General features: G+C 39.3%; 2 protein-coding genes across 2 annotated transcripts; one reads left to right on the top strand and one right to left on the bottom strand.

Moving 5' to 3' along the window:
- Positions 1–34,120: 34,120 nt before the first annotated feature.
- Positions 34,121–97,565, top strand: NECAB1 (N-terminal EF-hand calcium binding protein 1). The gene is made up of 13 exons (XM_026099702.2): positions 34,121–34,162; positions 38,621–38,645; positions 49,261–49,369; positions 62,011–62,036; positions 64,770–64,867; positions 79,046–79,182; positions 82,032–82,144; positions 85,388–85,464; positions 89,206–89,259; positions 90,693–90,805; positions 93,008–93,085; positions 94,128–94,219; positions 97,197–97,565. The coding sequence occupies exons 1-13, from the start codon at positions 34,121–34,123 to the stop codon at positions 97,223–97,225; spliced, it is 993 nt and encodes a 330-aa protein (XP_025955487.1). The 3' UTR covers positions 97,226–97,565.
- Positions 97,566–99,461: 1,896 nt separating this feature from the next.
- C2H8orf88 (chromosome 2 C8orf88 homolog) lies at positions 99,462–115,563 on the bottom strand. Its single transcript, XM_064505484.1, has 5 exons — positions 115,485–115,563; positions 114,579–114,649; positions 106,972–107,056; positions 104,249–104,355; positions 99,462–100,752 (listed from the first exon to the last, which is right to left on the bottom strand). The coding sequence occupies exons 1-5, from the start codon at positions 115,561–115,563 to the stop codon at positions 100,714–100,716; spliced, it is 381 nt and encodes a 126-aa protein (XP_064361554.1). The 3' UTR covers positions 99,462–100,713.
- Between the last annotated feature and the right edge of the window lie 14,972 nt (positions 115,564–130,535).

Genomic DNA, 130,535 nt, shown 5'->3' with positions numbered 1-130,535 from the left:
ACGATGCTAACACAGGCAGGGTGTGTATACAGAATAATAATGGCAAGAAAGCCCTGTATTACTGCTTATAAAGTGGTGGGCATACTTACACATTCAGTAAGGCATTTCAGCAGACTGGGAAGGGTGTTAAGTTCAGTAGAAAAAGAACAAAATATTAACAAATTCTGTATTTATACTAAAAGCATATGTGTCTTTTATGTGGATTCAGCTTGTATTCTTTGTTGTTGTGTAGCTACTTTCACAGAATATGAAAAAGCCTGGGCTGAAATGCCTGTCAGAGTTGCCTGCTTTATGCTGTCCATACATTTCTTCATTCAATAGTGCATTACGTTGCTCTCCTTAAAATGGTAGAGCTGGAACAAATCTCCTGATGCCACTTGTAAGTGTTACAGGGTTCTGTACTCAGTGAAAACAGAACTCAAAAGGGACCATGAAAGGGTATGAGGAACATAATAGTTTGTCTAAATGACAGCCCTGACATTAGACTCCAACCTATAAAAATTTTTTATCTATCTGGTTTATTAGGCTTGTCTCCCTGCCTGTACAAGTCTCTGGCCTTGTCTGTATAGTCCCTGGGAATAAAAAGGCTGGAACTCCTTCATCTCATCCATCACACATCGCCCCTAAAATGGCTAATCCTGTCATTGTACAGATCCTTGGATCAAGGAAGCACAGACACACAAGCAAGCAAAGACAACATGCAGTCAGATCGTGAGTGACAGAGCGTGGTCAAGGGACAGGAGCTGTAGCATCTTGGGATAAAGGCCCAGAGCAGCAGCCGGTTCTCTGGAATTCGTCAGGAATCCGGCAGAGCTGGGAGCCTCTCCCTCGCACAAGCCAGATCCTACATATAGCTGAGAGGCAGTGTCAGCTGGCTCCAACAAGCTTTTTCCAGTGTGCTTACCATCTTATCTGTAGGGGAAAAAAAGCAACCTCACGCACGCTTGAAAATTTGCTAGCTGTTGGACTAAATGGTCTACCCTTTAGACTTATTCAGTCAATTATATTCCCATACTAAGGATGATGTTGTAGTTGCAGTGGTCTGATGATAGAAGCAAGGCAAGATTTGCAGGGAGAAGCAATACCTTTTAACAGACCAGTCCTTACACTTAGAAAAACATAGCTCCTAGACAATAGGTTTGTGCTTCAAAAGCTCATTTTTTTCCAAGTAAGATGCTTTAGTGAATATATCCAATAAATGTTGCCTCACCTATTCTTTAATAAAGTACGTATGGCATTTGTTTCAGAAATTATATGAAATAATAGGAATGAAATTACAGGTTTAATACATATGAGTTTAAACATCAACTAAGACTTCTTTCATACTTCATCTGACCGAATTACTTAAATTCTCTTTAAACTCATCTCTCATTTGAGCTGATGTCTTTCTTGTCTCAATATTTTAGTCTGGTATTTGTTAACAAATCAGTCTAAAACCTGAGGGGCACAGAGTAACAGCAGACTGAAAACATGGGTCTTTTTCCAGGCTGATGTTATAGGAGAAAAATATTTCTTTGATCCTCCATGACAAACTGAGGAAAGCTATTTTGAGTTTTGGAACTCCGCTTCTCCCATCTCATTTTTTATTTCAAGGAATATTAGTATGCCAACACACCCAACTAAGCATGTGAGTCATCTTATTGAAATGAAAGACATGACTCATGTAGGCCCATGCTTCTGTTCCATGCTGAATGGGGGTCCTGAAGCCAGAGATAGTAGCATACATTAAGCCACAAATCAGGAACCAAAATAATTCTGAGTTGCCAGCTACTGAAAGCTTGCCATAGTTATTTCTAAATTGCTCTTTGGGAGCGAGAAGCAGAATTTTTTTCAGAACATCCACCATTTACTTCTAAATACCTGTGCTGTTTGACTCTATAGGCAGTAATGTGAATGCCTTTTTGAGGGAACTGCAGTTGAATAGTTTATATCAGGAATGCCCATTCTTTTGGCCACGCAGGCCCATTCTGCCACCAGAGGTGCCTCCATCTCTATGGAGTGTTCCTTGTCATTCCTTAATATCCTCATGGGGAAAGGTGCGTACATTTTGCTCGTGCAGGTGATACACTTTTTCCTGTTCAGGAGGTGATGAGTCACAAGAATCTGGGGGAAGAGATCAGCAGGGAGCAAGCCATGACCAGAGGAGTTACTCTGTTTGACCAAATTAGGTCTACAGGCTATAGACTGAACACCACATATTTAGGCTATTTTATGTTATATACATATGCATTCACAGATTTTTACTAAAGAGAATGAGAAGTTTGCTAGCACAAAGAAGAGCCATCATGTAGCTTTATATGAAATTTGTTAGATTTCAAATGACAGGTGATAGTTTTGATGTCGCTGCATCAGGAGCAGGAAATGCAAGAGGGGGGCAGCACTGTTACCAGCAAAAGCAGTAAATCAGCCAGCAGGTCTCACAAGTTATGATCATCCAGTGTTGTCATTTTGGGAACAAAAATTGATCAAGATGTAACAAAGCCCACATCCCTTTTGCCTGAATTATCTAGATCAGAAAATATTTTTTAAAAAAGATACCTTTTTCAAAGGTAAAATGCAATAGTTATAAACTCAATAAGTGTATCCGTAAAGTCTGCTGTTTCTTATTCTTAGAGTGAGAATCTGGTCTGTGTTATTTTGATTCATTAGGTGTCTACATATGGGACTAAAAATTTTATTAATAGTCCCAGCCTCCCTGCTAAGTGTACTAAGATCACGTTACAACATTCAATCATTTGATATACTTATCATTCACTCTATAATTCTGTAAATGAAAATGTTTATCTTCATACATGTTATATATAAAATATATGTTTAATACAATGATTTTACAGGAAATATCTCAAACAGATTTTTTTAGAACTGTATGTTTTAATGTATATAAAACCAGTATGTAAGGCATGTAAGAAAATTAAATACATAAAGCAACATGCTGAAATTTTTATATTCAAGGAAAGATTTTGAGACATCACTCTGGTATTAGATCCGTAGTGACAGACCTTAAAAAAGTCCATTTCAGTAGAAGTATGAGAATTTATGATGAATTGCATCATATTCATTACAGAGTCATAGTCCAGAAAGAGTAAATGAAAAAAAGTTAAACATCCTTATATATAAAGCAAAAATGGAGCTCTTTCCTCAGTCCATCTACAGCTGCGTTCCATTGTTACAGTAATGGAAAATTCAAGCTAATTCATCTTAAACATTCACATGGGAGTCTTCCTTGCAGAAGGATATTCTCAGGTTATTAGATGAAACTTCTGCCAATTTTTCATTCCACCTGACTGAGCTTTGAGATACTTTGTTGCCAAAAGACCCTATTAGCCAGCGGTGTAATGTAGAGTTGCTAGCCTAAAGTTTGGAAGTTAGGAAGCTGGCGATGGTGACTGGAGCAGCATTGGCAGTCCTAGGAAATGGTAGGGTATAGAAGAAAAGTGAGGTTGTTATATTCATGCTGTCCTCCTGAATTGCACTGTGCACAAGCTGGATGCACCTCAAAATGTTAACCGCTGAATTACTTCTACAAGTGCCACAAATTTGGAATGTGCCTTTTTATGCAACAGAATAATTGATGGAGTTCTTGAGAGCACTATTTTGTTTAGGAGGTGCACTTTCAAAATGAATTTTGGATATCATGAAATAGTTTACATTGAGCAAAACATATTTAATGAATATGTTTAATTTAATGAATTTAATTGTTGCAGTAAAATAATTTAGTGGGACTGTTTATGTACGGATTCTTCTCTATTTAAAAATAACTAAAAGAAGCATCATGTCTAAATAGATACTATGCTCAGGGCACTTCTAACAGGAGGAATTTAGCAAATTGAAAATGTTAATATACCTTTAGTATCACATTTTCATCAGTTCCATACATTTATGGCTTTCTAGCAGTATACTTGGCACCTTTCAACAAGCTATCACATTCGTTCTGATATATTTGCAACATTTACAGTTGCAGTCCAATCCCATATGTAAAAAAAAGATATCTTTATCTCCTTTTAAAGTGCACTAGACTAAGCTGCAAAGCAAAGAAAAACAAGCTGCATTTTTGCTTACTTCTGTGGTCATGGTGTAGTCTAGCAGGATTATAGATCAGAGGTCAGTTTCTCCCACTATTTTTGCATTAGTGATTTTTGTAAAAGTATTTAACCCTAAAAGTTAACCGAAGATTTAAAGATTCTGTTTTAACAGCACAGTAATATTTGATTGAGGTTTAATGTTAAGCTTTGTCAAGCAGCTTTAAAGCTAGCTTCACCTTGGCACTGAAGCAGAACATTGTATTTGAGTTTGCGAGGTGGATAAACAAACACATATTTAAAAGTTTGCTATTATAAAGCAGGCCACTGATCTCAGCCACAATAGTCTAAAATCAGAAAGAAGCTCAATGCGTTTATTTTGTATATGTATATGTTACTGCAGCAAAGCAAAATTATATCAGGCTACCTGTTTATAATGTTGTAGTATATATAAGATTAATTTTTTAATAGTTTCCAGACAAACTGAGGAGTTTCAAACTTCCTCTGAGGGAACATTCATATTTTACATTAAATACCAGTCAAAACATGATTTGAAGCCTAATTCAGTTCCTGTTCAAATAATTATAGCCCTATACAAAAGAGCACCTAATTTAGAAGCCCCAGAAGTCAGAGTCCAGCAGGCAGTCTGATGCTCCTCTGCTGTGTGGTTTAAACAGGCAGCAGATTATGGTTAAGCGTGGAAAATGGTTCCCAGTCTCTCCCCAGTTTCTTAGGAGAGACTACCTATTAAGTACTGATACTGAGATATGGAAAGTGCAGAAAACTCCACTTCTTCCCTGCTTTTTCTTGGCTCTGGTGTCTGCACCACTATTCCAGCAGCTGAGATCAGGGACACGAAGTAGCTGCAAGAGCAGCAGTCCATTAGGCACATAATAAGGACTTTGCCAAAGGCTTTGAGTGTCCTCTCTTTCAAATGAAGGAGTTCAAAAGTCCTCAGCAGGCTTAGGGGACACTCAGTAACTTCTAAGAGGTGCTCCACATCCAGCAGCTTAGGAGATAAACACAGAACACAAACAGCTGAGTGATGAGATGAGAGAGGGCCGTGACAGGACTTAAAGAAAACATGTTGATAGGAAACCACATGAAAGAGTGTGTTCTTTTCGGTTTTCTTTTCTTTTTTCTTTTTTTTTCCCATCAAGTCTTAAGAGGTGCTGTAAACATAGAAATGGCCTTTAGTACTACTTAAATGGAGTTACACAGGAGAGACTACAAGAAACACTGTAGAAGGAGAGGGCCTATACATAAAATAGCCTGACCTCTGTAGTCCTCAAACCGCTCCACCCATGCCCACCTTCAAGCAACCTTTTCTGCATTTGAGGGCAGCTTTTCCGTGACAACAAGGAGGAACTTTTGACACTCTAGGAGATAATCTTGCACACAGTAAAAAAGATTAGTGAGTTTGCTAAATGTTTACCTATGTACAAAGCAGATCTATATGGACCAGAGCTTATGTAAAGAGGATTCCAGGTGCGTGGCAATTTGGACTCTTGAAAACAAGCACTCCCAAATAGCACCTCTTACCAGGTTCAACAAAGCCCAAATAGCTGTGTTTAAAAAACTTAGCACATGTTGAAATTACTTACTGACTTCTGAGACTGACGTCAACTACTCTTTCTTTGATACTCCAAAGCATATATTTAAACTAGGGTTATTTAGTAAACCTGGTTTAAATTATGTTATTAGGTAAAATCAGAAAAGGATTCCAAAGAGCTAATAACACATTGATTTTAGTTATATGTGGAGGCACTTTGGTCTGCCCTTTTTTTAATATATCCAGGGCAAAGTTATACTTTCTGCAGCTGATAAAATCCAGAGGAATATTGCAGACAATTGGATGCAGCGTTCTTAAGCAAGCAGAGAAATTACACGTCACTGATAGACGTATCCAGGCAAAGACATCTGTAAAACCTGAAAGCATCCAGAGGTTTCCATTGCTATACTTTACAGCTTCTCTCTCCTTTAGGTCAGATCTTTACCTGGATTTAGAGTTTGCTTGTGAAGGTTGTCTGGCTTTTTTCAAGCCATCTGCACCATTGCTGCTCAATCTTTTTTAACTGTTTCAAAGTTGTGTAGCCTTCATTGGGCTACAAAAAATTTTTCAACTGTCTGACTCTCCTATCTTACTAACACAATACTTTGCATCTTCAAAATGCTATATAAGCATTTTGTGTTGGATTTATTGCATCCTTCTGTCCCTTAAAGCACTTAAAATTGCCTTTATAAAATATGCATACATTAAATCAAACACATTATACATTTGAATGAATCTGCTCCAAAGTGTTTTCCAAGTCATCAACCAAAACAGGCAGTCTGCACAGCCAGCTATTCCCCTCAGAAAATAAACACATCTGCAGCATATCAAAGATATCCCAGGAGGATGTTCTCAGCCATAAAATACAGCCTTTCCCCAATGTGCCTCCCAATAAAACACAAATGATTATGTGAACCATTGTAGCAAGTCCTAACTCAGGTAGAAAATTTCATCAGCATTGAAAGAGCATCTTAAAAACTTTCCCCAACACTGAACTGGCTATCCTGCTGGATTAGGAAGTAGTTTGTTTGCTTGTTTGTTTACTACTTAAGATCAGAAATAAAAAAGGAAAACTTCCCCCAAACATCTTCATGTTTCTTCAATTTTCCCCAATTTCCTTAAAATATTCTGAAATCACTGCTTCAACATAGTCTGTATTCCTTCATAAAATACCATGCTTTATTAATTTACTGACATCTCATACTTTTCCATCTTGAGGAAAAGATTACTTTTCCTCATTACCTGTGGTCCCAGTGGTAACACTTACTGTGATCCTTCATTTCCTGCTTCCAGCCTATAGCTGTGAGAAGCTGCTCTCTATTTTCCTCGTCCCGTGCCTCCTTTCTGGCATTCTGCCCACAGCTGTGGGGTAGGAGCCATAAAGCTTATTTCTTCAAGCACCTGTTACTTCAGGCATGCATATCTCCTCGGATGAACTTCTCCATGCGCTTAGCAGCTGTTGCTGCTCTATCACTTTCCTGCCAGATGGGAAGCAGGCACCAGCCTTGGGCCAGGAGCAAGACCGTAGGTGCCATTCCCTTCGCAGAGCAGAGGCACTGCTAAATTCCCCACTGGGACCTTGGTGTTTGATTTGGACAGGGCATCGTCTCTCCTTTGGTCTTTATCCTCACTGAGCTCCAGAATTAAAATATTTAGCTCTGCTCATGTGCCCTGGTGTTGATAGCTCTGCCAGGAAATTAAGGAATTGTCACCTGATTGTTGTGTGCAAGGAGCACACGTGGTGATCTCCCTATCCCCCCACGGAGTCTCAGCATGAGCGTTACTACTGGAAAGCCCGAAGGTGCGAGGGATGTTCGGCGAACTTGGTTAAACTGCAGAACAAGGGAAGAAACAAGGGAGGCTGAAATTAGGATGAAAGGCTTCTAACCACGTAATAAAGAAGTGTAAGAATCTCCAGCAGCCAGCTTCGTGTGGATTATCGCTTTCAAAATTTACCCAGCTACTTAAAAAGTGGAAAGCAAAAAAGTAAGATCTGTTGCAAGATTCCTAAAAGCTCACACACAGAGAGGCAAATGTATTGATTAAATAGAAAATCTAGGCACTGATTTACTACCTATTTATTGATTTTACCAACCTTGCTTAAATTAATTGACTTCACGAGACTTCCTCTCAATTTACAGGCCTATCACAGCACCTAGAATCAGACCTGTGATACTGAAAAATACATTCTTTACCTGTCCCTCTGTTCACATAGCTTTCTACAAAATTAAAAATCATTTTTGTAGCACATGATTCTTTGGGCCCCAAACACCAATATGAGATAATGGGGTAAATCATGTAGGTACCTGGATTACTTCAGTTGGGTTGTGTGTCTCTGTGCCATATTTAAGATCCAAATGAGCCTTTCATGGGAAAACATGACTGTTTAATGCTGTGGAAATGTTTTGTATTTAACATTTATCATACACTCTCTTTGGTTGTAATAGATAAAATTGGCATTGCTTAACTGTTTTGCTACTCAGAATCCTCTCTTACTTCAAACAAACTGACAGCCAGAATTTCCCATTTCTATACACTGTTTTAACACCTTCCAGGTCCAACAATAGCGGTATGTCAAACCCCTGAGACTGGATTTATAACCTTAATCCTTGTTGCACTGTTTCCTCTCTTGCCTGCAGGTAAACTGTAACTGCTTGTCATTTGTTTGGCCAGATATCCAAATATTTGTTACTACCATTGGAATAGAAGAGGATCTCCTTCATGGGCACAGGTTCTGATTCGGTGGAAGAATTTCAGAGCCTGTAAATTTTAAGTTCTTTCTGAAAGCAATTTTTATGAAACAAACTCTTCACAATAACATGATCTTGCTTTTTCTTACTACTAACTAAACTCGTATAAAATATTTAGCTGATTTCTGAAGTAGGTGTATATATTCTAGGCTTTAATTTTTACATTTCTTTAATTGTAATGGGAAGAAAATCTACCTAGGCACAGCAGCAGTGTAAGAAGGTGACAAGTCATTTCACTTTGTCAGTTCAAGATAAACTTCTATTATAAGTTTTGGTTTTTATTAAATTTCAATTCAAATCTCTTACGGGTATATTTACAGCGTGTGGTAAGTAGAAAATTAAATGTGATAATCTATAAGTGCAGTGAAATGAAGTATGGAAATCTATCATCTGCTACAATTATAAAATCCATGAACTGAAACCATAGATCAAGAAATACATTTATTTTTGAGTATTCCATGGATATCTTGATGTCTCACTTTATTCAGTTTTGATTTAGATAACCTGATCAGCTATTTTTTCCCCATTAAAATATCTCTCCCGATTAATTTAGGTATGTTCTTAATAATTGTCCTTCTGAAACAAGGCTAATTTTGCACCCAAGCAAATGCTGATGTGCTATTATGCAGACACCTACATATGATTCTTTAATGGGCTCTGAACGCATCTCCATGCTTCAGCACAGAATTTGCCTTAATATGAAGTATTCTTGAAGTTAATTTTCTTCTCTATGGCATTAAGGCCTTCCAGATTAGTCTTACATCTAGCAAGTTCTACAAGAATATTAAAAATTATTTGCTATGAAATAATTACATTTTAAAATATACAGTCTGCCTCATCTCCTATAAAATGCACAAAAATTTCCATTAAATAATTATTTGTCAGAAAAAAGTAAGCTGAAAATCATTAGAAGATATTTGGAGTTGACTTCAAAATTTAACAACTTAAGCAAACAGTAACAGTGTGTGATACCACAATTATCCTTTAGTATGAAAAGCAGACCAAGTTAGACAACTATACCCAATATATATACTCTCATTGTATTCTGAAATGCACTGTATGGTATGAAGGAACTAATATGCAATTTGCTAATTGTGGCTGGAGTAGTTTAGGAGGGGTCAGACTGCGGTGCGCTGCGCTGCGAGCTTTGGCATTCTGCTCTAACTCCCTGCAACCGTAAGAGGCTGCGGTGCCTTTTGTCATGACTCAAGTTCCAGATTTTTTCTGTGATGTATACTTCGGTCCAAGATGCCAAATGAAAATTTCTGGATTGCTGCAAAAGCCTTTACTTCCTCACAAAGCAGATGATATAAGCTATTTCTTCCTAAAACATCTTTGTCAATTGTATTATAGAAACACCCTCAAGTCATGACAATAGTCAAATAAATTCTCTAGTCTGACTTCATGGGCAAACTGTACTTGCTGTCCACTATGCTAAGGATCATTGACGTTATATGTGCAGATATCCCAAACTGTCAATTAAAGACCCAATTAAATAGTGGTAGTATTGTTTATTTTGCTAATTCCAAGGAAATTTCCATCACCAATGCAAACTGCTTGTCTGGCTTATGCATGGTTAATTTGCTAATAGAGGCTGACAAGTACAGAGGAAGATCATGCATTCCTTATATACATGCATAGTGATAAAAATGACTTTTTACACTAGCTGTTATTAGTTTTCTTCCCCCCCCCCCCCTTGCATGGCAGTGGAAATGAAGGTGACATGCAGGAGTTCCTTGAAAAAATCAGGAAACTGGCAAGTAAACTGGGTTAAAGGTGTTGAGCTCCTGCTGAGAGAAGAGATCAAGTATCTCGGGTCTGTGCAAGACCTTCATGCTTGCCCATTTGGCCAAATGTTGCTAGGAAGAAAGCTGACTACATTTCTTAGGCAATACTTTTGGAGGTGGCTTCAGAATTACGACAACTAATTGTAAAATAAGTGTAAAGTGATAAAATCAATCCCAGTAGATTCCCAGGAGATACAGGAAGCTTTTAGCAAAGTTGTCCTTAGCAGACATACTAAATACAGGAACTGACCTTTGCACTGACGTTTGGACTCCATGTAAGTCTAGAGTAAAAAACCTTTTATTTCATAGAATCATAGAATAATTCAGGCTGGAAGGTTACTAGGTCAAGGTAAATGGCAACCACTGCTCTCCCCTTTTCCACAAATCATTTTATCATCAAAGGCAATCAGGTTGGTCAGGCATGATTTACCCTTGGCAAATCCATGCTTACTGCCCCCAATCACTTACTTCTCCTTCATGTTCCCAGATGAAGGCTTTATTTGTACTGTATCCCTTTTACCAAAGTATTTAATCAGAGTAAATGTTTTATTGCTAATCCACCCTTTTCACCACATATTTTATGACTCAGTGCATACAATAAAAATATTCAATGTCATCAATTCATAACAAACACAAGCAGGGCTAGATCCCGCCCTGATCCGGGTCCGGTGGCTTTGCTGTGTGTGAGCCCTCACACTGCGTGAAAATCTGTGTGCCACACTGGGTGAGGCTATTCAAGGATGGACAGGGAGAAGATGAAGGACAACAGCCACTTTATCTGCCCCCATCCCTCTCTGCCACCCCGCTGCTCCCTGTAGACACTACCTGAGGGTATTGTCCTCTAATTAAAAACTATTTCTGTAAACAGATAACAACAACATGAAGGAGGGAGAATAATAAAAAGCCTATGCAACGAGTAGTTACATAGCTGAAGACTACATCTGATTCAACAGAGCATTACAATCGCTTCAGGACAATTTAGCTTCCTTGACGTCAGTGGCTTTGGATGAGCAGAAAAGCCAGGAAATACACAAGCAGTCAGGCTTACCTAGTTTTCAATTTAACAGGAGGCTGCTTCAACAGCAGATATAATAAAGAAGTAGTTTTAACTCTACTGTGACCAATTATAAAGTTTCTAACTATGAAGAATTATGTAGAATTTCCCTCCAAGGGTTCTTAAGAGCACTGGAGAAGATCATTTCTGAAGACCTCTTTTAACCTGTCACACTTGAAAGCATTCCAGCTTCTCAGATGCGCTGCTCAGGGGAGCTCCTTTTATTTCATTAGCATCCACAAGAGAAAAATAAGCAACAACCAGCTAGTAAAAGGGTTGGTTTCTATTATTTAATATTATAACAATTTGCTGTTGCTAACCTGGTTGGAAAACTGCAGGGAGCTGAAGAAGAGTAGATGAGCTGATTCACCGAGGAGGACACTTGATTGATGGTGGGAAAATAATGAGAGGTCCAAGGGAAGCACACAGCAGAGAAAAACTTCAACAAAAGGAAAGTTTTAAAGAGAAGGGTCTGATTTTTCCTCTTTATTTTTTTTCCCAGTAGGACCCAACACCTTCATGATATACTTTGATCTGCACAATTCTGACTAGGTTATTTTCAGAGCATAGAAAGCCCTTCTTTCTGTGTAAAAGTAAAAAGATTGCACTTACCACCCCTGGAAACAAGTGTGGGGTTCATATTTCACCCCGAGTTTGTAAGTAAATAGGTTCACTTATGTAGCCAGTATTTCCATCTACCAACTTAAAAGGAGTGTTTTCAAGCTATTTTTTAGGAATAGTCCTCTGTAGGTCACCTATGGTTAGAGAAAGTGGATGTATGCCATGTATGACCGGACAATAAACTGCTCCTCTACATGCCATCATTTTGATCAGTGCAAAGCAAGTGTAAAAAGCCACAAAATATTTCCACACCTGTTTCCTGCCCTTTCACAGGCTATAATTGTCACTGTGGTCTGGAAACAAAACCAAAGAGGGAAGCTAAGATTTCAGAGCAGCGCAATATGAGGGAAACATTCAATGTGGCAACAGGAGTCTGTTTTGCCTGCTGTGCTATAGAGGAATGAAAATGTTGCTGTGCCTTTATGAGACACTTGTGGATTCAACATATCTGTGACAAAGCTCACCACTTTGTGGTCTGGAACAGGATGTCTGCTTTACCAAGAGGAGAAAAGAAGGAAAACCTGATCAACTGAGGGGACGAACCACAGAGTAAAAGAGTTTCTCCTTTCTCAGTGCTCCAAAAAACAAACATGTGGCAAGGGGTGATAAAGACACATGATATCAAGATCCCCCAGAGGAGAGGACGAGCACTCTTGAACATTAGAAGAAGCATGTGCCTGGAAGGAGACCAACCAGCCTGTCTATGATAGGTCTTTGCTTTCAGTGGAACTCAGGAAACAGGTCAACTTTCTTGTTCATGCTCCCTGCTGAGGTATATAGATTGTACTGTATTAAATCCCACTGAAATCTCTTTAAGGTACAGATTAGCACAGAAATATGATTCTTCATCTTCTGGGATGTTTTTATTTTACCTATTACTGTAATAACTAATCTCACTACTGCAGCAGTAGTTGCAGTAGTCTTATTACTGCAACATGCTTTTCTGCATTTCCGTGACTGCAAAATTAAGGCTTACAGAAACATGCTCAAACTTCTTGTGAATTTTTTAATTCATGGAAATTAAATCTGAATACATTATTACACATTGCAGCTCTGATGCACTTTTAATTCTTTCATGAACCTGATTTTAAGCCAAGAAAGCCTCCTGTACAGGAAGTAATCTGCTCATCAGCCTTCTGAACTGGAGAGGCTTGTGCCAAAATAGACCTCTTTCAGGGCAAAGCAGACCAAAATTACTACCATAGCAAGGTGATTTAAACTTACAGTTGACCCTTATGCCTCCTCAAGGGAGTGCCAAACAGGGCTATACTTGGAGAGATTTTCAGAAGCCCTGGATCTTGAATGCCTTAGTTCTTTGGTACCCCCCTGCTGTTAATAAGTACATAGAAAAATCACCTAATCATGTAAGCAAAAGTCTCTTTACCATTGTAGCATGATCTAACACTGAAATATGCATCCCAAAACATGGGGATAACTTTTCTTGTAAATATCGGCTGTAGGCTGCAAGCTGGTTTAGCAGTCATACAAGACATCCTGCATTGCTTGAACATCTCTAGAAAGTGGTAGCAATTTTAGAGGGATTATTCCCAGGTCTCACTTCAGACATCACTCTTCAGCCCAAGTAAAAATGCAACCAGTCTACAAGAAAATAAAGATTATGTTATGACATATTAAGATATCAATTAAGTAGTGAGACAGATTGAAAATATTCTTTTATTTTCACTTCCCAAGCTATTATTAGCTGGCCAATGCAGACTATCTTCCTGCAAAAGCACTTTTTTAACAACTGGACAACAATCAAGAGATAAATCTGGAGGCCATCTAGCTTGCACTCCTCGAGATAGATTGTCTTTCACTTGCAGTAGGAATCCTTCAAAAAAGTCAATCCATCTAAAGAAGCCACGGACCTGTTAGGAGAGGCTCTAAGTGAAACTAATCTTCTAGAGCTGTTGTGTCCCATAGTACTTCTGTTCTGGCTCCCCTCATCTAATTCTTAAAACATTAGCATGCCAATCAGATTTTCTCAGAGAGCACTGTATTAAAATTTATCCTTTATGAAGTCTCAGTTTTAAATGTATTTTATCATGCTAAATGATGATATGAGCCCAGGATCCTATCAAGGACTCTTTGTCCTCCATGGAGCACACACAGCCCAGCAACTCGGGGTCTTCTGAGACTGACAAAATGGTCATTGTCATTCCCTTTACCATATAGGAAAGAGGAGAAGGGGAAATGTACACAAAAAGAAGAGTAGATCACCCACATTACAGTCCCCTCCTTGTGACAAACTCTGAGGCAGTTTCACAACTGAAGTTCGGTGCATGCACTGCAGCAGGTGTAGACACACTCTCACTCCTCACCGTGGAGCTCAGTCTCTCCTGCGTGACACCAGGCATGCTCTGGTGGAAAGCATCTGGGAGTTAGCAGCTCAAATTCCATCATCGTGAGAGATTTTGGCTGCTGCAGGCAGAGTGAACCATGAATGAGACCTCGACACAAGCCCCTAGTCTCTTGCCCATCTCTAGGCCCTTTTCAGGAAGTTTGCCCCAATCTAAGTTTACTCACTAGCTATAATTCAGCAGACTTGTAGCTTTTGTGCTGGGAATTGAAGAAAAAGGAAATAGGAACACTCAGAGCTGGAGAGTCTGAGAGGAGTAGCAGTGCAAATACAGCACATCCAGTATGTTTGATTTAGATTTTGTTGTCATTTATGTTCAAACAAATCTCATTAGTTCAGGTTATTCAACACCTGGGAGACTCTCTTTACTGTTTGATGAAAATAAATTATTAAGCCTTATTCTTTTTGATAGAGACTGGGAAAGGAAGCCATAGAGAAAAAAACAAGAAATAGAAAATAATTATACCCTTATCAAATGCATTTTACAAGAAGTAAGCAACAGGTACTCTCCTAATGCCCTGTGCTCGGGTAAGGACTCTACCAGCAGATCTTAGTATGGGGAGTCATCACACCACATTGGGTATCAAAGCTAGGAGCCAACTTGATGCAGGAGGGTTGAAAAAGTTTAGGGACAGCAGTTTATACTGAAGTCCGTTCCTCATTTTTTACTGAAGAACAGTAAATAAAACTCCCAGATAAAACCTTTAGTCAGTTTTTCTGAATGAGGAACAAAGGGTGTTTTGCCACGGGTCTGTTTTATGATTTATGGAACTGCTCAGCTGAGCATGACTGGCAGAACAGGTCTCGTAGGAAGTGCAGAATGGTAGGGAAGCCTGAATCCTTACGGTGTCCTTAGCAAGTGAGAAAACGATTAATTTTTTAATTTTGTCACTGATTAAGCATAAAATTCTAAGTGAAACAGACTGTCTTGATGTTGTTTCCTTGCTCACAGATGTTTCCATGCATAGCTTTGTTCATATTTACTGCCAGGCCAGTGACGTTCATCAAATGCTTTTCTACTGCTGCCTTTTTCTAAGAATGTCTGCCAAACCGTACACTGTTTTCTTCTTTCAGTGTTTACAGACAGTTTAAGAGTCTAAAAAATGTAGTTCCTGTAATATACACACAAAAGCAAAAAGAGGAATCACAATCCCTTGACTGCTTTGATGGCCAAAAAAAAAAAAAATAAAATAAATTGTCTGTACAACAAGGGTGTATGAATTCTTTTTTTTTCTCTTTTCTTTTTTTTTTTTTTTTGCTTTTACATTTCCACAGCTGCCAACTCACAGTCTGTTTAACTCCTGTGTTTCAAAAAAGTGACGACTTAACTGCAAGGTGTTTTGCCATGAATGGGAGTCCTGTCTCTCTAGTTCTGGAGTCGGCTTTCCAAACAAGGTTATACAATTCACCTAGTATATCTGGAAGTAGGAGATCCCCCAGACCTTGCCTTCTAGATGTAATGTTCCTTCTCCATATTCTTTTCCTTCTGTCATCAAGAACCACTTTCATCCTTCAGACTAAAGGTGGAGACACTTATTGCATTATTATTAATAGAACAGCTACACAAGGGACTTGCCAGTGGAACGTGGGGAAGGAAGAGGAAAGGAGGAGGAGGAAGGGGAAGAGGGCGTTTATCTGTGGAAAGTGCTTCATTACACCAGAGATGCTTCTCTGCTTGCTATTTCCGAAGTACAAAACCAAAGCAAAGACTTGTATTTGGGCCCATATGCCTGGCTGAAAGCAGCACAGCTGCCAAAAAATTAGGCCATCCTGGGAAACCCTTTTACGGAGCAGTACCCCTGGTATACAATTGTTTTCTTGTTAGAGTTACTCAGTAAGTTGGGCAAAAGGAAATGGGCACTGACTGAAAGAGAGAAAAAAGTCTCAAATAAAAGGGAGAAGCAACAAAATAGCCTTTATTCCAAGGCTTTTATACACATTTTTGCCCAGGTGCAAACCCCCTCCTGTTGGAAAGAGAACACAAAGCTCACTTGTTTTTTTCCAAAGAGCTGTGTTGGTCTAGGTGGATATCGAAGGAATAACAGTAGCAAAGCTGGGGGTCGGTGGGGACATGTGAAGTGGTGCAGAGCCATAGCACAGACGCAAAAGCAACTTGAAACATGCAGAGAAGAGGAGAGGCCCACGTTGGCATTAATTTAAATAAGGATGATGAAGTAATACGATCAGAGCAATAGAAAATCATTATCCCAACAATGCAATTCCCACTAATGCTAGTAAGTGCTATGTAATGTATATAATAGTTACCATCTGGAAAATTAAAAGGTAATTGTCTTACTCCATGAATGTAATATAATTGGAGATGTGCTGACCGGATTTAAATTACTGCATGTATCATCAGAGATTAACCATACCCTTCTCCTGTATGGCTTTGCTTGAATTTGCTTTTTTTGGAAACAAAGCTAAGCTTTAACTTTATTTGTTAGAACTGTAGAGGCAGCAGGACTACCAGTATTTACTCTGTCTCATGAATTATTGGTAAGTTATCAGCAGATTTCCAATGGTGGAAGTTTAAGTGGTGATGATGCAAGGGACAGAAGGAGTGCCTGGGGGCTGTGAGATCTACAACGAAATACCCAGCTCTGGGGTCTGTCCCAGTGATGTATTACCTTGGCTCTGGCGGATAGTCACCATTTTACACCAGTACATTTCAGTGAGGTGTCATGAGGGTCCCCATCCCTAATTTCTTAATCAGAATTAAGAAAACTTAGTTGGGTTCAATCATCACTTACAACAGCACAGATCTAGACTAAAATCAGCATTAAATTTACATCAACAAGAGAATGAGTGGCCAAGAGCATTTGGCCTTTATTAGAAAGTCACTGTCCTTACTGGGGACATTTTGCTTATAAATTGAACATTTTTAAGATGAAATTTTCCCACAATGCAATTTTTTTCTGAAGTCTTTCGGGTTTTTTTTTTTCCAGAATATAACAATGTCTTTCCATGAGGTTAGTTAATTACTGAATTTCATTATTTAATAACTTCATAAGTTGTGTCATTGTGCTTGTTGAGCAGCAAACAAATTAACTCTGCTAATACATTTCAGATGCACAGATATCTCTGAAATACAGGCCTCTGTAATCGTTCACATCAATACATTAACATTCAGTGATCAGACCCAGAACAAAATTATTAATATTATCCTTCCCACAAGATTTTCCATTGGCAGAAGGAGTAGAAGAATGTGGCTACTAATTTACCAGCCTTAGAGTTAATTTCTACATATTATTGTCTCCACTGAAACTCTCAAAATATCTGGTAAATACTTTTGCTGTTGCACCACTCAAAACTATTTTCAGCTGCTCAACAATCAGAATTCTTAGGGAAATTCTTTCTTTTTGAAAGTTCTTCTGATTGCAAGTGGGGAAAAATATAAAAAAACAAGGACATTTTAAAGTTTCTTGAAACACAAGATTCTGGAGGAGATACTGTTTCAGGAAAATTGAAATGCATTATCCTACGAGAATTAACTAATAAAAAGCTTTGAGTTTCAAACTCTGACAATTTATTCTGAAAAGGATAATAAAAAGAAATTAATCATATGACATTATTAAAATGCTTTTTCGATTCCTTCATCATTAAATTTCATGAAAATCAAATCCCCCTTTCTTTTTAGAATGTTGCTTTTAACAAAACCTCATTTCCCAAAGGAAAAAATTTCCTACTGGACATTTCTGACCTTCTTTAATATTATCCTTGGTTTTCTGTACTGTGTTCATCTGCAGCTCAATTATACAAGTGCTGAACACAGAAACCTCTACCACCACCACCACTACCACTTTTTCTAGGTATGATTCTCTAACTCCATCTGCCAATACAGAGATGTATTACAGCAGAGATATTACAGCTCTATGTATATGGCATTTGTTATATTAAAGATTGTCTAAGGGTTAAAAATGTTATGGAACTTTACCAGTAAATGCTGTAAATCTATAATATACCCTAGCTTTAAATCTAGTTGTGTATCTGTTGGAAGTGAGTGCTAACTAAATGAGGCCCTTGTGCTGAGATGATTGTAGAAAAATGGGTAGATTTTGAAAAGAAGCTTAATTAAAATATTGGGAAGGAGGAATAGGGCTAGGAGCTGTAAAGCAAGCTCATAGTATCTTAATTAACAGGAAAAGCTTTCCAAAGAATTGATGTACTTGGACCATGCTGAAAAACCTAATTGGTTCTCTTTAGGGCAAAATGGAATTAGAAAGAGGATGAAACAGTATTAGAGAGCTGTTGCGTAATTTCACTGTCTGCTCTTACAAATGAAGTGGGTGGAGATTTCCTTTCACTGGACATTCATTTTCCTGAAGACAGTGAAAAGAAATAGTGTTCAGATATAGATATATAGATGCCTATATATATAAATAGCTATAGATCAGCTGGGCCTAGTAGAGTCAAAGGAAGTTAAAGCAAAAGATTTGTGGGTAGGAAACCGCCAAAGGTCCCCACTGACAAGCACTTGCCAGGCTCCTCTGGGCAGATTCTGTCACAACATCTGTTGTTCCTGAAGGACAGGAAAAAACAACTGTGAAAGAAATACCAGCACAAAAATCAAGGCTCATTTTCCAGAGACTACAGGCATTTGTTACCAAACACACACATGGAAATCTGCCCTTGGCATGAAGATGTGATTAGGCAGAGTACATGCACTGCAAACAGCACCACTGCCAGAGGGGGATGCCAGAGAAAACACTGGATGAATGACGGCACGATTATAAAAGGGAGACTAACACACGTGGCACCTCGTGATAAATAGTGTGTGTTGTCCCAGAGCGGAGGAGAAGACGCACACTCTCTTTGCAGCACTGGTGCTCCACAGATTCAGTGAGATGGGTAAGATCTGGCCATAGCCAGAGAGCCCAGGGTCTTAATCTCCTGCAGACACATCTTCACCCTTAATTTAGGTAGTCCAGAATTAGCAGAGGGAGCAAAGGGCATAAAGTTATTTTGAGGCTTCCACTGAAAGTGGTGATGTTCTTCTGCTAAGAGCTGCATTAGTAACTTAAAATGACTTAGATATAATTTGCTTCCCTTTCAGCTGCCTATACATCCCTCCTTGTCAACAGTACAAAGCAAGAAAAGACAATGAATCTACATCGTTATTTAAAGCTACACTGAGAATTAAGGACTGTGCCTCAAACAACCACCCATTTTATTGCTACACACAAGAACCAAGGAGCACAGCGCGGATAGTTTTAATGTAAGCTACAAAATGTGCAAAGGTAGCTTATATAACTTGTCTGCCAACTATCCTTAAATTCAGTGTAGCTGTTCCTCTGATGCGTGCCACTTTCCAGGCAAATGCTCGCCTCCCGCCTTCGACAGCTGAGCAAGCAGGCAGCGTGCTCAGTGCAAGGGTGGCTCCAGCTGGTCTGCAGGTTGTGAAGCAAGCGGCTTTGCGGGAAGGAAGCTGGAGGGGGGCGATACGCCTGCAGACACAGCTGAAGGGAGAGACTCCTCTTGACCAAGGTCCTGGGGCTGTGAGGATTTTATCTACTATAAATGAAGGAAACATCAGCTGGGGTTCTGAAAACGTGAAAGAAACCCAAAAAGTGAGCACAAATACAGCTGCCACACCTCCACAAACTTTCTCATCCATACCAGGGGGTTCATTAAATCCCCTCTCAGCTAAGAAACTGGAATTGTCTAAGAACATTCACACTGGCAAATCAAGTGGTTACTAAAGACAGATAGGTGAAAGATAAAATCTGGCACTTCCTCACTTTTCTTTGCGTTGTATCATCATAGACTTTCTTATTACATTCACCGGAATTAAATCTCTTAATCTTTTGCGATAATTCAATCACCTTCTACCTTGAGAGACAGAATCAGGACCCAACAGCTTCTGAGTTATTAAAGATGACCAGGTTAACTGCACAGTGTCACCAAAAAGACAAGCATCTAAAAGCACGTGCCAGCTTTCATAAACATTGCACGTAGTTGTCTTCAAACAGCCAGAGCAGAGAATATTCTTAATGTAAGCTCTTTCCTTGCTCTAGTTTGTGCTGTGTATAATGCCTAAGAAATTTTTGATGGTCCATTAGTAGGTATCTTGGGTCATAGTCCTGTCCCCTGGTTTGATGATTTAGTTTAGTCCAATACACCACAAATAGTTCTAACCTGTGTTAGCTCTAGAGTTCTTATCTGTGAGAAAGGCTTAATGTGGGCAAAGCTTATTGTGCAGATGGAGTTTGTAAATGTATGCATTTTATTTCCTCTGCTCTGATCTAAGCTTTTCATACACTTCCAGTTGCAGAAATGTAAATGCAAAATGGAGGGAAAGAAAACAAGGATATAAGATGGGAACCAGATGTGACTGGTAAACCACTTTCTGTGCACTACAACCTTTTAAAGACTAAATAAAACTGCTGAATATGTCACGCAGATGGGAATAGGAGACTAGTTCTGCACAACTTTAAATCTCTTGTTTTAATGACTTGTTAGATAAGATTCAAAATATCTAAAGTATTCAGTTTTGGACACCCACTGGTAATGAGGAAGCCAATAAAAACAATGAACAGTTATATGGTTCAAACTACCTCCATGTTGCTAAATGATTACAATTCTGAATATCTATAATTAATTACAAAATTAATTAATACAGACACCATGTTTTATACTTCAAAATATTATTAATTACAGATTTGTAAACTGTTTTCTAAAAAATGAAATAAAAATCTTGTTTCTTTCACATTCTAAGGGACAATGATCAATAATATTCATCAATGTAATTTTAATGTATTACAAATGCTGTCAGATGCATTGTTCACTAGCATGTTTGATGATATATTAGTGTAGTTCTGAGCAAATGCTTCAGTGTTGAGGGATAGAAAAATTATTCAAACATTATTACTCCATTCAGCCAGCTCTGGTTGAGAGCCAGAAGAGGGCACATTTGCTGAATACATGCTGTTCTAGCACTTTAATTAGGAGAGACTGGAGAAAATTCTCTAAAGCTTTTGGTTAGACAGTATTAGGCTGTACTGTAAAAAGTAAAATCTAAATTAAAAGAGGAGCCTTCTTTCCATGGCAGACTGGAATTCAGGTGGAAAGCCAGAGTGTGCCTGCAGTCTGGGTCATTGGCTCCTAGGCTGAAAACAATTGATTTTTGTATACTTTTTATAGCAAAATTGCAGCAGGTGAGAAAAATAACTTATCACAGAGATTTAAGTCAAAAATAGAGTACCTAAAAAAAAAAAAAAGAAAAGAAAAGAAAAGAAAAAAGGTCAAATCTGAGAGCCAGCTGATATTCAGAGGTGTGATAACATGGCCATTAAAGGAGTAGAGTGGTTGGGTGGTCGGACACCAGCCCAGCCAGGCCAGCCCAGGCGCAGTGAGCTCTGCCTGCACACTGTTCATCGCCCTCGGGTCCTCCCACAGGCCCTGGGGCTCACGGGGAGCCCAGGCTGCCCCAGCTCCATTGCTATCACTTCCCAAGTGAGGAGGTTCAACACAACACCCACATAAGCTGTAGTGGGACCCATGACAGCAGGACAGATGTAGCCTGAATTTCAGCAAATATTTGTGGATGATTTGGTATATGGCTGCTGAGAGCAAACTACAAGCAATCTGGTCTCTTAGTGCTACAAACGCTCTGTTCTAGACCCTTTACATATAATATTTCTGTCTAGACTTTTCTAGTACAGTCTGAGACAGATGAGAGCACAGCGTTAGGAACCCACCATAGCTTATGCTGTACCTGATCTGTAGATTAATGGAGTTCAGCAGCCAAGCTATTAATTTCCTGCCTTTCAGGAACATGATATATATATATTTAATGCTTGTCTTTATACTCATGAATGTAGAAGCAAGTGTGAAGGGAACAAAAGGAAACCATTAAAATAGAAATAAAAATGAGACTGGCAGGAGCTCTGATTCCTAATTAGAAACACTGCACATCTTCTATTACCATTTTAGCTCACAGAGGTTAATAAGAAATGAGATCAAAGGAAGCATGTGTTTATCAATGGTGGATCATGCAGACTAAGCCTCTTTGATGTGCTGACAGATCAGCACAGGAAATGCAGATCTCGTCTATCTGAACTTCAGAAAAGCATGTAACACATCGCCACATGGGACCGTAGCTGTTAGATGAATGAGAAAGGAATTCATGAAAGAACTATAAAAATGAAGGTTTGGCCAAAGGCACGTTAACAATCAGATTCAGTTGAAAGAGAACTGAACTCGGTGGAAAGAGGTTACTGGTAGAGATCCTCAAGGATCTGCATTAGGTTCAGTCATCTTCTGTAACTGTGCTTACACTTCTCCCCTTCCCCAGCCCCACAGCTGCCTGGGTTGCAGTTCACCAGATGCTTCCGGCGGCTGCTCAGGAAATGAATGTGACGCTGCCCTGGATCCCGAGCTGCCTGATCCCGTCAGTAGGAGCCGTGTAGCAGCTCCCTTCCCATCCTCTTCGGGAAACTCTCACCTGGCTGCAAACACTGGCCCCAGGGAGGGCTCCAGGACCCTCCATTGCAACTGCAGGGGTGGCAATGCCCCCACTTGCCCTGGGCAGGGACACTTTCAAGAAGAGCTCAGCATAACCACACACACCCAGCAAACCTTTCTGGACTTATGTCCATGTAGCAGCATTGCCAGGTCCTCTTTCATTTGATAAAGTAAGCAGGTGCCTTTGTTGAATTGAAACTGGCAAATAATGAATGGAGAGATAGCTTTCACTGGTAACCATAAAACTTTAATTTTAATTAAAGTTACAGATGTGACAAAGGAGAAGACTGTAATATCATTCTGGAGGAAGTGGAGGACCTTAGGGCCTGGAGTCACAGCAGTGGGATGAGCTTCTATCAAATATACTGTAAGACCATGTCCTTCAGACCTATAAAAAAAGGCATGTTACAGCCTGGGGGTTCATCATTTGGAGAGGTGATAGACCAGGATGGCTATAAGATGACAATATGATGCATTTTCAAAGAAGCAGAGAAACCTAGAAAGTATTGTTTGAGATAATTCTAGCAAAGAAGAGGAAATATTTAACATTTTCCTTGTGAGCTCTTCCTGGAAGATGGCATAAAATACTTGTTGCTCGCTTTGAAAAAGATGAGCAGACTGGAACAAGTGCAGAGAAGGCAGACATGATGAGGGAACAGAAAGCTTCTCTTCCTGAGAAGAAACCTGAAGAGTTCAGCTTAGTCTTGCAAAATCAAAGCTGAAAGAGGATGCAATTATTCTCTGCAAAACTATAAAGAGCAAACATGAGGGAGGGAAAGGGACTTTTTACTTGGCACAGTAATAAGTGGATGTAAACGGGCCATGAATATGTTTAGGCTAGAAATTAGGGAACAATTTCTGACTGTCAGAGGAGCAGGGTTGCGAAATGGCCTCCCAGTAGAGGCAAATAAAAACTTTTGCAGTTTTAGGACAGTATTTGACCAGCATATGAAAGAGCCACCTTGAAGACTGCCATTCTAGGGCAGGAAAAAGAAGCATTAAGGCATTTCTAATTTCCAGCCAGACACACAGAAGACCAAGTGACACGGAATTGCATGGCAGTTATCAAAAGCACCTCTTCTCCTCTCAAGGGGAGAGGCTCCTCTCCGAGCACAGGTTACTAAGGCTAGGATTAAAAGGCCAGTCCTACACTAGAACAAGCATGTTTACTTCTTTGCAGGATATAAACAGCTTTAAGTGAAACTGTAATCAGATCTTCTATCTGGCCTGTGAACAGCCATCTACTGCTGATCCTAAAAACAAAAGATGGCCTGAAGAGCAACAAGCCCAGAATCAAGCAACTTCAGCTGACATTCAGATCGACAGCCTAAGCTGAAATTTAATAGCACAGGATTTTCTGTAAATCCTCCATTTCTGAAAAAATGCAGGACTTTATGAGAAAGCTTATGCTGATCCTTCTTGTGAGTTATTGAGAATCCAATTCAGATATGTTTGCATTTTGAAGATGAAAAGACTGTGGGACATTGTCACAATGACAGTCCTTGCTCTCCCTGACACCAAGTCTGAAACCTGAAGTTTTGGTTGGGGCATGTATCTATCTGTGAAGGATTCTCTAATTAATAGTTTGTTTGCACTATCGCTTAGGGATGTATCGTTTGATTTTGCATTTTTGGCTGTGGCTGATGACAAGTTTTTACACTTTTGATTAATTTTCAAGCTACAAAATGTTACAAGTTTTGTGTAGACCACAAGATGGCACAGCTGTAGTAGCAATATAGGATCAGATAAGGCAGTCTGGCATGAACAGATTAAAAAATAAAAATTAACACAGTATTTAACAGCTATTAGAGATGGGGGGAGGTGGAGATTGAGGGAAGAGAAAAAATATTTCCTGTTCTCATGAAAAAAGATCAATTTCCAAAGGGCAATGTTCCTTCTGCCCATAAACTTTGAGAATAGCCAGTTTATGAGGAAAGACTGAGGGGGCTGGGACTCTAACCTGGAGAAGAGAAGGCTGAAGTATCATTGTATATAAATATCTGGTAGGAGGGTGTAAAAAGACGAGCTAGACTCTTCTCAGTGGTGCCCAGTGACAAGACAAGAGGCAATGTGCACAAGCTGAAACACTGGAAATTCCTTTTAAACATAAGAGAAACATTTTTATTTTTAGGGTAAATGAGCACTGGAACAGGTTACCTACAGAGGCTGTGGGTAAAAAAATATTCAAAACCTGATTGGACATCACCTTGGGCAACCTGCTGTAGGTGATCCTGCTCGAGCAGGGGGATTGGATGCAATGATCTCCAGAGGCCCCTTCCAACTCCGACTATTCTGTGGTTGTGTGAATTCTGAAATCTTTTCAATAATGGACTGCTTATACATTTAGAAAAAATAACATTTCAAAACAGAAAGGACTTTTCAGCAAGGAAAGCAGTTTTGTCTGAGATGCAATAGAATGCCCCAACATTGGATTATTTTTCATAGACTGTTACAAGGATTACACAATAGCTTTTACCAACATATTTTTAAGCTGGAAAATTCTTTAAGACCAATACTTTCTATCCCACAGACAGTTTTCCTATTTCCATTTTTTCATAGCAAAAGAGTTTAAGAGCAATACCTAATTAAATCTCAGGCCCCAACGAACTTCTGAAAGTAGTCTTTTATATAAAATTCACAATACAATGAATACACTCTAAGGGCCAATACGATTACTAATATGAATTTATGAGGTTCAGATTTGTACGAGTATATACAGTCCTGAATGACCCAGGAAATATTATGGAAATGTGGCTCAATCGTTACTCCAGCAGTGTATCACAGGGAATATCCGTTTATTATCTCTAGGATTTGTATTCTTATTATCCCCCTAACTACTGAGGAGGTAAGGAGAAGCAGAAGTATATCAAGGACTGTGCAGGGAGGTTGAATTTCATTATATTTATGTTATTCTTTTTAACACCTAATCAGGCGTAACTGTATCATTCACCAGCTAGCTTTGCAGTTTTTCCTGAAGCTGTCCAACATCTAGCAAAATAGGGTGATCATCTGTGATTAAGTTTTCTAGGAGTGACTGTAATAAAAATATTAAGTTGTGATTCATTTCTTTACTGCCATATTTGTCACTAACTGTCATAAATGCTAGTGATTTGGAGATGTCTCATTATGGCAGAATAATCAAAATCTAAATATAAACTCATATAAGTATAGATATATGTCCATTTGACATATCCACATCAGTCATCTAATCTATATCCAAAGGGGAAAAACAACAACCTTATGAGTCAGGTCCACCTGTAGAAAATCAGACTTTCTGATTAGCATCCAGATGAAAAACTGACCTTTCCAAATTTGGTACATTTCAATGAGGCAAACTGTTCTCTGACTTGTAAAGTGAGATGATTCATGAAATGCTGCATTTTTTAAAATGCGATATGAAACTTTAATTAGCAAGTTTTGCATCTAGGTTGTCAGTCTTGTTTATTATAACTGGAAAATGACTGTGCCTGTGCCTGCAACCTGCTAAGGTTAGATAAATATTTATAAGGAATATCCTAGTAAGTAAGAAGATGCGTTACTGACATTTAGTGATAATCATGGACAAGATTATCAAAACAACCTGAGGGATTTGGACACATAATGCTCTCCCTCCTGTAAGTAAGCCTTCTATCACTTCTGTCGTTGTCATCCACTATAGCATTATATCTACTTCAGGGCTTAATTCTCCAAACATAAAATGCAGTTCCAGGAAGTCCATAATGATGTGGGGGTTTGAGTCATCAGATTAAAATTCTGCTCAAGGAAGGAATGCACACTTAAAGCTCTGAAATTGAAAGAAAAAAAAAAAAGGAAAGAAGAAGAGATGTTGATTCCTACAGCTCTTGTGTTAACTCAAATGAAGCAGTCTAATTCTTAGCTCATACCATTAGGTCTTCCACAGCAGAGCATCTCCCCTCATTGCATCTCCGATTGCCTGCATCAGGAAGCTGTCACCAATGCACTACAGAAATCCCATGGCTTGTTTGTGCCTTGCTCTGTTCTCTCTCCAGCAGATATTGGGGTGGTAAAGTCCCTCACAAGGACCAGGGCCTGCAAATGTGAGGCTTCTTCCAGTTGTCTGAAGAAAGTCTCATCTACTTCTTCTTCTTGACCAGGTGGTCTATAGCAGACACCTACCACAACGTCACCCATCTTGGTCTGTCTGCTAAGCCTAACCCATAGGCTCTCAGCTGGCTCGTTGTCCATCTCCAGGCAGAGCTCCATGCACTCCTGCTGCTCTCTCACGTAAAGGGCAATTACCCTTCCTTGCCTTCCCCATCTGTCATTCCTAAAGAGCCTTTATTCATCCATCACAGCGCTTCAGTCACGTGAGCTATCCCACCATGCCTCCATGATCCAAATGAGACTGCAAGCCGTGCAACTGCACACAAGCCTCTCTTTCCTCCTGTTTGTTCCCATGCTGTGTGCACTGCTGCACAGCACCTCAGAGGGGCACCCACTCATGCTGAGGTCCCAGAAAAATATGAGAGCTTTCCACATAATGCTGTCCTGTATGTATTTCCTTATTTATCTGCATATACTTGCCTTTATCCCTGTTTTGTTTATTGCAAGGTCAAGTAGAATGGCCATATATTACTAATCTGTAGTTTGAAAAGACCTTACATACAATGGAATAACAAGTTGGTAAGTTTGACTGCACCTAGGTGCATAAGCTACTACAATCAAATCATCCAGGTCCATAGACATTAGAAATGGAACTATCTGGGACGACAGAGAATTATCAGGTGCTTTGAAAATGCAGCTACTTAAAAGACCACCTACAGTATATCTTTAGCTTCCATTTTATATTTTTAAGTTTTGGGCAGTCACTAGTCTTACCAGGTAGCATGGGCAAAGTATAATCTTCTAGGGAAATTATTTAATTTACTTCATCAATTATTTAAGGTGTAGCTAAAGCTAGTGAAAAGTTTTATTTGAGGTAATGGGAAATATACATTCAAAATTTAACCATATTCTAGAGCTATTGCTCTAACGAATAAGAAATCATTCCCCCAAGTCATGTACAGAAGGAAAGGGTGCGTTTAACTTAAGTGTCATAATAAGCACACCTAGCCACCAGTTGACAGCTATCAACACCAATCTAAGAACTAATCTTTCTATGGCAAGTGTAACCAGGAGTAGAGGATGGAGCCAACAAGAAACGTAAGCCTGCTATAGCTGGCTCCTGTAAGGCCTCCTAAGCAAAAAAATAAAGGCCTGAGTGAAGTTTTAGGTTTTCCAAGAGAGGGAGGCCAGCACTTCCAAATGAGACCAAGAGTGGCAGTGTCTGTAGCTTCAGCTACCTCTTGACAGCTCAGCAGGACACACTAAGCCGAGGAGTGACATAGAAATACCTGATTATATGAAACAGGCACTGGATAAAAGGCTCCTAGGTGTAAGGAAGCCCAGTTTTTCCTGCTCTTCTCCACCTGGAGAGAAGGTAAGCAGGACCTGAGCACTGGCCACAGGAGTCATACTCCTCATGCTTTTCCTTTGCCACTGCTTCTCATGAACTCTCTGTGAAAATGGTCTTCCTGAGCCCTGGGAGAGGAACGCAGAGGCAGGTGAGGTCAGCATTTTTTCTGACAGAAACCCAGGTTGAACCCTCGGGAAGAGGAGAACAATGAACCTGCATCTCCTTTATCTCCCGTATACCTGACTGACCTGTATGAAAGGTGGCAATGCCATAATCCCAGGTTAGGGTTTAAGCAAGAGGCAAAACTGTACCATACATGGAGCCTGCATTCCTGGTTTGCTCTTATACAGCTTGGAAAACACCCATCAGACCATAACATTTACTAATAAGTCAGCAGAGCAGTCTGTATGGTACCATCATGAATACAGTGCACTTTTAGAATAATTCCCTAATAACTGCAGTGCTTTTACAGATCAGTCTTCCATCAGTGCTAATTAAGATACTGAAGAAAGCTACATCCTCAGTTTTATACAGTTAAAATTTGGTGCTCGACTCAGGCCTGACATCTGCCAGCACACAAATACACTATTTCCACTCTGTTGGTTTTGTTAAAGACTCAGCTTCCAAAGACATGAAACCACATGAAAATTTCAGTCTTCCAAAAAAAAAAAAAAACAGAGAAAAGTATTTCATAACATAATCTTTGGAGCTGGAAGACAAATGAGAAGAAAGGACAGCATGAGCAGGCACTGAGTTACTCAGTGTGTGGTGATGCACCGATGCCCGTTGGGATCACGCCCTGAGAGAAGGGAAAGCTGGAGTGCCCACCCCAACCTGTAGGCTCCTCAGCACACCCATGCCGCTAAACTATATGGCTAGGTCCATACAGAAAGTCTGAAATATGGCCAGGAATTTAACTCCCTTGGGGTTGAGCTAGCATCTAGAAACAGCCTTTGCAGGCCTGGCTCTGGGTTAATTACAGCATTAGTGGGATGTGTTTGTCCCAAATCACTTATTGTTATTGTCTCAAGTCCCATCCATAAATAGAATTTCTTTAGGAATATTTTATGTAGAATTTCTCCAAAGAGGCAAAACATTCAGAAGCAGCACAAAACTTTGACTTTATGCCTTTCAATACTTGAAATTATCTTGATATCTGATCCAGAGTCATATTTAAGTAGGAATTTCTCCTCTGTTTGGATTATAGGTTTTGGTTCTGTCATTTAGCTGGTGGAACTTATATTTTTTAATAAATACCTAATAATTGTATTAATTATTATTAAAATCAATAATATAGAAAATCACATCCTAATCCCTCCCTCTCTTTTTTGCATTTTGTTGCGTTACTCTCCTTAGCCTAGAATTTAACATGATCAGCTGGGAAGCAGACAGAGTACTTGTCATTGAATGCTCTGGCGATATAAAGTTACTAGAGATTTTCTGAAAAAAGATGGCTCAATATTTCTTTTGGGTTTGGGGGGTTTTTTGTTTTGCAAGAATTCAGTCCTTGAAAGAAACTCTCTGAAAGCAAAACAGAATATCAGCTACAACTGTAACAGTGCAATCAAACATCAGTTAAAAATACGTTGAAGATCCCTTGGCTTTCTTTCAAATAAGAGCTATCACAAGATGTGCTACGAGGCTGTGAGTGTTGTCCGCCTGGGACAGAAGGAATAGAGAGGTTTGCCAGCAGACATTCAGCTCTAAGCATGGTTATCCATGATGGAACCACTGAACTGGAATATGCCAGGTGCCTATTTATGAGAGCAGAATTTCAGCAGCTGCCTAGGTTTGTGAACTGGAAAGCAAGCAAAAGAGCTGACATCGTCCCGTCTGGTACTGCTTCATGGAACATGTGTACTTCAGCAGAAGAAGCAGCCTGAGAAAGGTGGAGAGAAAATTCTTCATTTCAGAAAACCATAGGAGTAATGAGATTTTTCTGAAAAATATTTCCATTTTGCTCAAATCCAGCTATAGCAGTGAATTTGAGATACTGTTCTCAGACCCATGACCTTTCTAATGGATTCATGTAATTAAAACCCTGTTGCACATGAAGGATAATGGCCTGCAGCTAATAAAATATTTAGGCACCCAAAGCAGAACTTAAGTGCCTAATCTTTGCTGAAGTCCAAAACCCGACCATTTAGAAGTCCTACCCTCTCCCTCACCTTTGTCGCATTTGCTGCATAACACCTAGGGTGTCTTTTTACATTCGATTCCCATTGCCACATTGAATCTGGCCCTACACACATCTAAAATTGCCCCAGGCTGATCAGCTCTGTCCTCAGCTCACAGGTAAGTCCAGAAGCAAGTCTAACCTTTGCCTGTCTCACACAACAGTGGTAATCTCAGAGCACACCAGCTTCATGCTGACAGGGTGAGTGGTCCAAACACACACCTCGTCAAACCCTGGCTCAGTTCCTCCTGACCCTAGGGAGACTCACTTCTCTCTCACCTCCAAGAAATATGCCCTGTCAGGTTAAATAATACTCTGAACTGAAGGTACCCTGCTTTTGAAATTGTTCAGCATAAGCAGTAAGAAATAAATAAATACGAAATTCACTGGACTTGAGAGAGTGAGCATAAAAATGTGACCTAGTGCTTAGACACTCTTCCAGTGTGAGGAGACTGCTGTACAGCAAATTAAATGGCTCCAGTAGAAGGAGTGGACATTTACCATGAAGAGTGTGCAACACTAATCCAGTTGCATAAGTCTAATTTTTATCACTTATATGCTGAAATTTAGAAGCCAAAACAGTCACACTTGCCAGTAGCTCCAGTTTTCCATGTCTACTGCCTTGCCACCTTTCTGTTTTCTTCCTCGCTCCCAGAAGCACAGCAGCGGCGTATCTCCAACGGCATGGCCCCATGGCCAGGACTTGGAGCAGAAGGGCTGATGTGGCCAGCTGAGACCCCCTCGTACCTCAGCGGAGCCTGCCATGCCCTTGTTCTGCACGGGTTCGACTTGCTCAGTGGCTATGGGTCAGTCAGGCACCCCGTTCACGGGAGGGCTGTGCCAGGCAGGTTGGCGTCCGAGCACTGCTCCAACCCCACGCATCCACACGGATGCATCCACAGCAGTCCCCAGAGGGTGGGCTTCTCCTTTCTTTGAATTCAGTAAGTGACTTGCAAGTCCTCTTTTAAAGATTCCTCTGCTTCAGCCTGGGTGGATCTTTATAAGCACGTTTTTAATAACAAATCATTTTATATTAATGGCCTTGCGTAATACTGAAATGAAGACCTAGCTGAACTGCTTGCTCAGACCTCTTTTAGCTACTGTGGTTTACTTCTTTGTTCATATATATATGTATATATGCACTTACTTTTGGACCACTTGTGAGGCAGAAAGTCTGACATTTTTCTTAGTGGCAATCCTCAAACTCGTTAATTCAAAATTTGCTATTCACAGGTCTGGATTGATGAGAGGGTGCATAGGCATGGAGGAAGAGGGTGGTAATAGTTTACACAGCCCAAAAACCTCAGGTACCTGAATGAATCAGCCACGGTCCTAAAATTGCTCCATAGTCATGACTTCAGAGCAATCTAGAATAGGACCCTCAGGGCTGAGCTTAACCCTTTGGTGGAGCCTCATTCTCTTCTTTAGCTGTATTTTCAAAATGTCCTCCCAGGTTACACTAATAATTAGTGACTAAAGCTTTGCAGTATAAATAACCCTTTGCTCCGCTTCTGACTGAGAAAGGAGCTAGAATTTATGGACTGCTCAGGACCGTTGCTTATACCTGAGTCTGACTTGTACTGTGAATTAGACTACTTCAGGTTAGGATTAGATCTGGAACTATTGTCAGCCACAGACTAACAATAGCCATTTCCTCCCACCTTTTTTTCTGGAAATAGTGGAAACATGAAGAATGTTTATTCTGTGAAAAGCACTGTTATGCTTCTGTGTCATGTTTTGATCTTTTCCTTTGTTCCTTTTCTTATATCTTATAATATCTGATTTAGCCATCCAGCCACACAGCAGGCTTTTTCTCAACATGATCCACAATCTCTGTTGGGTGCCCTATTACAGTCGTTTTTATTATACTGCTTGCTCCCAAAATGGTCCTGCAGGGCTAGTCATAAACAAAACATACATAGATGAGTCAATGCGGTAAATTAATTAACATCACACATCTCATGCATTTCAGAAGTATGTCCCTAAAAAGTTGCACTAAAAACTATTGAGTTGTCTGGCTCAACATGAAAGACAGTATGAGAAATGTGTGTTACATCTTGCAAGGAGCACCACATATTCTGTGCACCATGATGTGCGTTTAGTTTACTTAGGCACTTTTAAGGTGCTGCTGTGCATTACTGACCCTGGAGAATACAATATTTACTATGTTTACCTTTATAATGCTCATTTTCTATCCCAGGAGTATTATGTGTTTCCTACAGATGGAAAGGAGGGGTAAAGACAGATTAAGGCTCATAGTTGCTGGTATAAAGTCTATCTAAGATGCCAGATCTCTCATTTCCTATTGGTTGGTAAGAATCTGTTAAAGGCACATAGCTATTAAGAAAAATCAGGCTTGAAAACCTATGTAGAAATGAGATTGAAGGAGGCCTTTAGTCATTTTCCCAAACATATATAGGAAGAGCATGCAAATAAACAAAAAGAGCAAAATAATGTTCTAATATAAATGATTTGTTTTCCTCCTGCAGAAGCAACACAGAAACCAACATATCTTTTTAAATTCCTCAGGTGCAATTGCGGGTTTACGTTACATCTCTTTTCCTGGTGAATTAGAGAAAAGCTCCAATATACACAAACTACGTCCAGGTTTACCTGCAGATGTAGGTGCTGGACTCATGGTATTCCAGCTGTTTTCACTGGATTCCTGTTGGGGCATGCTGTACCTCCTTTCCACCCAAAAGTGGGTGTGTGAGCCGAGGGAAAAGAGGAGGGGAGGAAGGGTAGGTTGGGACAGGCTCAGGTTTTGCCCAAAGAGGGATCAGCATGAGAGTAACGTGAGCTCCTAGACCTTTGAAGTTCTTTTCATTTGGTGAACTAGCTGTGGTCATATATTCCCTTTACAGGTAGTTAAGCCAGCATTTTTCTAGGCACACCATCACTCCTTTCAGGATTTAGTATGTCCATCCTTGCTCTTGCTGGCACAGACACCCTATGGAAGGACACTCACTTTTCCATCCTCACAATCCCAGTCATAGAAAACCTGGAGTGACAGAGTTTTCAGCAGTGGCACAGGTTGCCCAGAGGTTGTGCCGGCTCCATCCTTGGAGGTTTTTGGGATCTGACTAGACAAAGCCCAGAGCAACCTGGTCTGAGCACAGAGAGACCCTGCCTGAGCAGGAGGTTGCACTGGAGCTGTGCAAGCCCTTTTCTTACAGGCACAGCTAATAAAAGCTGCAAAGCCTCGAAGCACTTTGGGGGGACAGGACTGACGTTCACAACGATCTCAACAACTTGGAAACGTCCTCTGAAATGAAGAGGATGCAGTTCAAAAAGTGGGATTGCAGAGCAGCACATCGAGGTAGAAACAACCTGCTGGCTGAGGCCCGCGAGGGGGATGCGTGCCCTGGGGTGGGCTGCGCTGCTCTCAGGTGCGTAGCCCCCAGGATCTGTAAAAGCAAAGGGGGCTTCACAGCGCAGCGCAGCACATGTGGCGCATGATGGCTGTGTCAGACAAGGGAAGATACGATCAGTCGCGGTAGCTGCTACCAGCGCTGCTCCGGCTCCAGAGCCTGCTCCGTCCGGGTGCTGCCGCCCCAGCAGGCTCCCCCCGGCTGAAGTGCGCAAAGGGGGCAGCAGCAAAAACGGTGAGGAAACGGGGCAGCCGCAAAAATGGTCGGAGATGTGGAAATTGTGACCTGACAGGCTGAAAGCCGCAGAGAAAGCCAGACCAGCCAGGGTTTTCTTTTTTGTTTGTGGGTTTTTTTCACGATTTACCCAGCCAGGGGAGGACTCTGGCAGCGCCCTGAGCCATCCGCAGGCACGAGCGGAGCCCGTGGGCGCAGCGAGGCGGAGCCGGCGCCGCCTCACGCAGTGCAGCCCTCGCGGCGGCAGCGGCCGGACCCCCCGGACCCCCCCGGACCCCCGGTACCCCCGGTCCCGGCACCCCGCGCGGCGGCGGGCAGATGGCAGCGGAGCGCGGCGCAGGGCTGAGCATCTTTCGTGACGTGAGTATGCGGCATCCCCCTGCTTGCAACCCCCCTTCCTCCGGCAATTGCAAGGGGATTTTTATCTGTTTTTATTTGGGGGGGGCGGTTTTTTATTTTCATTTATTTTTTAAGGGGCCATGGTGGGCTCAGGAAGGGGTGAAGCCCTGCAGCGCAGGTGGGCAGAGGGGGGCAGAGGGGCTGGGGGTACCCGGGGAAACCAGCCCTGCCTCTGCGAGGCCTGAGGCGAGGCGCCGGCTTCTTCGTGCTTTTGTGTTTTATGCTCCGTGTTTGTGTTGGGCAGCAGGTTTCTTTCTGATCGTGGCGCGTGCGAGGGCAGCAAGTGGCCAGCTGGGCTGCGGGGGAGCGGCAGGAGAGGCGCTGCAACTTGCAGTGGGGTGGAAGCGCTGTCGCTTTGCCAAATGCGTTGCTTGCTCTTTTCCCTTTCCGGACTTCTAGACAAGGAGTTTCTCACGCTAGCAAAAGTGGGGCTTGCTCCCAAGCTGTTGCTCCCATTAGGCTCCTGCTGGAGGTGAGGGTTGATGTGCTGAGAGGCCCCAAGCCCCTGTGGCACCTGCAAGGAGCCCACACCTCCCTTCATCAGCCCTCTGCCAGCTCCCGCACCCCTCTCTGCCCTCCCTCGGCACCGAGGACCCCGGCAAGGCACCAGGCGAAGCACCCAGCCCTCCTGCCCTCAGAGGACCTTGAAGTCTGGCACTCTCACTGAGGGCGTCTCAGAGATGGAGTTTTGTCTAAACTTGCCTGACAACAGCAAAGCAAAGAGCATTTCTTCGGTCCAAGTGTAGAGGCCAGTCCTGGATAACAGGCAAACTCCAACCCAAAGGTATCCAAAGTATCCTCTGTTCTTCAAGAGACCTGCAGATCTACAGACCAGCTCTGTTCCCAACCGTGAGTGACTTCGGAGCAACTCATACCTGCGGCAGTCTACAGTATCAGCTAGAAATGGCATGTTATGTAATAAGGCTTGTCTTAAGGACTCTCTGTCCAGATGCTTTCTCTAATGTGACCACATTAAATTCCCCAAGCTTTTCTCTGAATTATTTCAAACAGCCTTTAATAAAAACCACGTCTGCTCATCTCCTGATTTTTGTAGGCTCCATAAGAAATTGTTTGAACTAGACTTAATTGACTTTTATTATTTCTATTCGAGCGTATAATGAACATGCAACTTATCCGTCTTACAAATAACTCATGTAAAAGAAACAGGAAAATTATAAGCATGCATTGAAAAGAGAGAAGAGAAACCCAAGTTTTCAGGAAAGAGGAGGGCACGTTCAGACGGAGCCTGCTCCCCGGTTCAACTCAGCACAGAGTCAGAAGCCTGCAGATGGCCAGAATCCCTGAGAAACTGAAAACATCTCATTTCAGCCCAGGTGAAAAATGTCTTTCAAATCACAATTATTTGTTTAATTTTCAGCAGTTTTTAAGCCACTATCAGGGTAGTGTTTATAGAGAAGCAGGGGCAATTCAAGAGACTGGCAGAGGAGGGAGAGTGGTTACTGCCACCTATCCCTCCCACACATGTGCTCTTACCTGCAGAGGAAAAGCTTGGATTCAAATCCAGACTCTGCCTGCTTCAAAACAGGTCTGGCACCTGGGGGTCCTTCCTGCTGCGGCAGTATACACTTGGATCACAGGTGTTCTGGAGTGTGTAGCTCTCTTATCACCCCTCGCTGAAGTACCTCCGCCTGTACGGACACTTACCTGTATAGTCGAGCAGGCAGCAGGAGACGCGGAAGAAACACAAGGCGCTGCAGCCCCAGTCCCACTGTGAGCTAGGCAGAGATCTTGCGAGAGTGAGACTTAGCGCTGCTTGGACTTCTGGGGCAGCTTAGCAGCTGTAAACCAGTGCTGCCCTGGCTGCAGGTGCCTCTGAGGACCTCAGGCACGGCTGTCTGTCCCAGCTGGGCGCAGGGGCACAGCAAGGCCGGGCTCCAGGGCACGTGGTGCCTTGCAGAGGGTGTGAGATGTGTCACACTGCGTGGCGGTACCACCCGGTGTGGCTCTGCGTGGGCCATTGCGGCTCATGGCACAAGTCACTTGTGATCTGTTGGTACTGCCTGGGCCCATGCTGGGCACATTTATCTCCTCTCTGAAGCACGCCCTGCCTTTTCCTATGGGACATGCTTGCGAACGCGGCCGCGCAGGCAGCTCAGCCCAGGCACCTCTGAGTCGAGGAGCAGGATTTCAGCGCTCGCCCCTTTGATACACATCTGTCTGGGGGCACACACTGCTTGCTTTCATCCGGGTGTAACCGTGTGGACCAAAGCCCGGTTCTTTCTTTAGATCTCAGAACAGTATTTTTCTCTGCCCTCCCAAAATTTCATGGATTTCTCCACTTCCAGCTGAAAAACGTCAAAATCTCTTGGCTCCCTGGCTGTCTCTGCCATCCGTATCCACAAGCAGGCCCCGGCTCCAGACCAGCACGCTGTCCTGCGCACGTCACCCTGGCCAGTGCGTTGGCAAGCACGCGGACTTTTGCTTCAGATAACACGAGAGAAACAAGACTGCCTGCCAGTTAGGTAGGAAGAAGGCCAACGACAGTCCCACAAAATATCCAGCCAGATCTGCCAGGAATCCAGGACCGTACTTTACCTTTAAGAGATTGTAAAGAGAGTTTTTACATTGTTCTAAAAATGCTTCAGAGGCTCTTTCTTTTGCTCTGGATTTGGTCTTTTGGCCAAATGGCTTTAGTTAGTGTTAGGAGAAAATCTCCAGTTTAGAGTAAAAATTTCAAACTCTAAACAATCTAACCCTTGTACTGAAAACTGAATTGCAATATATCATTTATTTGGAAATAAAGGGAGGGGATCTGTCCTCTTGCTAAGTTTATTTCATGCTGCGTGCGCTCTAAACTTAGCCCATCACAAAATTCAGCTCAGAAGCTGTAGGTGAAATCCTGGATCTGGGTCACAATTTCGATATTTTTCTCCCCGCTACTCTACAGTATACAGCAACAAAAGATGATCCGACAGAACTTGGTGGCATTTGGATCCCTGTTTTTCATTTGGTTTCACCTCTAAGAGCAGAACATACCCCTGCTACTTATCAAACTAGAGAACATTTGCATTGCCTTCAACTCTAAAAAATATATGTGCCCATTTCAAAACTCTTACCTATTACTCATGTTCCTAGCAGTAATGGAAGCTATATTCTGAAGATTTGCTCTCTTCCTTTTTGTGAACTTGTTTATAACATTGCCCAGACAACTTTCTATTGCTGCTCAGGGTGAAATCCCAAGGCTGAAGTAGCGATAGGGACTATGGATGGGAGCACAGCAGTGTCACAGCAGAGCGGTGGGTCTTCACATCTGAAATGTCGTATGGTCCCAAATGGTTAAGTGCCCATATTGCCATGGTATTTGCAGAGTTAGTCTATTGTCCTGCCAGTGAGGCTCAGCCAGCCCTGCTCTGGGCAGAGTAGCCCTGTTGTGCCTCAGTTTCCCTGTTCCTGCCCTTTTTTCCCCCTGTGTTGATACAGTGTGTCCTCGCTCCTGGTGGCAGGGCTGTTTCTGGCGCTCTGTCACCCTCTCCTCGTGGGATACACTGATCAAGATCTTTTTCTCAGGCTTTGCCCAAGGGCTTAGAGACTCGCCTACATGCTAAACAGCCTCTTGAGTGTGCGCCATTTACAGTAGGGAGAAAAGACAGACTTGTGCACTGTGTGGATAAGCTCAGATCTCAAAGTTTTTGTGGCAGAGGAACTAAAGCAAGCATTGGGGCAAACTGTTTCCATTTGCTGATAATAAAACAAATTATTAGCTTTCTTCTTAGGTGATTTCTGTTTTGTTTCCACTCTTGTCAAGACTTCAACAAGCCTTTTTTCCCCTGATTTCCCTCTTCATCTAGGTTGTGTTTACTGATGTACTTTCTTATTTCATTTCCCTAACTTTGCTTTCCCTGCTTATAAACATCTGTATTTTCCCCTCCTCTTCCCTCTATATGTTTTCCACTCACTTCCAGAGTCGTCCTCAAATTCGCTCCCACCCACCCAATCTTGCTGCCTCGCCCACCCAGTCTGAGCCCGTCACTTTGCCCTGGCTCCTCTCCTGACCGCTCCCTTTGTTTCCTTCCCCACACAAATCCTGAGTCTTCTCACTGTCTCCAGTGTTTAGAGCATCCTCCCAGCTATCACCTCTGCTCTGCTTCTTTAAACCACTTCCCTCAGCCCTGTAAGTCCAGCAGCATAGTAGCTATATGGTGTCCAGGTTTTGTGCCTGGGTGCCATCCTTGTAAGCCATACACAAAATAGAAAATAAAGCTTGTTGTTATTATGGTCTTGGTTTTATGTGCACGCAGCACAGAGGGAGCTAAAACAAGCAGTGTGAGAGAAGGATGGAGATGCACTAAGGGCTTGCCTTGTGAAAATGTGATACAGAGATCAAACTATAAATGCTCATTGTGTGCCCTTAACCCATACAAAAAAGAGTGATTCCTTCCTTTCTCTCTTTTTATTTAGATATTAAGAAGAGCAGACAAAAATGGTAAGACTGGTCACTTCTCTTCCCCCCGTCTTTGCAAAAAAAATCCATCACTCTGGTATAGCATTTTAAGCAATGCCCTGAACGTCCTAACATGAAAACCAGCTATCTATCATGTCATTTGATGTGTTGTACAGGTCCAATGCAATGTATATTGTTGTGCACTGATTCATCCAACAGCTCTTTAAAGGCAGATCTTGTGCTTTTACAGTTTGGCCTGCATGTTTGACTTGCACCTTGCACTGTTGCATGTGTGTGTTTTCTCACCAGTATTATATTCACAAGAAGTTTTGAAATACTTATTAATAGCTCCATCTTACTACTTTTTTAAGACACCATAGGCCTATATCCATCAATCAAACTTGCTTTTCACCTACATTTTGCATATGTATATTTGTTCTGCACAGCAATACGCAGAATGAAACCTTGGATTCAATTTGCATATTTATAATACAAAAGCCATGAGCCTTTAATATGTTCCTAATAGAAGGTTTTGTCCTTGCACTACAAAATGATTTTCCTTTCACATATATTTTTCCTTTATTTAAAAACAGAAAGTTGGAACACAGTGCTGGAAGTCCTCACACACACACATGCTCCCATTTCAGCTGCAATAAGGGAAGGGCCTTGCCTTAGGGGCCACAAGGGCAATCACTGCCTTTTTTGCAGGAACACTTAGTCATAGTCTTGAACCCAACCTCACCTCCTTTTCCCATCCCATAATTACTGCCCAATTTTGGACAAGGTACATTGTCTTTTTTGTGTCACCATGAGAGAAATGAAGCCAATACCACTACCACCCTGTGTCGCAGAGTGTGAGATTCAGTATGGCCAAGGTTACAAAGAGCTTCTGCAGTGCTGTGATTACCATAACAACATTTACACTTAATTCAGATATCACAGTTAAATCTTACAGGATGGGAAGGAAATACAAGCTCATGGTTGTTTAGCACTCTGCAAACGAAGTACGGGATGGAGAGACATGCTAGCCCACCTCTGGCTGTGGGTTCCTGCCCCAGCTTGGGCCTGCCCCGGTGCTTCCCACTGAGCCACGGCAGGCTAGTCCAAAGGGCTAACTGGGCACAAAACTGGTCACAACCCATGAGAGTTTTTTCATAGTGTTTTGTGTTATCTCACTGAGTCAGCTCACCAGTGGCTCGCAAGGCCAGTGGTGGTGCAAGCAGAGCCTCGTGGTCAGGGCGAGGAGGAGAAGGACCTCCCCTTCTTGGCAATGCCTTGCTGGATTAGCTGCATGTAAACCAAGCCAAACTGTGCTGGTGTTCCCACAGATCTCCTCGTGGTTTTTGGAAGAGGTGTTTGTGAGTCTACACTGAAGATTGACGCAGGACTCTGTGTGGTACAGAACAGTGGTCCTCATCCCCCCAGGGACCATGAAAGTGACTGAGCATTAACCAGGTCGCTTGCTGTGTCACAGGTCTCCTGCCTCTCCTTCTGGTCACCATGATAGCTTCCATCTGTGGTCAGACCTCGCTGAATGCTACCGAAGTCAAAAAGACTCCCTGCACCTTAATCCTGAGTGACTGTGTCATGATCTTTGAAATCATGCCCTGTCCCAGCCCCAGTGGAAACACTGCACTTCTGTGGCCCACAAGTTGTTCAGTCCTCCTTCTGGTTACCCCCAAATTTGTTACTTTTACTTTGCTATTAAAGTACGGGAAACAGTTCATGCAATCAAACCTGCTTCCCTTTCCCGAACAATACAATGTCACATCAGCCCTAAAGACTTTGTTCTCTGGAGTTCATATATATGGATGCTGTATAACATATTATCAGGAGAAATGTGGCTAAGCTCAGACACTTTAGTTCTCTTAATTTGAGTCCATAAGCTTGAAATGATTTCGGTTCTTATGCGCTTAGTGTGTTTGCTCAGCCATCAGTTGCCTGTGGGACTTCCACTCTGCTAGTCCAGCACTGCACAGTCTTACACCACATTAATACAAAGCAAATTTGTTTTATGGCTGCGACATTAGATACCTTCTCAGAAAGACTACTGGATATTTGAACACGTATCTATCATGTTTACACTGTTGTCAACTCAGCTTATTAACAATTCACGATGGCTAGGATACTTTACACTTTCAGTGTCACCTTTTATGAGACACAGGAACCAAGTACTGCTTTACATTAACAAATACTATGTGACACGATCTATAAAATTCTTCCATACATGCTTAATAGAGCTCTTTCAGAATTGCTATATTTTTTCTCTGTGAGAGATTAAATATTCAAAAAAGCAGTTTATCATCAAAACCTAATTAGGTACTTGCTTGACAGTGAGAAAAAAATAAATCCAAAAAAAGTGGATCAAGCTGGAAAATAGGAGTATTATAGGAGAGAGCACTGAGAATAAAAATTCTTTATTCACAGCCGAAGCTCCAGAGCATTCCAGCGGCAGTTAGGAGAGAAACATAAAGGGATTTCCTCTAGGAAATCCTCAAGAGCCATGTGTTTGCGTGCCCATGAACAGCTCCTTGCTGTAAGACCTGCCCTGTCCTGATGCTGGGGAGCAGGAAGAAACTGAGCATCTTCTCTTCCCTCTCTCAGCAAAACAGCAGGAGAGTCTCTCCCTTAACTCCCACAGGAGTATTGGAAAGAAGACGGCATGGCTGGTAGCCTGGCCCATGCCCCACGTTCACCAGAGACCTGGCCTGCCGTGTCCCCCGGCTATGACATACTCTTTTGCATGAGCCCACCAGGAGGACATTGCGCTTCTGATCAAAGAAGTGAAGTTTATCTTTTCCTGGAAGAATTACACAATGTCAAACCTCACAGCCCAGACAGGTTCAGCCATGATATGTAGTTCCCAGTCATTTCTTGAAGAATAGGTATTGTGCAGTTTCAATAAAATTTACTCTCAGGCATTTGAAGTCATACTAAATGCCACTGAGAATAATAGGAGCATAACTTTCAAGCAGGAAAGTTTTGCTTTCTGGAGCAGTAAGTGGCTACTGCACTGCGCTTGTCTGTCTCAAGCCACCCAAGGACAAGGCGGACACGAGGCAGCGTGCCGGGCTGCAGCTGCTCAGCGCCCTCTTCCACCCTCGCCCTTCCTGCGGCAGCTCACTGGAGTTGGGACCGAACTTAGTTCATGTAGTGCACAGATCAATGTAAATAGGTGCTGAAGTAACCCAGCAGGCTTACTGTGAATTTCAGGATTGTGGGACTCTACCACACCAAGGAAAGACAACTATTCTTGCAAAGATAGTATAAGGTATAATATAAAGAGATCAAAAGAGCTCAGAAATCTAGCTGAATTGCATTACTCAGAAATGCTACAAATATTTATGACACAGCTGACATGGGTTTAAATGAGGAACTCTATCAAACAGTCAAACCCCCATTTAAAAGGAGCCATACAAATTTTGTTTCTTTTGTGGCAGCAGCTTCTTTCTTTGCCCATCCAGATACATATATCATCCTGTTACCATGCCATTCCTGGAAGTATGAGCTATGCCCAGCTTCCACAAGATCAGCTTCATAAACTCTATCTGTAGTTCTTATTTCACAGCTGAACAGCTCCGCTCTGTGAATTAGATCAGCACTTCTCCAGTAACTGAAAATGTCATGTGAATATCTTACCACACAAGGCATAAGCAAGGAATATCACAGCTCTAAGAAACATATAATTCATATTCTTGAGAAAGCCACAGAAAACTCTGGAGGCAAAAAAGCAATTTCATAAAGATGAGATGCTACATATTGACCTTTTAAGAAAGGAAAAGTTTCAGTTTTGCATGTCAAGATGATGCTTTTGTTTAGTTTTACTTTACAAAACTCCGTATGTTCAAGGGAAAGCATAAGGACTTGACACAAAACTAATTTGGCAAAACTCCATCTAGGAAAGGAGAAAATAAAATTTTGTTTCACTCCTTTTTCTATTTAAAACAAAATCAAACTCATTAAATTCTTCTCAGAAAGTAAAATCCTGTCCCCAGCCACCAGGGGGGAAGTCTAGAAATATGACAGACTGGAGCTGCCAGATGCAGTCTTTCCCAACCCAGAAAACTCTTTACCCCCTTGTCTCACAGCCCACAGTGGTTGCCACACGTGTGTGATTGCAGCACCTGTATGTGCTTATCCTCTTGCTTGTCTGCAGGAAGTGTTTCATTTACCTTCTGATACACTAAAAGGGACATGGGGCACCCCAGGAGCCTTGCAGTCATTTGCAATAAAATGAAATGACAGCAGTTGTTGGTAAAATTCACTCTAGGGTCCCTCCTGACGTTGCAGCCTTGACATGCACCCCATTAGGATAGTCTCCGACTATAATTCCCTTCTGTTAGCCTAGGAATGCAAGCTCAAATACAGATAGTCTTGCAGAAATCCAGTAGCATACAGTCTGACTGTCTTAATGCATATGGAAAAAGGTAATAATCTATCAAGAGTACAAGTCTTGACCTAACAAGAGTAACAGTCTTCAGGTGTAAGGTGCTTTGATGCCAACTGGAGTCACTGAGTACCGCAAAATAATGACAGAGCCTTGTCCTTGCCTGTGCCCTGAGGGGTTTTGTTTCCCTCCCCACCCTCCCTCTGCAAGCAGGGCAGGAGAAAGGGCCGTTCTTCCCTTTTGTGGAGTCTTTCAGCTTCATCATTTGCAGCTTTTTCTTGAGGGGCACCTGTCTCCCTCTCATCTATTCTCTTATGAAGGAGGACATACGTTACTCCTAGTCTCCTGCTCTGGGAGCCTGGGCTTGCAAAGCATATCCTGGCCTTTAAAACCTCCCCAAGCACTCTTCTGTGTGCAAATAGCCATCCAGTCAAGTTTGGAGGGAGGAGAGAGTTCCCCCCAGCCGCATCCTCCAAAAAGACAATCATTTTGCTGTCTGTCTCCTCCACAGTTTTAGAGTTGGTATTTGGTTATATTTTTGTTCCAAACTCACAGCTCCCATTCCCAAACCCTTAGATCAGCTCCAAGCAGGGGTTAGTTGAAAGGGGCAGCTCTAATATGACAGATTTAAGAAAGATGGTTTGTGTATAATGTTGTCATTGATTTGCAAATAGAGATCTGCTGTTGTGAAAAAGCACTGAATATATTTCCAACATTCTTAAAGCTCCAGAGAGGAGGATACTTGAAAACACCAGAGGTAAGATCTGCTATAGAAGAAGAAACTTTCCCCAAAAAGCCATAACTGTAGGGAGCACAGCAAACAATATGCTGCAGGCAGTCAAGGAGGACTGCGACCAAATGATGGAAAATGAAAAAATCGGCTAAACAGACCAAGACTAAAGCTCCAGAGACAGCCCAACCAGAATATCAAACACCCAGCGCAGATCAGCCACAAACTGTTCTATTGCCAAGACCAACATGCTTATGTTTGATTTCATTTACTCTCTGACATTTCAAACAAATACACACTGAAAGCTTTCCCTAAAAATATATACATTTTTAATCATTTCACTGAACTATATTCTTTTAAATAAAGAATACAGTCAGATGAGACTAATCTCACTCTGTGAGATGTCTGCATTCAGCATGCCCTCATGTCCATGATACAGAGCAGGGAAAATAACACTTTTAAATGTAGAATTCTAAAACTATATAAAATAGCATGGTGCTATCAGTGCCTTCTCACCTGGCTTTAACATATGAAATTATAGATGAAATATCCTCCTGTGCCCACTGTAAAACACACAGCACTCCAGAAGTAGCCAAATTCTTGCAGTGGCTTGAGGATTTCATCCCAGCTTTAAAACCATGCAAATATTAGCCTAACAAGAGAGTGTACATGTTAGATAAAGGAGTTTTGTCCATTTTTTTTTTTTATGCGAGTGCCTGGGACCTAGTGGATATTCTCTACATACTCTTTAGCACACTGAAGTTTATTATTTTGGCAGCCCTTCCTTGGTCCGATCCCAGTCTATGTATCATATTCCAGTAAATCACATTTTTCTTTTCCTTTTTGCATCTGGTTCAGTGTTCTTCCCTCCTGTTTTCTCGGCATGTAGGGCTGAGAAATGTCAATATAATTTAGCATGCTCTGATCTGAACCTCCTGCAGCAGGTATGGACTACCTGCTGCTTCCAAACGGGCAAGGCACGCAGCAGATCCTTGGGGATGGGCGAGCTGGGAATGAGGACCCATGTTTATGCTGCCCAGGTACCATATTCCAATGAATCACATTTTTCTTCTCCCTGCTCCGTTGCCTTTGCTCTCAGCTGCATCCCTCTAACATGCTTTATTGGCTGTAGGCTCACTGTTTACCATCTTCTTTGGGGACGGAGACTGCAAATACAGATTATAAATGGCCTTGTTCATTATTTACTGATATCTTTTTCCTCCTGAAGGTAATCTTTCAACTCATAAAGAGGGTATCTGTGTGGCTTTCCTTTGTAAGAGATGCTGTTATCTATTAAAGTAGTAAACTGTTCAAAGTGTCTTCTGGAGTCTGTTAGTATTTCTGGTGCTACTGACTGTCTAACTGGGGGACAGCCGTTGTGCTTATTTTACACACAAAACCATCTATACAATAGAGAAGTGAATTTTATTTAAATATATTTAAGAAGTCAATTGTAACCTGAAGGAAAGCTCTTCTATAAAACACTTTGTAAATATATCTCTAAATTTACCAGTGCTAGATAAGGAGATACATTTTATTGTCTGTATTTCTGTCTGCCAGTGAGGAAAGTTTTGGCTCCAACAAGGACAGGCAACTATGCTTGTTTTTGAAGAAACTGTGTTTATGAAAGACATTAGAGAAGATGCACAAAAGCAAGCAAGCAAGCCCTGCAACACAACTGCTATGAGATTGCCAAGGCAAACGCTGCTAAAATTTGATTTTTCTGAGGAATGCATGGCTTCAGAGAAGTTCGTCTTTCATGAATCATCAGCCTCTGTGTTTTTGGCTGTGACAAAGATCAGCGAGTCTGCACTAGGCGTTTCAGCCCGGCTGCGCTGCAGCGCTTGGAGTGGACCGTGTTTGCCTGGGAGCTCTGAGGAAGGGCAGTGTGCCGCGGAAGAGGCAGAGCTGAGGATATGTAACACGTCCTTAAAGATAACAGCCATGCTTGAAACTTGAAAAAAGCCCTGGCTAGGCAAAGGTGTCTTTTATTAAATAGGCCAAGGAAAGGTTGTTAGGGTCTGAGCTTCATCCAAGCAACGAAGATGCATACAGGTGGCGTGGCTCACCAGTGGCTGATTACGCTAGCAAAACAGTTTCCCTCATACAAAATGAGAGAAACGCCTGGAATAACCAGAGCTTTTTAAGTAAATGTAATTGTATGAAGTCTGTTGGCAACTGAAGAGGTTCAAATCTCTGTAGCTTTTGCCAGCGACGAGCTTTGTGATGTGTTAGGGATAGACTTTTCAAAATGTTACTGAGAATAAATAGCAATAAAGCAAAAGGCAATGTCTGCTCTTGTATGATAAAATATAAAGAAAATAGTTATAGTGCCCAGTCTGGCTGTGCTGGCAGAACATTGATTTTCTGGACTGGTGTAAAGCCAATGAATCTGGAGGACAGAGGTAAATAGAGAGATGTTTCAAGTTTTGTATCATACTCAGGCTGTTCTTCTATGAGTAAACTCGTATGTTTACCTCAGGAAAGTTGCCAGAAATCACTAGTTTCTTAGATATTTCTATAACTCATATGAATCACCCTTTCCAGCAAAGGCTAAAGCTGCAGAGGCAGTTTGATTAAATTATCAATTGTAGTTGTACGAGCCAAAGAAAGCATATCTGTGAAAAGAAGCTGGTTTTATCATGCTCAATGTTTGCTAGTCATTCTCTCTATCCGGTGCCAAACGGCAGATGTATTTAGATTCTTAATTAGGTAATCATGACAGCTCTGTCAAAGGAAATTGTCTACCTTAAAGGCAATATTGTGCCATCTTGGTTTTTAGCTCTTATAGATTTTGACATTTCATTTTGATTATAATGATGATTATCTCCAGCTGCAATCTGTCTTTTCATATTAAACATTTCAAAATGTTTTTGTTGAAGCATTCAATTTGTCCAATATTGAATCTTCTTGAAGATTACAGATTTGAAGCTATATATTCAAGTCAAAGAAATTAAGAAATAAAAGCAAGTAAAAGAGCAAAGAACTCAGCTCTACTCATCATGCCTATACTGCGGTACAGTATATAGTTACAGGATTCAGGTACTACTTTTACTTCCTGACCACTATAAAATTAGGCCACAGTATATTGTAGATTTGTCAGTGCTCAGGGCCCCTTACTTTATCCTCTATAGTTGTTTAGTGCCCCATGAGTGATTCAGTATGCTGCTGAAGGCAGAAAAAGAGCATGTGAATTTAAATTAAATTCACAGTGGGGTTACAAAGTGTCAGGCTCTGAAAACATTCTTTCAACTTCATGCAAAGGCTGAATCAGTTTGGATAAACTATCATTTAACTACTATTTATCATTCTAACCTCTTCTAACTAAAAGCAATTGGTGGAGCTCCTTCTGTCTTTGGTTTTTGTTTGCTAATTATCAATCTTGCAGATTCACTCAGATGTGCTAGTCAATGAGCCATAACTGTGTAAATGGAGTTATGGATTTGCCTCAGCCTCACCCATGGACTTCTCCTGAAGTCATGGCTGTCCAACACACAAAACAGGATATTTCTTCAGCATAGAAGCAATGATGTCACCTGCTCTGCCAAAATGTCGCAGATGTCCATGGGGTCAGCTTTCCATTTATAACCATGTTTCTTTTGCTTTTTTCATCATTTCCCTGCTGACAAGCATTGATTGTTTTCTTCCATTGTCGTCTTCTGTACAATGGCAGCCCTATTTGAACTCTAGTTCATTCTGACAGCCAGAATTCTTTTACATTTCTTCCTTTAGTTGATTCCTTCTACTCAGCCTTAAATCATATACTCCGGAAAAAATTAGTTCTTGTGCTGACTTTTCTGTGTTCTTTAAATAGTAGGTGTAATACAATTAGAACCAGAGTTAATAACATGGCCAAATGCTCCCTGCATTCCACAGTTTTACTCTTCAAAACAGACAACAGTCCGAGTCTGCAGCTTCCATTATAGTAGTCGCACCCCCTTGGTGGATGGAACAGGCTGTCCAAGTTGAGGCACTTTTCATCCATTTCTGAAGTCACTAATCTAAAAAAAAAAAAAAAAGCATGAAAAATCTTTGCTTGTTAAAAAGTGTCTGCTGTGGATCCGCTCTCTGGGATGTTCAGACATGCTGAAGTGATCTGAGATACAAATGTGATCCCTACTTCAACAAAATACTGTGGTGATGACATACCCTTTAGGAAACATTCGTTGTTGGGCAGAGTTTAATCTGACAGGAAGAGGGTTGAGTCTCAATGTGAAGAGAGAACATCCTGAAAATAACAGAACAATTAATCTCTACTTAACACATCTCAGCTCAAGGATTTTGCCTCATGTAGTCAAGGACATGCTATAATTAAAGCTAAATTAAGAAACAGATGAAACAGACTCCACTAAATAAAGTCAAAGAGCTTGTAATAGAGAGTCCTTCCTCTTGAATTAAGGCACATCTAATTACTGTTCTTCTAAATGTTGTCCTATGGTACTTCCTCTCCCTCTAAGTCCCATCAGTCTGTAGACACTTCCTAGATGCAATAACACATTACTGATGTGTCAAGACCCTTGTGGTGATGACTTTTCTTCATCTCAAACAAATGATAACAGCTGATATTTAGACAATAAAAAGACAACTCCTTCATACTTGAATTTCGTTACATATTACACGGCCAATCCAAATTCCATCTGAAGAAACGTGAAGGTCTTGACAGACTGCTGGTGTATGCCCAAATCAGTTTTCTTAGGTCTAAATTTGTATTTAATCTCTAGACAAATTACATGTTGAAATGTATTGTTTTCTATGTTGACCAAGAAAATGAGTTGAAATTCTTTCTTGTGGTTGTGAGCACAAAAGTGACTTCCTATTCCATGAAAGCCAAACATTTTTTTATTTGGTAATTCCACACCAAGCGTAGAATTTTTTCAAGAAGAGACATTTTATGAAAAAAAGAGGGAGTGAAAACACTACAAACCAGTGCAGTGTATTGATTAGCATCCTTAACTAGACAGGAGAGCCAGGGTAAAATCCCTGCTGTTATTGAATTATGCACTTGAGTCCCACTCTCCCAGAAGGAAGGCAGGGAGCAGAGGAAAGAAAGGGGATGAGCAGGAATAAGAAATAAATTCTCTAGACAGCTAAAGAAATTTCCATTGAACCAACACGTTGCTTCAGTAAATAACACCCTGGAGTTTCTCTGGCCCTTGCAGTCTCAGAAAGTCACTGATGTTCATGTGGAGGCAGGGAGCAGAGAGGGGCAGCGTGGGGCAGGCTGGGGAGAAGCAAGAGAGAATGGGATCAGGAGGAAGACAGGGTCATGCTAAATCAGCAGACATTTGCCAAATCCAAACTATCTTTGTTTGAAAGATGAGAAGGATGAAGAATAACAGAGTTATCAGGTAAACTGAGAGTTCTACTACGAGGGTAGAAGTATTTAACATCGTATTCTTTATATCTCTTGATCAGAATATATTTCTACATTTAAATTAATTCAAAGAGCTAGTTTTTTAATAGCTTCCTCTTCTATTGCATGAATAAAAAGAAAAATCATAAATGAAAGTAAGACAATTTCCATTTCTTGTTTGTTTCAGATGATGGAAAACTATCCTTCAATGAATTCAAAGCTTACTTTGCTGATGGAGTCCTGAGTGGAGAAGAACTGCATGAACTTTTTCATGCCATCGATACGCACAATACTGAGTAAGTGTCCCCTTTGACAACCGAAGTGCTACGTTCTCTATGTGAGCATGGAAACAAGACATCAGTCTGTTTTTAGAAAACAAGTTTAAGAATAATGCTGCTTCAGGGAATTTAAACGGTGTCATACTGCTCTGTACTGTATCACTGCAGTGCTTCTAAACTTTGTAGGAATATGTGCATGTTCTGATGAATGTGATTTGGGCATTGAGAACATGGGGTGGAAATTGGATGCCTTGTGTGTTCCCCTTCCATTACACTAAGGAAGAGGGGCGATGGCCTCCTCCAACCTTTAAATACGAGTTCCTCCTCTTGACCCTTCCTCACTGATTCATTACCTAAGCTGACCAGATGTTGAGCAGGGAAAATAGTAGCTGAAGCTATCAGCAGATATCAAAGAGCAGAAAAAGTCACCCTGTCTGATACTGGCATGGAAACTGAGTTGTTGTCACTCATGTGGTTTAGACATCCCCGTTACAGTTGGGCTTAATGAGGCCACAGGATGTGGGTGCTAAGGGCCCTGCTTATTGTTTTCAGTAGAGCCAAATATGTGCCACTGCATCCTCTCCTTAAGCTATACTTTTCCTTATCTACAATGATTGAAGAAGATAATTTCCTTTTATTTGCTTTCTGACTATCAACAATTATTCACAGCAGGTCTTCCACTTACTATTAATTAGGAGACTGTTACTAATCCAGTGCCTTTTAAACTGGATGGTTTCCACTGTATAAAAACTCCCAAGGAGATGTCATTTATTGCCTTTGCTAAGAGGTTATGAAGATACTGTGTAGCAATCATGGTCTGGTTGTGGTTCTGTTTAAAAGCAGTGAACATGCTGTAAATCAATTTTGTTTTTCTCAGCTGCATACAGTGGAGTAATATGTGTTAAAATGCTATTACAGCCCTGCTTTCTACATTTACTATGCAGAAAAGCTAGGAGTAGTGTAACAGGACCTGGCCTTACTACGTCCAGTGCCAGCTTCCACTTCATCCTTGTTTTTTCCTTCTTCCACAGGGAAATAAAACCAGCACACTGGTATTTTGTAATAACATGTAATGCATAAACATCCAGACACTAACACAAAGTGAGGAATTGCTGTCTCTCTTCCTCAGACTCATGAATTTAGCAATCACCTTAATTCCTTGGGGCTCACACATTAGTTCAGGTAGCTCCAGACAGGCCTTTCTCCTTGGCCATTTCTTCCTAACTGAGAGTTTCCTATGGCTTTTCCTCCTTTTCATGTCTGTGTCACAACATCACACCTTATCTCACTCCCCTCCTCCTCAGCTTCTCCCACTCCTCTTACTGATGAAGAAGCAAACTCCCTCTGACTGGAGTCCCAGTTCCCACATGACTATTGTGCATCTCCTGTCCCAAATGCCAACCCAAGCCCAAGCCTGTGATCCTGGAAGCAAGTTGATGACCAGACATTGAGGCTGGCTATTGAAAACAAGCTTAAATTTAAAACAACAGTAAGAAGCTTTTTGAATGTTTTTTTCGTGATGTCTTTAATTGATGACTTTGCAACTGAAAAGTGTTCTACACCATTCGATCTTTCTTTTTAACAGAAGTGCAACAAATACATTTTGAAGGTTTTCCATAGACCCTTTTTGCCTTTGAAAATGTTGTTATCAAGCAGGCAGCAAGATGGAGCATGCCAAATATCAGATGGATAAAGCAAAGAGAGACAGCTTGGGCAGTATAATATAAGTTATTCGTTAGTATAGCTTTCCAGCAAAAATCACATGAAGCAGATATAACAAGGAGGCCAAAACTTGACTCACTGGCATTTGCTGAAAAGGGCAGGTTACACAAAATGTCTCAAATTAACTAGCTTACTAAGAAAAGGGGCAAAACATTCAATGAACCTTGGGAAGTTTTGTAATGCAAACATTAGAAGAATCATGTGCATATCAAACAATCCTAAAACCATCTATTATATGATGTTTTCACTTACAAATTACTGAAGGGAATGAAATGAAAATCCTGGTTTGTGCCTATAATTCCCAAGTAGCTTTTGGCCATTTTTTAGTAGGGAAGGATGAGAAATTCTACTTAGTTGTGTGTCTAGCAGGAGAAAAATTGCAGAGGTTATTCTGTCTTTTCTATCCAGCTAAATACAGGCTCTGACAAACTGTGGGCAAATCATAAATCTTCTCTGTGCTTCAGTTCCCTATTTACAAAATGAAGACTACAATTCCCTATCCCGCAAACATGTTGTAAGCATTGAGATTACGCCATATACTACAGTGATTTACACTGCATGTGAATGCCTAGGGTAGCTAGCTAAGGGCATGTGCCACGATCAGCCAGATCACTTCTCAAGCTTTCATAGCCAGTTTGTCACAAGAGCAGACTTCGGGTTGTTTCCAGTTGCATTAAATATTTTAACTCTGCCAGCTTTCAAAACCCCGCTTCCTCTGTGTGTAAGTCTTTGTACTTCAAAGCCTGAAAGATAAAAACAGAGTGGTGGCCTCAGGTGATCTCCATGGACCACAAGCCTGGGAAATCTGTATTCCAATCTCAGCTCTGCTACAGCAAGCTTTCAAAAAAGGATTCAAAGCATAAAAGACTGCCCCTGGCTTAATACTTTTAAGTAACTAAATTAACCAGGTATTAAAAAAACCCTGTTAGTCAGGTCCTAATGTCAGACTTATGGAAGAAGAGGATTAGAAGATCTTTAACTTTTACAAAGATCAAGCCAAGCCCATTTAACATATCTGTTACAAAGCATACAAGCTATGGCAGATTGCTAAAATGAGTAATTGCCTTTCTCAGTGTGATAGTAAGGCAAATTCAATAGGGAATTTAACTTTCCAGTAATTGAGGTCTTGTCTACCTAACTGACTGTGATCTCTGCACCTTCCTATCTGGTGCAGATCTTATCTTTTTACAAAGTAAAAGAAGAGTCAGTTGCTACTGCAGTGACCATAATTACCAGCAAAAAATGTTGAGTAGGAATTAGACACCACTCCACAAAGCTTCCAAAAACGGTAGGTGGACTTGGAGGTCATTATGGTGGGAAAAATTGATTGATACTTGCTCGTATAACTACTTGTACAGAATGAACTTATATTTTACAACTCCTCTAGACCCTGAAATACAGGTCATTCAGCCAGGGCAGATCATTGCTTTTATTGGCAATTAGTTAAGGATCTTTCTTCGGTACATCATTCGGGCATATATCTTTCAATTTATGAGTGTGCTTATATACAGACTGGATAATTTTTTTCTCTGTCCCTCTCTCTCTCTCTCTCTCTGTTTCATGAAATGAACATTATGGTTTTTTTTAATTTTAAAAATTAAATAAACTCCAATAGGGCACACATACAAGATGATTGCTTGATGGTTTTAACCTACATCACTTTTTTCCTTTTGATAGAACCAGAAAGAAATGTATAAGTAAACATATACCAGCTACAAAGCAGATTAATAACGGTGCTATCACTATACAGGCAATCAAATTAGGTAAGTAGTATGTCCATTTTAAAAAGAGTGATTTTTTTCCCACATTTTATCACTACTACAAATTTTTACAGTGTTTTAGTACAAGGATTATACTGTTAAGAGCTGACAATCAAAAAGATAAATTATAAACAATTTGAATTACTGAAGGGTCTTCTGTCCACTGGACCATAGCACTTTGTAATAATTAGTTTGTAGGCCAACTACTAGCTGTGCAGAGTTACATGGAAATTCCCCTTACAGGCAAACCAACTTATATTTGTTTGCAACAGCTTAGCATAGTTTTTTTCGAAAAACCTCCTGGGACCACAGGGAAACAAGAGGAGGCTGGACCAGTGGGTCTCTGGGTGACCAAGCAAATCTCAGTCTCCTGTTTGGTAATCAAGGCAGGAGAGACAAGACAGAGCATTGTTATATATTAAATTAATTTGAACAGTCTTCAGTAAAACAGGCAACTTTTGATTATTCAGATTACTGTGTTTCAAAAGGAATTAAAGGTGCATAAAGAGACAGTAAACTGCTTTGATCAGGCCATTTAACTAGCATACCGGACATGTAATTAGCCTGAGATGCCTGCTTTGGGGTGTAGCAGTTAACGATTCCTCTCTCTTAAATGCTGCTTCCAACGTTGTCATTAGTTCAGGTTACAGGTGAAAGCTGCTTAGGCATTTGATTTCTACTGAAAGTTATTTCTATTTGTACCTTCCATGATCTCATGAAATTTTTGGGCATTCCCTACTCAAACACTGATCAGTAAATAGTAAAAAGTCGTTATGGAAGGTCCCCACGCTGATGCTTGCACTTTGCCACTGTAAGAAAAAGCTTTATTTCCATGCAGCAGTGATTAACTCTGAGCTACTCCAGCTCAGGCTGCAAGCTAGGCAGACACCTGCTCCCACTGCCCCAAAGCACGGTTCAGCTGGACGTGAGGATGAGTGCTACACATGCAGACTTCAGCTTGTTGCTTTTTCCCCCCCCCCACCCCCCAATGTGGAGTACTTAGCACTTGCATCAACTACAGAGCAGTGTCTTGTACATAAGGTCTCTTAAAAAAACAAAGTGAAAACACAGGAAAGATAGCAAGAGCAGTGATTATGGAAAAGTCCAGCTTCAGCCTGGAATTATACAATGATTATTCCCCCCTCATTCATAATATTTCAAACGTTTTGCAGATGCCCAAGAAGTAAGCACACTACAAGCATCCAGGCTACACCTTAAGCAATTCTGGATGTAGCAGGAGGCCAAGGTAGGTTCCCTCAGCATGTCAGGTAGGAGCCAACTCGCCGCAGCACATGAGACCAACATGAGAATATGGCTCTGAGCAGGGAAGGTGCGAGAGAAAGAACTATCTCTGCCTCCTGGTTTGACACAGACTTGACATGACATAAATATACCTATAATGTCACGGGTGGGTGCCTCTCATCACTTGTCCTGAGCCCTTGAAAAACTCAGTCCACTCTATGTGAAAGCAGAGTTAATTTTTTTGGAGGAGTTTTGCAAGGGTGAAGGAAGCATGGCATGATTTCTCGCCAAGGCCTCAGCTCCACTCTGGGCATCACTGGGGAGTTCAGCAAGGCTCCACAGGGCTGGTGGAGCAGGTGAGTGCAACCTCTGCAGGGGCACCAGAAGCCCTTCCCAGGACTGACAAAGCAGGCAGCAGAAGGCAGCTCATGGAGGACGGGGTCTGCAGGCCATCACTGAAGTAATGTTGAAGTTGAAGACCCACATGCTCTGCTGTCCTGGAGCCTCCTGGTTATTAACTCCTCTAACAAAAAAAGTGTCAAACACTCTCCTTTCGGCTGGGAACATCTTGCACTGTGATGACACAAGTGTAAATCACTGCACACAGCTCAAGGCAAGGGCTATCAGTTACCAATGCTCAAGACCACCTGAAGATGGAAAAAACAAGCTTCCTTTTCCTGGTGATACTAACTAGAAAAAACATTTTATGATTTAAAAAAATCTTACACTTTTACAAAAGCAAAATCTGGGAAGTTTAAAGCAGAGGAGCAAAAGACAGAGTGGAGTTGTCTTGCAGCCTTAAGCACTGTTTCTTACATGTTTCTTCACCTAAGCACTTTTTTCAGGAGCAGATTAGAGTACAAAAGTATTCTAGGGATTAAAAAGGGAGAATCATTGAACATCATTGGCTTTTGCTGACTTTCAACTTTAGCAACATTAAATGATATTTTTGGTATTTATTTCAGTTGCTATTTCAATTCTTGGCCTTTGTGAACCAGTAAATCAAAGTGCATACCAATCCCAAATCTGAAGGTCTCCTTCTTCTGAAATTTATATTTAATAAGGAATAAAGTACCATTTTTATTGTAATCTTGATATTTTAAGTACTTTCATAACATGTGTATCATTCGTACTACCTAGTTTATATCTTGATCTTTCTATGAGCTCTATGAGCTCTCTATATCTTAACTTTCTATGAGCATCTGCTTTCTAAATCCAATGTGTGTATGTTCAGTGCAGCTGCCTGGAGGTTTTAACACTGTTGAGGCTCATTAAAATCACTGTTATCCCAAGTCAGAACAGCACTAACTTCTGAGTTTATCATGTTCTAAACAATTAATAGATTGCATTACCTGGACTTCACCTGCCTTTACTGAATGCTAGACAGCTTGTATGCAAGGCAGTATTGCAGCACAGTTCAGCTTCAGAGGGAACAGTTCTGTAGAAATATAGTTTTGTTTACCTGTGTTATCACCTGGATATTGAAAGTAGAAAAAAGTATTAGCAACACAGGTCTTTTTATACGTGGATACATTGTTAGAAGTGTGCAAGAAAAATTTGAAATTAGTGGTTTATGGGGTGAATCCTTTTACCTCTAGTTTCCGTGGTAAATCTGCTCCAGCTTAATTTCAATGTCAACTGTGATGAGCCTGTGTCTCAGCAGAGTAAGAACCCTTGAAATAGGTAATGGTTCAGTGAATTGGTTTTAGCAGGCATTTGAAATGTAAATCTCCCTTTTTCTCTTACCCTTCTCCCTTCCCCCTCACCACTCATAACTCTCATGGAAATTGTCTTTACATAATGGCATCTCCAGGGAAAAGGTGTCAGAAGATAATGAGAATATTTGGCAAAGTTACAAACTAAGAGATATGCTGAGCCTCTCGAGGGGATTCAGTCTGTTTGAGAGAGAGGGCGATAAATGCAACACTGATTACTGACTTGTATGAGTCGGTGGGGAGGCAAATTTGTTTTTCTAACTTTCCTTGTTGGTAAAATGAAATCCTCAGCCAGGACCTTAGTTACAAGGTAGGAAGGATGCTAGGAGTGTTAAGGCAGACCTGCAGCACAGGCAAGCTCCAAAAGCAGGTATCTGATTAAACCTTTGTATAAGGCATAAGTTAAAGATGATAAACTATGCAGCAGCCAGAGAGGAGTTTGGTGGAGCCCTGCAAACCTTGGCAACTCGCAGTATCTGTGGCTCTGAGCAGAGGCTGGGCGTTTGGGGGAGTCTGTCACACTGAGTACAATGCCCATGTTGAGGGGCTCTTGGCTCTGCAGAAAGACATCTATGCTTTTCCACATGCCAGTTTGGTGTCCAAGTCCCCATTATAACCACAAAGTCACTGGCACCTCAGAAGCAATTCTGCTCACAAAGGCATTGGCTTAGTTGCCCAGGCATAAGACATTTAAAATGTTCCCACCTGAGACACCTGCACGAGGTGGACAGGCATGACGCAGGAGAAGCAGCTGGCCACAGCTCGGGGGAAAGACCCTAGAGCACCTGAAACGGTGCTAGATGCTGCCTGTGTTACGTCAGACAAATCAAGCGCCTGCTGGCCGGTCCCACTGTCAAGGCTCCACCAGCTTCATTGAACATCGCCAGCCTCCTATGCCTAGATGAGGCAGTTAGACACCCAGCACACGTGTGGATGTCTGCATTTAGGACTCTGAGCCCCAAAGTGAATGCTCTCCCTCCCACCTGCCCAGGTCTTCATTAGCAGAACTCTAGTTCCTCCCTTGGGTCACAGGAGAAAGGTTGAGATCATCTGCCATAAAAGTAAACCCCCAAACTGTGCCAGTTTAACATTATCTGGGTAAATGGATGGTTAGCATTAACCTTGCAATCCTGGGAACCAGTCACTCTGCATTAGTCTGGACCCCAGTGCTCTGTGTTATAACTAAAGTGCAATGCATGTTATGTGGGCCCACAGTGCTTCCTTCAGGATTTCTATGGTAAAGATAATAATCACAACTCCTCAGTATTTTAATAGTAATGTAAGCATAGGATTTATTTGTCCCTTAGCTGGTTTGCTTTTGTTTCAGTCAGAGGGTACATTTTAGCCTCATGCTGTTCCTGATTCATCACTGTCCAATACAATTAGAAAAAAAGAATTAACTTCCAAGTACAATGAAGAAAAAAGAAAGATTTATTAAAAAACAGCATGGGAAATGGGCAAGTTCTGTAATTAAGTAAACTGCAGGTGAGTGAAAAGTATTTTTCCATAAAGGAATTATTCAATGGCAAAAAAAAAAAAAAAAAAAAAAAAAAAAAGAGGGAAATAATACATTAGATTTTAATCATCTTCTAAAACTAAATTTTTAGGATTAAATGACAATCTATCTCAAGTACATGATGCACCACTGACATCAAAAAGGAGTGTTTATTGCTATTTAAGAGAAACAATTGCAATATTTGCTCTGGCTCTCCCACTTTTCAGGACAGTAGCTGCAGAATTTGGTCTGGAAATGAAGTACAGAGGAAAAGGCAAGATGCCAGCCAGGATGAGCTGATTGTAATGTTTACTATTTCGTGACTGAACAAAACAAGTTTACTGAGAATGATTTACACAGTTTGGACGCTAACACAGATCCTCTGCTTGGACAGACAAACTGCAAATAGAGTTGCTTGGAAATTTTCCATATGAATGTTTATTTTAATGGGAAATTCAGTTTCCTTCAGAAGAAATGAGAATCACTCACACTGGGAAAATCAAAATGAAATGAGCAGTTTCAATCGCAATGACCTAAATGGAGGTCACCACGAATATTTTGTTTCAGATTAGTTCTTCAGAAGATTACATTAGTTTCTCAGCAGTAAGCTCATTGCTTAATGGTGGGTGCAGTTTGAAGATCTCTTCCATATGTTGAGTTTCCCAGAGAACTGCAGCAGTATCTCTATCAACATGTTGCTAAAGAGGATTTTAATAAGCCAAAATGAAACATTTTGTTTGGGTAACAATTAAATGTTTAATCTCAGTTAAAAAAAGAATTTTGGAACAAAAAAACAGAAGTTGAAATATTATGATCTTCTACAGCATGAAAACTTTGAAATTTGCTCAGCTTGTGGCAGAAGTTTGCTCTCATCTCCTTCTAGCTTAGGTTGGTGTGATTCAGACTTTACTAACAAATCATGGCTCTGCAGCCCTTGAACAGCTCTTTACAGCCTTTTACATGCATAGCAACTTTTAAAAATATCACCAAGGCTCTTACAGCACCAAAGCTGGGATGATTAAGGTGGCTAGCCAGCTATGTAGTCATTGCATCCTTATGAAACATTGCCTAATGCAAGGAAACAGTTGATTCTTTGGTGAACCATTAATTAGGAAAAAAAACCTTTAGTCTCTGCTCTGTCCCTGCCACATGTAGAGGAATAAGCATCAATTCTGAAGTTATCACTTTGCCTAGAGCTAAGCATAAGCAACTAGGATCAAAATTTGGGACAGTAGTTAGCCATGGCCCCACTGCCTGTGTCAAAGCCGGACAGCCAAGCTGCCTGCCTACAGCTTCCAGCACAGCTTCACACCTCTGCAGAAGGCAGAGAGATTGCGAGGAGTAAGCATTATCCTTCTCCAGCTCCGTGTCATGGCAGTGAAATTCATAAATGGAGTTAGTTCTTAATATCTTTCTGATTCTTCAGTAAAACAACTGCTTTAGATGACTGAAGCTGCACATTATATAACTCCTATTCTGATAACATGTAAACTATCTCTTCTTGTGGTCCTGGGAAAATGTGTAGGTCTTCTGCTGCCTTTCATACCAGAAGACAGCATGTGTAAGCTTGACTGGTGGCACGGTGGATTCACACTAGCAGAGTAGTGCAATGGCTTTCACCTTGCCTCTGCCCTGGCTAGCCCCAGTCCCACCTAACTGTATCAGGCAGAACTAAAAAGTGACCATAGCTCCTTTGCTCTCCTGCATTTTGCCCCCCACCTCCACCCCTCCAAGAAGTGCCCCAAACAGGCAGTTTTGGAAGAGTTCATTCAAGTGCATTTGCTGCTGTGTCGGTCACTGAGCAGCAGGTATGACCAGCTTTGCAGTGATCAGGACTGTTCACTGGGATATTTATAACAGTCCTTTAAAAAAAAGCTCATGTTATTAGGCAAATAGCATTTTAGACACAAAGTCAGATGTTTAAAAAGACCATATTTAGTAGTCAGATGGCAAACTGAGGGCAGAGATCTAAGGAATGATTGTGTTGACATGACATGAATTCATTTGGCTGCACCCGATGCCTTGTGTGCTTATCTGGAGTGGAGGGCTGGAGTCCGGACACTAATCTTCCAGCAAATATTGCAAATAACATGTTTGACATTGCCAGATGATAGATCTAAGCAAAAGCATATCCCTGGCATATAACCCGCTGAAGTGATGAACAGGTGCCCAGTATAAACCTGAGTACTATGTTGCAGAAACAGCCCCCTGTGTACATCTCACCCTTGTACAATTAAATACATTCAAATCTTCTTTAATTGCTTCTGTAGCATCTAGCAGGTAGCTCAGAAATTTTTGTGTGAGGTGAAAGAATTTCTAGGTTTATTCATCACTGTGTTGTTTGAAGAAGCATGATGTTATTTTTGAGAGAAAGATATAATCAGTGACACTTAAAATTACAGTGTCCCTGCCTAGAATGGCAAAGAAAATGCTAAGGGCAGTGGATTCTCGGAGGGAAGCGGTAACAGAAAAGGCTGTTAGAATGAAATCCGTGTTCTGTATGTCAGCTCCATGTTCTGGATTCATTTCAGGCTTCTGAAAGCTATGGTGCAAATCACTCTGGACAATAGTTTTCTAATTATTCAGGTGCCCAGTTCTAACTGAAAATTAGTTTGGCCCTTAAATACGTTTTTACTTGTAGTCTATTTGCACTGTATCACTAATGGTGATCCATTATGGATGACCATCAACTCCGAAAGCCTCTGAGCTGAGCCGCTCAGTTGCTACACCGCTGAGGATACTGCAGAACCGGGATCAGAGTGGAAGAAATGGATTTTAAGATGACATTTGAAAACAGAGAGTAAATCTGTCTGGCTAACAATGTTAAAGGCTATTTTAAACATAGCTGTCAAGATGTACATTAAGAAATACAGAAAGGTCTTCTACAAAAAGAAGGAATTAGGGCAGATGATGTGCAGTGGTAAGAAATGTAGGAACAATGAAGAAAGAGGAGGGGTCACATTAGCAAACTCCTGTCATTTAATATCATAGTAGTCTGTTACCTCTTTTTGACTAAGGCATGTCTACAGCTTTCAAGGTTCAGTCTGAATTTGAGGAGTGAAAGTCTGGACTGTCTGAAAATTTAGCAGAGGTGGTTGCTGAGAGGTCAGAAAGGTTTGATCGCTGATGGCATGGTGATCCGCGCTGAACAGCCTTACGGATTCTCAGACACTGCTTTTCCTGTGAGATGGCTTGCTGACCTGTGAGTTAAGTTTCTCAGCTTCAGCACTGAATCCTATAGACTACAGATTTCACTATACCTACCACCAAGGCCATTGGAAAAATCAGGTGCAATACCTATTTGAAACCATCCACCTTGGTCCACTCAAATGTAAATCAGGTCACCTTTAGTTAATGAAAGTTTTGGGAAAAAAATCATTTACATTATCAATTTAAAACATTCAGAAGTTTTTATAGCTCTGAGAATGCAAGTTTGTGACAAGCCAGGATCCTACAATTTGTCTGTCTGTCTCTCTCTCTCTCTCTCTCACACACACACACACACATGCAAAACAAGAGCCAGATATATGAAAGTTAGCACTATCTTATTGGTGAGTGGCATTAAGATAATAATGTGTTTCTGAAAGATAAATACAAAAATCCCATTAAAAAGATAAGTGAAAAAATCCTAGATGCGATCAGTCATTGAATATTCATCCATTAGCAAAATTCAAAAAGGATACACAAGCTTTGATCTTCTTTCATCATCAGTTTCTCCCCTTTCTTGGAAAAAAGTCAGTATACTAACTTTTAGAACAAAGCTGGAAGTCAAATCGATTATCTTTGGACTATTAAAACCTTAAGAGAAAATATTGCTTGAAAGTTGATCAAGCTGAAGCCTGCTCGAAATAAACATTTTTGAATTTTTTTGTAATGCTTATATTTATATAAGTATTGGTACAATGTTGGCATGTCAGTAAGAACTATCCTTCTTTTATCACCAATTTTACTGTTACTTTGTGCTAAAGCTGGTAGTGGTGAAACTGCTCCACATGGCCAGAAAGACTTTGAAACTGCAAGAGAAGATGGTGCTGAGAAACCCGATTCACTGATATGTCCCGTTACTGTGCGTTTTCTGATGTGTCCGGAGAAGCTATGCCAGTTTTATCCTCCCACTTTATTGCCTGGCTCATGCAGCACTCTTGTCCGGTGAAGAGTGCAAATGGGAAAAAGACCTTGGGTTTTTCCCTTGCATAAAACGAAGGACTGAGCTCTCTGAGTGGTGCTCTCGGCCATGAAAGCCGCGGAAGAGTGCAGGCAGAACGCGGCGAGAAACAATTTCCTGCCGCAGCCTGAAGAGAGCGGCTGGATACCCCGGCAGGGACGGCACGGAGCGATGCATCAGGGGTGTGATCCTCCTGCGTGAACGCCTTGTGTCCTGGGGCCGCATCCTGGCCACTTTGGTCTGTGTCTGCAAAATGGGCACAGTTCCTCCTGGGAGCGTTGGAAGACTGTGAGACTCCGTAACCTTTTTTGATGATTGTTAGGAATTTGGTGATCCATGGTGAATCTGGAGCCTGAATCTCTTGCCGTCCATTTCTCCATTACTCAGTTCCTGCTAGGTAGGAGAACTTCTCTCCTTATTTTGTTTTTTTAACGGACCATTCTGCCTCCAAGTAGTCCTCTTGTTTGTACAAAAAGTCTAATTTTTTGAGCCCTACTGTTTATTAGTCCAGCATAAAATATTACTAAACTCACTAACCTTCTGTCCTCTTACCTTTCCAGCAATCTTGACACAGAAGAGCTATGTGGTAAGTTCCTTTTTGAACAAGAACATAACCTATGCCTGCAACAGCCCTATGCAAGTGAACGTACCATGTGATATGATATTTTTTTCTGTTCAACTTGCATGGTTGAAAGGGAAAAAATACAACTTACATGGAAAGAACTCCTGGGAGAATGCAGATACAGGCTCATAATCTTTCTGATTCTGTTGTCCATGAGATGCAGAAATTACTGTGAAAATATTTTCCCCTAATAAGGGGGAAAAAGCTTCAGCTTTAAGATCTGTCTTTATCTGTCCTGATGAAAAGATCAATGTTTTTCTTTTATCTTATTTCACTTTCATGCGAGACATTTCATTTTTTCTAGTTAGTACATTACCTTCAAAGGTATAAATGTTTTAGCAATTTTGAAAAAAGATTGTTATATTAGTATTTCACTGGCATTCGTTACTCCCTCCAGCTTGGTTCAGTAAGAACAGCAGTTTGACAAGTTCTATCATCCTTCATCAAGAAAAGCTCCTGATAGGCCTAGAAATTGGCCAGTGACCTATTTCTGTGCCCCATTCTAGGCCGTGAATCATGGGATAGCTTCCCTGAAATCCTTTTTTGCTCTCTAGCTAATTTTGTAGCACCTGATTTAGGAATGCTGCTTGCAATGGAAAATAATTTATGTAAAACTTCTGCAAGTCCTCCCAGAAAAGGTCAAAAATCACTTATACTTGTCAAAGACAGCATATTCCCTGGGAAAAATGTCAGCAAATAATGGCCTGTTGAATTTTCCCAGGGTCAGCAATGTGGAAGACTTTTAGAAACTCAAAACACTGTCAATTTGAATGCCAACTCATTTACTCGTCCACAAGGTAATTCTGTCTGTAGTCAGGAACCCATGGAAGCCTCTCCGTGTGTGGCTTAGAAATATATGATGATACAGCTGAAGTTAACCGAGCTGTGATGACTTTTACTAGCTGAGAATTTGGCCCAGATTATGTAAACGTGGCAAAGAAAAAGAGTGGCTTTGTCCCACAAGTGATTTACTACTATTGATGCTTTTTTTGCACCAGAGGCTAACACGTCTCCTTAGCACCCGCTCTGCGGTGTGAGCCAAGCAAGCAGACTCAAGCAGACTGAAGGCGCTGCGTGGGGTCTGAATCTGACATTTACATTCTTCCCCTGCCCGTTATTTAACACTTTTCCATTCCTGTGCCTCACTTCTGTATTTCACTCCCTGAGCTCCACATTCACCAAATCTACATCCCCATCGTGATTCCCCGCACTTGCCTCCTCTGAGTCTACCCCGTTAACCATAATGGTGTGAAACCACTGCTACTCCGACGAGCCACCTCGATGTCACTCATTCACTCGCTTGCTCCTTGGTTCGCTGAGTCCCTCTTTGCAGCAGGACTCACAGGAGCGAAGCCCTCTGGTTGATGCAGACATTGTCATAGGGCAGGTAGTGGTAACAAGACTGTCATATCAGAAAGAGAAATGCTTGTAAAGGAAAAATATGTGGATTATTTTAGCACGACTTTGTCAATGGGGCCTACTTTATCTTATAGTAACTCTGAAATATGTGTACAGCTGCTCATCCTTCTTGATCCTATGCAGCCTCTGCTTACTGTCTGAACCATCTTCATAACTTGAACCCTCCCAAAATGCCTCACTGATCCCATTCCAGCCTTTTTCCTCTCTCAGGCTTTGTTCATTTAATATCTACTCTGTTTACAGACAATGTCACTCTTCTCACCTGATTAGTATATTCCCTGTATTAATATAAATCTTTTTTTCATACAATATTAACCTTCTGACAATGTGTATCATTGTCTTTGTCCATGTGATCCACTTCATAAGCATCTATCGGATACGCTTTGTATTTATGTTCCTTTTTTAAGAACTTTTAGCATTTACATCGAGGGATCCCTAAAGTCTGCTGATACAAGTATTTGCTTTACGCTATTCTAGTCAGACACAAATATAACTAGGATTCGAGTAAATACAATTTTCACACAAAGATTTAATTCACTTTTATTCTTGACCTACCTTGAAGCATGCCTTCGGCTTTGATATCAGCTCTTTCTGTTTATATGTCCTTTATTTAAATAGCACCTATCCTCTGCAACTTATGTTATTTCCATGTTTTTTATTGACAAAATATGTTAATTATAGTTACTGAAAATAGAATCACACTACATGCGACTAGAAGCTTAATGGGCCAGCTCATGGTTCCTCTCACTTCTTAGAGGCCCTGGGAGAAACAACTGGTCTCAGCTGACCCCAGCTCACAGAAGCCCTTCTTGATCTTCTCTCTTCCAACTCTAAGGGCTTTAGTAGAATTATTTATTTTTCTATCAATGTAAATATTATCATATTGAGTACATATCCATGAAAAAATTATTTCCTGCATCAATTGTGAAGTAGATTGTTACACTGAAAATCCATTTTAGAAATAAAATGTAGACATTTTGGAAACAGGTCTGTTTCAGCTGTCAAACTGATATTTTAATTTTTGTCAATTTGACAGCTCATTTATTGGAAAAAAGTTTCAAAACACTGATTTTCATGTTTTAGGTATTCCCATGTTTTTGAAGGAAACTTTAATAAAATTTAAGAATAAAATAACCTTTTAATGTAAATCTTGTTCACTTTATGCATTCAGATGATTAATAATAATAATACCTATTCAGACTCAATTAAATTGATATTTAATAAAATATCACTTTGACAGGTCCTAAATAGGTGACTCAGGTTTTCTTCTTCTTTTAGAATATTTCTCCCAGCACTTAGGAGAGTATGGAAATGTTCTGTCTGTCCTGGAAGACTTAAACATCACCATACTGAAGGCAATGGACAAAACAAAGAAAGTAAGTAAAAGTCGTGGGGTTTTCTTTACATGTTATTTTGTTCAAATGAACATGCATCCAGTATTTCGTTATCTAGACACAGCTGCTAGTTCATGTTTAAATTCTTCTACATATATGTGGCTTTGTAGCAAAGGCGCAGGAGGAAAAGACTTGTCAAAATGGTCAAGTATCACAGTGGTAAAGCTCTCGCTGCCAAGTATTACAGTTTGGAGACAATCAAAATACCTTTGTGAATGATCAGAAAGATGTTCTTCATATTGTAGTAGCCTAGAGAGGCTTCCATGTCCCACTCTGAGTGCGGGTAGGTATTATCAACATTTGAAAACAGTCCAAAGTTGAAAAATAATCCAAAGTTTTTGGAGTAGTAAATGTACTAGTAAAAAGCTATGTAAATGACTGCAACTATATTAATGACTACCGTTAAATCAGGTAAGCAGGAGTCCTTTGGAGACATACTGGGGAGTCATGTTTCTGTTATTGTTAAATGTAGATTCCAGGATATTCTTAAAAGATTAAAAAGGACTGTCTCCCCCCATCTTCCCTGAAGCCCACGAAATCCCACTACTCTCATGATTATAAAATGATCCTGGCAGTGGCTCTGTAAATGCTGGGGGGTTGGTCCCAAATAACTCTAGAAATACAATTGGTCAGTGAAAATCACACGAAAGTATCTCTGACAATAACAACACTAGGCTATCACTGAAAGGCAAACCATAAACATTGCCATTTTTTGATTCTAGTCCTGAAAATAAATTTGAGTCAGAACTATTCAGTGAGATCCTGTGGGGGCAACAAAACCTGCATTCTTCAATCAGTGATCAACGGGGAGAAATCTGTGCTCCTCTAGTGAAGCTGTTACCTCTGGCATTCAGGCATTTGCAAGAGTATGGCACCTATACACTTTTCAAGGAATGCCAAAATAAAATCATGAAAGGCGATCATAGTTATTTAGAACTTGAGCCAGCAAGTTGAATGTCCCTCAGATCATGCTGTGCCTCTTCCATTCCTGATGAAGTGAATGTGAGCTGACTCGCTGCCTTATTGGCCTGGACACTGAAAAGGTGCAGATTAGTTTATTCTCGCTACACGTAATTCAAAAAAATTAACTGCTTGATTAGCCACATGTATAAAATACAGCTAAAGGCAGAACATGTCATCTGATAACTACAGGAAGTAAACAGAATGAGGCATCTAAGAATAACTCCAGAAGTTAATTATAGAGGAGGAGTCCCACTACAGTGATCAGAATTATGAGAACAACAACAACAACAAATAACAAAATCTGGAATATTAATAAATTGCATTTGTCTGCTTGGGGATGCAATCTAAAAAAAAGAAAAACTTGTTTAAATTTTTATCTTCGTGTCTGAAGATTCAAACTTAATGGTTTTCCTTTCTTGCGGGAACAATTGCTGATGTTCTTTCAGGGTGGTAACACTAGAGCAAAGCTAATACTGAAAGAATTTTTTTCGATTCCAGTTAGTAGAAAAAGTGTGTAAATACAGTCAGTCAAACAAAACATGTGTTCACAAAGATCCTAACATAATTTTCCATTAAGGATATGCCCAGCAACTCTGGCTTTGTACAGAAATTAACTTCTAAATTGAACCTTTAGAGCACTCCCAAGAGAAACTCAGTTCTCAGGAAACAGATATTTATGATGTGACCTGCCTACTTGATTAAATCATTGGAGTGCAAATATTAAATACTCCCATCTTAAATAGTTCAAGCTTTTATTGAAGTTTATGGTCTAAAAGATGGAATATATCCACCTGAAATTGGAGCTGGAGGTGCAGACAAACCTGGTTAGCATGCTGAGATAGCATGGTTAAGTCCCATCACCATCATGCCGAAATGATGCAGCTAGCATTAGCTGCAGCTAAAGCGCATGCCCCAGCCCGAACGTGCAGCTACTCAGACCTGAGTGATATGACTGCAAATGGCCAGTGGCATGTACCCAGAGCAAGGCTTGGACCTCCTCTGAATGCGAACGAACATACTGTCATTGCTCTGCCGTTGCACCAACCTGGTCCCTTAAAAAGTCGTTGAGTACAGTCAGCATTTATTACAACTGCATAAGCCATAACCTATTTAGAGAATTCATATATAGAAAAAAACCCCTAAAACTAAGGTCCTGCACTTTGATAGCTATTAAGACACAGGGTATCTACAGTGGCTAGGCCAGTTTCCAGTAATCTGATGCAAATTCTCCTATTAAAAAAAAGCAAAAGAGAAGATGGGACATCATCCTTCCAAAATCAATAAATGGTATATAAATGATTCAGTACTACATTTTATTATCAGCAATAGAATGAAAAGGTAATGTATGCTGTCAGACACAGCAAAAGCTAAATTTTTTAATGGACTACTGGCTGTGTTTGGAATACATTTTCATTTATACATGTCAAGGTACTTTGGCTGGTGGCAAGAGCTTCTCAGACTGAACCTGAACCCCGGTCTGCAGGGCATGGGGCTGACGACAGACCCGCTCCTCAGGGCTGCCGTGGGCTTTCTGTCCCCTCTGATCTCTTATGGATTTGAGAAAACTCAACACCTCTAACTGTCTCTACAAAACTTTTCCAGATCATGTGTCGTTTCAGAGAGGCAGCTCAGTCTGCCTAAGTATTTGTGGAAAAAAGGAGCAATTTGGTACTCCATTCATGTTATTTATCCAGTTTAGAGTCATATAAACAATCACCAATGTGTCCTTCATATAGAAAAGCCCTGCTTTCCTACCAATTCATATTGTTCTTCCTTGATAGATACCTTACATGACAGGCAACTGCAGAGCCGGACTCTTAGCTAAATTGTTCATCTTCAGTTTCCAAGGAAACCCAGAAGTGTCAGGCTTTGGCAGAAAGCATAGATCAGCGTGTGATCCTCTAAACAGTGGATCAGCATGTCTGAAATTCTAAAAAACAAACCTGTAAACCTTCCTTATTCCAGACATAAACAGAATTAAAAGTTAAAAAAGAGAAGTAAAGTTCAATATACTTTTATTTGCTTCCTGGCATGTATTATTCTAAATTCGAAAACACCACAAAGAGTGATATTATTTGACTTGCATCCATAAAGCTAGTACAAAAGTGTACCTCAAATATCTTTTGAACATGAACAGATTTGACTCGTTCTGTTGTCTTTTTTTTTTTTTTTTTTTTTTAGTTCACCATAAGTTTTGGAAGCCACATGCATTAGCGAATAAATATCATAGTTTTTGTTTACAAATATTCTCTACTTGTGAGCTCCTTCAGCCTTTAGTCAGAAAGAGCTCTCACCAAAAGCAATCTGAGTTTGGGTTTGCTATCGATTTCTAGATTCAAATCAAGATTAATCAAATTGTCCATATCATTCCAAATGATTTTCATGTATTCTTTTTTTTAAAAAAACGACAGATTAGCAGATAACTGACTCCTGCAAGGTAGTTACAGTATAATTTCAATATACTTTATCTACCTTTGTAGTATTTACAGACATTTTCTTACACAAAATGCCATCTTAAAAACTCACACTGCTTTGCCCACTGTGAATAGACCTGGCATGAGAGAATTATGAAGGAAAAAACCCTCTCCAATGCAAATAGGTGATTTAAAAATACTGTGAGAAGAAACTAAGATGGCATAAAATGTTATCCCTAATGAAATGCAATGATTAAGTGCGTGCAAAAGAAGTTCTGTAAGAGAAAGCAGGTATCACTAATCCACATGCATTTAAAATAGTTGCAGAAATAAAGATGTTAAAGGAAAAGGCTAGAGGAGCTAACGTGCCTTCCTTCCAAGGCTTATGTGATTTATTTGACCTGCTTGTGGCATTTCTTTGCTTTCCTTAGTTTGCTCGCTTTTGTGGTTGCCTTTCTGGGGATACTCACATATATTAAAATCCATAAGAGCAAGATTCCTTCCTTGCAAGCCACTCTCCAAATGCTTCAAAACCAGAGCAGGAGGATTTAATAGTGTTTGCTGTGGTTTGAAAAGGCCATCAGTGCAGCTTTCCTTAGCTGAGCTTTTCTCCATGCTACCATTCCTGTACTAGCATAAAGTGAAAAACTGAGTCATCTAAGGGAGACAATATTCCAGTCTTTTAGCAGTTTCAAGGAACTTTGGGTCCAGACTCCTTTTTTTTTACTATTTTGGGGCCAGATCCTTCCAGTCTAACCAAACTAACCAGCAGCTTACTCTTTCAGTGGTCTCATTCAAATGAGTGTTTGCAGAGTTTGATGCTGTACAGTGAGCGTGAGGGTAGCAAAATCCCCGGTTCAGACTTTTTTCCTAATATGAACAGCTCCGGGGCGGTGTATCAGATGAGAACCCTGGGAGCCTTCACTAGCGGAGGAATGGGATGGGTCCTATGGTTCTTGGCTCAAGGGAAAGCACTAGCCTGCAGATTGCAGAAAAATAGATACAAAAAGGAGCATTTTTCAGCAGGGGAAACCTTTAATTACATTTGCAGTCAACATGCTTTAAGTGCAAAAGTCATCTTGCCGGAGGATACCGGGGTAGCTACAGCCCTTCTGGGTGGTCCTGGTCTCCAGGTGTTTTATCATTATGCAAGGAAGGGAAATATATATCTGAGGATTTATAGGGAGCCTGGTGACATCCGATATTTGATTGTTTCTCTCCTCAGGATGGAGAGACTGTAGGAGTTGGTTTTGTTGCTAGGGCCAGCAGTGGAAAAGGACAGATTAATCATTGATGTCGGTTATTTTTCTTGTAGCTGGCAGGTTGCAGTTTTCCTGATCAAAGTACAAGCTCGGATAGTCGTGTTTATCTTATTCCTTCTTCATCATATAAACAAGAAGCACTAAAAATTAAAGACAGCAAACCTTTGTGGAGGCACTGGAAAGCTTGTTCTTCAAGCCTTTTTTTCTGATATCCGTTATAACAAGATGCAGAAACCTATCAATTAAAATATTTAATATTAACCAAATGTACTTAACACTTTTGGGAAGCTACATTTTTATTCCATTCCATAGCTTGCAGTCACATACAAATACAATGAAGAGAAACTTTGCAACCCACAGCATATAAAAGGACATCTATCACTGAATAATTAGGTATGTAGATAAAAATGGACCAGGGTTTTTTTTGAGGTGCTTGGCACTTCGGTTCTATTAACCTTAATAGTCAACTTGTGAATACTGAAAATCAGGAAACAACTTACAAGCCAAGGAACATGTCCTCCTTAAGTTACCAAGCTGTAAAATTGTTCCTATTTGGCAGTTATTCAGTAAGAACAGGTTTTGCTCTATCATTTTTATATCACTGTAATTTATTGCAAATACAACCTGCTCTCAGTGGTAAATTATTCTACTAGTCAGTAAAGCAGGAAAAAGAATTTCAAGGAGTCATTTAATCACCAAAAATATTGTCTTCATAGGAAATAAGGATAATATGGAACATAGGTGTCTAGTGATATTTTGGAGACCCTGGGGTATTCGAGGATGTCCAGGACATCTGCAGAGCCTGGCAGAGAGGACACAGGTCCCACCAGCACCAGCACCCGCACAGTGAAGATCAGCAGCCAAGGCTGGAAGGGGAAGCAAGGGCTGTTTAAGGTGTTTTAAACTCCCCTTCTCCCTAAGGCACTTTATGCTGTAGTCTTGCTAAAAGTCTAACCACAGCTGGCTGGTGGCCAAAAGGACTGAGCTATAGTTAACTTAGAGTAAAAAGTCTTTAAGAAATGTAGAAACCGCCCCCTCCCTGAGCCCTTGCCAGCTCTGCTGGCTGTTAGGAGCAGTAACCTGCCAGGCAGACTCGGACTTGCTGGCTGCTGTATAGCTCACAGAAAGCATTTATGAATATTTTGCAGCAAAATGAGAAATTCAAATCTAAGGTAAAGGAAGCACCGCAATAACCAGAAAGGACGTTCAGCATAGTAGTAAATTGTTTAAGCAGCTGTTAGAGATCCCCCTACAGTCTGGTCTCCTGTGCCTTCTTTTCGTCACCCTTATTTCTTTTTTCCATTTCTTACATCTCTTCCACAGAAGGGCGAAAGCTCTCTGGCTAGAAAAGCTGCAGTGCACTTTTTCAAAACTGAACCAGGTGCCTCCGAGTGCACACGTCTCCTGTTAATAGAGATGTACTGTTTTTCTTCTGGAGACCAAAGCACTGCAGACTTAAATGGGCAAGTAATGGCAGACAAACATAGGAAATAAGGGATGAGAGATTGCACAATTTTTTTTTCAGATTCTGATACAGTTGCACAGTCTTTGCTTTGGAGTTTTTGGGGTTTTTTTTCTCCTTTTCAGCTATTTTATCAAAGAGTTGACAAGATTGGTCTCTGAGAGCTGGGAACTAGACTCAGCAAACTAGCAGATGCCATTTATGCAGCACTAACTGTGGCGGGTTTATAGCCAGTATTTAAATATGCAAAACATAAATCAGCCTTGAATAAGTTTAGGATGGAAATGAAAGGTAATTCCTGTTCACTACAAGTCAAACAACTTCTGGAACAGCCTCCCAACTTGAGCATTTGGGGCAAAAAATGTAACTGCCTTTTACCTGTTGCCTGCAAAAACTTAAGGAGGGTGCATGGTGTGCAGCAGTGTGATACTGGCCTCGGTCACCAGCGCAGCACCTCTAAATCTCCACTCCTGCGGAAATCATTCAGTTTCTCTGCTTCACTCAGAAGAACTAAGTGAAGCCAATGCAGCCTTGTTGTTACAGAAAACTTCTTCAATACTCTAAAAATAGGAGCAAGCCAAAATAGAGAAAAGAGTATGGGAGCTGAAAGAATAACACCGGGACATGCAACACTGATGGTACTTACAGTAATTATGTGGAACACTGCACTCTGGTGGCCTGATACCCATTCCAAACCAGACTATCTAGATTTTTTAATCATATATTTGAGTAATGGTATCTGTAATGATTATGTAAATTATATCCCAAAACAAAATAACCAAGAAAAAGCTAGAAAAATAGGTATCAGTAGCAGAGCTCCACAACTAACATTCTGCTTGAGAAAAAATGAAGTTTCAAATTGTTTTTTGTTTTGTCAAAATCCATGTTAAATTGGCCGGCACTAGTTTTTACATATGGCTAGAATTTATTAACAACTTCCACAGAATCATAGTCTTGGTCGCCTTGAAACTGCACTTTCTACATATTCTCCTTTTGCAGAAAAACGTGCCCTGGTGTAATGCATAACTGTACTATACCACTGCTGCCTGAGGACAGTGACAGGAAAGTATTACTCAGGTTAACAAAACTATTAATTTACATACATTGATTTTGAATGCCAGTCGTTTGTTCCTTACATCCATGAATTTATTTTTTTTCAAGTCAGCAACAGTCTAGATACCATTGCTATCTATCATCTTTATGTTTTAAAGTGGACAGAATGGCCAGATTCAGCTGGAAATGGAAAGCCAGAACAAAAAGAAGTTACTCCTTTTAGTATTCCCTATACAGAAAGAGAAGTCTGTTCAGGATGAAGATTATATAAAGCACTGAGGATAGACACATGAATTTCAAAACATAAAGAGCAGCTTGCAATGATTATTTTTAATACATTAAGCCAGCTGATCATAATCAATATCTTGCATCTTTTAAATAATTACATAGAGTCACAAAGCCCTTGTCTATAATGAAAGGAACTGCAATGTATACATATATCACTGCCATCTGATGTATTTCTTAACTGCACACGGTTAATTCTGCCTGTTTGTTTGGTTGCTCCAGGCTAGCTTTTAATAACACTTTGCACTATCGCACTAGTTAAACTGGACGTATATTGTAGCTCTTTTCATAATTTCATACATACAATTCATGCAAAGAAAGGACAAATGTAGTGCAGCTCCCTCCTCCATTTGTCACACAGGCATTTTGTTCAGCTCTAGTATCAGCGCAAACATACTCCTTTACAATATTGACAGCGCTCGTAGTAAGATCTATTGAATGAGACAAGATTCTAAAGCTGATGTTGATAAGGTAAAGAAATTCTAAGTCCTAAAGACTGGCTTCTTTTAACTGAACTCTGAAAAAATTTTCAGGGGTTTTGTACAAATTTTCAGTAAAAGAGAGGAAAAAAATGAGGAAAACAGATGCTTTTCAAACTTTTTTGTGTTATTTAAATTTCAAAACTTTATCAAGTTAAAATTTTGGTGAGAATTTTTTAACCAATCCTCTTTGAGCAATCAGAACTCATTTAAGTGATAAAAAATGATAACATCAAAATATCAGAGTAACAAACTGTCACTAAATCCCAGCCCTACTGGGCTTTTAAAAAATGTTCCCATCTGCAGACACAGTTCTTTCCCATATTCTACTTTTTCCATTGTTATAAAACTGATTAAATGCAGCCTGCAAATTCCTAAAACCAACCATCCAAAAGTCTTTTCTTTCGACGTTGGATGTCTTGCCCGAATTTCTCTGATATTTTTTCTTTCCCTTATTTTTAATGAGAGACAATTGCCAGTAGTTAGAATTGGAGTCTGGAGTTTTTTGCATAAATCCACGAATGCAACTGCTCATCAGCTGTCTGCTGTGAGTTCATGTGCAGAGAGGAATGCTGGTGACTGTGCTAAATATGTCACCAGTGGTACTCTCTGCTGCAAAGCAGAGAGAATCCTATGGCTGAACAGCTATTTTTATCTCAGGACATTATTAATGCTATGAGAAATTCTGGAGTTTTATCGCATAGGATTTTCTATTTAATTCCTATATAATTTAAGATCATGGCTGTTACTGCAAGTCAAGCCAAATGCATAAAAATTCAGAGAGATGCAAGTAATGAATCTGGAGCAGTTGTGCAAGGATATTTTAGATATTCACCCCCTTTCCCTCCTCCTACCTCCTTATTAGAGTAATAAAGGCTCTTGGGAACTTCTTTGATCTTTTTGTGGAAGTCTTAGACCTAGTGGGTCAGAAGAAGCCAATGCTCAAATTTTGCTGGTAGCAGAAAATGTGTTAAGTAGTCAGAACTTGCAAAAAAACCCACAACCTTAATTAAGTTGATATCCATGCCTTTAAATACAAAAGGGCATAGAAATCACTTCACAGCAGAAAAAGAAGCATTTCATCTAGTAATTCCCCTGCCAATATCTATTGAAACACTCTGCCTACAGCTTTGATATTTTACCTGTATTCCTATAATGTAGCCCCAGGAGCAATTGAATTACACATACTGTTGCTACCTGATGATATAAAAAAAAGAAAGCCAAAGCACGGTTACCTGTCTCTAAGCTATTAGGTACACTTCATAAGAGTTAAACAACTACTTTTTATTCAGGCATGAATTTTACCTACTATTACTGAAATAATAGCACTCCTATAATAATTACTCCTTCAATAATCCCAGTGAAAGAGAGTGATAAAATATGCTGCTCTAGTGGACACTCTTAAAAATGTGTCTCAGTATTCTCCTACGATGACCCATTACTGCAGATTTTATTTGAGTGTCCTTGAATGTCAGCATTGCAAGTGGCTACTATAGATTGTCACTGTTCCAGTTCTCTAGCTAGAATTTAAACATGTAGTTTATTCCAAAAGTAATACTTCAAGAAACTTGTAACATTTGTGCCAAATTTTTAAATTGAAGTTGGATCTATTTTTAGCGACCCTTCATAACAGTTTGACATATTATGCATCCATTAGCTCTTACATAGAGGATACTGGTAAAGTTGCATTCGTGTGAAATCACAGGACAACACAGTGAGTATCTGGATCTGGCTTCTGTTATAATGCTGTTATGATTCATTGAAATGAATAAGATTTGATTTTTTTCATTTTAATACAGCTATTTTGACTAATTTTATATCCTCAACTTAAAGTATTAAACCTAGAGCAGTGTCCCAGGGATCCAGGATGTAAACATTCAGAGCAGGAGACCTTCCATGATCAAGAGCAATTTAAACAGATTATTCCTTGCTGAGCTGGACTCGCTGGTAACTAATTTTCAGTTGCTTTGGGTGTTTTCTGTAAAGATAAGCATAAATAATTTTTATGAAAATATTTTGATGTAATATAAAAAAGGAAAGAAAATTACAAAGTAATATAATGATTGTAAATAGTTGTTATAACCACTATTATAAATAAAGAATAAATAAAAAATTATAAACTGCTATATAAAATAAAATAATTTTTAATAAAATAGCAACATAGTAAGACCAAGGGGACTAAGTTTGTTCAGTCTGGAGAAGAGACTGAGGGAAGATCTAATTCTCCTACCTGACGGCAGGTGATAGATGAGACAGAACAGTATTCTCTTTTTAGAGATCCACAGCAAAAGGACAAGAGGCAATAGCTACAACTTGCACAAGGGGAAATTCTGACTGGACATAAGAAAAATACCTTGCACGGTGAGGATAGTGAAGCACTGGATGTGGTTGCGAAGAGGTGGTGGAGTCTCCATCCTTGGAGGTGTTCAAAACTCAACTGGACACAGCCCTGAGCAACCCAAGTTAGCTTTGAAATTGCGCCTTCTTTGAACAGGGGGTTGGACTAGATGACTTCCAGACATCCTTTTCAACCTCAATTATTCTATGATTGATTAAATGGAATTTGTTATACATTGCTAATAAGCTTTTTCCTGTTTCAGCTGACAAATCTAGCTTGTTAGTTCTAGGTGCTGAGAGTGAGATGTTTTTTACTGAGAAGACAGGATCAGACTTTGCTGCAACAGTTCCCTAGTAATATCAAAAGATATCTGTGCATAAAAGCTCTTAAATCATCTAGGCCACTCAGTTGCATTGCAACTGGTGGGGGTTGGGTCTTTTTGTATTTTTGTATAAACTTCATAGTTGAATCTTGTCACACTCTAATAGCCTTTATGCATCTTGAAAAGCATCTTGGCAATAGGCAGCTTAGATATCCACCGTGCTTTTTCTCTCTTTTTTTCTTTTTCTAATAAAAAAAAGAATAATTATAAATTAGTTTTCTGTCATGCATTATTATGCACCTTGCAGATATGAAACTATATAATTCAATTATGTAAAATCGAACTTGAGAAATGGACTTCCTTCATAACTAAGGCTGCTAGTCCAGATACAAAATACTTGGCAGTCACAAAGACATAAGTGACACAGCCACCAACAGATCAGCCTTTGGCCTAGACCACTCAGTTCTGTCTCTAAAACCACCAGCTCGGACACTCTGCAAGTTCTGATACACATACCCAAGGTAATCTGTTCCGGATTTGCCTTTTCCACACCAGATAAATTGGTTATCTCCATTAAACACAGAGGTTTGCCTTTTTTTTCTAAACTTACTTCCTGCTATTGCATGAATTTTGGGCCATTCCTGTTGATACCTTAATTGACTATCCATCCATCACTCGTTGGGTCCTTTCTTCTCCTTCTGGAGAGGTTCCACCCTTGCAGTTTGCAGGGCTCTTGCCTCAGCCCTTCTGAAAGAATTCAGTTACCTCTTTGTCCCAGGCAGCTTTAGTTTGCTTGCCCCCCAAAAATAAACCCAGCTATGTTCGTCCTTCACCATCTGAAGGATCTTCTTTTCCAAAAAATGGATCAGCACTGTGTCAGGTCACCCAAAGGAGAGAGAATTGGAGCTGAGCCGGGGATCAAAAGAGTCACTAAATCTGAAATGTGGACTCCCTTAGAAGATACCTGAACTCTTCCTACTCTACCTTTACAAAAGGTGAGCCTCTTCTGCACCTTTTAAGGCACCTGCAAGCCAGTTTTAAAGATCACTGTGACCTTTTTCATAGGAAAATCTGTAATTATATCTATTTTCAGTTGCATAATGGAAGCTCAAATGTTAGCTGCTCACAAAGGTCGCAGCTGTCTCTCAATGAAGGAACGTGTGGAAAATTATCCTCATTCACTCACAATCAGTAAAAGTAACAATGGGTGTGATATGTTAATACAGCCTTATTTTATTTGGACTGCCCAAAGTGCTGTGCAGCATAATGAACTGCAATTCATGGTTAATAAAACTGAAGAAGTAAGTCATTTTTCTAGTCCACTTACAGACACCATCCCATTATTACTGGGCAGTGCAGCATGCTGGTAAAACAAATGCCATGCATGCCTGTTAATCTGATTCTACCATAGTATATGCTTAATAAATTGATATGCATTTTTCTTAACTCAGAATTAACGTTTTCTGTCTTCTAGTGAAATCTTGGACTAGTGTCTCTTTAGTAAAAGGAAAGTGAGGCACTTTTCTCTAGGAAATAAACAGTGGTATAATGATATCAAAGCATCACTGGTAATTCCTCATTGCTAAGAACCAGAGTTGAGGTTTAATTTAAATTCTCATGGACAATATTTTCCCCCAAGACTCAAATTATAATAAGGTTGACAACTTATATATGCTAAGTACCTTCCATAGTCTTCAAAGAATCTTACAAGGATGAGAAAAACAGTTATCTTTCAACAGGCAGGAACTGTGACACTCAACAAGGTGGTCAAAGTTGCCCAATGCCATTGTAAGTTCAGAACTGTCGGCCTTAGAGCCAAATTCCTCCTTCCCAATCCATCTTACAGGCCACATCAATTCCCAACAGAAGGGATGTGGCCTGTTTAACCCTTTGATTAGGATGCATAGAGAGACTCCATGTAACATCCATTACAATCACTGGAAATATTCCCACTAATTTCAGTCAGGTAAACAATGTTTGCAAATATGGTGAAATTTAAGTGATATCTGTGCAGAGAATTTTTATTGAATTCTCCAACTATATAAAGAAAAATATTGAATAGCCACTTGACCTATAGAGTGCAATAAGTGAGTTAAGTATTTCTGTATAAGAGAGTTGTAAACACCAACACTTGGGTAAAACATATATAAGGAAAGAGACTCTGATAACTCTAGCTTCCAGAGATGATGTCGGAGTCCTGCCTACTGCATCTTTACAAAAAGACAGTGAGTGCCTGATAATGTAGCCCCAGGCTATTTTCAAAGAAACCTTTAAATAACTTCAGGGACAACAGAACAGGAAGAACAAGGGCTAAATCCAGCTGCATGCACAAACCTGGAGCACTTTCAAGGAAAAGAGTTAATAACTTTCAGATGCAGGAAAGCATTTCTGAAGGAGTCAGAACACTGCCAGCTGCAGACAGTGGTGAGTATCACGTAGCTGTTGTCTACCCCAGCCCAAAGGCTGCGAGGGCCCACTGAACAGTCTGTAAAATGAATCGTTTTGATAGATGTTTTAAGTTGTAATTCAGAATGCTGGTAACAGACTTAGCTTGACTATGAGCAAAAGCTGTACAGAGGTATCTGTAGCATTTACTTTTTTCGATGCCCAGAATTTTAAGATACTTTGATTATCCTCCTTTGGTGAGGTTGTCTTGGCATTTAAAAACTTGCAAGAAACAGTCACTTCTAACATTTCTATTCATTCATGTTTTGTTCACTGTTCCCAAACACACTGATGAAAGCTAAGAAATTAAAACTTACCCTTGATTTCTACCATAGGGTTTTATTTAGCTGCCCATGCTACACAAATTCTCACATGTTGTTCTAACATGCCACAGAGGATCAAAATTGGTAGAAATTAAATGATCTCTGTCAGGTGCAACAGAGTCAGCAAAGAGAGGTCAGCAAATTTAGGATAAATTAGCCTTCTTCTTGCATAACAAGATGTGCTGCCCATAAAGAGGTTGTCACAGATGTTATTTACAGGGCTGATGTTGGCCTCAGATATTTGCTCAAAAGGTCAGTCAATGCATCCCACAAGTACTTCTCTGTTATAAACTTATTTGTAAGTTATTTGGTTGGAGAGTATCTCACATGCAATTAATTTGCAGACAGAAGAAATAAATGTGAAGCTCCTGGCTAATTAACTCTGATGATCATGAGTGGTTTAAAATCTGAGATTTCTGTAAGAAGTCTTCCAACAAGAACTGGTTTAATAGCATACGTTTTGAATAGGTAACAGACCTGCAGTACATTGTATGGCTTTTCCATACTTCAAAAGTATTGTGGTACAGTGTTCACTTTGAGTTGAGAAATGTATGTAAAAGTTTTCCTTAAGTAGAAACCATGTTGTAAAAAAGTGCAAGTGTGCACCTGGGCCTCCCTCAGCATGTGTGGGAACAGCCTGTATACCTGAAAGTTTAGAGGTCTTTTTGTCCAAAAATACAAACTTGCTTATGCGGTTTGCATGCATAAGCGCCAGAACTTTCAGGCTGTTTCTCTTCTGAATGAAGTCTGAATCTCCTCTGATGTATTTCTAACATATTATGCAAATTGTCACCAATTTTTAATGTATTTTTAGGACTATCAGGAAGCTTCTAATTTGGAGCAGTTTGTGACTCGCTTTCTTTTGAAGGAAACACGGAATCAGCTTCAGTCCCTCCAGACCTCTCTGGAGTGTGCCGTGGAAACCACAGAGGAGCAGACTCGGCAAGAAAGGTGAGCCAGCTTTCTGCCCAGCGCGGAGCAATGGGATGGGGAGCTGGGGTCCGAGAACGGTGTTAGAAATGAGTGAGTTGTATATGGATGTAAAATATATTAGGAAGCTGGACTTGGACATTGAACTTCCAAAGACTGTTTTATGCTTCATCTGGTGCCCCAATGCAAGGAGTAACAAGAGAAATAAGGATATTTTTTTTTATTCCGTATAGAAACTCACTGACACTAATAAAAGTTTTCTTCAAAATGAGTAAAGGCAGACTCCACTCTCTAATCCTCTGTTGGATAGCGTGTTGGAGGACTGAGAGATTGCTGAGATTGTGAGCATTTTGTTACATCCTGGTCTCTGCTCCTTTGACTTTTTTTGTTTTTTTTTTTTTTTAACCTATTGACTATTTAATACCACGTGCAAAAATCAGACCACTGCAGCATAGACAGTTTCTTAATTACTAAGACCACAGACAGTCTCCTTGTTTGCTTCTTCAGCCTTTACGAGTTTTTCCATCTGTGGCTGCACAACAGTCCCAATTTTCACAGGAGAAATAGCCAGGATCTTGCTTGTTACAGCTTTCTTCTAGAACACAGGACCCACAGCACTGGTTTCCACATAACTCTATATAATCTTTCAACAATATGGGGAACCTATATTCATTCTAAAAGTTTAAGTGAATTTAATAGCATCACCTTATAGATGAGAGTTTAGATGATCAAGCACTGAAACAATTTTTTTGAAAATGTATTTGGCTTCATGTATTTGTTTTCCTCAGTATGTTATTGTTAAAGATGATAGGGAAAGCAAAATAAAAGCTGTTGTGTCTGCCCTTTATGATGGACAAAGATGATCTCAATATTTCATAAGTTCATAAAGCATTGCTTTTTCATTTTTTCCTCTTGGAAATGTGAGTTTCTTGCTTGCTTTGCTGTTGGTAGTGGTATCTCTGAAGTACATGCATAATAACATGACTTGGGCCCTAACCTGGGCTATCGACCTTCACTCCACATCAATTAAAGTGATTCCTATAGTCTAAAGGAAAAGCAGAGAAAAAGGGGAGAAGCAGAAAACTTAAAAAACAGAAGTTCAGACCAGTTTTATACACTGCAAAGGAGCAACAAAATAAATGTTTTAAGATTTGAATCACTTTCTGTTGTAGAATTATATAATTTCCCCTGCTTAGTGCAGAGTTAGGGTAGCTGGAGTTGAACCCAGGAGGTTTTTCCTCGTGGGGCTGAGGCTCTGGTGCTGGCAGCTTGACCAAGGAATTAAGCAGATTTGGAAAGGCTGATGGTGCACAGAGCACATACAGCATGCACACCCTTTGGTTTATGCCTACGGCTTTCTAGATTCCCAATACAATTGATGGGAGAGAAAAGTCTTCTCTAGTGGCCAGTTCAGAGTTGGAGCCTAATTTGGTGCTCTAAGCCATCCTCTGGAGTAATCATTGGCTTCTGCTTCAACTTGCCTTATAGGACTGCCTCTCTAGAAATAAAGTCTAGAAAGACCATCTGTGTAACTCAAATCACTAACTTGGGTGCCGAGAATTGGGTAATATGAGAATCCCTTTTGTGGCTAGCTGCCTCTCCTGCTAGGGCATTATGGAGATTTCTTTTTCTGGGTTTGTCAGTACAGCTGTTCAGAAATATCCTCTTGGATTGTCAGTATGGTTTATGGCAAACAAAACGAGAAGAAGGAGCTGAGATAGTGTTGATCCAAATACCACCTTCTCCATTTTCTGATGTAACAGTGCAACAAACAAAAGCCAGGTCAACTCAGCACTTTAACTACAGCTATTTTGGAGGAAATGGGGCGACTTCCTAGCGCAGATGTCCCAGTAAACGGATGCCCTATATAGAAGCAAATGAAGATGATTTTAACTTAACCCAGGAGCAAACTGACTGAAGCAAAATCCCAATAAGGCTTAAGAGTTCGCACATGGGGGAAGTGCCACAGTTTGGCTTATTGTTACAGGATTTTATCCTGTCCCTATGCTGCAGTAAATAACATCCGGAAATATCCCATTAGATACTCTGTGAGGTTTTGATGAGGTTTGGCTTCATTCTGTGCTTCAGGAGGCAGGACAGCCTTTCAAAACAGTGATCTGCAAGTTATTTACTGAGCTGTTTAGATTCCCATCTAATATTCTTTGCAACTAATATTTCAACCAAACACTCAAAATGTAGTCCTGGTCCTTCATTATTCCTCACCTGAATGATGAAGGAACCACTAGAGACAGCCTTCAGTGCACATACAAACTCTCAAGTGCCAGTGACTCTGCCATCACAGCATGAAAGTAATTTCTTAATCTGTTATGTTTCAGTCCTGGTCCCAGAAATGCATTTGTCATCTATCCAATATTAACTAATTCTCATCATCATTGCTTCCTTATTAAGAGATATATGTTGTTGTTTATCTTTTTTACCTTTAAGCTGAAAGGATAAGTGTATTTTCTCAATTAAAAGTTCAGGTGTGGGGCCCTGACTGTCAGCTGCTTGTGTGACCCCAGTTCTGCCACAGAGATGCTATGAAATGCTTAGTGAACCATGTGAAGAAGCTGTGTGGATGACTGCCTGGGTTAGGTCAAAGTCACATCACTGACATACCTCTAGCTTTATTGCTCTAAAAGATAGGCATAAGTTACCAACTTAATTCTTTTTTTCCCCTTTCTTTAATGACTAGCAATCTAAGCACATCTAATTATTAATAGTGAAAGTCTAGAAAATAATTCAGTAGTCTCAAAAGGTATTTCTCCTAATCCAAAAAGGAGCATACTAACATATTTTGTGAAAACAGCAAGAAAAGAGCAGCTCGCTCACATGTTTCACCTTATGAACTGTCCTCTCTTTCTACATAGAGAAGGCCCAACAAAACCAGAAGTGCTCTCAATTCAATGGCCAGGAAAACGTTCAGCTCGAAGGCTTCAAAGAAACAATAGCCTATCGCCAATCAGCCCGCATTTTAACACAGGTATGGTATTTCACATTTTAAATACACTTAAAATACATGCACAAACACACACACAGAAAAATATACATGCATCTCTCCCCAGAGCTTTAATCTATAAATGTTAATCAACTCAAGTACTTTACTGACAGAAATCAACCTTCAATTCGACATACCAGGTATTAGTTGAAAGTGTAAAGAAAATAAATGTATAGCCATAGATCTGAATTGATAAAAAATAAATGCATAATTATGGGCCAAATTGTCATCTGCACCAACCCCCTTCCCCCTTTTGACAGTGCACAGGGATAATATTTTGGGGCTGTAGGTTGATTCAGCATTTCTTTGGGAATACTTATAGCCTGCAGATGAAGGAAAAGCTGGGATTATAGTTTATAGAGAACCAGGTTGTCTATCATGACTTACATCACAACTGAGGAGAACATGCAAGAAACTGAAAGGGGAAATACAAAATCCGAAGGAAGAAAAGATTTAATTTAAGATGACATGAAGAATCTGAAACAGGACTTCCGCGCTGAAAAAAATGAGAGGGTAAAAAGTGGATTCTTTGGAAGCAGTAATACTAAACCTAAGGCTGCAGTGAAAGCATCTTCAGGCTTAGTGATGCCTCTCAGAGTCAAGGCATACATATTTGAATGAGACACCAAACACCACAAAGGGTCGAGCCCATTTCTTGACCTGTCATGTAGATCTCACCTTTTGCAGCCGCGTTCTTAACTCTCCCTTTTTAATCCTCTTTAGAAGACCCCTCTGTCATGCACTTTTGTGACTCACTTTCTGCCACGCAGTGAAATGACGCTGTTCATTCAACATAACACTACATGCTGATGTTTGGCCCCTTGCTGTGACTGCTGGTGTCTGTAGCCAGGAAGGTCTCATAGTGTTGTTAGGACATTCCTAACTCACAGAGCACAGAGGGACCCAAACCATACTGCATCCAGCTACTGTGTTAATGTAATCTTAATGAGCTAACAACTTTCTCAGCAGCTATTCTAATGTACCTTGCTAGATAAACCTCTTTCATCTCTTGATTTGTGTTTGACTTGGCATTTTGTCTTCCTGCTTACTGATTGCTGTCCATATGCACAGTTATACTATAGGCACGCCTACCCTCTCAGCGTGCAAGCCAGCATGTCTTCAGCCCTTTTACCTGTTGGGGTAAAGCCATCCTCTGCCTCTCCTACGAATCACACCTGTGGTATGCCCTCAGCATTAGGATTTGTTTGATCAAAATGTATTCCAAATGTAAGAAGAGCTCTGAGCTGGAAAATGAGTGGGTTATGAACATGTTCATATCGAGCACGCACACTGAAAAATCTTCAATTTTGAAAAACAACCTTTGTGCAGTCACTTAGGTGAACATTCACACTATGGGTGACTGCAGGAAGTACTCTCATAACACACACATCTGCTTTCTGGAGTATTACCCTTTCCATCTGAAAGCCCCAGGTATGGCAGAATAGCAAATTTTCTGGAGACGTTAGGGAGGCTCAAAGATACTTGTGCCTTTGTAGAACTACATTTATTAGCTCCACCTTTGCTATATCATAGCAGGTATCACTACAGGAGAGGTGGCGAGCTAAGAAGTCTTCTGAAAGGGTCATGTCCTATCCAAACAAAAATTCAAAACACAACTAACATCCAGTGGCTTTAGTTTTTCCTCTGCTGCTGAATTCTGTCATTTGGAAAAAAATTAAATATAGAAAAGCAATTATGATGAAATGTCATCACTCTTAGGTTGATCAAAGTTTGCAGTCACTGCAGGCAAAAACTGCACATCTCAAAAGCATCTCAGATCTCAAAAGCAAAATCTCAAAAGTAAAAGTGTAGTGTAGAAAGGATCAGTTTTAATGGTCATATTTCTCCAACTCACTAAGCTTATGTAATAGCACCTAGGAGCACTGTTTGGCTGGAAAGCTAAAAAAGGATTGCTGGCTGAAGGAAACACCCAGTTAGTGTTAGCAAATCAACTACAGAGCTCACTGCAAGATTATATGCATAATTAGTGTGAGAACACAAGAAACACCTGTAAGATGCCATGTTGAAGATGAACATAACAAAGCTGAAAACCCCTCAGAGGGCAAGAGAAAAGAACAGCTATTGCCGCTAAATGAACCTTTTTGGAACTAATAGAAAGCCCCATATTCTTAATACAGAGGAGAGAGACACTCTAAGGGATCATGTTGACAGGCTCCTTCGGGAATTACAGATTCCTCAACGTACCATGCCCGAAACCTAGACCATTCAGCTACACATGTACACCTGATTAACTCCTTTTCAGCTGTCCATGAGGACGGTTCTTGTTGTGAAGGAACAGGTACATTCTTGACCCCTGAATAATCCAGGAATCATGCTGAGAAAAGCACTGTGTCGGGACACTGAAAGCACCAACAGTCTGATCGTGGCAGTGTTGTTGGGGTCAGGGCCCTAACGTCAGGTCTGACATCTCTCTGCAATGTAAGGCCGACCCGGTAGCCTAAGCTGCATTGGCCACGCTGGGATAATTAAAGACAGTCTTGACTGCACTTCTTTTGCTTTTTTCAGTGCTCTCAGGGAAAGTGGGGATTGCCGAAAAGATGTATTACATGATCCGCTCATGGGATGTATTTGGAAGGAATCTCAGAGACGGGCTCGCTAGGGAACAGGAGAGCTGACTCTTACAGAAACTTCTTTATGTAAAGATTAAGAAATGGGGAACAATAAGAATAACATCTACTCTCCTTTCCTAAATTATCAGTCGCTATAAAGACTAGTCCAAACGGAGCTTGTCTCTAATTCTTCAAGCTATCCAGAATCATGTTTTCTCCCCTGCAACTCTCCCATTTTATCTATATCCACTCAAAGTGGCAGAAATACTAGCAAAGAGAAAGCTTTAACCCCCTAAAAAGTTGATCTTGCATTTTGAGCAGTATGTGCTCAGGTTACGAGTTGTTTCCATCTGCAGAGAAGATCATTCCTTTCTCCAGCTATAACAGCAATTTCAAAAACGCTGGAGTTAGTATAGAATGTAATTTTGTATTGGATTTGCATTTTGTCTTGGCTTGCTATTGGTCTTAAGAAAGAAAATCATTGTTATAATTAAAATCATGCTATCTGCTAGTTATACCTAAATGAACATTGAATTAATTTCTGTTGAGAAACAAAAATAATTGCAAGCTGAGTTAAACTTTTTTTACACAATAAATGAATATAATATATACCAACACCTACTAACATTATATTCTTCATTATTTATATTTTCCAAAGGTTGGACTGAGGAAGACAATCAGTGGATAACCCAGATAAACAGACTCCAAAAGCTGATTGACAGGCTGGAAAAGAAGGTATGCATTTCTTTTCATCTGTTCTTTCTCTCATTTTCAGTAAAGATTTTTGAAGCAATCCTTAAACCACAAATGCTGATCAATGCCCTAGTCATACTGTCTTTCCAACTAGTAATAACTAAAATTTCAGCATCAGCTAAGTGGGCTAAAGCTCACTAAATGCCTACACTTACATTCACCTTGCTTATTGCTGTTTCATGAGAGCAAGGTCCGATCAATATTTACAGAGCTGTTTTTTGCAGTTGGCAGACAAGTGAGCATATTTAATGCTGTACATGCACATGCTGTACATACACAAAGCACACTCATTGCATATATTAATAACTACAAAAACATTACCATAGGACTCTGAAGGTTGTTGTATATGTAACATACTTTGCACAAAATGGCTCAAATATGTACATTTCAGGCTTCGTATAAAGCTGTATGGCTAACAGGCTTTTTTGATTTTCTGGATAAAACAAAAATAAAGAGGATTGATTTTGACAAAATAAAATGGCAAATCCAAAAATAAGTATCTTATTTTGTTTTGAGATATTTTCACCTTCTCTAGGAAACAACTAACAATTTGGAAATGAAAGCATAACTTCAAATTAAAAACCAGAAAAAACATCAAAAATTTAACACTGAACCCAAAGCTTGGGACTTTCCATCCCTTCCCTCCCCCACATCAATGCCCCCAGGCAAAGCTGTTGTGTTGAATTTGATCAAAAATTCTTCTTTCTTCCTCCCCTGTCAGACAATACCGATTTTTAAAAATTCAAACACTTGGCTGGTAACCACAGTCGCAGCACGTGCCGAGGCAGTTCTCGCCCTCCCGCCCGTGGAGTTTCCGGGTGCCTGGAAGCCGCAGGAGCTGCCCCGGCTCCTGCAGCAGGTCCCGAGCTGAAGCTCAGCCCTCCGAGAGGCTCAGGCTCCAGGCAAGTTTGGCAAACGACCAAAGATACCAAGGCTGCCAAGGGCGTGCGAGGGGCTGAGTAACATTCCTCTGACTCTTTTTTTCTGTTTTCATTCAGACCAATTGCTACCTAATACCTTAAAAGATGTTTTATGTCTGTGCATGGCAGCTTTTTTTTTTTTTTTCTTTTATAGAAGGAAGGAGAGGAGGACAGAAGGAAAAATGAATATAGTTCCCTATATAAGTACAGTTCCCTAGATGAAGCAGCCCTACTGACAGACTATTTCAGAGAGTTGCTAAAGGAGAAGCTGAATTCAGTGAATTTTGGGATTTGTTCTTTCTGGTCTACTAGAGCCAAGACTGGTGCACTCTCCGACCCAGGAGGTTCCTCCTGCCTCAGTCTGGTATATGTTGCTGCTGCTGTTCTTCTCTGCAGGTCCAGCCAGTGGTGAGGCTGAGCATGTGTGAGCATGACACATGCACAGAGCTGGTCACACAGACCAACACAGGAGCCTTCACCAGCACCCATGTAAGGGGCACCCACGTAAGGGCACCACAGGCAGCCCTCACACAAACACACACAGCCTGATCCTGTTTCCTGTTCCTCCTCTCCAGATGATCAGGATGGACATTCCCTAGTGAAACACACACACACCCTCATTGTCTAGATGGACAAACACACCACATTCACAGATCCCTCCAATATTAGCGTGGGTTTTAAGTCCATCATTTAAGTCCATCCATTCATGCCTGGATTCCAGGCCCCCTTACCCAGTCGTTGGCTCAGACTTCAGACCTTTGCAGATGTGGGTCTCCTCCTACTCACCTGCTAGTCCAACTTGAAGTTTACTAATAAGTTATACATACACATACATGCACACACACACTTAGGAATGGGATTTAATGGGTAGATACAGTAATTCGTGATCAGGCACAGGGCTCAGCCAGACAAGCATACTGACCAGGAACTTGTTTACATTCGACCAGCCTCTCTGATGTTTCTTCCTCTCCATTTTCCCTTGCTTGTCCTTCCCATAACCATCTTGCCCCTCCCTTTCTCTGCCATTGTCCTTTTCCAAATAAACAAGCTGCCCCTAATTACCTTTTCCCCATTGATCTAAGATTTGCTGCATCTGTACCAAAATTTGCTATTGCTGCTACCTAGGCCATCCCAGCCGTAGGCAGTATTACTGATGCGGCTACCCAGGTACTGGTGGTCCTGCACGATTCCTCTCCCCAAAGGTCCTCAATATTCCCTTCAATTATCTGTGAAATCTGATGGTGTCTCTCCCTTTAACCAGCTGTGACATTCTGCCATTCCTCATAGCACCATCTGTAACCTTTGCCAGCTTCTCGTTCCTACTTGTTACGTTCAGCAACTCCTCCTTCGTGTCCAGTCGGTCGGTCAGTCAGCTAAGCCTCAGGCCAGGGCATAGCCATCTGCCTGCACACCACAGCTTTCCTAGCGTTCGTTTCTGCATGAGGACAGCAGTAACACAGCAGTTGCCACATGAATGACATTCCGTAGCAACTTAATTTTTCTGAATAGATATAAATTAGATTTTGAAATTTTAATCTCTTTTTGGTCCAGCTTTACTTCCAACTCTGCTTTGGAAACAGCAGCTTGCTAGCCTGCCACAGTGACCTCCTGACATGCCAAAAGGAGGTTAAGAAAATTTTAAATTTAAAAGAATTTACTGAAAAATGAAACTTGTTATATGGCAATAACGCAATAGTAATGTTACAGAAAACAACCATCTTCTCTGAGAAATGAGCTAGTAAAGACTTTTTCCTCCCCACATTTCATGATTTTCTATGCAAATTCTGCATGAGATGTACGGTTACAAGCAGTTAATGTGTGAATACTCTTTCAATGCTGACTTGCTCTGCCATGTGCTGTTGGTGGATTTTCCATGTTCATTTGAATTTTAGCTGCACACATCTTTTCAGAAAATATAGCATTTATGCTGGCAAAACGCCTGCTGCCTGAGGTTAATCAATCCTTACCCAGCTGGATGTAGAAAAACCTATTTATCTTTGTGACACAAGAATTGTTTGTAATAAGTGAAGCACCACTAACAAATAGGGAATTTTGCTCTGCCTGCTTATTGCAACTAATTCTGCTTTTTCATGTGCTAAAATAGCTGTGTATCACTGGGTATCACATGGATCTACTATGTAAATTATAACTTTGTGTGCATTACTAGATGGTGCTTGCATAAATCACTGAATCATGAAGCACACATCTACTTTCCATATGAAGCAAGCTACCATTTCCGTACAAATGTACCTGTTCGCTGCTGCTTAGTCCATCTTCAGAAGCAAGAGCAGCAGAGGAGTGCAGAAACCTGCCTCGAATCATTTGCACGCTATTTTACAATCCTAGAAAACAGTCACTTGTGACTGGAAAAGTTTCTTCTGTATAGAGTTTTCATTATGACATAAGAGTAGCTAATATTCAGTTTATTCCAAATGACCATGCTTGCTCGTCTCCATACAACAATTCACGGACAGCTGCCTTTTCTGAATAAGTCCAACTACGTTTGCGAACAAACAGATTTGTTACAAATGAAAAACTACCCATTCTTGGTTTAAGTTACTTGATTTGAAAAAGCAAAAGCATTATACATAAAGGTATACAGAACAGCCTAGGTTGAATTTAACCACTCAAATGTGCAACATTCTGCAAACAACACTTATATTAGACTTGCAGCTATTAAGGAGTTGAATTAAAATTTCTGGAGATAAAACGGAACCTAGCTATTAGAATAGTTTGCTAAAACAGAAAGTTTAGATTACATCTGCAGTATTACCTATTTCCATTTTTTTCAATTGCCTGAAAGGACCTAAAGCTTGAGCCATTTGAAGAAGAAGTTTTAGAAGAAAATGCAAGATCTGTAAGTGTTTTTCAAGATAATGACTTTTGACATTTGATTTTCAATTATAGGTATTGAGACAACAATCTCACCTGATCTCAGTTTGTTTAAAAAACAAAAAACAAAAACAATCCTCACTTTTCCAAGTGATAAGAATCCATTTCAGTCAGCAAAATATACTGTGCGAGAAGCAGCAAAGCAAAACCTGTAATACTTGGGCATAACTTTTATAATAGTTTTTGCATTGTTTTCAAGGGTACAGTGAGCCAAAAACACAGCTCACAAAAGGAGGAAAGGGTATCATTAATAAGATTTACCAACTGGCAGCAATGTTTATGGGGTTGCAGCTTCTCTGCTCCTTTAGTATCACTTAAAGCTGTATGCATGCTTTAAATCAGGGCTGTACAGCCTCCCTCCCTCACAAAACTGCTACAACAAACCTTAAGAAGAAAGATGAGAGAAATCTAGTGTTAAGAGACAATGACTCTTACAAAATGAAAATTGTATCCAGAAATAAGCTTAGTTACAATTGCGTTCATGTCCCAAGATTCAACTCAATATTTCAAATATCCTAGTATACTTAAATTTCCAGACTTTGAACCTAACAACAAAATGAAAATCAAATATATACAGAAAAAATCATCAAAATAAGTATTTATCAAATTGCTAATTTTAACAAGTTAGGTTAGATTGTTTTCTTAAATGAGATCGAACAAGATTACTAGACTGGCTGTTTTGTGAGGGGGTAAACCAATGCATAGCAGTCTCAATAATCAAGACAGAAAAGAGTCAAACCTGTGTTATAGATGAAATTGTATTGGTCAGGTGTTTCTTTGACTATTTAATCAGGGAAATTGGCAAGTTGCAATGGATGAGTCAGTATGCAAGCTACTTAAAGTGATGAAACTGCACGATAAGCATAGTAACTAAGATCAATAGGTTTTCTCTGATGCTAAATGCTTCTATAGCTTTTGCTGTTTATCAGGATTATTCATTTTTTTTTCCACAGAAAGGTGGAGAAAAAACTCCTATTCATTATCTAACATGGGCTGCCTTAGGCATCTCATTCAGGTATGAGTCAGACCTCTGAAAGGTAAAAAACTGCATTTCCTAACCAGTCAGAAAAGGAGATAAGAGCACCTCAATGAAATGCAACACTGCATCTAATTCAAATTATGTGAATATCCTCTTATCTCAAACTTCACTCTTGCTTGCATACACATTCACCCAAGGAAACACGTTGACTTTATTATTAAGTATTTCAAAGATCAATCTTTGCTTCCCACTTTTCCAAAGAGACTCTCTCATCCAGAGCTTGGACAATTCTCATCATTTTTCTGAGGTGGACACTCATTTGGGGCATTTTCCTTTTTAGAATTTAGATTTTCTTACCTTAAAGTACAATGAATTCATAGCACCATATGGCAATAATATTGTACTGTTATTTGTATCAGCACATAATGATTGTTCAACGTCAAATGTCTGTGCTAGAAGAAGAAATAGAGGCATTCCGGCTCGCTCTGAAACAGTACGTGGACTCTGCTTCTGCTCAGGGTGGCTGCTTGCAGTAAGTACAGTGTTATTACTTGGGCTGAAGGAAGGAGTGTAATATATTTCCTTGAATAACCTCTAAGTTACAGCAGACTATTTACGAAGAGAGAATCTGCAACATCCTCCTTCCTGGGTGGATTATGTGTGTGTATTAAGATAGAGTAGTTATAAGATAGCTAAAACCAGAAAGAGATGTCAAGTGTATATGTAAGTACTTTCAATAATATCACAAAAATCTAATCAACTAAATAAAAATTGAATCTTACTGTGAAAAATCTGCATCCTACCACTCCTTTCAAAAAATCAAACAAACAAACCAACCAAACGAACACAATATTCCAAAGATAGTCCACACTCTTTTAAGGCTTCTCAGGTGTGTAGGTCACCAGTTCATAGCTTCCCAAGACTCCTAGGCTGACGACTTCCATGGGAAACTCTTTTGCCATCCTCTACTGGTGGTCACTCTGGTAAGCAAGCAACTTATTAGCTTGGTTGCCAGCTCTCTGCTTGAAAGTTTTCAAAATCATCCATTTTGCTTATCTTTTTAAGATTTTGAGTCATAATGAAGAATAAAAAAAATTTGAAAAGCACAATTTCCTTGAAACAGAAAATGTGGTTCTGCTTTGCGCCTTTTAGAATGAAAGTCAAGAATTAGTTTTGAGTCACCACTGTACTGAATTTCTTAATTGAACTTACTTGAGAAAGCTACTAATATACACACTAGAGATCATTATGAAACAAATATTTTCATAACATGTACAAACATGGAATCTTCTCATACATTCAAAGGCTACCTTTCATGTCATTAGTCATGAGCTTTGCCACTATAAGATCATCACACTTATGATGATCTTATCAGTAGGTTTTATACAGACATGCAAAAGAAAGTTAAGCTGGAAGAAGAAAAAGTGACCATTCACGGGTTCACTTGTAATGGTGGACTTACGAGGAAAATAACCTTCTCACGTGAGCCAAGAGATGGAAAAAGCAAAGAGAAGTCCCCCTCCTCCTGAAAATTAACATCCATCAGAACACTTCAGTGACTGCAAACTTGCCAGTGGAGAGAGCCTACCCTACGGCAGAACACAACTTAAGCAAAACATGACAAAAAAATTACTCTCTTTCGCAAGTTTGCAGGCATTTGGTATGTCAGTGGTGCCACCTACCGATTGTTTTGGAGTTTATCTATGTTTCAGCGTAGCCACACTTACAGTTCTTGATCACTGTTAGTATTTCACAATGTACTTTCTCACAGAGCAGGAGATAGTAACAAGGACAAGTCACACGAATTCCTTACCATTATTTCATGCTAGCATGAAATATCATCGGAGACCAGTTTTCAGGCACATTACTAGTAAGACTAGCAATCTCATACTTGGGCACTCAGAGAAATAGACAGCTAGCAATCTCATACTTGGGCACTCAGAGAAATAGACAGCTATACTTTTCATGCTATACATCTAGCCATCAATTTGAGTGCCCAAATGCAGAAGTTCCTGAGCATATCGGCTTCCTAGCATGTAATAAGCAGGATGATTTTGTGTGAAGGATCAGATATTTTGTGGGTCACTTTTTACTCATGATAAATTGATAGCTGAATGGCATAAGAACAACTATGAAAGACGTTATTAGAAAGCGTACCTGCATCAAGCATCAACATACCCTTCCTAACCTTCCTAGTACTCCATTGCTATTTGCTTTCACAGCACCTAAACTCTGTGCCACTTTGATGCATTTCTCACACAGAAGGACAGACTTTCCACAAAGTAATTCTCCAATGAAACAGCATGATTTACTCTACAGCTTACTTGATCTGCTATGTGCGATATGCTGTATTAGCTGGTTTACCCTGAAGCACAGTTGGATTAATTTTCTGTATTACTGCTTGACATCTCTTTATATATGTTATCCTAATTATTGGAGCAATATAAAAAAATGAGTTTCATAAATAAGCATCCATAACTGTAAAAATATTAATCGATACTAAAAAAGCCATGAAAATACTCATTATCTCAAAGACAAATGTTCTTAAAAAGCTTTATTTTGCAATAAATTGCAAAAAAAAATGCATGCTTATTCATTTGCAATATATATCTTTAAAAATCTACTTAAGTTTTCTTATCACTATTTTGTTCACACTTTGGCAAATTGGAAAAAAGATGCACATCTGGTAGCTTTGCCATGTTTGATTAAATTAGTTCTATCCTACAATTCTTAGCGTTTCCATACAGAGGCTTCCAAATGATTCCCGCTTCGTCATTTATGAGTTCTGGGAGAACAGCAGTACCTGGAATAGGTAAGTTATCTTTTGTATTACAGAAAGTTTTGAAGGTTAGAGAGCAATTGTGTAGAAGTGCTGAATCTAAGTTACTCTAAATATGGCTAACCGATCTCTTGCTAAATGCATCACCATTAATACTTCACTACAATAGTTGAATCCCTTAAGACTAAAATATATTTAAATATATTTATATTTTAGTTAAAAATACATTTTAGTTAAAAATACCAGAAAGACACAGCTAGTCTGAAGAGTGCAAAAAAAGGCCAAAAGCGAAGACAAAGATATGGCATCAGATGGACAGTAGTTGATCACAGACTAAAGAACAAGGAAACAACAATATTGGCATAGTTCAGTGATGAGAATGAAGAATTTTAAAAAGTGTCAATGAATGAGACAGGAAGCATATCATCCAGCAACACACTTAAGCATGCAAGCAGTAATGAGGAGCTCTCAAAAATTCCCAAATCCACATTGCAAAATCCCAGGCTGATTCCCAAAGCGTCTCTTTGGACCCCAAACAAAAGTTACAGTGATCAAAAGTCCTAACAGCTAAGCTCTAGCCTACAGCACACATGGCTGAAAAAAAAGAGTAGAGACAGAAAGTTTTTCCATAACTATTTTTACTGTTTTTAAAAAATGTAAGATCTTAAATCTAGCATCTAGGCAGAAACCATTCTAAAGGAAGATGGAGAATTCTCCTGAAGCTTAGTATCTTTGCTTTTGAATAAAGCCCAGTTCAAAGCAGGTGAGTTTATTTTCAAAAAGACTAAAGAAAACCAGTAGCACACATCAACACATTTGGAACACAAAGATGACTATACTGTGTCACAACCAAGGGATGGGTATCAGGATGAGATAACTGTACAGAATAAAAAGTGTATTTTTATAAAGAACTTCACAGCTAATCTTCTATTATCATCATTGTCTATTCTGAAGCACAAAATCTCTCTTACAGTATTTATTACTAACTGTAACAAATCTGGATACTCCTGATATATGTAAGAATATATAGTGCCTTTAAACACTTGTTATATTCTCATTTTTTACAATTATTTAGCCACCTTCAAAAGAAATACAGCAAGACATTCCAAAGAAATAACGTGGACTTCTTGAAAACTCCAGAACTCACCGCAACAATGCTAGTCCCTGGTAAACATCAGTTTTTCATAAAGTTGTATTTGTTCCATGTGAAGAGTTCCTCTATATTGGGATGTTCTGTATGCAGAGCAACTGTATGTCACCACCCTCAGTCAGATCTTCTTTTGTAAAGGATGGAGGGGAAAGAAAGGCTAACATTGGTATTTCAGGCACAAGAATGTGAAATGTATCAGCCAGAGTAAGACTCACAATACTTTATTTTATATGGTACAAAGCATTATGCCAGCATGTACTGTTCAAGAAAACATCTAGAAGATACAATATTTATTTGTGAATAGTAAAATGGATCCAATTAAAGATATGCAGTCAAAAAATTACTTCCTGATGAAGACTGCAATTTAATTATATTTGTGTTGACTGAATGGAGTCTTAAATTACCAATATTTACCAACCAATTAATTGTACATGCTTCCTCCTATGTAAAAGCAAAACAGGCAAAAAACCTACTCTGAAAAATGTTAACTATTCCAAATTATTATTTCTAATACAGGCCAATCAGCATACAACTTGCAAAAGACATCATATCTCTCAAAGAAACAATAGTTAGAGACGGTCAAGGATGAAGCAAAACAAGTATCAGTCCCTGTTTGCAGAGAGAGGATAGCAAAATTAAGTATTTTATCTTAGACAGCACAAATCTGTTACAATGAAGCCCTAGTTTCCCTTATCTTTATTGTCTACATGAAGAGAAAAAAAAATCCACCTAGTAAAAGAAATTACCTAGTCCTAGGTGACCTGAGGTCTCTCCTTAAAATAAACCAGCCAAGAAATTTTCAGACTTAATGAGCCTGATATGAACATAAAAATATATGCCAGGGATTCCTGCAGTATCCGAGGATTACAGTTAATGAACCCAGAATCCCTTCAAATCAAATTTCTTACTGGGAAATTGCTAGTGGTAAGACAAAAACTTGACTCTGGGAACAATGCAGCCTATCCCCAAACTTCTTTGTGTCCAAGGGCTACAGCGGGTAGGAGCCGGGAGCATCCCATGGCTGCTTTATTCATGGCTAGAGAAAGTGCAATTAGCGAAATAAAACATAAACATCATTTTAAAGTGCCTAAACACAAATGGCTGAAATTGGATTTAAAATGATCATTGCAGCATCCATTTTGACTGCTGAATAGGATTTGAGTCTATAGCATTCTCTCCTGGCAGAGAGTTGCCATAGAAACATTTCTCATCATGCATTCCCTGCTGAGTGGAGGCAAGGTGAAGTGATGCATTCAGTTATTTTTACAGTTTTATAGATTACCTATATTGCAGAAAACAGTGTAGATATCTGAACTATTTTAATGGGAAGCACCTCCTATGTATAAACTATACAAGGTCATATTTGTTTTTGAAAGACAGAAAATGCTCATGCTTATCATGGGGGGGGGGGGGGGGAAGGCTGCAATGCTACCAGTATATTTTATGAAAGAATTTTAGACAGTGTAAAGGGATATTGCTGTAATATCAGAAAAAAAAAGAAAAGAAACACACACACAAAACCTGTTTACAATAAATATACAGGCTGTATTTTAAAAACAAATCTACCCCAGCTCAAATGTAACAATGCAACTACTCCTTTTTACACATCCAGGTAACTAAGACAATTTTTAACAATTTTAAGTTATATTCTGAATCTGACTCAACAGAAGATTACAACCTAAGAGTCTTTACTCAGACGAGCAATTAAAATTAAGAATAATACACTTACCTGGCAAGGGATGATTCAGAAAGACATGGTTTGCAAGACTGTTAGATCTAATATTATCCTAAAGCAATAACTACTGGAGATAGCAAATTCATTTACTATCAGTTAATAGGAACCATGATCTATTACAATCACTTGCACTATTACAATCACCTGTTAACTGACCAAGTTGCCTCAGGTCAATCTATGAGAGTGGCATGAATCATTCAGTTCCATCTTTATATTAGGCTTTCAATTAAAGATCTGAACTCTGAGGACACTAAAGAACCTTTTGGTAAAGCAAACAAAAGATAGAGGGAAAATGTTTTAACATTTATGGCACTATGACATTAACTATTAAATTAACATTCATTTGACCAAAGTTTAGTAATCCACTGATGCATCAGAGACTACCAGACTTTCATAGCCCAAAGTCAGGTGAGATTCTTAAGAATCTTAAGATTCTTCTTCAAGAAAAAAGTTTTACAGAAAAATGCCAAAAACAAGGATTTATGGACACATCCAGAGAGAAATCCTATTAATGAATCTAACCTCAAAACACATGGTGCAAAAAGCACAGTCCCTGAGCCCTTAACATCCCTCCACCCTCCATCTTAGCATCTACATTTCCTCTCCTTGCTTTGTCTCTCTCCACAAATATTGCAGTTCCTTTCTGCATAAGGTTTAATTTCAAAAGGTGAGAGAAGAAGGGCTGCGAGGGAAGATGTACCAATGTGTTTTATTCTGGTCCTATCTATAATCTGGTGATTACAGCTTTTCTTTTCTGCAAATGACCTTCAATAAATCCATCAGATCTCTTGCTCTCAGGGCAAAATACTCAATTCTTAGAATTATATAAAAGGGTAACAGCAGGTTTGAATGATGCCACCAGGAATAAGTCACTAAAGGCAGGACAATCATTCTGGGGACACACTGTTCTGCTAAAATACTGACACACACAGTAGGACTTTATCCTCACTCTTTGAGAGGCTTTATGTAGTTTGCCCCCTGGGATTTCCATGCTGAATTCTATGCAACTGTATCTAAGGCACATTATGAGACTACCCAAAGAAGCACTAAAGAAATGTAAGCGTTTTTCCTTAAGCCTTCCCCCTCCAAATACGCTCACCTCTCCTGCTGTTTGAAATACTTTCCCCGTGCATGGAGTGGTTTTGTCCTTGAAAGTATGCAGCTTTCATAATAAAATAGTATTAGCTGCACATATAAATGACCATTTCTTCATATCAGTGGTGACACAGTAAAAATAAATACATTTTCTTCTCTTTCAGCATCATGGTGGGTCCTCAATAACAACTAGAAGCTGTGGTTCCAAGTAATGTTAATGGCACACCATTATGTTTCTCGTTACAGCAACATTCATATAGGAGTATATAGTTACCCTGGGTAAGAGATTATGATGTGATAGTTTGTCATTATAGGTGTGATCCTTCCATTTTAAAATATGAAGTCACACATTCTCTTCTTGTGACTAGCTCAGTGAAACAACGCATTCTAAGAACCAGAACAGAACAACCGTGCTAAATTGTTTTCTGTGTACATTCAATACAGGACATATGATCAGAGAAATGTCTTGACTGATGTGACTAAGTATTTGTGAATAGTTTTAGCCTTACATTAATAAACAGTTGCTACATCACGCTGTTTTCTCCTTTTTCAGAAGAAACGGGTGTGAACTTGAACATATGTATTGTCAAAAACTTGTCTTTACCTTAAGAAAGTCATCAGTTAGGAGAATAAACACGCGGACAACTTTTTGTGCTAAAGTGGAATTTCACACAGAGAGGAGATAATCTGCCCAAGAAAAGATAAGGTAGTACCATTTTCTCTTCCCAGCCCCTGTCTTACTTTCCCCCAACCTCCTCCTCCTCCCAAAACATGCCTGTCAGACTGCTTTAAATCCCTCACAACCAATGTGCTTTGAGCCCCACATCCCAAATACTCAGGAAATAATCATTATATCAGATCCTAAAACTCAGTTCACTGGTAGCTCTCATAAGAGAAACTACTGTTAGAGCATAAACAGCCATAAACCTAGAAGCAGAAGTACTATCTTCCCTGAGAAGTCATGCTGTTGTCCCTTTGGCATCTAAGCAGCAAGTGTGCCCTTCAGCCCAGAAATAAACCCCCACAGTTCTTTCACCACATCTATGACTCCTCTCAGTCCAGATAACCCACTGTAATGTTGTGCTTGCAATTATGCTCATAGCTCATTAAAAAAAAAAAAAAAAAAAAAAAAAGCAGGAAAAGACTAGTGTAACCTCAGACCTCCACAACAGGTTGACAAGTTCTATGTACCAAGTGACCACTCTCTCCCCTCATCTAGCAGTCCCAGGGAAGATCAATATGAAATAAACACCCCCTTGAGAAATCTGAAACAGGACAAGTAGCAGGCTTCTTTTCTAGCTGGTTATGGAGTTGGGGAGACCAACCTATCTATCAAGAAGCCCATAGCTGTTTGGAAGTCAGTGCCTCTAATAAGTCCATCATCACCCCTGTCTTCTGAACATAGGAATGCCTGGGGTGAAGCACAGTGTTCTGCAGAAGTTTGGTCCATCCATCAACTGCCCGCAATCTGCAAAGATAGCGGAGTCACCAGACTGACTCCACGTCTTCAATAAACCATTCTCTTCTAAAGACAGAAGCAGGTTATATCCGCCAGGTCATGAAAAAAATGACATTCAGGATATTTCCTGCCATGCTGAAAGGTACCTTAAAGTTGCAGCACTTATTATGTAAAATCAAAAATGAGCCTGCTCCAGGAAATGCTGCAAAAGGTATCGTCACAGTGTCCACACTGAACTGGCCTCTAAATGGAGAATAAACAAAGTTCAGACTTGTGGCATGTAAGCAACCTTTCCTGGGCACGCTCCCAGAGGTTTTCGCACTATGTTGCAATAATGTCAGAACAAATGGTTCAGATGTCCTCCAGACACATCCCCGTACCCTGCACACGTCCAGGGTGGACTGTGATCCGCGCAAGATTTCAAATAGAGGGCTTTGCACATTGGGATTTAGATGTCCAAGAAATAGGAGCTCACTGGGCACATATTAGACCATCTTACTTCCCAGGGGTCAGTATGTTACACAGAACTGAGAATACATCTAATGCCTGTTGCAACCTCTACATAAATAAATGTCAGCTAACTCAGAAGCCTTAGAGCAAGCATGAATGACAGAGAGAGAAGGTGAAATCTTAGCTAAGAGGAGGCCTTACAATGCATAACTGTTTTAAACTAGCATACATTAAACAAAAGTCTAAAATAGAAACTGCTTTATAACATATGTTTAGACATGAACAAACATATCTTTGAAGGTCTTTCCAGGAGAGGACCTTCATGGAAATATGCTGAAAAAAAAGTTCTAGTAGGTCATATCTCTCCCAACACTTATTATTCTGCTTTATATACTTACTAGTAAACAAACATTTGAATGAATAGACAAGAACAAATTTCAGTTTCACTTAAGAGTTTTGAGATAGCTACGTACAGGAATAACCTTCAACACATAATGGAGAAATGATCCATACTATTCACTCTAAAATGCTCCTAGTAATAAAAAAAGCTGAGCAGATTTCAGTTCTCTGTAACATGACTTGTAAACACTACACAAATAAAAAACACTTGCAAGATAATTTTAATCCACATAGACAGAATTTAAAGTGATTGTCAAACTGTTGCTAAATATAACAGAAACAGAATCTGCAGGACAAGCTTATTTGCATAGTTTCGGGGGAAAAGAAATTGAGTATTTATCAAGTGTAACCTGCAAGCTTGTAGTGCTATTGCAATCCTATCCAATATATTCCATTTTAATTTCCATTATCATTTGCCAGAAAGGTTTAAAAAAAGTGCCTTTGGCATCAAAAGGATGTTATGGCAAGTCTGAATGCAGACAATTTTGAAGACAATTATATTCATATAAAACAACTATTACTGAAGCTTGTAAACTGAAAAAATGTTTTCAGAAAACACACAAAACGACTGCTCTCCTTTTTCTTTTTAAGACTATTCTAATTTAAGAAAAAAGGTTACACCATCCACTATGTATTGGTATACACTTTCCCCATATGAGACAAGGGATTAAGTGTTGTCTTGTTCTTGAATATCTCCCATTATTTCTACTTTGTAAAGTCAAAAACAATAGACAAACAGTATTTGTGAAGAACTTCAGGAAATGCAGTGCTTAGACAGTTCTCTTGTACTGACCAGTAATGAAGGATTTTTAGTTTTAGGGAGACTTAATAACAAGATATTTCATAGCTTGAAAGAGGGTATGTATACACAGACGATTAAGGCATCTCTTGTGTCAAAAGGGAGTTATCAAGTGAAGAGAAAAAACAAGTGAAGTTTTGACCCTCTAAAAAATTAAGAAGCATGCAAGCCTAAGTCATTTGAAGTTTGATACAGCTGGTAGTTATTGTTCCATTATTACTGCCAAGGAAGAGAGAGGGAACAAGCAAAAAGTCAATTCAAGTATTAGTTTAAAGTTTACAGTCAAACAAACTATATGGTTAGATAACACAGCTGATTCAAGGAAAAGTCTGTCACAGAGAAACATAAAACTATTTACTTTCACTATAACTGTATTACTATCTCAGACATTACAAATTAAAGGTTTGACTTTCAAAACATTCAGGCTATTACAGATAGAAATAGGCATTTCCATAGATTTCATACGGTCCTGTTTTCATCTGTAGACACTGAAGTGCCTTTAAAAATCTTCTGTAAAAATATGCTTCACATGTAGGTCCTTCACTGATGGATCTCTCATCTTCCAAACAACCTATCACTTCTTGCATAAACCAATAAAAGTGTTGCTGTTCTCCTGCAAGACAGACAAACTCTCAAATTACTTCAGTTATATGAGGTCATTTAAACAAAGTTTTCATGCATCTCCTTATAAACCTTTTTTACTGCATGTACATTTAATGATTTGATATATTTCAGATTAATCCAAATAGTTCTACCTTCATTAATCATCAAAATTTATTACCCTGAAATATTTCTGGCAGACTGGGTCAGCACAACAGCATCAGCTTAGTTCAAATGCTGAGCTCTGTGCAAGTACAGCTACTCCCCACATCTCCCCCCGAAAAGACTACGTTGTATGGGACAAATGCAACCCATAGGCCACTAACTGTGACAGCATCTCTCTTGTTAAAGGCACCCAATACTCCCAGAAGCTTTCTCCATCTGAAAATACAGTTTTCAGTCATGGATGGGCATAAAAATTTATTATTGACTTCAAAACTTTGGTACTAAGGAACTCTTTAAGATGGAAAAGAACTTTTTTTAATACCCCACACCGCAGCAAAGTGGTAACAACCACCTGTTCCTGAAATACAGGATCACTGACATGCTGCAGGTTTGCATGCTTCCCATTAGAAATTGAGCGTGGGTTTTTTGGTTTGTTTTTAAGCACCATTCATTTAATTATATGCACATCTCATTGATCCTTCTGGCTTGTATGTAGAGAAGTGGGTGGCATAGGACCACTTAACACTACGGCATTTTCTGGTATAGAGAAACTGCTCAATGAAAAGCAAGCCAGTGTATACAAGCTGGCATACAAAATAGATCTTAAGACATTCCACATATGAAGAACTTAAAGGCTAACATGCCTCTAACCAAACTCCTGAATTTCCGAAGACTTAGTAATGAATTTTAGTGTGGACGCCGAAATACAACAGTAGATGTTTTTATTCTATATTAACACCAAAACAATTACTCTAGTCAGTTCTAGGAGAAAAAAAAAATACAGACTGTTACAGACAAAGTTCAACACTTTTAACGGGGAAATAACATCTGTTGTACAACTGGCAAGCTAGTAATATCTTTTTATACTAATGAGACCAGTATACATGAAATGCCCTTCTCAACATTCCCTATATGATCACATAGCAGATTCACTAGCTTTTGCTTTCTTTTAATGAGAAAAGGATAGGATTTTCCTTCAGCGTCCTACTCAGCCATCTATACAATCAAGACACCAGTAACAATAGCTGATACTTCTGACTTGATGCTGTTATCCCTAATATCCTGACTAACAAGAGTTTGTAATTTACCATCCCTTTTTGCAGTAAAACAGAATCAGAAAATTCACTTATGTGTATAATAAACTAGCATTTGGGGGTGGAGGTTTACACAAATACTACTAATACAAAGGAGAGTAAAGATTTTAAAAGCAGCCTTCACAAAGAATAAGACTCAATAGAATAAGATGTCTTATTTCTAAAGACAACAGGACTGTATATAACCAGATATGCTTACATCATAGTAGATATGCAGACCCTTCTATACCAAAACAACCTCTTAAGACATATGCAAACTATCATGGCTTGTACCAGTTTTTACTGTCCTTCTTTCCCTCTACCCTAATTATTTGCAATTTAGCTATAGCGTAAGTAATTTTAGAGTCCAATCTTTCACTAATCCCATTTGTGGGTGGATCCTCATGTATTTATGAACATAACCATATGTAAGTATATTCATGATGAGATTTTTTTATTCTATGTAAGTAAGATTTTTTTTTCAGTATCTAACTGCCTTTTAAGAGCCTCATTTCCACTGAATTTAATAGGAACAAGGTGCATTACTACTTTTATGGATCTGATGTTTCAAAACACTAAAACCAAGTTTGCGCAAGAACCAGCACAAATCACTTTTAGAATATGTTATTCTTTAGCCTTACTTTATAAGAATTCATGGAGTTTTCAAATTGTGCTGTGCATATGCACAGGTGTGCATGCACACAGACCTCTTTCCCTGCCATCTCCTAATAGCCCACTGCAGGAGTGAGCAGTCCTGGAGTGCTACTTACATGAAAGTGACCACCTCAACTAAAAATGAATTTCCTCAAGATTAAAGATTTCAGGACAGACAATTAAAGGGATATAGCTGGATGAAGACAGATTTACCAAAGACACTCTTGGAAAGTTATAGGTAAAGTTTCATCCTGAAACTTTCTGCAAGACTAAGAGGTTTCATTAATTCCACTACTATTAAAAAAAAGTTTCAAGTTGCATCTCTAGCTGTGGTAAGTGTTTTTTTTGTTTTTTGTTTTTTTTAAACTAGTCATCTAGAGTTAGGGCTTTTTACATTTTCACCTTACTTTTCAAACTGTAAGACTCTTTCCTTATTGGGGGGGAGGGGCAGAGAATAAACGAAAGACAACAACCACCACACACAAAAAGACCCCAGACCACTCACTTAACTAATAAGATACAAGAAAACTTTCAAATTACAAATCAAATCCACACATACATACGCATTGCCTTAGGAAAATCAAGATACAGCAGGAGGGAAAAAAAAGAAAAAACCAAACAAGCCAAACAAACACAAGAAAACAAGTGCTGAAACTTCTCTCCCTGGGAGCAGGTTTTCAAAAAGTGAAGACTTATATCATCTTGAGGATAAATATACCAGAAAGATATAAAAAATGAGATCATGGAAGGGTGATAACTTATTAGCCTAACTTTTTCCAGAGAACAGAAATTTAAAAACTTAAGGACTGCCTCACATTGCTGCTACCACAGTACTCATTTGGAAATAGCTCTCCTTGATAGAGATCCTATTCCTAGAAGAAATACACTGGGACCTCAAAAGCAGGCTGGTATGCAGCCTGACTTGATACTGTAACATTTATACCCCAGAGTGATTCTCCATATGTGATCTACGGAATATGAACTATAATAATTTTCCTCTTAGTACATGCAGTATTTTAGGATTATCTCATCTTCATGTTTAAGGTACCACTCCTGAACATCCTGCACAACCATCATTCACTTCTCCCCAACAAATACAGAAATGCATTCTGCAGAAACACTGACTAGAGACAATGGTAACACAAAATTGCATTAAAGTCTCCTTTACAGTGGACACTGATCTTAGCCAACTAAAACAACAAACAAACCCCACAATACACTAGGATTAAGCTTTCACTCTACCTTTCACTAAATTCTATCAAGATTGTTTTCTTTCATTTTAAAGAAATAGAGCTGGAATTAACATAGAATGCCAAAGCTACAATGTACTATCATTTCATATAGATCCCAAATTTGGGAACACACATCTTATCTTTTTTCTTGAAGACAAAGAAAAACACCGTCTTTCCTTTGTATAATTCTTGCCATGGTAAAATGCCAAATACTGTTTGGGGAAGTTATGTACAACAGCAACAGAGCTATAACTGCACAGAAAGTCTTTTCAAGGTTATATCAATTTGGCAGACTGGTTTGAAGAAACATTTTTCTTATCAAATGAGTAGTCAAAACCTCTATGACCATTTTTATAATTTCATTCAATATGCAAAATTCACTTACGGGTTTTTCAAGTACAATTGGATGATCAGGAAGAAACTTTGGCTTCTCTTGAGAGAGTGAAACACTTGAAAGCTTTAAAAGAAAGTCTCTGCTGTATTTGATTCTTTCTGTAAATACACAAAATTATCCAGTTATTTCAACATCAATGCTTAAGGCACTCAAGCCAGGAGTAAGAGACTTCGATTTCTTATGAAAGGGTAGAACGGCATGTGAAAAGAGCAGGTATTTAAGTCTCAGCTTGAAATGGGGTGCTTGCAGTAAATTACAGAGCATTTCAATTTTACTGTGTCAAACTGGCTCAGTAAATATGGAGGACTATTCTAACCTAACAGCAGTTTCATTGTTTTAATATAATGGAACACAACCAAAAGTGAATCCAACCTTACACCACAGGTAGACTCCGAGTACCTTACTCTAATTAAAAGAAACATCACAAATTGGTCCTGAAATCCTAAAAAGACATTCCTCTGAATTAGTACTAACTCACGCCATCAAGGTGGCACATATTTATGGGACAGATACCATGAAAACAAACTGAGTCTCTTTTCTTGGAGCTATTAAGTTGATGTCTTTCAACCACTAAAAATAATCAAGTCTGCTGCACATAAACTGGCAAACATTAATACCAATGCACTAGTCTGAAGGGATTTACATGGACTTGAAAGTTGAGGTCTATGCTACATTTGGTTTGTACCACTATCTCTATTCTACCATAGCCTCAGATATATCATGTCCACCCAACATGGCATCAGATATGCTTAAAAAAAAAAAGTTTGTTCCTTCATAACTGTAATTTAGTCACTTTTTTCCTTCTTAGGCTGTATTCTGTTGACAGGAAAGGCCTTGAAATCAAGTATGAGTGGGATTATTCCTGCCTTTGACCACAAGTGATTATAACAACTGCTGAACCTAAGTGAAGGAAACGGTTAACCTTAACAACAGTTTAAACAGAGTGAGCAAACACGAGAACTCATGACTGGTGTTCTTCCCCTTGTTTAAAGAGATGTGAACAGGAAAAACAAAATGCAAGGAAGTAACTGAGGCAGCAATAGAATGCCTTAAGAAAAACTGCAGAGACACTAATTGGAGGAATACATGTATTACCACTGAACTGACATCAAATGGAGATTATTAACTAGCATGAGAAGTACAGCTGCAGATAAAAGTTTGAAAGGAAATTTGACAATATGACAAAAGAGGAAAAAAGGAGATTACAATTTATAGGTAGCAGCTGAACAACAGGACCTCTAAAGTTGTTTCACTCTCAAGTAAACAGTTATGATGATTAGCCAACAAGCAAAAAAAAAAAACCTTTGAGAACAAATATAGGAACAAGTTTGCCGTATCGAGAGATGTACAGGAGACTCAGGAAGGAGTCATAGAGCAGTTAACCATGACAGAAGATCCAATGTGATAACTAATACAGGAGACCAGAACCAGATAAGAAAAAGCAAATTAAGATTTTGTGAAACCGAATAGGTTCTACACAGCAAAAGCAGAGTAGATGAGGAAGGATCAGAAAGCCATCACCAACAGAAACAGACAGAAATTGATAAGACGGCCACAAAAGACAGCCAGAGAAGGCTAGTCTGTCCACCAGGATCAAGAATAAGAGATAGAAACCTGACCCTAAAAGGGAATACAAAAAACACACAGAAAAACAAAATGAAACAACAAAACAAAACAAGAAAACAAAAAAACACTCACCTTCCAAGTCAGTAACAAATGACAGCGTAGAATGACAGCATCCTCAAAAACCTGGGGATGGTAACCTCTCAGGCTGAGGAAAAATATGGAAGGCTCAAAAAAAATTTAACAGAATTCTTTCAGTTCTCAGGTGGTAAGAGCAACAAAACAAAATCTATCTCCAGAAATTACTTAAGGATTGCAGATTACAGATAAATATCTGAGATGCCTGATTACGGGGATAAATTCATAGGAAAATCTGTCTCTGAATGAACAGATCAACTAATCCAGAGTACTGTCACAGTTCCTATGACACAGTTAAGAAAGAAGAATTAAGCAGGAGGTGATGCAGAGGAAGATTTTAATATAATTCTGGAAACCAAGAACATATGTTAACAAAAAAAGGAGTAAAACTCTGGCTTGCTTAACCTATCAAAGAATGACAGAAAATACAATTGTACTTTATGACTACTGAGTGATGAGCACTACAGAAGTGATCCATGAAGTGATCCATGTTGAAAAGCAGGAGAAACAAACCCTACAGACAATGTTGGCACAAGAACAACTGTCCTGCAAGTATGCCGTGACTACTCCAATAGTAAAGGACTGACTTATAACACACGACAGGATGCAACTCAGACCTCTATTCCCACACACAGAAGCAACATGCGTATGTATGCAAAACCAGGATTGTATGAAGGAAGCTTTCATGCTTGAGTTCTACCAGTGCAAGACAGGTAAACAAAACACTGCCCAAACACATCCTTATACACAAGCGAATCTACCAGTGGAAGTTTCCTATCTCAGTTAAGGCCAAATTTTACATTTACTCAGGAGAGGGAGAGGGAGAAAAAAAAGGTTTAATTTCCCTCACAAACTGTGGTGTAGAAGGAAGCCAACCTCTCGAAACAATTATAAAATTAATTTTATAATTAGCCTATAGGGCTAATTATAAAAAATAAATATGTAACCCACATGTCAACTGTCTTCCACCCAGAAAATACAATTCTGACACAAATCCGTATGCAACATTTTACCTTTTTTTTCTTCTAATTCATTTGGTTTTGGTTGACTGGGTATCATAGTTTGAGTTAAGATCTTCATTCCAGTCATTTCAGACCACTAAAACAAGGAGGAAAAAAAAATTAAACACTATTTTATAAATCTCACAAATATAAGTTATGAAACTTGCAATTCCCTTTAAACGAGGAGATATGTTTCCGAGGGTTTTGTTTGCTTGCTTGTTTTTTAAACAATCAGTATTAGCAGAGTTTCAACAGTCAATTTTGTTTTCAAAGACACCAAGATAGATATTGGGTAACTTACTCCTCTTGCACACAAACTGGATTATGTTCATTTTTTCCTGCTCTTTTTAAATTAGATCACTACCTTCCTTACACTACAAATACAGTCTGAAAAGAAACAGATTTGCATGAATTAAACTACTGGTGGTCAAAACTGTAGCTACGTTTAACAGTTCATGTATCTCTAACTTAGAGGATGAAGGTCCTGTCCACATACACAAAAGAACAGCTAAAAAATATGAATACTGGTGATGTAAAATGCCTGAAAGGTTCAGTTTGAACCTGTAAAGCATGTTACTATTGATCATGCACAATAAGGCAATAACTCAACTAGCCACAAAGCAGCACAGGCAAGTATTAGAAGGAATTATCACATCCTAGATAGCAAACTTTTAGACAGAATTTTACAGTGCTATTGCTACTTCTGAAAAGAAATTTACAATTACCCTCCTCCTTTTCCCTTATTTCACACCAAAACACAGCTAGAAGCTGTTATGCTGGGGAATAATAAAAATAAACAAACAAACATTAAAAGACTTCCCTGAAGATCAAAATAGAGACTTGGATTCAACCTCGCAAAAAGCTGCACAAGCATCAAGACCCAGCATCTGCAGTGTAAGGCTGAGCTCCTGCCAGCTGCAAAAAATCCTGAAGTAAGTGTTTTGGAAAGGAGGGAAGCAGTTTCCCCCTCAACAGTTTATCTTGGCTCCTGAAAGGCTCTGCAGGTTTGGGTGAGAAATTTTAACCTCATTCTGAGACATATGGGGGATGGGGCCAATGGGAGTGAAGAGTCCGGAAAGCATAGATGCTACTTTTTTTTAAAAAAAAAGACCCTTTATTATTTAACAGGTTGTGTGTCTTACACTTCACTGTCTGCGCATCCTCAGATAGACAAACAATGACTCTTTCATCCTCTTTCAGACAACTTGCAACTGTCAAAAGTAGAAAAGATCCTATTTCCTGAAGAGAGACAGCAGCCACCACTAACTGCAGTAGCTTTAGTAGTATGCTGAGCATACCGCAGTCAGAAATTAGGAATTGTGGAACATTTCTAGCATATTTCCCATCCCACTTATACTTCTGTTTTTTTGTGGCTGAAATACAGTTATCTTTTCTTGATTTGATTAAAGCTTCCGGAAAAAACAAAAAAAGGAAACATCTTGGGATTTCAGACGATTAAGTTAACAAGAAGCCACACCGCTAATTCTAACTCCTTTATGATGTTCGACTAGTCTTTACAAATCTTAGTTATTCAAAGGCTCTTTCAAAGCAGGCACAAGGAAGAAGAGAATATTAAAACTTTTTGAGCCCACAAGAAAAAGGCACACGTAACAAAGCAGAATTTAGAGCAGTGTGTCAGACAACGTCACCACAACATTGCTGCATTTTTTTCCTGCCCCATTTCCCATCACACCATCCTGTCAATTGCCTGATGATGTCAAGAGCTCTGGTAGGTTTGGTTTTGATCCAAAACCTGACATTTGAGTATCACTGTCCACAGGGCTACTACATGTCCCAGTCTGAAATCCTCTTATAAAGAAAGTTGTGCTAGAACACAGCAGGTATTTCTGAAGCTGGTAGTTAACTACTAGTAAATCAAAACTGATACTGACTGATGGAAACTTTTCAAGTGAAGTCTCCAACAGATCTGAGGTAGTCAACCCAACACTCTTCTGATATTTTCTCTCAAAATTTGTATCATCAAGGAGTAAGAATTAAAGAATATTGCTTGCTTCAAACTAGGTACCGCAAAATCCAGCAGAACTCCAATGTGCATGTTTGGGAACTTTCACTCACTGAACTCCAATTTGGCTGATAAAACCAACCACGGGAAAGGTACTTCCACAGCTAGTATTTTTTACAAGCACCACCTGTAGATAAGGCCCAGATTTCTACACTATTTACCTTTTGACTCATGAACTCCTAGAAATTTTCCACAGATATGCACTGCTGAAAACCAATTTTATTGCTGTTAGATTTAAATCAAACTGATCATAGCTATTTGTTCTGGACTCCTCCAAAAACAGACTACAGAACACTCTGGGACCACAAGTGAAAAATCTGGGCCTACTAGAACTCTCTTACTCCTGCAAAGCAGAAAGATTGCTAATTTCCTGTGAATACAGGTCCTCCAATGCTAAGAGACTGGCTGGAATCATGGCTAACATTTCAGATACAACTACGATCACTCTGCTCTTTATCTTTTCTGCCTCCTCCAAAATGTAGACTGTAAGTCTTAGACTATAATTTAGACTATAGTCTAGAACTATAGTCTAAGGAACTTGCTAAAATTTACTGTTCTTTAGATTACTGAGTTAAAACTAACACTGCACAGCACTCCTGAAGTGCGATAAAGATGATTCTTTTTCCTTGCAGAAGTCTTAAGCCGCTTTATGTACGTGTATCTAGATATCCCAAGGTAAAGCTTGGAGAATTCTGTTACCAAATTCTTCTTCAATTCTTTTACTGCTTTAAGAATTTGGTGAGGTTCTCAGTAGTTGCCTCGTACTAACAGGCTTTGTAATACCTGCTGCTATTCATCATCACTATGTCATTCCCATACTTAAATATCAACTATAATGTCTTTCTAATAAAGATACTTATATCCTTAAAACATAATACCTGGACCACTTGAGGTACTAAACAACAAACTCCTTATGAAGATCTGCAAAATTACATTTCTGCTGATTCTATATAATCAGCTCTTGGTCAGTTATGCATAGGCATGTCTCATCCACGTTCCTTTCTCTCCACAACAAAAACCTGCCTAGGACATAACCTGTTTCCCATTACTGGGGTCCTCGTTCCAACCTCACATTTTAATCTTAGTGACAGTTATAGTAATGTCCCACAAACTTTTATAGCTAGAGAGGAGGCAGCACAAGTTACAAACACCCTGAGAAGGTGGCAGGAAAGGGGTGAAAGAAGTAGGGCTCACTTAAGCAAACTTTGCAACTAAGAAGTACACAGAAATTTACCTTCAGATATACAACCCTACTTCATTCATATGCTTTTACATGACACATAGCAACTGCCTACAGAGATGCTGTTAGTCCATGGCAGAAAAGCTAGATGTCTTTTATTACTTAGGAACTTCTTAACAGGAAGCTATTACTGACAAGCTAACGCTCAGTATCTTATTCCCCTGTGAGAACCTGTCTATACACAAATATGTTTGCTCTTCATACACTGGGCTGAATGCAGTATTTTTAAGTTGGCGACAGTTTTCATTAAATTCATACTTGATACATTTTTGATTTTGCTTTCCAGACTGTAAAGACAACTGATGTCCAAACCAGGAATAAAAATTCTTAGGAAACAAGCAAATTTCCACAAATATCAGTAGCAAAGAACGCTATCCCTCCATTCTAAAATTCACCCTTCCGAAGAACTTGCTTGTAATTGCCAGTGCAGGTCAGTGCGTGCGCGCATAAATCAAGTTCAGTTTTCTCATTCGACACAAGAGGTACAGAATGGATTGCTGCATAGGTATTATTTCTAGGATCAACTATATTAAGTGCTGAACGACAGACAAGTACATGTTTTGATGCATCTTTCTTTCATACACAATACCCCTTATTACCTCACAAAATAATATTATCCAACTATTTTCTTTGATAGAATAGCTTTACTGTTGTGTTGTTTGGCCCAAAATATGCTAATGAATGGTCTACTGCTACTTCTGTAGGATCACTTAAATGACAGAAGTTCCAGTATCTACTATGAATGAGTATGAAACAAAATTCAGAAGTTAGTTCACAACATACCTGCCACTGTTTTGTTATTTCCATGATTCTGAGTTACTCATCTCATTCAGTGAAATTTTGCTGGCACTTCAAACTTGAACTCCTGTTAGAAAATAGATTGAGACACAGGAAATACATCTCATAACCGAAGAGCCAGAGAAATGGAAATTCAGAGTTTATATTAGGTTTGGATTTTTTGTTTTGTGCTTTTTTTTTTTTTAAAAAAAAATCTATATTTTTAAAAACCATTTTATTTATAAGTTAGTGGCAAATACAATCTGTTTTAGGTTAAAAAAATTTTTTCACCAAGCTTTCCAAAAAGCAACATGCATTTCCTGTATCCTAACCTATATCAACTTAAATATTTATTCTGTCTTAGATCTTCAATATACCATCACTAGGTAAGGCCATGACGGATATAAACTTGTAACATGCCAGTTTTCTTTGAATGATATTATGTCAATGGCTATTCCTCTTTTTCACCTTCTAGTGTGCTTAGTACTGTGCTAATTTACCTTCTGCAGAAGAAAGATGGATTGTGGAGGGAGGAAAGAGGAAGAGGACAACTAAAGAATTATGACCACACACAGAGAGCACCATAACGGTCCTGCCAAAAGAGATATGACTTAAAACATCTGAAATATGATTTCAATTTTGAAGAACAGATTCTTGAAGCAAAATACTTTTTTTTTTTCTTTCTCTAGGAATGGCAACTGCATTTCACCATACCAGGAGCCAAAGAGTAAACAGATAACAAGGTACAACTTTCTTGAATCATCACTGACACTTTATCTTTAAAAGTAGCTACTAATGGTCCTGATTAGAAAAATACTCTGTGAAGCTGCTATGCCCACCTCTTGGCCAATGTCATCAAATCAACTAAAACAGACAAGTTCACAGTGTACAAGTCAGTTGGTATTTGGAGGTACCCATGAAACACCTGACAGTGACAACATTAAACAACCTCCTCACTATCCTACGCCAAACAGAAGGTCAAGAAAGAATATAGCTATACTAACATTAAAAAAATGCAGTATGTAGCCACCCATAGCCAAATACTGATGAAATTCAGAGTACTACAACATTGCTGCCTACAGGACTATTCTAAAAAGGAATATAGAGTTTGCTCTCCTAAATTTCCATTGTTCAAGAAAAAAGTATTAACTTCCTTATGTGTATATTAAAATAAACACGTTACAGTAGTCATCATCTTACACTTGGCAGGATAGGCTGATGACAGCTCTCCTCATTTAATCCTCTCCCCCCCCCACCTTTTTTTTTTAATAGTTAGAGGTGAGAACAGTGTTCTGTAAAGCTTCATACAATAAATGAAGACTTACAGGATTATTAGACTGATACTGGAAGAAAGATGAAGGAACAGATACTTGTCCTAAAACCTCTATTAACAGTAATTTCAGGGGGTTTTTTTGTTGTTGTTGTTTTTGTTTAAATCAGCTTGGCTAAGGAAGCTAGCCAAACTTGTTTTCGGAATACCATGCCATATTTGGGAATACACATGCCACAACAGGATGCAATAGTTCACTTTATTCTTCAAGGTGTGTGGAGGAGGCAAAAGTGGATTACCCATCTACACGAATACAGATGGTTCCTTATTGCTGTTGACAACATTATCCAACCACACTTTTTACCACACGGCTGCTTGTCACTGATTAAAAAAAGTTATATATTTATGAGCATTTTTAGGTAATGTTCTTTGTCACCGTATTTCATGACTTTTTTTTTTTTTTTTTTAAATGTGCAGGTGAATGTACCTGCACACTGGAACAATTACTCAGAGGTCTACTGCGAAGAAACTAAAGCAATTCATCTCAGCTACAGATCCTAACAAAAAGAGAATTAAACATTTCCTTTGTTGCTTGAGAACTGACTATAAATATGGATTCCTAGGTACTACACAAAGACTCATTTCATCAGCCAGAAAAATGAATGAGTGTAGTTATTTAGTTCATGGTAAACAAAAAGAGCAGAAGATGTAGAAACAAATATGGAATTCCTGAATATGCAAAGGGAAAGTAAAGATTATTGACCAATCTATCTTTAAAATATTTATAAACTGGGAATAACTGTCAACAACATCCGATGATATATCAAGAACACTTTTCCCTGCCACACTCTTCCAATTTTGAAGATCATTTGCCTAAAGAGGTAAGTTCACCAATGCTAAGAAGAGATATAAAAATAAAGAGAAATCCTCAAGACTCTTAAAACACATCTGTGGAAAGAGAAGTCAAGCTTTCACACTAAAAAATGCATATGCAAATTAAATAACTGTTTATCTGCAAGCCTATCAGGCCTCAACTATTTAAAATACACCCCAAACCAGAAAACCCCATTTGATCAAATTACTAACTCTGAATTCAAGTTCGACGTAAGGAATCAAAATCGTTTTCACTTGTGGAAAGTTTTAAACAAAAGCTGCCTGCAGCACTCATAGTCTGCTTGCGAACATCACTGCAGGGACAGCTGACCTTGCAAGCCCTCCCAATGGGACAGTTTTCCTTTCATAGTGAAAAATCTTCCAATATGCTTTGAACCCCCTGTGTTAGAAATAATGCAAATACAGTCACATACTACTAGGGAGACGAAGGAGAAGACAACAGAAATGCCCAGAGCCTTGATGATAACTACTGCTTACTGAAACCCAAAGGACATTCAAATCAATACCAACAGAAAATCAAATTCAGACTAGAAAAAAAATAAGCATTCCAGCTGAAACACTACAAACTTTCATTCGCAGCAAACATCTCTACCCAACTTCAAGTTTAAGAGACACATGGTAATGCATCTAAAACCAAGTATTTTTGGCAGTAAAGCTTGATACTAGAGTGCTTTTGTTTTTTGAATGCTAAGACCCATGTATTGCCTGCTCCAGCAGAGTCAACAAAACAGAGCTTCAGAATACAGGCATATAGAAGAGTAATAAGCATTTTGGTGATTTTACAATATATATTTTTCATGTATTTTACATATATATATTGTGTGTATATATATATATACACATATACACATATAGACCTATACATGTATGTACACATCTGTATTTACACATATACACACAATCACCTGAATATCTGGAAAAGTTTAAAAATCTAGTTTTATGAAGTTTGCTGCCTCAGACGTATTTGGGTCCATGTTAGCAAAGCTAAAAAAAAAAGAAAAAGAAAAAGAAAAACACACTTCTAACATTACTTGCTAAACATAATAAGCAGACTGAATACCTATGTGTACTTTAAGATTAAAATGGCAAAATCATAAACTCAGTGAAGACTAAAAAAGCCACACAGACTTTTTTGACTCGTTTTTATATAACTCACAAGATGTAATATTCAGCTACTGGTACACACAAATATCAAAAAAGGCATCTTGAAGCTTAAACTTCTTTTCAGCATTTCTAAAACTTCTCTGTTTTGTAACATACAGGTTCAAGAACACTGCTAACTAGAAATAGCAGATACTTTTCACTTGGTAGCACAAGGGATTAGCTGACTTCCAATTTAACACTAAGCTGACAAAGGAATGCATTCTAGAGTGCCATTACTATCCTTGCCCTTATTGCATTTACTTAATACTCACCCAGCCAACCTCACTCTGCAAGCACACTTCAGTGTTGCTAGGTAATGCAGTCTGACAGTTGAAAGCAATCACTGATGCTGGTGGGGGAAAAAAAGGCAAATATTAAAAACATAGTCTATACTGTTTTTTCTTGTTTTGTTATGCTTGCCACCAGAACAGCAACGGAATCAGACTGCAAACAGATGATCCAGCCACTTTTTAACATCTTAAATGGAAAACTGGTCCTATGGCGATTTAGAGCTTTTCTTTCATGAGTTCTAACACATAATACAAGTTTATGGTGTTACTCAATTTCTGTCTACACCAGTGCTGCCATCGTTGTTTCTCTGGCCATCAAAAACTTGTAACTTAATAATGACAACAATAATAGCTATAATACTGCAGTATCTAGAAGATGTAAACACGGATTAAAAACAAACAAAAATGAACCAAAAAATCCCCATGCACCTGATGCAAATACCACGTAATTTTCTGTAAGGCCTTTTTTAACTTTTACCAAGACACAGTAAGAATGGTATGGTGCAGTATACTGCACTTACAATAAAATCTAAACAGTAATCCATTTCTTGAATTATTTGTTTTCAAATGGAGGAGTCGACTAACAACTAACCCAAGTCCTAAATCAATACAGATAAGTCAGTTTCCTAAAGCAAGCCAGAATTTCAGATGCCAAGCTAGAATACTGAAAAGAATTCTGCACAGAACTGATGTAGTTTAAATTCAGATTTTATCACGGAGATGATGTAGTAAGATCAGCACACAGCAAGATACTATACACTACGGTAGTTGTAACAAAGGCATTTAAAAACAAACAAACAAACAAATGATACCAGGCACATTCTCGTTATTTCCCTTAAAGCAACTGAAGTTTTGGCTAAATTAATTGCACTTAACCACAATACTCACCATTCTGTGAAGATAAATGACGCAAAGGTCGCGCTGGCTGAAGGGATTTACCAATCAGCTTTTTAGTTTCCTCTAACATTTTGAAGTGTCAAAAAAAACTAGCAAAAATCAATACAAAGCATTCAGCTTCACAAAAGGATGTTAAGTAAGAAGACCAGTTTATCATTCATTAGTTGCATTTGACAAAAGAATATAATATTTGTTAAATATTCAGGGAGGGGAGAAAAAAAAAAGCAGCCCCAACACAGAAGCTCTCTTAGAAGAGAGCTTACAGTGGAAAAAAATTCACAGAAAGAGACATAATCAGACATTTCTGTCATTTCTCGTTCCACTCAAGCCAACCTAACTTCTCAAAAGCCATTTTTTTCAGTAGGTATGTCTGTAAGGTTGGAGAAAGAGGACAGGACAGGCGATGGAAATGAAGGTATTTTCTAAGAGAGTTAATTTAATTCAGAAGCTGGCTAATTAATTAACATCAGTCTACCCCTCACAAGCTGCTGGCTGCATTAGAGTTCAGCATGTATCTATGTATACTTGCAGAGTTGCTTTTTAATATCTACTTTAGTTAAATGAATACAGTTTTACATCTTTCCCACTCAGTTTTGCTGCTAAAGAAATAGAAACGCTGAAAACTGCCAAGGTGCTGCTGGGCTGAGAAGTCTCCAACTATGGTAACTGAACTGCTAATTATAACTAGGACTTCTTTCTTCTACCCACATCCCCTTTGTCAAACCAGGTATTTCATGGCTAGAAGGAACTTCTGATACTTCTGGAGAAAAAGAAAATCAGAAACAAGAACAAAGACTACCAATTAATAACAGTACTGAAATTCTGCTTTCTCCAAGAGATTTTATAGCACAGAGGAAGAACTGTTATAACAAGAGTCAGAGGAAATGATCATGAGTTTGAGAGCTGAAACTACAGAAATATTATCTGGTTCTGATAGAGAACAGGAAAGAGAAAGAATTACACTATTTAAAATAGAATCCAGTATGACTTGCCACTTTAACTGGTCTCTGGATTATGGAAAAAAAAATATTTGAAGTTTTGTTATATAATCTTTTTAATTTGAATATGGAACTGCTGCCATTCAAATAACTATTTTCCAACATAGCCAGTTTGAACTGATTCAACTGATTCAGGTCTACAGCTAAGCCTAAAGCAGGAAAGAAAGTCTATTTTGATTACCTCTTTCCTACCTTCTTGACTTAGAAGAAAAGAAAAAAACTAGAAATTCTGCCTCAGAATTTAACATTTCTGTAGTCAAAGGCAACAGTGAAGGTTCTTGCAGATGAATGAATTGAAACTACTGACCTGGAAGATAAATTTCATTTTATTCAGATTAGGAATGCTTGTTTAAACTGTATGTGTACTAAACACTTCAAAAAATTTAGAAGAAAGAGTTTCTATTAAGCTTCTACACCTGTCTTAATACCCAAAGAGTCTAAAACCAAAGTATTTAATATCCTACATTTCTTTGTATTTCTTACAGTATTTTTGTGACTACGCAATGTACAAGAAACTAACCCTCAAAGCAAACAATGACATTACCAATGCTACACGTAAATCCAAGCAGAGTTTGATTTTCTTATATCAGATTACAGTTACTCTTTTTTCAGGCATTACCTATTACAAATTTAGCTCCTGACTGCTAGGATCAGACAGGTCCAGGATAACTAAACCACAAATAGGACTGGGAAGTAAGGAGTCTTTGGATAAAGAAAGGGGGAAAGCGATAATAGCGTGTTTTTCCTTTCTAAATGAACCATTTCTACATAAAATAATGCAATAATGATATCCGCTGCATTAGAAAGTCATAAAAGGCAAGTTTTCCTCCATACCCTGACTGCAAATGACATTACACACTTCTTTAAAAAAACATGCACTGTTTGTTGGTCAGCTCCTAGAATCTAGTACACCCTTATTCTTTCAAGTGTTTTCCTCTCAAACGTGACAGTAACAGGTTATTTTTGCCTTTTTCCATCCTGTTGATAAAAAAAAATCAGTCTTCACAAAAATAACTTAAAACAAGATGGGTCGTGGTAACGACAAAACAATACATTTTTCTCCCCAGCTTTTCCGAGAGGAAGTTGCCTAAGAAGTCACATACTGCCAAAGCAAGCAAAAAAAAGCCAAGGCTGGAGAGGGGAGCTCAGGGAGGAGTGAGGTGAAGCACAACCTTACGATAGCTCCACTTCCCCCTCTGCAAGTCCTTTAGGCAGTCCTAGAGGAGATCTCCACAAGTCATGGGGCTCTATCTTCCAGATCAGTGCAATCCACTTATCTAACTACTATCAAACCTAATCTTCCTACACTTTTTCTTATAACCTGAAAAATAAACTGCTTCCAGGCCCCAGAAAAAGGGGAGCATATCACAGCTCTGGCACCTGCTGCACCCTCCAAGACCTGCCCGGTACAAGGCTGCGCCCCTTCTCCAGAGCTAGTCCATATTTTGGACCTGCCCAACAAGGAAGGCCGTCAGCGGCAAACAGGCCGAACGGGGTTTCCCTAGGGTCTTTCCTCAAGCATCTCCAAAAACATCTTAAGGAACCAGTTGCGCGTTCACAGCGCACTGCTGACAAGGACCCGCCAGAAGTGCTTTTCGGGCATTTCAACACTTTCCTGAGCACATGAACGAGAATAAAAGCAACTTTAATAAAAAACCTCTGAAGCCTAGTAAACCCTGAAAGCACACGAGCAACCAGCAGCAGCCCACCATCCTCTGCCCAGAGAGGCCAGCCACTCGCCGCTTGCAGCCTGAGCCCCTAACGCCTCCCGCCCCCAAAACAAGGCCGCTCCCTGTGCCTGCCGCTGCCGCAGCCCACCTCTAACCGCCTCCCACGGCTGCCTCCCCCGCCCCAGGCATCGCCCGCTGCCCCTCCAGCCTGACCAGCCCTCCGCGCCGCCAAGCGCCGCTCTCCCTCAGCGGCGCGCCGGGGCTGGGGCCGCTCCCGCTCCCTCGGCGCGGCCGCGTGCTGGGCGGGGCCTGGGCGCCGAGGGTCGTTTAACGGTCGCGCAGCCGGTCGGGCGGCAGAGTGGGTTGGCGTCTAATGAGGGTTTCTGATCTTCCCCTGTGGGAAGCTGTTGTGGTTTCTTTACGCTTTCTTTCCCCTTTTAGGGGGGAGAAGGTGGCGTGAGGGTGCGTTTAGCCCAAGCACAGCGGACTTTGGTGCTCCTGCGAAGGGGGCAGGGAAGGCAAGGGGAGGTGGTGGTGCCCCCACCACCGCCTTCATGTGCCAGGACTCGCCCTGCGTGAGAGGGACTGGAAAGCTGGGTGGGATTACTCGTATGCTTTAGTTGCTCGTTTTCCACTCGCCTATGAAGTTTTGACTTTTCAGGGTTCTGAGTGTATGTGGGTTTTTTTTTTAATTGTATTTATCTCTTAGTCCAAAAGTAATTGAGCCAATGCATCAACTCTGTGATGCATTAGACCTGCTTTGCATCAGAGGGAGAAACGTAACAGAAGTTCTTGTCTCTCGGTACCACCCGTCTGTAAAACACTGCCCATACTGCCCATAAAAAGGACAATGTGGAAGTCAGTTTGTGTGTGGGTGACTTACTAGCTGAACAGAAAGCGCTCCACATCTGCTTTGAAAAACAAGTGGGAAAGGTGAACCGCCTTCTTTGGTAGTTAATCAGATCTGCCCATCTTTCAAAAAATCAGTCTATCTTTTGAATTACTCATCCATTCTACAGAGCGTAGTCACGTTTCTTTATTGCCTTATAGTAGAAATTAGGAGAAAACAGGCAATTTTCAGACACAGCTGTGAGGCCTCCACAACTAGAGTCATCCAGAAAGAAAAGGAAAATCCCGGAGACCGAGAAAAAATTAAGGCGTGTTTTGCAGATCAAACAGCACTTACCGACCTTCAAAAACTAAATTATTTGAGACTGGGGGTGCTTAATACAGATAGGAGGGCCCAAAGAATGGCCACGGCTTTTTATAAGTTATGCAGTCTTGCACATTTTTGAAATTAAAATGCATTTTTGTTATAATGTGTGATCAACAAAGTAATGGATAAGCCTTGCTAACTCCCAGGGAAGCAGAGTAAAACTCCCTGCTGTTAATATGCCAGATTCTAGGTGGTGATCTTATTTCTATTACTTAAGCATACAACATTAGTGAAAAGTCTTTAGCTTTTTTGTTATTTTTTTTTGTTATATTTCATAGCACTTAATAACTGCCTCAAGAGATTCTGGATAGATAAATGAAGTATGTAATTTAGTTACATAAATATCCAATGTGTAAATAATAGCTATTTAATTATTAATATCCAGTGTTAACATTTACAATCCTAGTTTGTTTTATATGAAGACATTTTTATTCCACCAAGCATCTTGTTTTTTCTTTGCTGTAATCTCTTAATTTTAATTTTTCTTCGACAAAGATAGGCAGAGTTGGATACTGTCCTTGAAATAGGGGTATGCAGATGTAGATGCTCCTGTAGTTTTCACGCTCCTGTAGCTTTCTAACTCATCACACGTACCACTTTCCTGTGAGTTTCCTCAACTGAGAGCTCACAGTGCATCATCACAGTCTTTTTGAATACACTGATTTGGTACATCTGCATACTAGCCGATCCACTTTATGCCATATAAAGTATGCTTTGAAGCCTCATTTCTCCCAGGAGCTATCATGTTTCTTCTGACCCATGCCATCTATTCTTGCCAGATTATCTTGTAAAACAGTTACTTCCCTATTCATGTCAACCATTTCCCTTAGCTAAATCAGCACTAATTATCAATTATTAATATGTAAGTACACATAAATATTAAATGTCTGCTGCTACTCCAGTACAGTTCCTGACAGAAAAGTCAGCAGGGCAACTAAGATAAAGGTGCAGTTTATTACAAGGCTGTTGTGATTTTGATGGAAGTGTCAGATGTTGCAAACTAGATACGCTCACGATCAACACAACACTTTCTTGTGGCTGACTTATTGAAATGACATATTGAAATGATATAATGGATCATGATACAGTGTCACATATCCTTCCAGTGTTTGGACAGGTCCATCCAATATGTTAAGGATAAATTAAACAGTAAGAAACTTGCCTGTACGTTTCATAGGGGTTATAGACTGGCCTGCTGCTTTTAATACATAAGCGCAGGAGAAGGGGCAGGGGCAGAGCTAGGGGAGGGAGAGGAAAGGAAACAAGTGTGTCAGCTATGGAAACTTGCTGCTTCTGGACCTGCTGGGAAGATGTGAGTATTAAGGCTGGTAATGGCTGTTTTTGTGAGGTGCTGACCATCCCAGCAGGAATAGTTAGCACCTCACACATTGCCACCCCTGACTTGGCAATACCAGCAATGGCAGCAAGGCTAGCTTTCCAGCATCCTGGCGTAGGCAGAGGAAGCACTGGACCACAGCCATTTGTAGATCCCAGCAAACCTGCTGTAACTTCGTACTTCAACTGTGCTTAGGGAGAATCCTGCTTCTGATTGTAATAAATGAAAACAGTTAACATTTTTTTCCACACGACCAATTGCCTCCCATTTTTCCTGACGTTGGAATGATCCTAGTGCTGTGATGGATATTTTTACTTCATTTGATCTATTCTTACATTACATGGTGAAGATCTAACGTTCCCTTGAATAGCTGTTATATGCAATAATTAGTTTTTAAGAGCCAATGATAGGTCTAGTCAAGAGAGATTGATCATACAAAGCATAACATTATGAATATTAAAGCCTTTTTGGATGCATGAATAGAATGTATTTCTATGGAAAAGGAAAAGGAAAAATTTCTATGGAAAAAAAATACTGGCTTTCTCTACTTGGCAAACTAATTAGAGAGATTATTTCTTTCTTTTTTAAATACTTGTTTGTGCAGCCAAAGTCTGTAGATTGGAAAGAGCCACACAGTCACACTTACTCCCTTTACTAGATATGATTCAGCAAAGCATAAAGCATTTATGAAAGAGGATTCCCATATTGCACATGTAAAAATGAGCAATCACACATCTAAATGAGCATGTAATCATAACTGCACGTGATTTTAGTTTTCAGATGGATGGGTTAATAGCAAAGTAATGGCTTTGCTCTGAAATGAAAGGGCTCTTGGGTTAGCCTAAGGGCACACTTGCCTTTTTATGCTTGCAACTGCATTTTCAGTGTAATTTGTCATTCAGTTGTGCAGCCAAATCAGTCTATTTTTGTGTGTCACTTTGATTTATTTAGCACTACTTTTTTGGAAGAGGGTTTTTTTTCCTAAAATCTCTTTCAAAGTAATTTAACCACAAAGTAAAAAAAAAAATGCTGTTTTTAATATATGCTTTATTATTCTGTCACTGGAACAAACACTGAGAGACAAAAACATATGCGTATACATACTCATGTGCATACAGAATAGTTATTTTAGTTTTATGTCTGTGAAATGGCTACTTCAGCTGAACTAGTGACTTTATTAAGCCTTGCCAGTCTTGTGACAGCAGCAGAGCAAAAGGATGCAAAAGCTTTTTTACCCTCTGCCTATTTCTGAAGCTGAGCTATTTACTATGCTGTTGCCGTTCTTCAGTTTTTCTGAGATTTGGTAGTTCAGCATAAAATAATGATTATTAACGTTGTTTTTACTGACTAGAGAAACTGTTGAATTAAAAGGGACAAAGCTATTGCAGTAATCAGCATTTACAAAACATTTATGTAACTAGAAAAAGGTTTGTATGTTAGTGATCAGGAGTTCAGCATATAATATGTGCATTAATACATGAAGATTTTTTTTCTTCACATTCAGATCATTTCACGTCAATCCCATGCTTCTGTTAGATTGTGATTTTGTATTTTTCTTTAAAATTAATTTTCTGGGACCATGTAATTATAAGAGAATCTCAATATTTTTCCCTGAAATTTCTAGTGTCTGTGAATGTGGAGATAAATCTTGAAAACATGAATCAAATGCATCATAGGAGTACTCAAAAATCCCTAAATGGCAAATTAAAATTTTATAAATAAAAATATCTATGTAAGATACCTAAAAATTGTGTCTTTTTAAACACTCATTATTTTTAAATCTCATAATTTTTGGAGGATTGCCTGGCTCATTTTTAATGCTGAGCGATGGTGTTACTGAGTTACAGAGGTTGATTACAGCACCCAAACAAAACAGTGTGTTAATTCAGGATTTGTGAACTGAATGTTCTCTATAACTGCAGACACTGAACATCAAAATTGCAACTAACCTTATTTTGTAGGCTCTGAAATTCACAAAGGAGGGTCCCAGAAGCAACTAGCGGGACAGGAGGCCGAGGAGCCAGAAATGCCACTGGAACCTGCTGGATCTGTTACCTCACAGAGGTTTCATCTCCATGGCAGAGTCCGCGCTTGCCGCCTGCAGCAGCATTGGCAACACTTCTCAATGTTGTCCTTCTGGTGTTGGTATGCTCTTCTGTGCCTCTGTTGAAGGAACTAGCTTGCAGAGGGCACATCTCAGATGTAGAAAGTTTTGTTTTGATATGTTTGTGTCAGATAACGTAGAAGAAGATACCATGGGACTGTTGTTCCTTAGAGAAGGAAAACTGCTAGGCTGCTGCTAACAGGGATCACTTAACCTTGATGAACTGTGTACAAAAGGGGATATGCACAATCAAACTGGCTACTGTTTGCTTATTTCTATTGTTAACAAAAGCAGAAGAAAAAAAGGTTAGAAAATATGTGATCCTACAAACCTTTTACAGAGAATGATTGAACAAAAATTCATCCACATCTGTGATCACCTTTCAGAACAGAGCTCTGTAATCTATGTACACATATACTTGGTAGTAGATAGGCATAAAGAAACACAGTACATGTATTCCAATTGCATGTTTTTATGTAAATACAGGAAAAGAAACTCATGTATTTAATAGTTGATAATACTATCCTGGAAGAGTTCTGTTTGCCTTGGGAGAACAGAATTTTGAAATTGTGGCTTAATGAATTTAGTGTAAGTTTTGCTTTCGTTTTCTTTCTTTGGGCCAGAATTACACCTGGTGTTTGGTTCTCTTTCTCTGAATTCTTGTATCTGTTGTATTCATCATAGCTGAATTAGGTGAAAACCTAAAATGCTTCAATGATGCTTGAGTTACTCTCTGAATCTTAAACAAAACAGTGAGAAAAATCTGCTCCTGTTGCAATAGGATGCTGAATTTTGCTTTTCTGTATTTCAGTCATGGGAATTAGTTTTGTTCACATACTAATCTAGATTCCTGCCATGGCTTTAATAACAGAAGTATACAATACCCTGTGACTAAGACATTGCTACTTTTAGATTCACAGTATACAACATCATTCCGCAAATACCACCAAGACCTCTACTGGTAAACAGAGATACAGAAAAGTGGTACAGGAGAGTCAGGACCAAGAGAAAAACAGAAAAGAAGACCAAAGTTTGGAATGTGGTAATGAGGAAACAAATATTAACTGTGCAAAAAAGTAGCAGTTATAAAAATTACACACATTAAAACTGTGTATTCAAGTTTCTCTAGATTGCGATTATGATTCTAATAATCTGTTTATATGACAGATGTGGGGAAAGATGATTAGCACAATTGTTTAAAAATTAATTTACACACAATGAGAGATATGATTTCAATATAGTATAACTAAGTGTTCAGGCGTATATGAGGATAAGAATAGCTAAACTGAAAATTAATGTATTGCATGCACCCTGGGAAATCAGATTCTTTTTTGTCATCTTAAAACACATTATTGTAAAATGAGTAAATGCAAATTAGCAAAATATGAGAATGAAAGAACTCTGACATCATTTAGCTTTTTCTAGATATGAGGTGTGGCTGGTTTATCAAGAATCAGAATAAAGTTTGTAATTTACTTTGCCATTTAAATTTTAACTTACTACAAGAGAAATACTCATATTTCTATAACTTTAAAGTTAGTATTTGTCATAAGTCAGTCCATTCTGTTCTTCTAGCTGGTGATGTGCATTTCAGAGCTCATAATGACAAACTGTTAGCATCGAAGTATAACTTCCAGACATACTGATCTTTCTCCATTAGGTAACAGGTCATCTCAGCCTCTGTATTCTATGTGTGTACACGTATCAGGCTTTGAAAACCATTACACCAAAACATGCTTTCTAGTCAGTTCTGTCTTTGCATCTTTATCTATATCACAGGACAGGTAGTGCTTCATGTAATATCTAGCAGACATGTTCTAATCTTGGGAAAGGACAGGAAAAACTACTGCAGCACCCTGCAGCTCCTTTCCAGTTCACACACCCAACTGGTGCTGGAAGTAGTGCAAGGAAGAGGCAGGGGGAGGGAGAATACTGGGAGCCTGAGGTTTGTCTTAAAATGGGGTCTGGACATAGCTGGGACATACACCTGCAATATAGACATAATCTGCCTATTCTGTGTGCTGATACAGTGAAAATTTATTATCACCATTCTGTGATTAACTGCATGGAACTGATCTTTTGCAATGTCAATTAATATGAGAGAACCAAGCTAATGCACTGAAGTGACTGGAGAAACAACAACAAAGAGGAGTACAGAAGAAAGGCTAGCAATGGAGGTGTTGAATGTCCACTTAGTGGCCTTCTTTCCTCTGCCAGAAGTAGTAGTTTGATAGTGTTCATGAAACAGCTCCCTGCATTGGTAGTTACTTAACTGCTTGACAGTAGGAAGTTTCTGGTAAGTGAAGAGTGTATTAAGGGAAAATTAATGTGTTACGAGTTTTGGCATTCCCTACCGGAGATTACCCTGCTAATAGAGGCCAGAAACAGTATAGTTTATGCTCCAATACACCTATCATTTACTTACTCTCAGTCATCTAATCTTCCACTTCATTGTAGGGACTCATCAAATTTGGTCTGGTTACATAACTTGGCACAGCGGGTTGTTCTGGCCAAGAAAGTGGTTTTCCTTCTCCCAGATGTTCTGGATCTTATCCTGTAATTTACTGTGCTCCTCTTAAACACTCACAAAGGTAGGGAAAAAGCAAGGGTCACTGAACAGCAGATGAGAATAAGGACCAGGGGCACTACTGAAACAAAATCGTTGTTGATGCCATTAACCAAACATAGAGTTAATTTTTTTTAAAAAACAGTAAAACCGAAACAGGGCCTAGACTCCCTATCTGGAATTGAAGCTCTACAATCATAACTGGAATCAGTGGTATAGGTCTCTTAATAGCAGTACCATTCTTTCACATGTTGTAGGAGAAGTTAATCCTAACGTCTGATGTCTTGATTCCAAACAATCTTGGCAATATAATCATAGAAACTATATTGTAGATAGTTGTACTAAACAGAAAATATTCCATTTCACTCTATTTTAAAGAGTATCAAAACTGAAAAAAAAAAGGTTATATTCATTCAAGTATATATTCCTCATCCATTTAAAACAGGTTATAAACTTAGAAGAATGACAGAGATTCCATAAATAATAAATAAAGAACTTACATGTTCAGTCAGCCACCTGAATACTGATCTCTAGCTCATTAAATCAGCTCACAGCAAGACTTTCCTTCAAACCAAAATCAGGATCTGCTGCTATTTGAGAAATCTATTCAGGCTTGCTAGTTCAGACAGCAAACCTGTGCACTTACAAGTGTGGATCTAAAAGCAGATAATCCTGGTATGGATGTAAATTAAATTTCATAAATGTAAACATTTACATTGTCAATTTTGTCATTCTCTTCTTCCTCTGCCTACTCTCAAAATGCAAGTGAGTATTAGCAATAGTCCAATGTACTTATTGCTATATTAAAAATACATGAGGTAGCTTGGACATAATAGGATTATGAATTCTATTATGGTAATATCTTTTCCATCAATGCTAGACGTTCTTGCTGTCATCACTGTACTGTTTGGTTACTGTTACAGGGCCAGGCTATTTCTTCTGTAGAAAAGGGCAAACTATCACACACAACACACAGTGCTGTGCTATCTGTGCATGAGAAAAACATTGCTTTTCCCATATGCAGTGAAGTGTACCATCACAGTTCTCCACTCTTGACCTGCTCTGTCTTCGTAATGCTATAAGTTTGGAAAATAGAGTAGCTTATTTGACAAAGTCTGAATTAGAGGAAACAACAATATTCTTCTATAATTCATCATGTAGGAAACTGAATTGGAAGGCTTTCATTAGCTTCTTCCCAGAATGAGATCTACCTCAACCTTTCCACTTGGATTTCTTTAAATAAGAATGTACATACTTAAATTACATATAGCCAGTTGCACTAAATTGTGGGAAATTTATTTTAGCTGTAGCCTGTTTTTAAACTACATTGAAACAAAAGGGCTGCAGAGTATTTTTGTTCTGGTTTAATGAAATTGGTTTTAAAATTAGTTATCTTTTCTGCTTTTTACTGTAAAACAAAAATGGAGAAAAAAGGTTTATTCTCACTAATTTTTACTTTGGTTATTGGGGAAAAAAAATCTTTTAACTAAGCTTCCTGCCATGGATTTAATACCAGAACTAAGTAGCATTTTATGACTATGACATTGCTGCCTTTGCAAAATAAATCACGCGTATGTTTATACAGCTGAGGTTTTGCTATAAGTAGATGCTACATTTTATTTTTCAACATTTTGTGAGGTTGTGTTCTCTTTTTCATGAACAGTTGCAAAACATGCTGATTTCCTGCAAGCACACTGGTCAGTGAAATCTATTGTGGGTCAGTTCTGATACTCATGACAGGGCATTTTAAACAAAACTGGAAGTATTTTGAAAAATCCTGAGAATCTGCATTTCTATTCAGGAAACCTATAGCATCTGTTCTGTTCAGCAATATGTAAATGAGACCACTTTAGTGTTTTTCTAATCAGAATAAAGTACATGAATTTGGGGACAGTTCTCATACTGGCACCGTATAAGGCAGTGTGTACACAGTGATGCTTTCAGTGGTGTTTCATTAACCTTGTCGGCACGGTAAAGACGGCTGACTGCACACAAACTGAGAAAGAGATTAATGCATAATGGTGATGCATAACCCCTTCTTTGTGATAGCTTAAGTTTTGCTCAGAGTTCTGTCTATTTTCCTTTTTTTGTACCACGCATGCACTTCTAACAATTTTTCTTAGCTCTGTTACCATCCTAATTTCCAGTTTAGATACTCTAAACATAACATTGCATATAAAAGCTTTGTAGAGTAATAGTTGATCATTTATAATTTAAGAAATGCAAAATTAAGATTGCAGTTCTTGTTTCCTGCTTGTTTTGGCCCTTGGGATTTAACTCCAAAATTTATACTGGCTCCCCCCCTCTCCTGGGGCTTGTACTGTGTGCCTAGGTGCTGTTGAGCTCAGATCATTTCTGCCAGGAATTGCAAGGTCTCTTGGTCGCACAGCAGGGAAGCGATGAAGGAGGTGAATTTGTGGGGCACGCAAGTATGCTCTAATCTCAGAGGGGGAGGTCTTGCTTCCTACAGCTGTTCAAGTCCCTGTTGCATGCTACACCGTAGATAGATGCAGACAGCCGCAGCGTGAGAAAGCCCGGAAGTCGAGCTCTTAACCCATGTTCTTTCCATCTTCATCCCTGTACTATGAAGTCAAGTGGCAATGATTGTGCGTGCTAAAATTGTCAGGGAGGATGCTATGCTCTATGGATTAGATACTATGCCAAAAGGCATCCCCCACAAAAAAGTAGCAGCCTGAATAAAGGCTGGTTTAAGCAGAGTTTAGTGTTCATAAGAAGTGATGAGGCATTTCTTCCTCCTTTTCTCTAGTTTCATTTCCTCCATTCCTGTTCTTAGCCTGGCTCTTAGACTCTGCTTTCTATCTCTGTTTTTGTATCACTATCCCCATCTAGGCAACTACTTCATCATAACATTCCTTGTTAATTTTTTTCTCTTTCATATTGTGCAGTTGCCAACAGAGTACTTTGCAATACAAGAGAAGACAGCCTTTTTCTTCTTTCAGATGTGGCAGGAGTTAAAAGAAAACCATATCCTGTACCCCTGTAACGAATCACGTAAAGACTCTTTGACCCATCCTGAAGAAACAGGAAATGCCCAACATAAAATACATCATCTGAGATTTCTGCTGGCAGCTGCTAACAAACAACTACTGAGAACACATAGGCGAAATTTTTCAAAGTCTCATAACTCAGTCATATTTCTGCTCACTTTAACAGGGGAGTTGAAAACATGTCCAACATAATGCCAACTGATCCTGCAAAATCACTCCAAAGAATGGGGTAGGGATAGCTGGAATTTTCTGGCTATGTAGTTTTAAGCATGAGCAAATACACAGCTTTTCCTCCTTCCTGGAAAAATAGTACTATTTAAACTGAAACTGCACAGAAAATCTGCCTGAGGCAGACACCTGGAATGGAAAATTTTGATCTAAAACATTAATGTTTGATAGTGTTTTAACTATCAAAACAGAGATAAGAGACAATTAGATCTCAGAGAATGAAAATGTTACATAAATTAAATATAACTTTTTAAAGCATGTTTTGTAATCCTTTGACCCTTTGCTCAAAATAGCAATAATCCATACTTATGTTAAAGGGAAGGTAGAGTGGTATTTTCTTACTCCTCAATAACAAGGGTACACAAACTGTAACTAGCAGTGTAGGTTCTTACAGTCCTCTTCAGCACTGATTAGAGCTAGTCGATTATTTTCTGACTGGGGTGTTGACACAGAGAATGCCAATTTATCAAACTCAAATTTTTAAATGGCAGACTCCTAGGGTGATTGCATTTTTGATGAAATACAGACACAGAACTTGTGAAAACCCGCACCCTTTCTGTTGGTTTACCTGGTGGGCATTTGGGCTTCCTTGCCATGCAGCCTGCTCAGGGCAAGAGCTTCCATGCTCTTAGTTTTTTTGGGAAGTGCATTATACCCTTCAAATTGATATTCAATAGAAATCTTACTACTAAAGATCCATTTCTTCAAGGTGCTTTATGCTTTACCTCTGAAATAGTTGGATGTTATGTTCAATATGCTATAAAAGCATCCTCTAAACAGGCAAAAATTCAATGTATTTTTAAAAGAATAACTTCAGAAACTGGCAGATACTGCAGGCTATGGTTAGTTTCAGAAATAAAATTAGTCATATCACAACACAAAAATAGAATATTCACATTACAAAAATAAAAACAATCAAAAATACTCCAAAAATATTACTTAGGCAAAAGTTTGGGGCAAATAATTTTTTAAACAAATGATTTAAAATATGCTAGGAAAGATGCATTATACATGTGTATACCTCATTAAATACCACTGAAAGTTTAGAGATGTTGCTTTGGAAATATTAGAAATTCAGTCTGATCTTATTAGGGAAGGTAATAGGCTGTATGTCATTAGGCCTGGACCTGTAAGCCTAATTAGCAACCTCTTTTTCACACAGTTCTTGCTCAAATTAGTCTTGAAATTCCACCAGCCACATCATTTTCTCTAGTAAATATTTCAAGAGAAATAAGAGCTACACCCTCAAAGGTCTTTTCCTAACCTCAGTCTCTTCGCACAGCCTCTTTTTAAAAAAAAAATTAAGCAATGCATTTAAGTTGAAACTATAACCATGTAATTGCAAATTGATAGTTATGCAAAAGAATATTGAAATAAGTAGTTGTTTCTCCATTACAAAATAAGTTTTTTTGATAAAGCCATAGTCTGCAGCTGTCTTTATGAACGTATGCTTCTCATGTAGTTTTATTTTTTAGCCATTGTTAACAATAACTGATCTTGATGAAGCCATTTGATAACCTTTTTATGCTTATGATTGCAATGATATACAACCCTTCATCAGGATCAGCAATTTCCAGGCCATACTCTATCATACTTTTGTTCACAAAATTTAGTTGAACATACTCCTTACTAATAATCTGACCATTAAAAAAATAAGTAAATAAATAAACAGCCATACAGGTTCAGATCAAAGATCTGTTTAGCCCAGTGTCTCATTTCCAAAAGCAGCCAAAAGAAAACGCCTACATAAGAATATAAAAGCAGAGAAAGTGATACTGCAACACCTCCCGGGTAGGTTTTTCCAGCTTCCAATGGAGTGTAATGTATGATGATTTGTTAGCTAGTCAAGCTAACAAGTAGGCTTATTGTTCTGAAATAAAAGCCCTTTGTGAGTATATCTGTAAGAAATAGTGAGC

This window comes from Dromaius novaehollandiae, chromosome 2, assembly GCF_036370855.1.
Source record: "Dromaius novaehollandiae isolate bDroNov1 chromosome 2, bDroNov1.hap1, whole genome shotgun sequence".
Lineage (NCBI taxonomy): Eukaryota > Metazoa > Chordata > Aves > Casuariiformes > Dromaiidae > Dromaius > Dromaius novaehollandiae.
Note: the sequence above shows the minus strand (reverse complement) of the source record. Positions and strands in the feature narration are given on the sequence as shown.

Excerpts from the sequence above, each read along its gene's own strand:
- NECAB1 (XM_026099702.2), top strand. The coding sequence starts at position 34,121 with ATGGCAGCGGAGCGCGGCGCAGGGCTGAGCATCTTTCGTGAC. Across the intron at positions 62,037-64,769 it reads TGACACAGAAGAGCTATGTG|AATATTTCTCCCAGCACTTA; the intron begins GTAAGTTCCTTT and ends TTCTTCTTTTAG. Across the intron at positions 90,806-93,007 it reads GCTCAGGGTGGCTGCTTGCA|CGTTTCCATACAGAGGCTTC; the intron begins GTAAGTACAGTG and ends TACAATTCTTAG.
- C2H8orf88 (XM_064505484.1), bottom strand. The coding sequence starts at position 115,563 with ATGTTAGAGGAAACTAAAAAGCTGATTGGTAAATCCCTTCAGCCAGCG. Across the intron at positions 114,650-115,484 it reads TCATTTATCTTCACAGAATG|TGATTGCTTTCAACTGTCAG; the intron begins GTGAGTATTGTG and ends CACCAGCATCAG. Across the intron at positions 107,057-114,578 it reads TGCAGAGTGAGGTTGGCTGG|TGGTCTGAAATGACTGGAAT; the intron begins GTGAGTATTAAG and ends TCCTTGTTTTAG.